Here is a 144,179-nt window from a genome sequence, read left to right on the forward strand (position 1 = left end):
CAATATCAGGTAGAAAATGAAACTTTAATGTTTATTTAATTGGATAGCATCCTAAGGAGGGAAGCTTCAAAGTGATGTGGGATTAAGGGGAATGTACAAAATGACAAGGTGGTCTCCTACTATGCTGTTGGATCTGAAATTTCCTAGGTTATGACTTTGAACTGGGCAGTTACTGGCATACTCACTAACTGTACCTTCACATTCATATTAATATAATAGGCTTGCAAGGCTTTGGGTTCCCTGGGCTATTTAGTATTTAAGAGCATGGCAAAGAGAAGAAATTCCTGGAATTGGTTTGGCTTAAACAGAGAAAGTTCAGTGTTTGTAACAGGAGAACTGAGAAGCAATAAACTATTTGACCATTGGTGCTGATGCTTACTAGTGTTGCCAACCATCTATGAGAAGGGTTGCCTTTGATGACCAGGCTGAATCAGCAGCTGTGTCCAACACAGTGGCCAGTGAGGAACCCTCCTTGTCCTTGGATGTCCAGTTTAAACTAAACCTTCAGGATAGAGAAATAAGTCTATATTATATGCCTAGTACACAAGAGCTGCTATGTTTCCTGCTGTGGTCCTGCAGAAAACTATCTAAAGGTAGTGTTAATGACTGGACTGCTTGTTCAGAGGTGCCACCTGAGCTCATGTGGTCTGTTTTAGTTTGTAAATCACTAGTTCACGCTGGCACTACCCCCAAGAAAAAGCCATCACTCTTGAAGAGCTGTATAATTTATCACCTTGATCACAGTTTTTCTTACATATTTATTTATTATGATTTGTTCACTTTGTAACTCCTCTGTTGCCCTCTCCCTCTTCTCCTTCCAGTCCCAACCACCCTTCTTCTTCTACCCCTATGTCCTTTCAGTAGTTTCTTTATATGGGCAATTTCTTAAATTCACCTGATAGTTGAGGTCCTCCTTCCCCTTCTCTCTCTACCTAGCTTTTCAGATCTTATCTAGACTGGCTGCATCATCTTCCTCTGTGGCCTGATTTTCAACACTTTGTTCTCCTTGTTTCCTCAATTTTCTCTAATTATTACACTCTTCCTGCCTCCTCTCCTGCAGGCTTCCCCGAGTGCTTTAGGGGATGTAGAATTTCATTGGGAAATCCCATTTAGAGCCTGGTATTTTAAGGTTTCTCTTTTTTATAATATCGGACTGTGGGTCTCTCTATGCAACCTGATCTGATGCAGAAGGAAACATCTCTGTCTATCCAAGAAGATGGCAATGATCAATCAGTTGAGAGCATAGAGCAGCATATTTTAATAACAACAGCCTGGGTTTCTTTTTTTCTTTTTTAATTTCTGTAAGATGCCATTGCTCAAAAGCTCAGTTCACTGCCACCCATCCATTGTGGAAGACTGGTTTGGTCATAATTACACGGACTTCTGCAACTTTATCCCCCACTATTAGGAGACCTCCTAATAAGTGAATATAGACCATATTTGCCTTCCTGCATTTTAGTTACTTGACCCAGAATGATTTTACCTGGTTCCATCTATTTGCCTCAAAATATTGTGATGTCATTTTCTTAACTGAATAATATTCTGTTTTGGCAATATTCCACATTTTCTCCAAAGGAGAATGTCAGGCCTGTTTTTTTAGTCCTTGCAAGTTGCTGGGGCTTTATTCATTGTATTGAATGACAAACATTCAGGATAACTATGTTCTTTTAACCTAGAAGTCCCTGCATCTTCTCCCAGTTCACGATGATTTGAATTGCAATGTCTCCTTGAAGCTCATCTCTTTACATGTTTAGTCCCCAGTTAGGAAATTTCTGGGAAGTATTAGGAGGTATGGCTTTGTTAGATAATGTAATTCAGAGTGGTGTTATATGACAGGAGGATGTGCTGTGAGGTTGATATGCCAATGAAAGTGACCAGACATAATGTCTCTCTGTCTCTGTCGTTTTATACATTTGTTTCTGTAGTTCTTCATCTCTCTATTTCTGAATCTGTCTCTCCAGCTCTTTATCTCTCTGTCTCTCACAGTCTCCCTCTCTCTTCCTGCTGCTGTTGGTTCAGAATGAAAAGCTCTCAGTTCTTCTGAAGGACTACAACAACTTGTCTGCCTGCTGATGTGACATCATGGATAGTCTGTAAAAATATAAGCAAGCTCTTAAACACTTTTTATTCAAAGATTTGCCTTGGTCAGGGAGTATTTTCACAGTTACTAATTCACTGACTGAGGACCTCTATGTGCATTTAATAAATTGTGATGTCATAATAGAATTGTGATGTCATAACACCATTATGATAGCATAAAAGCCTTGTGATGTCATTATAGCATTATGATGTCTTAATAACATTGTGAAATCATAATATCATTGGGATTTCATAACATTGTGATGTCATAATACTTTTGTGATTTTGTAATAGCACTGTGATTTCATATCATTGTGATGTCCAAACAGTATTGAGATATCATAATAGCATTCAGAATTAATAGTGTCATTGTTATTGCATCAGAGAATTGTGAACTCATAATACCATTGTGATATCACAATAATACCTCTGTGATGTCACAATAAAATTGTGATGTCATAATACAATTGTGATGTCATCATAACATTGTGATATCATAATAGCATTTAGTTGTTATATCATGGTGCTATCATGATTGCATTGATATGTCATAAGACCATTGTGAAGTTACAATACTTTTGTATTATCATAAGAGCATTTTGAGGTCATTGAGATAATAGCATTGAGATGTCATAATAGCATGTGTTTTCATAATTGAGTTGTGATGTCAAAATACCATTGTGAAGTCATAATACCATTGAAATGTTGCAATACCATTGTGATATCATATCATTGTGAGGATATTATAGCATTGGGATGTCTTACCTTTGTTATGTAATAATTTCATTCGATGTCATAATAGCACTGTCATGGAATAATGCTATTAGTTCTTATAATAGCATTTGAATGCCATACTATTGTGATATCATACTAGCAGTGTGATATCCTAATCACATTGGGATTTCATGACAGTTTTTACTTCATAATACCATTGTGACATCAAAAAAGCATTTATGTCTTGACACCATTGTGATGACATAATACAATTGAGATGTCAAAATAAAGTTGTGACATCATAATTCCATTTTGATGTGATTGTATCAATATCATAATACCATTGCAATGTAATAATAGCAATTTGATGTAATAATAGCATTTTAATGGCATAAAGCCAATGTGATATCATAACACCATTCTGATGTCCTATAATTCTGATTTCATAATAGGATTGAGATGTCATACCATTGTGAAGCCATAATGCCATTATGATCTCATAATGTCATAATACCATTGTTATGTCATAATTGTATTGGACTGTCATACTATTTTGATTTCCAAATAACATTTTAGTATCATAATACCATTGTGATGTCATAACACTATTGTGATGTCCTATCATTGTGATGTCAAAATAGTATTGAGCTGTCAGACTTTTGTGATGTCATAATAACATTTTGAGGTCATAATGCCATTATGACATCAAAATTCTATTGTGATTACATACAATAATCATGTCGAAATACCATTGTAATGTCATAATAGCATTTTGATGTTGTAAAACCATTGGTGTGTCACAATACCATTGGGATATCATGACACCATTGTGATGTCTTAATACCATTGTGATGTCATAATAGCACTGAGAGGTCATTACACCATTGTGATGACATAAAACCATTGAGGTGTCATAATAAAGTTGTGATGTCATATTACATTTATGATGTCATAATAGCATTGTGATGTCATGCTAACATTGTGATGTCATAAAACCATTTTGAAATCATACCATTGGATGTCATACCATTGTGCTGTCATAATAGCATTATGATGTCATAATTGCATTGTTAAATTATATTATTGATGTTCTAATATCATGACATCATAATAGCATTGAGATGTCAGAGTTCCATTGTGATGTCATACTATCATTATGATATTAAAATACCATTGTAATATCATAATAGCATTTTGAGGTCATAATGAAATTGTGATGTCAAAATTCCATTGATATGGCATACAACTATCATTGTCATAATAGAATTGAGATGTCATAATATCACTGTGCTTTCATAACAGCTTTGTTATGTCAAAATTCCAATGATGTCATATGACAATCATATCATAATAGCATTTTGGTGTCATAATAACAATGTGATGTCATAATAGCATTGGGATATCATAAAACTATTGTGATATCATCAAAGCACTGTGATGTCAAATTCCATTGTGATATCATAATACCATTTTGAAACCATTGTGATGTCAGTGTAGCATAGTGTTAGGGTTAGGGGTTAGGTTTAGCCTTAAGGATAGATATCTTGTACCTGCGTTTTGACATTTGTTGTTTTCTTTTTTTTTTCTTCCCATTTTGATATTGGATGGACAGTTTTGCTTTTTAAACATATGAAGTACAATTTTTGAGATTTTAGTATCTAACTAGGCTGGTGTGAACTTTGCCAGCTGGAAGCCTCCTGTGTCTATTTTGCATTAGGCATGACCAATATTTATCCCCCATGAAAATACCTCATATTGAAAAGATATGTCAGCCTCCATTTCTTTCTTTCCACACATGGCTGCTGAGTTTAGCTGAGCTGAGCCAGCCACAGTTTAAGGGAGTAATGCTTGTGTATCCTTTTGTTAAAACTGTAGTGGCAGCCAGTTTTGTTAAGTCTCAGGTCTGTCCACAATAGGCTGTTTAAGAGTCTTAAAGAAACAGAAATTGACCTGGGGGTTTTTAGGTTTTAATTTTGGGTTATATGGATTTATATTACTGAGAGCTTATACCCCTCTCCAAATTATGTTGAAGTCTGATTTAAAGGGTATGGATACTTAAATTAGTTGGTGGTCATTTATTATACAGTTAGATTAACTGGGTGCCATTTGTTGGTAGTTATTAATATTTGCTATTGAAATATCTTTTAGTTAAGCACTGAAATTTCATGACACAACTCTAATGACATGATATAATTGTGATGTCATGACGAAGTTGTGACATCATAATGTACTTGTGATGTCATAATATCATTGAGATGTTATAATAGCATTGTGATGTCATAATATCAATGGGATGTCATAATACCATTGAGATTTCATAATACCATAGTTAAGTCACAATAGCATTTTGAATTAATATCATTGTGATATCATAATAGAATTTTTATGTCACAAAATCAATGTAATATCTTAATAGCATATTGAGGTCATAACTCCATTCTTATGTCATAATAGTATTGTGATGTTGTCATACCATTGTTGTTATAATGTCATTTTGAAACATATACACCTTATCTTTGTTCATTTATTTTTACACCTCACTTTCTCTTCTCAATCCAGATATTACATTGTGATACTTATTCTAAGTATCTTGTCTCAACTTTGTGTAAACAGGCCTGAATAAAGCAACTAGCCACAATGTTATCAGTGGGAGGAGCCATAGGGCAGGAAATGAGTGGGAGGAGAGAGGGTGAGGGAGCAGAGATTGGAGAGTAGAGGAGATATCTTGGAACAGCATGGAGAGAATGATCCAGATCTAAGATTTCACAAAAAGTAAGTATAATGGGTAAAATCTAAATGTTAGGAAAGTATGAGAGCTTGAAGTTTTAGGAGGGAGTAACTATTGACCAGCCGTGTGTTCTAAGTTAACTAAATTAACCCAGTCTCTGTGTGGTGAATTGGTTATACAGCTGTATATGATTAAAAGCAAATATTAAAAGAAGATAAATCAATAGTAAATATCAATCACCACCTACAACATGTCATTGTGAAGCCATTATACCATTGTGTTGGCAAAACACCATTGTGATGTCATATAATTGTGAAGATAGAATAGAATTGTGATGCCACAATAGCATTGGAATGTCATAATACCATTGGGATATAATGATGACATGGTTGTGTCATCATACTATGGTGATGTTATAATACCATTGTAATGTCACCATAGCATTGTAATGTCACACTATTGTGATGGCATAATAACATTGTGGTATCATGATATCTTGGGATGTCCGAAAAGCATTGTGATAATATAATAGTATTTTGAGGTCATAATGCCACTGTGAAATCAATATTCCATTGTGATATCATGTCACAATAATGCCATAATAGAATTATGATGTCCTATGCGATATGATAACAATAATGTGATGTCATGATAGCATTGTGATGTCATAATACCATTGTGATGTCAAAATTCAATTTGTCTGTCATACCACATGACATTATTAATGACCTCCTGAAAGAAATATATGACAATATTACTGAAAGAGTCTTGAACACAGGAACTGTCATCTCTGTGTTGTATGGTACCAGCTGCCCTGATTGAGAAATGTAGGGTTGCTTTCAGGCAAGGTATGTCATACTCAGTGGTGTGAGGAACATACTCAGATTCTCAGTGTTAAGTCCCTTAAAAAAAAACTGAGTTCATAATTGCCACACCCTGACACCACCCCCACAAAGAAGCCATAAATCTTGAAGAGCTCTATACTTCATCCCTTTGGTCAGAGTTTTTCTTATGTATTTATTATTATAATTTGTTAACTTTGTATTCCCTCTGCTACCCCCTCAGTCTTCCCCTTGCAGTCCCAACAATCAACCTTTTTCTACACCTAGGCTTTTCTCTAATTACCAAGATAGGGGTTGTCCTGCTCACCTTTCTATCTGAACCTAGCTTATCAGGGCTCATCAATGCTGGCTTCATCGTCATCTTCTGTAGCCTGATTCTCAGGATATTGTTTTCCTTGTGTCCTTAATTATCTATACTTATGACACTCTTTATGCCTCCTCTCCTACAGGCCTCTCAGAGGCATGAGAGAAGGGAGAATTTCATAAGGAAATCCCATTTAGATCTGGATGTTTTAAAGTCTCTCTGTGCATAATATTTGACTGTGGATCGCTGAATGCAATCCCAATAAGATACAGAAGGAAACATCTCTGTGGATAAAAGAACATGGCACTGATCTATCAGTTGAGGGAAGATAGCAACATATCTTCATAACAGTAGCTGGGTTTGCTTGAAAATTTCTGTAGGATGCCCTGACCCCACAACTCAATTAACTGCCACCCAAATCCCCTAGTTTAAGACTGCTTTGTTCAGAATAGATGGCTTATTGGAACTTTATCTCCACTATTAGAAGACCTTCTATAAAGTGAATACATACCATATTTGTCTTTCTGCATTTTAGTTACTTCATCTAGGATGATATTTCCTGGTTCTATCCATTTGCCTGAAAATAATATGATGTCATTTTTTTAGTTGAATAATACTCCATTATGGAAATATTCCCCATTTTATCCCAAAGGAGATTGTCAGTCCTGTTCTTTAGAATTTGGAAGTTGCTGGGACTTTAATTATTATATTGAATGACAAACAAATGTTCTTTTAGCCTAGAAGTCCCTCCATTTTCTTCCACTCTCTGGCGATTTGAATTGCAATATTTCTTTGAAGCTATTTACATGTGGAATCCCCAGTGAGGAAAAGTCTGGGAAGTGTTAGGAGATATGGCCTTGTCAGATAATGTAATTCCTATTGGAGCTATATTATAGGAAAGCATACTTTTAGGTTGATATGCCAATGAAAGTGACCAGACAAAATGGAGTCTGTGTCTCTTGGTCTCTGTCACTTTGTATCTTTGTTTCTGTTGGTCTTGGTCTCACTATTTCTGAATATTTTGCTCTAGCTGTTTCTCTCTATCTCTCTTGGTCTCTCTTCCTCTGCCTGCCACTTGTGTTTCAGGAAGAAAAGCTCTCATTTCTGCTGAAAGACTACAACAAGATGAATGCTTACTGATATGACATCAGGGATAGTCTTTGTATAAATATAAGGAAGGACCCAATTAAATGCTCTTTGTTCAAAGATTTGACTTTGTAAGGCAGCATTTTCATAGTAAATAATTCACTGACTGAGGACATAGCTCTGCTTTTAGAAAATTATAATGGAATCAGTGTCCTGTATCTCTGATCCTGTGCACAAGCACATTTTTTTTTTCTTGTGAAACACAACAAGCCTTTTCTCATCCCTTTATCCAGATCCCACACCTTTACCCCTGTTTACATCTGTGAATATATCAGGTAGAAAATGAAGCTTTAATGTTTATTTAATTGGACAGCTTTCTAGATAGGGAAGCTTCACAGTTACATGGGATTAAGGGTTATGTACAGAATGACAAGTTGGTCTCCTACTGTGGTCTTGGCTCTGAAATTTTCTAGGTTTTGACTTTGGACTGACCAGTTTATGGTGTGCTCCCTAAATGTACTTTCACATTCTTTTCAATATAATTGGCTGGCAGGGTCTAGGGATCCCTGGGGAATTGATTCTGTAAAACAAGGTGAAAGACAATGAAACCAGACAATTCCTGGGATTGTTTGGCTGAAACAGTGAAAGATCAGTGTATGCAAAAGAAGAACTGAAGGGCAATTAACATTTTTGTCAGCTGGTTCTCTTCCACACTAGGATTGCTAACCTTTATGAGCTAACCCTTTATTGCTAACTCGTTCATCTGAGTGGATCGGCAGCACTGTCCTACTCAGTAGTCAATGAGGAACTCTCCTGGTCCGGGGTTTACAGTTACAACTGGGTCTTCAGGACAGTGAAATCGGTCTGTGCCATATGACTAAAGCACAAGAGCAGCTGTGTTTCCTATATGTGTCCTCTATACAAACCCTCTAAACATAGTGTTAGTTGCAGGACTGCTTATTCTGAGAAGCCACCTGAGCTCATGCAGTCTGAGGAAGCTGGGTAACACTAGTTCATGGCTAGGATTCTCTGCTAAATAATGAACTGCAGGAAAGCATGCCTTATAAAATCAAACTCTTCCCTCCTTTAGCAGAAACTTTTCTCCATGTTAAAGGTCATTGTAAAAGTTGTCAACATATTTTTTTTAATGATTATGTGGTAATTTCATATAATATACATTACACAGACCCATGCGACAAACTGAAATTATTTTTCTAAAATACATCAGTTCAAGTATTTGTCTTTGATATACTGATTAGAACATGATCAGTCTCAGTGCCAATTCCCTGAAAGAACACTGAGTTCATCCTTGTCACCACAGGCACAAGGGCCAAGAGGAAGCCATCAATCCTGAAGAGCTGTATACTTCATCACCTTGATTACAATTTTTCTTATGTATTTACTTATTATGATTTGTTCACTTTTTTCACCTCTGCTGCCTCCTCCCTCTTCTCCACTCAGTCCCACCAACCCTCCTTCTTCTACCCATAGGCCCTTTCTCTAGTTCCCTGATAGGGCGAATCCTCCTCCCCCTTCTATATGACCCTAACTTATTAGGTTTCAAACAAGGCTGGATGTATCATCATCCTCTCTGGCCTGATTCTCAAGGCATTATTCTACTTGTGTCCTCAATTCCCTCTACTTATGACACAATTCCTGCCTTCTTTACTGCAGGTCTCCCAGACCTCTGAAGGACAGGAGAATTTAATAGGGAAATCCCATTTAGATCTGAATGCTTTAAAGTCTCTCTGTGCATAATATCAGACCATGGGTTTCTGTATGCAATCCCATTTGATGCATCTCAGTGGATAAAAGAACAAGGCAGAGATCATGATGTTGTTTTCTTATCTGAATAATACTCTGTTATGGAAATATTCCATGTTTTCCCTGAAGGAGATTGTCAGTCCTGTTCTTTAGTCTTTGGAACTTGCTGCGACTTTAATTATTGTATTGAATGACAAACTTTAAGGATAACGATTTACTTTTAGCCTAAAATTCCCTCAATCTTCTTATATTTCCTAGTGATTTTAATTGTACTGTTCCCTTGAAGCCTGTCTATTTACATGTGTTGTCCTCTGTGAGGAAATTTCCTGCAAGTGCTAGGAGGTATGGCTTTGTTAGATAATATAATTCCTTTCCTTTTCCTAATTTATTTCTCAGTGCTTTTTTCTTTTGTATACAGGAAGGCTATTGATTTTTTAGAGTTAACTTTGTATCCAGCCACAGTTTTGAATGTGTTTATCAGCTGTAGGAGTTCCCTGGACAAATTTTTGGGGTCACTCAGGTATACTATGATCTGATATGCAAATAGTGATACTTTGACTTCTTCCTTTCCAATTTGTATCCCCTTGATCTCCTGGAATTGTCTTATTGCTCTAGGAAGGACTTCCAGATCTATGTTGAAGAGATATGGAGAGAAAGGACAGCCTTCCCTTGTCCCTGATTTCAGTGGGATTGCTTTATGTTTCTTTCCATTTAGTTTGATGTTGGCGATAGGCTTGCTCTATTGCCTTTACTATATTTAGATATGTGCCTTGTATCCATGATCTCTCCAACACTTTAAACAAGAATGGAGTTTGGATTTTGACAAATGTTTTTTTCAGCATCTAAGGATATTATAGAGTGTTATTTTTTCATTCATTTTTTTTAAATGTTGGAACACATTGATGGATATACATATATTGAACCACCCATGCATGCCTGGGATGAAGCCTACTTGGTCATAGTGGCTGATAATTTTGACGTGTTCTTGTATTCTTTCAAAGATAAAGTACCTTGGTATGACCCTAACCAAGAAAGTCAAAGACTTGTATCATAAAATTTCAAGTCTCTGAATAAAGAATTATAAGATATCAGAAGATGGAAAGATATCCCATGCTCATGGCTTGGCAGGATTAAAATAGTAAAAATGGCCATCTTGCAATAGGTAATCTACAGAACAATTCAATTCCCATCAAATTACCAACACAATTCTTTATAGAACTTGAAAGAAAAATTCTCAACTTCATATGGAAAAACAAGATACCCAGAATTGCTAAAACAACCCCCTACAATAAAAGATCTTATGGAAATATCTCCATCCCAGATCTCAAGCTGTTTTATAGAGCAACAGTAATAAAAACTGCATGGTACTGGCATAGAAAAAGAATGGTGGATCAATGGACCCGAATAGCAGACCAAGAAATAAAAGCACACACTTATGGACACCTAAGTTTGACAAAGAGTCTTTAAGAATAGGGAAAAGAGAAGGAAACCAGACAATTCCTGGGACTGGCTGAAACAGATAGATTGGTGAGTATAAAAGGAGAATTGAGGGCAAGAGATTTTGATAGCTTGTGTTGTTAAACACTATTTTTGCCAACCCTCTATTAGCAGGGTTGCTTTGGCTGACATGGCTGGATCAACAGCTGTGTCCTAGCAGTGGTCAGTGAGGAACCCTCTTGGTAGTGGTGTTTATAGTTGAAACTGGGCCTTCAGGAAAGAGAAATGGGTCCATGTTATAGGCATAGGACACAGGAGCAGCTGTGTCCTCCAGACAAACCATCAAAATGTAGTATTAGTGCCAGGACTGCTTGTTCAGTGGTACCACCTGAGCTCATTTGTCTGAGGTAGCTGGTTAACCACTAGTTCATGGCTAGGATTCTCTGCTACATAATGAGTTCCTGGAAACCATGCCTTGAAAAGTCAAACTCTGCCCTCTTTTAGTGGAATCTTTTCTCCATGGTAAAAGTTGTCAAGATATTATTTTTATTGATTATGTGAGAATTTCATCTAACATACATTACACTCCTTTTCCATTGCTCCCAGTTCAAATTCCTACCAATGTGTCACACTAATTTTTTTTCTTTTCTTTATTTACTTCAAATGAAGTATATTTTTTTAATATACTCATTGGAACATGATCAGAGTCTCAGTGCCACGTCCTTTAAATAAAACTGAGTTCATCCTTGCCTCAACATGGTACATCCACCCATGAAGAACCCATCAGTACCAAAGATCTCTATACTTTATCACCATGAACACAGTTTTTCTTATATATTTATTAAGATTTGGTCACTTTGTATGCATACTGCTGGCCCCTCCCTCTTCCCCTTCCAGTTCTACCAAGCCTTCTTCTTCTACCTATATACCATTTCTCTAGTTCCCTGATGGTGGAGGTTCTCCTCCACCTTCTCTCTGACCCTAATTTATCAGGTATCATCAATGCTGGCTGCATCATCTTCCTTTGCTGCCTCATTTTCAGGGCAATGTTCTCATTATGTCCTCAATTCCTTCTACTTATAACACTCTTCCTCCTTCTTCTCCTGCAGGCTTTCCAGAGCTCTGAGGGGAGAGAGAATTTCATAGGGAAACCCCATTTAGAGCTGGGTGTTTTAAGGTCTCTCTTTGCATAATATTGGACTGTGTTTCTCTGTATGCCATCCCATTTGATGGAGAGAGAAGTATCTCTGTATCAAAAAACAAAAACAAAAAAAACATGGCACTGCTCTATCAGTTGAGGGCCAAGAGGAACATGTTTTATTAACAACAGCTTGGGTTACTAGAACATTTATGTTGCATGCTTTGACCCAACAGCTCTTTTCAGTGTCACCCATTCCAACTCGTGGAAGTCTGGAAAGACTATTCCATAGGGCCTATTTGAACTTTATTCCCCAGTATAGGAGACCTCCTAATTAGTAAATACATACCATATTTCTATTTCTACATTTTAATGACATCACCCAGGATTATTTTTCCTGCTTCCATCCATTTGCCTGAATATCATAATGTCATTTTCTTAGCTGAATAATACTCCTTATAGAAATATTCCACATTTCCCCAAAGAAAATTGTCAGTCCTATTCTTTAGCCCTTGGAATTTGCTAGGATTTCAATTATTTTATTGAATGAGAAACTCTCTTATTTTAGGCTAGAAGTCTCTCCATTTTCTTCCATTTCATTTTGATATGAATTGCAATATCCCCTTGAAGCTCATCTATTTATATGTTTACTCCACAGTGAGTAAATGTCTGGGAGGTGTTAGAAGGTATGGCCTTGTAAGATAATATAATTCCTATTGGATTTATAATATAGGAGGGTGTGCCTGAGGCCAATGAAAGTGACCAGAGAGAATGGAGTCTCTGTCTCTCAGTCTCAGTCACTTTTTATCTTTGCTTCTGTTGTTTGGTCTCTCCATTTCTGAATCTCTCTCTCTAGCTCTTTCTCTCTTTCTGTCTCTCTCAGTATCTTACTCTCTGGAGACGAGTAAACAAACTTTCCTCAGTGTATGTACCAAAAGACAAAGTAGTCTCCTACTGTTGTCTTGGTTCTGAAATTTCCGAGGTTGTGACTTTGAACTGAGAAGTTATTAGAATATTTAATAAATGTACTTTCATATTCTTATTGATATAATAGGCTGGCAAAGTCTAGCATTCCATGGGTATTGAGTCATTAAGGGCAGGGAAAAGAGAATGAAACCAGATAATTCCTGGGATTTGTTCGCCTGAAAAAGAGAAAGATCATGTATGTAAAAGAGAACTGAGGGGCAATAGAGTATTTAACAGCTGCTGCTGTTCCACAATAGTGTTGGCAACCCTCTATGAGTAGGGTTGCCTTGTCTGACATGGCTGGATCGGCAGCTGTGTCCTACTCTGGGTCAGTAAGGAACCCTCCTGGTTCTAGGGTTTTCATTTCAAAATGTTCCTTCAGGGCAGATAAATGGTCCATGATAAATGTTTAGGATAGTAGAGCAGCTTTATTTTCTGCTGTGTTCCTTCATACAAGCCATCTAAACATATTGTTATTGCCAGGATTGCTAGTTCAGTGGTGACACCTGAGCTCATGGGAATGAGATAGCTAGGTAAACACTAGTTCATGGCTGAGATTCTCTGCTACATAATGAGTTTCTGGAAAGCATTCCTAATAGAGTCATTCTCTGCCCTCCTTTACTAGAATATTTTCTCCATGTTTAAAGTAATTGTAAAATTGGTCTAAATATTATTTTTACTGATTATATGGGGAACTTCATATAATATATACATTACATGCATTTTCCATTGCTCACAGGTTCAAATTACTACCCATGTGTCACACTATTTTTTTTTCTTTACAATAAATCAATTGAATTATGAGTTGTTCATCTACTTATTGGAATATGAACAGAGTCTTAGTGCCAAGTCCTTAAAAAATGGAATTCATCTTTACTGCACCCTGGCCCAAGCCACAGGAAGAAGCCATCAGTCCTTAAGAACTCTGTACTTCATCATCTTGTACACAGATTTTTCTTATGCATTTACTATTAAGATTTGTTCACTTTGTATCGCTCTGCTGCTCACTCCCTCTTCTCCTTCTAGGCCCACCCAAATCCCTTCTTCTACCCCTATTCTATTTCTCTAGTTCCCTGAAGGGGAGGTCTTCCTCCCCCTTCTATCTCAACCTAGTTTATCAGGTCTCAACAAGGGTGACTGCATTATCTTCCTTTGCTGCCTGATTCCAAGGTCATTGTTCTCCTTGTGTACTCAATTCCCTCTACTTATGACAGTCTTCTTAGCTCCTCTCCTGCAGGCATCACAGAGCTCTGAGTGGAGGGAGAATTTCATAGGAAAATCCCATTTAGAGGTGGGTGTTTTAAGGTCTCTCTCTCTGTGTATAATATCGGACTGTGGGTCTCTGTATACAATCCCATTTGATACAGAAGGAAGCATCTTTGTGGATCCAAGAACATCACACTGATGGTGCGAGCAGAGACCAACATATTTTAATAACAACAACCTGAGTTGCTTGAAAATTTCCATAGGTTACCCTGGCCCAACAACCCAATTAACTGCCACCCAATAACCCTAGTGGAAGACTGGTTTGGTCACAATACATGGCCTATTTTAACTTTATCCCCCACTATTAGGAGACCTCTAAAAAGTGAATACATATCATATTTTTCAGTCTGAATATTATTTACTTTACCCAGGATGATTTTTTCCTGGTTACATCCATTTGCCTGAAAACATCATGAAGTCATTTTCTTAGCTGAATGATACTCCTTTACCGAAATATTCCACATTTTCCCCTAAGAAGATTGTTAGTCCTGTTCTTTAGTCCTTAGAAGTTGCTGGGATTTTAATCATTGTACTGAATGTCAAACTTTCAGGATAACTATGGTCTTTTAGCCTAGAAGGACCTCTACCTTCTTCACTTCCTGGTGATTTGAATAGCAATGTCTCCTTAAAGCTCATCTATTTACATGTTGAATCCCAGTGAGGAAATATCTGGGTGGGGTTAGGAGATATGGCCTTGTAAGATAATATAATTCCATTTGGTGTTTTATTATAGGAGGGTGTTCTTTGAGGTTGATATGCCAATGAAAGTGACCAGACAGAGGGACCCTCTGTCTCTAGGTCTCTGACACTTTATGTGTTTGTTTCTGTCAATCTTGCTCCCTCTATTTCTCTATCTGTCTGTCTCTCTAGCTCTTTCCCCTTCTGTCTGCCACTTGTGACTCAGTATGAAAAGCTGTCAGTTCTGCTGGAGGACTACAACAGGATGCCTGCTTGCTGTCATAGCTTCCTGGATGTGCTCTGTAAAAATATAAGCAAGGTCCCAATGAAACTCTTCTTGTTCAAAAATTTGCCTTGGTCAGGGAACAATTTTCTAGTAAGTATTCACTGACTGAGGACATAACTGTGTATTTAACAATAATAAATGAATCTGTAATGATGTGAAAGTCACATGTCAAGGACAAATGTGTATTTAACAATAACTGTGTATTTAACAATAATAATTGAATCTGTAATGATGTGAAAGTCACATGTCCAGGACAAGTGATTTTATTAATGACCACTTGAAAGAAATATGTGACACTTTTCCTGAACTAAGAGTCTTGGACACAGGAACTGTTATTTCTGAGATGTTTTTTAAACTGCCCAATATGGAGCATGTAGTACTGCTCAGCCTTTCTCTCATGCAGGCTTTTGTCTTGGCCCTTATAATAACTGGCTTCTGAAACTTTTATTGGCTTTCATGTGTTTCATGATATCATGCTGCCTCTCAGCCATTCAGCACCTGAGAGAATCTAGAAGATTCTCTAGATGAGTAACAATAAACAAACACTAGTTACTCATCTCCAGTAACTAGTGTTACTCTCCAGATGAGTAACACTAAACAAACTTTCCTCAGTGTCCAGTATCTCTGATCCTGTGCACTCATCACTTTTTCTTGTGAAACCCAACAAGGCTTTATCTTATACCTTTATGCAGATCCCACATATTAACTCCTATTTACCTCTTTGACAATGTCAGGTAAGAAAGGAAACATTAATGTTTATTTAATTGGACAGCTTCTTAAGTAGGGAAGCTTCAAAGTGATGTGGGATTGAGGGGAATGTTTTGAAAGACAAAGTGGTCTCCTACTGTGGGCTTGGATCTGAAATTTCCTAGGCTCTGAGTTTGAACTGTGCAGTTACTGTCATACTTACTAAATGTACCTTCACAGTCTTATTGATATAATAGGCTGGCAGGGTCTATGGTTTCCAATGGTATTGAGTCTTTAAGAGCAGGGAAAATGGTAGGAAACCAGACAATTCCTGGAACTGGTTTGGCTGAAACAGAGAAATTCAGTGAGTGTAAAACAAGAACTTAGGAGCAATAAAGTATTAGAAAGCTGGTGCTGTTCCACACTAGTGTTGCCAATCCTCTATCAGCAGGGTTACCTTGCCTGACCTGGCTGGATTAGCAGTTGTATCCTACTCTTGGAGGACACAACTCCAAGACACAACTCAGTGAGGAACCCTCCTGGTCCTGAGGTTTCCAGTTCAAACTGAGCCTTCAGCACAGAGAAATGTGTCCATGTTATATGCCTAGGACACAAGAGCAACAGTGTTTCCTGCTATGGTTCTTATATAAACCCTCTAAACATGGTGAGTGTCAGGACTGCTTGTTGAGAGCTGCTACCTGAGATCATGGGATCTGAGGTAGTTGTGCAACCACTAGGACATTGGTAGAATTCTCTGCTACATAATGAATTCCTGGAACCAGGCCATATAGAATCAAACTCTTCCCTCCTTTCAAGGAATCTTTTCTCCATGTTAAAAGTCATTATAAAAGTTGTCAACATACTATTCTTACTGATTTTGTAAGAATTTCATATAATGTTGATTATACTTCTTTTCCATTGCTACCCGTGTCACATTAAAATTTATTTTTCCATTAAAATACATCAATTGAAGTATGTGTTGTTTATATACACATTGAACATGATCAGAGTCTCAGTGCCAAGTCCTTTAAAGAAAACTGAGTTCATCTTTGCCATTCCTTGGCACAACCCCCAACAAGCCATCAGTCCTAAAGAGCTCTATACATCATCACCTTGATCACAGTTTTTCTTATGTATTTATTTATTACAAAGTGTCCACTTTGTATACCCTCTGCTTCCCCCTTCCTTTTCTCCTCCCACCCTCCTTCTTCTACTCCTAAGCAATTTCTAAAATCCCCCTGATAGGTGGGGTACTCCTCCCCCTTCTAACTGACCCTAGCTTATCCAGTCTCATCAAGGCTAGCTGGATAATTTTTCTCTGCAGCCTGATTCTCAGGGCATTGTTCCCTTGTGCCCTCAATTTCTGCTACTTGTGTCACCCCTCCTGTCTCTTCTGCAGGCTTCACAGGGCACTGAGGGGAAAAATTTCATAGTGAAATCCCATATAGAACTGGCTGTTTTAAGGACTCTCTCTGCATAATATCAGACTGTGAGTCTTGTTGGTAAATGTTCTTTTGAAATGTATACACCTTACCCTTGTTTATTCAAATGTTGATTTTTGCACCCCCACTCTCTGGTTTCAATTTAGATATTGCATTGTGATACTTATTCTAAGCATCTTGTCTCAACTGTGTGTAAACAGGGCAAAATAAAAAATCTAGCCACAATGTTGTGCAAAGGGAGGAGCCAGAAGACAGGAGAGGGGCAGGAGCCACCAGGCAGGAAATGACTGGGAGGAGAAGGGACAAGAGGAGAGCTAGGAGAGAGAGCTGGAGGACAGATCTTGGAACAACAATGTGGAGAGATGGACTGGACCTAATATATCACTAAAAGAAAGAATAATGTGGTGAAATCTAAATGATAGGAAAGTATGAGGGCTCGGAGGTTTAGGATTAAGTAACTATTGACCAGCATGGTGTTCTAGGTTTATAAATAAACCCCATATCTGTGTGGTGATTTGGGTATACAACTGTTTAAAATTAACAGCGACATTAGTAAAAGATAATTATTAGTAAATATTAATCGTTACTTACAACAAATGGCACCCAAATTATCTAAATATCCACACCCCTTCAATTATATGTAATCATAATTTTTTTGGGAGGAATAAGGTCCCAGTTGTAAAACCTAAAATCTCCCAGGTCAATTACTGTCTCTTCAAGAGAGGTGCTTAAATCAGCCCAGGAGCAAAATACAGCCTCCTGTGGGCAGATCTGAGACTTCACAAAACTGGCTGCTGCTGCAGTTTAACTAAGGGGTAAACAAGCATGTCTCCTTTACATTGTGGCTAGTTCAACTGGCTTGGCTCCACAGCATGGCAGGGAAGAAAGTAACTGGAGGCATACAAACCACTAGTCAGAGTTTGGCCTAAACAGCATCTAAAATAAAATTTGCCATGGTAGGGGGTGTTTTAATCCCTTTGGCTTCATTTTGCTTGTTATATTTATGGATCTGGTTACAATATGTTTAATGATGTTCATTCTTCTCCATGCCTTCTCCAAGAAAGTTGAAGGAGAAAATGGGTAAAACAAAACAAGGATTGGAATACTGGGTTACAGACAAGAGAAAGGCTGCTCTTCCTAGGAATTAGATTAATAACAGCTAAAATTCAAAGCTCTCTGGCTGAAAATATTTGTCAACTCTGTCTGGCAAGGATCTGCCATCAGATCAACTAAAATATCCAAATGGGCTTTGTTTCTTACAGCAAAAATTGGCACAACTGACACCAAACTTAAAATTTTCTTGTCTTTTTGTTTTATTTTCCTTTAAAAGATTTGAGTTACAATGTACTGTCTTGAATATATATATGATCAAGTTGGTGAAGGCACATGCCTTTTTTTCCAACACAAAGTAAAAAAACAAAACAACAACAACAACAACAAAAAAAAAACAGGCATGTCTCTGAGTTCAGGATCAAGCTAATTTATACAATAAAAGCCAGAATGTTAACTCCTACTGTTTAGCCGCTTACAGAGATAGTCTAAGATTCAAATGGTAAACCTTAAAGTTACCATATAAATTATTTTCTCTTAATAATAGATATTATCTCCTTAGTGGTCTACAGGATGTATTCACATCATCTTTAGGTTTATGTAAAGAGAGATAATGTCACACTGCTCTGGAAACTGCCTTATCCTTTTAAACTTGAGATATTTCATGGGGAAAAATGTTGGTCATGCCTATGTAAAAAAGACACAAGCGGCTTAAAGATTGCAAAGTACATGCCAACCTAATTTATTCCTAAAAACTCAAAAAATATATTCATATGTTTAAAAAACAAAACTGTCCATTCCATATCAAAAAGGGGTCAATCCAAAGATAGCCAAAACCAAAGTAAAAACTGAAGTACAAGATGCCTAGGGATATACTTAAATGCTAACACTAAGAGAGTTTACATAAAGTTCAGTTATAAAGACATAACTGCCCATCCTGTCTAAAAAGGGGGCAAGCCAAAAAATAGACACTATTAATATAAAGCCCAGGTACAAAATGCCTAGGATATGCTTAAATGCTAAAGGTAAGAGAGAGTATAACTAAAGTTTGGCTATAAAGGCATAACTGCACATTCTATATATATATATATATATATATATATATATATATATATATATATATATATAAAAGGGATAGGACAAATAGCTACAACATATATAAAAGCATAGGGCTAAACCTCAAAATAGGTACAAGATACCTATGGTGTGTTTATATTCTAAATTAAAAAAGGAGTTTATATAAAGTTTACTTAAAACCTGCATTTTCTATTGCTCAAGGCAACCAGCTTGTCTCTCTAATGGGAGGCCTCTCTAGGAAAATAGGTAGCAGCTTGGCCTAATACAACAGGCTCGCAAGAGCCCAAAAAGATATTTTAATCTATTCAACCTTGTTTTGATTTCAACATGATGATTTTATTTTCAATAAAAATGGTAATTTATATTGCTCTGATCCCTTTACATGGGAATAACTCTAAAACTAAGACATAAAATATGTCTCCAGAACCCCAACAATACTTGACCAATAAATCCTTGACTATAATATCCTCAAAATGTATTATGCTAACCTTTTAATTTGATAGATGAAATTCGCTTACAGTTTAGTTTTATCGTGCACATCTTATACATCATAATTTTAGAACACTATAATGCTTGTGAGAAGTTATATGTTTTCAGAATAAAAGAACTGTACACCAGGAATGCTGGATTAAACCTAACAGAATCATACTTCAACATGCTGTGCTATTGTGCTATTGATACATCTGTTCCAGCATCTTGTATGTTCCAGCATTCTGCTTGTTCCTGCCTCAACTGCTTCAATTGCTGTTTTTTCATCAAAGCCTGCTCCCAAAAGAAATTGAAGAAAGCTACTAATCTTGATTGGCCCAGCACTTTAGACTGTTCCAAAGAGGACTTTATTAAGGCTGAAATTTCTCAACATTCAAAGACTGGACCACAACTATTATTGCTTGCTTAATTAACCAATTTTTCCCAATTTTATTTGGGCCCCCTACAGGATTTCTATATGTCCAAGATGTCAGCTAGAAGAAATTCATAAGAACAATGTCCAGTTTTCCTTAAAGGGAGTTGTGTATTTTTTTCGTTATTTGCTTTGGCTCTGAAATTTTATTGTCATTGGGAGATGTTTATTATTAATGAACCTTTTCAAAGAGGAACAAGGAATATACAAGGATATCTTATAGGAATAGGAAAAAAAGGTAGAATTTTGAATCTACTTAACTTTGGGTTTATTTGGTATTCTCAAATAAGGTTAATTTAAACTCTGTTATAGTATTTGTATATTGATAAAAATTAAGTATTTTTGATATATTGGTATAAGCATTAGTATATTGAAAGAAGTCAAGGTTACTTCCAATACTTTTAAACTGCTATTAAAAACTAGTTAGGATATTAGGTATGCAAGTTAAGTGGTAATAATTCAACTCATAGTCATGTCAGACACTAACATAACTTATCACAGGAGTATACATCCTAGGTTTAACAGATAGATATGATTTTCTAGACAGACCGATAATATAAAGACTGGTAGTTCAAAAACTTCAGAAACCTATGGAATATGGCATTTAAAAATATTTTTATTATTTTAAAGATTCTTTGATAATGAGACAAAACATCTTCTGACAGCACCCCACCTACATCAAAGAAGATAAAGAGCATCAAATGTTCTCCATATGGAGATGGCTACAAATGTGGCAAATAAGCCACTCAGGTAAGGAAATACCCTTCCTTCATGACAGACAAATTCTGCTAAAAATGGGCAAGCTTAATTGCAGGAGAATCGACTGCTGATCTCTGCCAAGACAAGGTAAGCAAGTCCTAAATAGTTTTTGTTTCACATATATATGTCTGTTAAAATATTCTGAACCAGAAGGCTGAAGATGATGCTCCAACATTACAAAGAATTTTGGGTGACTGTTCAGGCAGCAAACAGTTTCTGTCATTTTATTTTATTTTATTTTATTTTGGAGGCTACTAACAGGCACTCCCTATTTATTCTAATAACAAATTTTACTCTTTCTCAAGTCTCTGATGGGGTTGCAGACCAAATGATTACAGTTCCACAATTAAGCTTTAGTTGTTTAGAAGTTAAGAAACCATTTCTTATAATTAATACCAATAAGGGGAAATGTTAATTTAGATGTAGAACTTTTAACTTGTCAAAATAGATAAGATGAATAGATACTTTTTCCTAAGTTGCTAAATACACATGGACTGAACATTGAACATGTAGGTCTAACTAACAGTTTTCATAATTGTTATTGTATTGAAAGAAAATGAGCCTTTTATTGGACTTAAAAGGAGAAATGTTGGTATAATGTTCTTTTGAAATATATACACCTTAACCTTTTTTATTCAAATGCTGATTTCTCCACACCACTCTCTGGTTTCAATCCACATATTGGATTGTGATACTTATTCTAAGCATCCTGTCTCAACTGTGTGTAAACAGGCCAAAATAAAACAACTAGCCACAAAGTTGTGCAAGGGGAGGAACCAGAGAATAGGAAAGAGGGCAGGAACCATAGGGCAGGAAATGAGTGGGAAGAGAAGGAACAAGAGGAGAGCTAGGAGAGACAGCTGGAGGACAGAACTTGGATCAACAACATGGAGAGATGGACTGGACCTAATATATCACTAAAAGAAAGTATAATGTGGTGAAATCTAAATGTTAGGAAACTATGAGGTTTTGAGGTTTAGGATGGAGAAATTTTTGACCAGCATTGTGTTCTAGGTTAACTAAATAAACCTCATCTCTGAGTGGTGATTTTTATGTATACAGCTGTTTATGATTAACAGCAGCTTTACCAAAAGATAAATCATTATTTGTATTAATAGTCACATACAACAAGGTCTCTACAAGGAATCTCTTTTGAGGCAGAAGGAACCTTCTTTGTGAACATGGCTCTGATATATCACTTAAACGCAGAGAGCAACATATTTTTTTAACATTACCGTGGGTTGTTTGAAAATTTCTCTAGGATGCCCTGGCCCAACAACGAAATTAACTGCCACCAAATCTCTCTAGTGGAAAATTGTTTTTTTTTTTTTCACAATAGATGGGCTATTGGAACTTTATCCCCCACAATTAGGAGACCTCCTACTAATTGAATACATAGCATATTTGTCTTTCTGCATTTCAGTTACTTTACCCAGGATGATTTTTCCTGGTTCCATCCATTTGCTTGAAAATATCATGATGCCATTTTCTTAGTTGAATAATACTTGTTTATAGAAATTTTCCATATCTTCTCCAAAGGAAACTGTCTATCCTGTTCTTTTAAAAAAATTATTTAACTTTATTAATTACACTTTATTCATTTTTTACCCCCCGCCTGTTCTTTAGAAATTGGAAGATTCTGGGAATTTAGTCTTTGAATTGAGTGAGAAAGCATCAGGATAATAAAATTCTTTTAGCCTAGAAGTCCCTCCATCTTCTGTTTAATGGGGATTTGAATTACAATGTCCACTTGAAGCTCATTATTTACTTGTTTAGTCCCCAGTGATGAAATGTCTGGGAAGGGATAGGAAGAATGGGCTTGTTAGATAATATAATTCCTCGTGGAGTTATATTACAGAAGGGTGTGCTTTGAGGTTGATATGCCAATGAAAGTGAGCAGACAGAATTCAGTCTCTGCCTCCAGGTCTCTATCATTTTACATCTTTGTTTCTGTCGGTCTTGGTCTCTATTTCTGAATCTGTCTTTCCAGCATTTTCTCTGTTTCTCTCAGTCTCCCTCTCTCTGCTGCCTCTTGTGGTTCAGGATGAAAATCTCAGTTATGCTGAAGGTCTTCAACAGGATGACTGCTTGCTGACTTATATCCTAGATAGTCTCTGTAAGTAATATAAGCAGAGTCCAAATTTTGTTCAAAGAGTTGTCTTGGTCAGTGAGCATTTTCCCAATAAGTAATTCACTGACTTAGGACATAGCTGTGCATTTAACAACTAATAATAATATCTGTTATAATCTGGAAGTCACATGTCAATAAGACATGACTTTATTAATGATTACTTGAAAGAAATCTGTGACTGAACTAAGAGTCTTGGACACAGGAACTGTCATCTCTGGGTTGGGTGCTTTTAGCTGCCCAGATTGAGGCATGTAGGACTGCTCAGCCTTTCTCTCAAGCACGCTGTCCACTTGACCATTTTAATAACTTGCTCCTGAAACTCTTACTGGCTCTCATCTCTTTCATGACATCATTGTCCCTCTCAGCCATTCAGCAACTGAGAGGATCTTGAGGTTTCCATGGAGATGAGTAAACAAACTTTCCTCAGTGTCCAGTATCTCTGATCCTGTGCACAACTGACTTTTCTTGTGGAACCCAACAAGCCTTTATCTCATCCCTTTATACAGATCACACACATTTACTTCTGTTTACCTCTGTGACAATGTCATGTAGGAAATGAAACTTTAATGTTTATTCAATTGTACAGCTTCCTAAGTAGGGAAGCTTCAAAGTGATGTGGGATTAAGGAGAATGTACTGAATGACAAGGTGATTTCCTACTTTCGTTTTGGATCTGAAATTTGTTAGGTTCTGACTTTGAACTGAGCAGTTACCGGCATACTCAGGACATGTATCTTCACGTTCTTATTGATATAAAAGCCTGACAGTTTCTAGGGTTCCCTCGGGTATTGAATCTTTAGGAGCAGGGAAAAGGTAATAAAACCTGACAATTTCTAGAACTCGTTTGGCTTAAACAGAGATAGATCTGTGAATGTAAAAGGAAAACTAAGGGGCAATAAACTATTTCACAGTTAAAAATATTCCACACTAGTGATGCCAAATCTCTAAAAGCAGGGTTACCTTTGCTGTCCTGGAAGGATTGGTAGCTATGTCCTACTCAGTGGTCAGTGAGAAATCCTCATATTCCTGGGGTTTTCAGTTACAACTGGGCATTCAGGAGAGAGACATGTGTCCATGGCATATACCTAGGACATAAGAGCAGCTGTGTTTCCTTCTATGGTTCTCCAGACAAACCCTCTAAAGTTGTGTTAGTGCCAGGACTACTTGTTCAGACATGCCACCTGAAATCATGGGGTTTGAGGTATCTGGGTAACCACTAATTTATGGCTAGGATTCTCTGCTACATAATGAGGTCCTGGAAAGCAAGCCTTTAAAAGAGGAACTCTGCCCTCCTTAAGCAGAATCTTTTCTCCATGATTAAAGTCTATGTAAAAGTTGTGAACATATTTTTATTGCTTATGTGGACATCATATGTACACACTGTCCATTGTTCCCAGGTTCAAGTTACTACGCATATGTCACACTAAAAATTTGCTTTGCAATACTTCCATTCAACTATGTGTTACTCATATCCACATTGGGACATGAAGAGAACCTCAGTGCCAATTCCCTTAAAGAAAACTGAGTTCATTCTTCCCTCACTCTGGTACCACCCCCAAGAAGAAGCCACCAGTCCTGAAGAGCTCTATACTTCATTCTCTTAATAACAGTTTTTCTATTATATTTCTTTATTATGATTTGTTCAATTTGTATCCCTTCTACTGCCCCCTCCCCTTCTCCTTCCAGTTAAACCCACCAACCTTCTTTTACTGCTATGCCCTTTCTCTAGTTCCCTGGTAGGAAAGGACCTCCTTCCCCTTCTATCTGACCCAAGCTCATCAGGTCTCATTAAGCCTGGCTGCATCACGTTCCTCTTTGGTTTTATTCTCAAGGCATTGCTCTTCTTGTGTTCTCAAATGACTCTACTTATGACACTTTTCCTGCCTCCTCTCCTGCATGCTTCCCAGAGCTCTGTAAGAAGGGAGAATTTCATAGGACAATACCTTTCAATGCTGGGTGTGTATTAAAGCCTCTCTCTCTGCATAATATCAGCCTGTGGGTCTGTATATGCAATCTCAGCTGATGAAGAAGGAAGCATCTCTGTGGATACAAGAATATGGCACTGATTTATCAGTTGAGGGCCAAGAGCAATAGATTTCATTTACAACATCCTGGGTAACTTGAAAATTTCCATAGGATGACCTGGCCCCAAAAACCAATTAACTCTCATCCAGTCCCCCTAGTGGGAGACTGGTTTGGTCACAATAGATTGCCTATTAGAACTATATTCCCCAATATTAGGAGACTTCCTAATAAGGGAATACATACCATGCTGGAGCCCCACAACAGAGTTGAACAGTTCTTGAGTTTGGAGTGAGGATTAAAATTAATAATAAAAAAACCACACTCATACAGCACACAGGAGACATTTTAAAGAGGTTCCAGAATCAACAGTTGCAGCAGCAAGCCACAAGCAACGGCCTTAGCAGCAGCAGTTGCAAGCAACAAGCAGCCCCAAGCAGCATACCTGACTTTTTTATTGGAGAGTTTTTAAGCCAGAGTAAAAACATCTCAGAACATTGGGTTAAATTCACACAAGGAAGTGAAATAAGAGATGTGATCTTCCCAAGGTATCTTACCTGCTGTCACAAACAAAAGGAGATGGACTTGCAAATTCTTCCCTGACTTAGTGAAGGCCTGGTAAAAGCAGTCTCTCCACTGAGATTTAAATACCAAAGCCACTGCCAGAGGCATGGCTCCCCGACATGTCTCCCTTTTTTATATTTTTAAAATTGGCCATAACTTAAGAGTTATGGATCAGAAGATTGTGCCTGTCTTAGTTTGTTTCTCTTGAAAGATATATTTTTATTTTTACATGAATTTCTTCATTCATGCCCCATTTTGGGTTGATTATATCCCAGAGAAACTTTACTCATCATTGACTACCAACCTCTACTAGGGTAGACACTGTGTTATGATCTTATGCAGATCAGATCAGCTTTGACATACTAAAAGGCCTCCAGGCAGGTTTTAGTTGCCACCAATAGGAGCACATCTCCTATCACAAGCCAAGTCCAAAATAACACTCCATAAATGTGACTTAGCAGGTAACTCCTTGTGTAAATTACCAAGTCTGAGAAACATTCACAGGAACCATAGCAAAAGGCTGTCAAACAATCAGACCATTTGAAAGTTTACAAATACAGTTTGTTAGTTTACATTGAAGTCATGAAACATTAAAGTTTGAATCTTGTTAACATTTCCAAACAACAAAACAAATGGAGAATTTACATAGGCAGTTACAGGGCCTTCCAACAATGTTTTTAAGCAAGCTTGTTTTGGTATGCTGAAAATCAGAGCCAGACCAAAGTTTTACAGTTAGACCTGTTTTTTTATTTTTTCTGATTTTGTTGAGAATTGTCCTTATTATCAGAACTATCAAGTCCAGTCCAGTATATAAGAGATTTCTCTTCATGATGTCTTCTTCCAGGAATAGAATGAAACAAAAAGCAGGTCAGGAGCTTAAGTCCAATGCAGCTTTTCGGTCTCAGTCAGGGCAGAATTTGCGATTGTCTGCAGTGGGAACATCCTCCTTCTGGAGAACAACTCCTGTAAACTTTACCAGCCTTTCTGGTATCCACCTGGCTCCTTCTGCATCCTGTGAAAATACACAAACATGCCCTCTTCCCCATATTAATATGGGGTCGGGGCCCTGCCATCTTCCAGTAATCAGATCTTTCCATTTTACTTGGCCATAATTATCTTTGGTAATAGGATGCCACCATCTATCCACCCACAGACGGCCTTGTATATCCACATTCAAAAAATTTAAAATAAAGAAAGCATGATTAATATAATTCTGTGGAGTTTGTGGATATAGCTCCCCCCTTTTTATTTCTTGCAATTGGTTTTAAGAGATTCATGGGCTTGGTTCACAATTCCTTGGCCCTGGGGATTATATGGAATGCCCAATTTATGACTTATACTCATTTGTGCACAAAAACACTGAAAAGTTACACTTCTATATCCTGAGCCATTATCAGTTTTTATAATGAAAGGGATAACAATTGCAGCAAAACACTTTAAGCAATGTCTTAATAACATGTTTGGTGGCTTCTCCTGTTAAGGGAGTTGCCATGATAAATCCTGTAAAAGTGTCAATTGCTACATGAACATATTTTAGTTTCCCAAATTTTGGGACATGAGTTATGTCCATTTGTCATAAATGATTGGGAGTCAAGCATCTAGGATTGATACCATAATGAGGTACATTAAAATGTTCAGGACAAGAATGATTATCAATACATCCTAAATAATGAGCAAAAGCTATGGCCCAACAATGTGCATTTTGAAATAAACCAATCTACTTGCGGTTCGGTAAAAGAGACTCCAATTAAGGCTGGCTCTCTACCAAAATTCTTGAAAGATTCTGTGCAAGTCACTTGAACTAAACTGGCCACTGCTTCATAAGATGGTGTCAGAACTCGAGCAGAAGACACAGGCAAGTGCAACCATAATAATGGTCTTTCTTGCCACAATATAGCAGTTGGAGTATGAACAGTAGCTAAAATATATGCAACCCATTCTTTTGAATAATCAATATATTGAACATGCTGCTTTTCAATAGCTAATTCTATCTTTTAGAAAGCATCACAAGCTTCTTTGGTAAGTTCACTTTTTGACAAAGGATTAGCCTCTCCTTTTAAAATGTCAAAAAGTGGTTTTAGCTCTCCTGTAATTAATTTTAAATGGGGTCTTAGCCAATTAATATCACCTAACAACTTTTGAAAATCATTTAAAGTTTTTAGATTGTCTTTTCTTAATTGAATTTTTTTTTGAGGCATAATGGTCTGAGGATATAATCTATGTCCAAAATACAAATAGGGTGGTTTAGTCTGCACCTATTATGGTGTGACCACTAAAGCTTGATCCTTTAGAGCTTGTTGTAAGTGTGTAAAAGCACTTAATAAAATCCCTTCATTTTTATGAGCCAGTCTAATGTCATCCATATAATGAATAATATACACAGAAGAATATGCCTTTCTACTTTTAAAAACAGCATGAGCCACAAAGTTTTGGCATAAAGTCGGACTGTTTGCCATACCTTGAGGTACTACAAGCCAATGATACCTCTTCATACGTTCTTTAAAATTTACTGATGGCATGCTAAAAGCAAATCTTTTACAATCTTGAGGAAAGGGGAATACTATCCAATTGCTGTCCTATTTTCTTATAGATTCCTTCTCCAGCAAGCATGTCATAAGTTATAGGAATTTCCTGAACTCGATTATTTCAGCTGTAGCTTGACAATGCTCTGCAAATTTTGACTTCTGTAATAAATTATCTCCTCCTGATAAGCATGCTCATGCTAACTGTTTCTAGTCCCCTGGGCAGAAGGCCTCAGTAGACAAGGACTCCAAGAGAGCCTGAATGAAAGGTGTTGTAGGAGCATACTGGGAGCATGCAAATTTTAATTCTCTGTTTGTTTAAAAGGTATAGAAGCATGGACTCACACAATATTACCCCATTCATCAGGTTGCTATAGAACTGGAAAACTATAAAACTCAGTTACCTAGCTTCTTGTAAATAAGCTTGCAAAGGGGATAGAGTTATCTTTACACTGGACAAAAAAAAAAAGATCCCCCTGTCTTTTGGGCCACTACAACTGTAGCACTGCAAGGAGGAGTGTCCACACATGCAACCAATGATGGGATTGGAGTGGGAGACTTTTCTTCTTTTTTTTTTAATTTTATTTTTTCTTATCAGTTACATTTTATTAACTCTGTATCCCAGCCATGTCCTGATCACTCATTCCCTCCCAGTCCCTCCCTCGCTCCCTTATCTCCACCGTGCCCCTTTCCAAGTCCACTGATGGGGGGAACTCCTCCCCATTCATCTGATTCTGTTTTATCATGTATCTTCAGGACTGGGTACAAAGCCCTCCTCTGTGGCCTAACAGGACTGCTCCTCCCTTGGGGGTAGGGAGGCCAATGAGCCAGTCATTGAGTTAGTGTAAGAAATAGTCCTTGTTCCCTCACTTTGGGAAACCAATTGGTTACTGAGCTACCACAGGCTACATCTGAGCAGAGGTTCTAGGTTATATCCATACATGGTCCTTGGTTGAATGTCAGTCTCAGAAAAGACCCTGTGCCCAGATATATTTGGTACTTTTGGAGCTCCTATCCTTTCCCCATCAGACTAACTCCCCGTCTTATTATGTACTCTGCCAAAGGTTTGGTCATGAGTCTTTGCTTTGAAAACACTGCTAGTTAGAGTATTTCAGATGTGCTCAGTAGACTCCTGTCATATGTTCAATGCACATCCCATCTGTCTTTCTAGATGAGGATTGACCATCTTACCCCATGTCTGCTCTCTTAATTATCTTTCTTAGGTGTATAGATTTCATTATGTTTATCATATCTTAGAGGTCTATATAAGTGACTGTATACCGTGTTTGTCTTTTTCCTTCTGGGATATTTCACTCAGAATGATCTTTTCTAGATCCCACCATTTGCCTGCAAATTTCATGATTTTCTCTTTTTTAATTGCTGAGTTTCCATTGTGTAGAAATACCACAATTTCTGTGCCCATTCCTCCATTGATGGACATCTGGGTTGTTTCCAGATTCTGGCTATTACAAATAAAGCTGCTAAAAACACGATTGAGCAAATATCCCTTTTGTGTACTTGAGCAAACTTTGGCTATATACCTAGCAGTGGTATAGCTGGGTCTTGAGGAAGCACTATTCCTAATTGTCTTAGAAAGCACCAGATAGCTTTCCAGAGTGGTTGTACCAGTTTACATTCCCACCAGCAGTGGAGGAGGGTTCCCCTTTCTCCACAACCTTTCCAGCATGTGTTGTCACTTGAGTTTTTTATCTTGGCCATTCTGATGGGTGTAAGGTGATATCTCAGTGTTGTTTTGATTTGCATTTCCCTGATGGCTATTGAGAATGAGCATTTCTTTAAGTGTTTCTCTGCCATTCGATACTCCTCTGTCGAGAATTCTCTGTTTAGCTCTGTCGCCAATTTTTTAATTGGGTTACTTGGTTTGCTGCTTTTCAGCTTTAGTTCTTTGTATATACTGGACATTATTCCTCTGTCAGATAAAGGGTTAGTGAAGATTCTTTCCCAATCTGTAGGCAGTCATTTGTTTTGATGACAGTGTCCTTTGCTTTACAGAAACTTTTCAGTTTCATGAGGTCCCATTTATTGATTGTTGCTCTTAGAGCCTGTGCTGTTGGTGTTCTGTTCAGGAAGTTGTTTTCTGTGGCAATGAGTCCTAGGCTGTTCCCCACTTTTTCTTCTAACAGATATAGAATATCTCGTTTTACGCAGAGGTCTTTGGACTTTAGCTTTGTGCAGGGTGATAAATGTGGATCTGTTTTCATTTTTCTGCATGTAGACAACCAATTAGACCAGCGCCATCTGTTGAAGATGCTATCTTTTTTCCATTGAATGGTTTTGGCTTCTTTGTCAAAAATCGAGTATTCATAGGTGTGAGGGTTTATTTCTGGGTGTTCTATGTGGTTCCATTGATCCTCCTTTCTGTTTTTATGCCAATACCATGCAGTTTTTATTACTACTGCTCTGCAGTACAACTTGAGATTGGGGATGGAAATATCTCCAGATGATCTGTTGTTGTACAGGATTGTTTTGGAGATTCTGGGTTTTTTATTTCTCCACATGACGCTGAGAATCTTTTTTCTCAAGGTCTGTAAAGAATTGACTTGGTATTTTGATGGGAATTGCATTGAATCTGTAGATGGCTTTTGGCAGGATGGCCGTTTTCACATTGTTAATCCTAAAAATCCATGAGCACAGATCTTTCCATCTTGTGATATTTTCTTCAATTTCTTTCTTCAGAGACTTGAAGTTTTTCTCAAACAGGTTTTTCACTTGCTTGGTTAGTGTCACCCCAAGGTGCTTTATGTAATTAGTGGCTATTTTGAAGGGTGCTGTTTCCATAATTTCTTTCTTTCCATAATTTCTTTGATTTTTGAGTTGATTTTGTATCCTGCCACTTTGCTGAAGGTGTTTATCAGCTGGAGGAGTTCTCTGGTTGAATTTTTTGGGTCGCTCATATATACTATCATATCATCTGCGAATAGTGACTCTTTGACCTCTTCTTTTTCGATTTGTATCCCCTTGATCTCCTTTAGTTGTCTTATTGCTCTGGCTAGGACTTCAAGTACTGTGTTGAAGAGGTATGGAGAGAGTGGGCAGCCTTGTCTTGTCCCTGATTTCAGTGGGATTGGTTTAAGTTTCTCTCCATTGAGTTTGATGTTGGCTAATAGCTTGCTGTATATTGCCTTTACTATGTTTATATATGTTCCTTGTATCCCTGATCTCTCCAAGACTTTAAACATGAATGGGTGTTGGACTTTGTCAAATGCTTTTTCAGCATCTAAGGAAATGATCATGTGGTTTTTCTCCTTCAGTTTGTTTATTTGGTGGATTACATTGATATATTTCCATATGTTGAACCACCCTTGCATGCCTGGGATGAAGCCTACTTGGTAATGGTGGATGATATCTTTGATGTGTTCTTGGATTCAGTTTGCAAGTATTTTATTGAGTATTTTTGTGTCAATGTTCATAAGAGAGATAGGTCTGAAATTCTCTTTTTTTTGGGTCTTTGTGTGGCTTAGGTATCAGGGTGAATGTCACTTCATAGAATGTTTTGGTAATGTACCTTCTGTTTCTATTTTGTGAAACTGTTTGAGGAGAATTGGGGTTAGCACTTCTTTGAAGGTCTGGTAGAATTCTGCACTGAAACCATCTGGCCCAGTACTTTTTTTGGAGGGGAGACTGTGAATGACTGCTTCAGTTTCCTTAGGGAATATAGGGCTATTCAGTCTTTCTACCTGATCTTGATTTAATTTTTGTAGATGGAAACTATCTAGAAAATTGTCCATTTCATTTAAGTTTTCAAATTTTGTGGCATATAGGCTTTTGTAGTATGACCTAATGATGGTTTGAATTTCCTCAGTGTCTGTGGTTATGTCACCCTTTTCATCTCTGATTATGTTGATTTGGATAGATCCTCCCTGCTTTTTAGTTAGTTTGGCTAAGGGTTTGTCTATCTTGTTGATCTTCTCAAAGAACCAGCTTTTTGTTTCATTGATTCTTTGAATAGTTTTGTTTCTAATTGATTGATTTCAACCCTGAGTTTGACTATTTACAGCCATCTGCTCCTCTTGAGTGTATCTGCTTCTTTTTTTTCCTAGGGTTTTCATTTGGGCCATTAAGTTGTTTGTATGTGATGTTACGCATTTCTTCTTGAAGGCACTTAGTGCTATAAATTTTCCTCTGAGCACTGCTTTCAATGTGTCCCATAAATTCGAGTATGTTGTGCCTTCATTTTCATTGAATTCTAGGAAGTGTTTAATTTTTTTCTTTATTTCTTCCTTAACCCAGCTGTCATTGAGTAACAAGTTGTTCATATGTTTGTTGGATTTTTGTTATTTCTGTTGTTGTTGAGGTCCAGCTTTAGTCCATGGTGGTCAGATAGAATACAAGGGATTATGTCAATCTTTTTGTATCTGTTAAGGCCTGCTTTATGACCAACTATATGGTCTATTTTGGAGAAAGTTCCATGTGGTGCTGCAAAAAAGGTATACTCTTTTGAGTTTGGATGAAAAGATCTGTAGATGTCTATTAGGTGCATTTGATTTAGGGTATATGAAAGTGTTTTTATTTCCCTATTTGTTTTCTGTCTACTTGATCTGTCCCTTGGTGGGGGGGAATGTTGAAGTCTCCCACTAGTAAGGTATTAGGATTTAAACAGATGAAAGAAATTGTGCAAGACACAAAAAAAGAATTATAATCAATAAAGAAACACAAATAGAGAAAAACTAGGAGCTGGAGAACATAGAGAAAAGATCAGGAACTACAAAGGTAAGCATCACCAACAGAATACAAGAGATGGAAGAAAGAATCTCAGGAGCTGAAGATACACTGTGGAAATTGACACTTCTCTCAAGGAAAAAATAAAATCAGAAAAGTTCCAAACACAAAACATCCAAGAAATCAAGGACACCATGAAAAGACAAAACCTAAGAATAATAGGAGTAGAAGAAAAAAGACATCAGGCTCAAAGGTCCAGAAAATATTTTCAAAAAAATTATAGAAGAAAACTTTCCCAACTTAAAGAAGGAGATGTCCATAAACATACAAGAGGCCTACAGAACACCAAGTAGACTAGACCAGAAAAGAAATTCTTCACGTCACATCATGGTCAAAACACTGAACCTACAGAACAAAGAAAAAATTCTAAAAAGCAGCAACGGAAAAAGGCCAAGTAATATATGAAGGTAGACCTACCAGAATCACACCAGATATCTCAACAGAAACTACAAAAGCCAGAAGGGCCTGGACAGAAATCATACAGTCCTTAAGGGACCAAAGATTCCAACCTAGACTACTAAACCCAGCAAAACTTTCAATCAACATAGACGGAGAATTCAAAATATTCCATGACAAAGCCAAATTTAAACAATATCTATATAGTAACCCAGCTCTACAGAAGTTACTAGAAGGTAAATTCCAAACGAAAGAAAACAACTACATCTAAGGAAACAGAGGAAATAAATAACTACACAACAACAACAATAAAAAAAAAAACCCCAAAAGAATACAAGCAATGAAACTCAGTGACACCACCAACCCCACATCAAAAGTAAGTAACAACTGTTGGTCACTAGTACCTATCAACATCAACAGACTCAACTTCCCAGTAAAAAGATACAGACTAACAGAATGGTTGTGGAAACAGGATCCAACATTTTGTTCCATCAAGAAACACAACTATGCAACAAAGATAAACACTACCTCAGAGTAATGGGCTGGAAAAAATATTTTTCAAGCAAATGGTTCCAGAAAACAAGCTGGAGTAGCCATCCTAATATCTAATAAAATAGACTTTCAACCCAAGTTAATCAAAAAAGATAAGGAGGGCCACAATATTCTCATCAAAGGAAAAATCCACCAAGAGGACATCACAATTTTGAGTAACTATGCCCCAAATATAAGAGCACCTACATTCGTAAGTGTTTGGAGGTTCATATGCCAATAAAAGTGACAAACATAATGGAGTCTCTGTCTGTCTGTCTGTCTGTCTGTCTGTCTGTGGCAATTTATATCTTTGTTTCTGTCGATCACGGTCTCAATATTTCTGAATCTATTTCTCTAGCTCTATCTCTCTCAGTCTCTCTCTCTCGTCCTGCCACTTATGGTTCAGTATAAAAAACTCTCAGTTCTGGTGAAGCATTATAACAACATGACTGCTTGCTGAAGTGAAAACATGGATGGTCTGTGTAAAAATACAAGCACAGTCCCAAAGTGCTCTTTTTTCAAAGAGTTGCTGTGCTCAAGGAGCATTTTCCCATTAAGTAATTCACTGGTTGAGGACATAACTGTGTATTAAACAAATAATAATGGAATCTGTGGTATGTGAAACTTACATGTTAAGGACACGTGACTTTATTAATGATCCCTTAAAAGAAATACTTGACACTTTTCCTGAACTAAGAAGCTTAGACACAGAAACTGTCATGTCTGTGTTGGTTGCTTTCAGATGTCCAGATTAAGGCATCTAGGGAAGCTACACCTTTCTCTCAAGCACATTGTCCACTTTTCCCTTTTAATAGCTGGCTCCTAAAACTCTTACTGGCTTTCACCTATTTCACCTGATATCATTCTACACCTACTGCCAATCATCACATGAGAGTCCTGGCACTAAAAGTATGTTTAGAGGTTTTGTCTGGAGGACCACAGGAGGAAACACAGCTGCTCTGGTATCCTAGGCCTATAACAAGGAACCATTTCTCTGTCCTGAAGGCCCAGTTTTTACAGTAAACACCAAGACCAGAAGTATTGCTCAGTGACCACTGAGTAGGACACAGCTGCTGAACCAGTCAGGTCAACCAAGGCAACCCTGTTCATACAGGGTTGCCAACACTAGTGTGGAACAGCACCAGCTGTGAAATAGTTTATTGCCCCACAGTTCTCTTTTTATATACAGTAATCATCTCTGTTTCAGTGAAGTCCCAGAAATTGTCTAGTTTCCTTCTCATTTCCCTGCTCTTAAAGAATCAATTCCCGAAGTTACTCTTGACTCTGTCAGCCAATTATATCAATAAGAATGTGAAGGTACATTTAGTGAGGAAGCAAGTAAATGCTCAGTTCCAAGTAAAAACCTAGGAAATTTCAGATCCAAGACTATAGTAGGAGACCACCTTGTCATTTGGTACATTCCTCTTAATCCCACATCATTTTGAAACTTTAGGAAAATTGCTTAGGAAACTTTCCAGTTAAATAAACCTTAAAGTTTCATTTACTACCTGTATCTTTCACAGAGATAAACAAAAGTAAAGGTGTGGGATCTGGACAAAGGGACAAAGTAAAGGTTTGTTGGGTTTTACTAGAAAAAACATGTGTGCACAGGATCAGAGATACTGGACACTGAGGAAAGTTTGTTTACTCATCTCCATGGAATCCTCGAGATTCTCTCAGGTCCTGCTTGGCTGAGAGGGAGAGTGATGTCATGCAACAGGTGAAAGCCAGTAAGAGTTTCAGGAGCCAATTATTAAAATTGCCAAGTGGACAGCTTGAGAGATCATGCCTCAATCTTGGTAGCTGAAATAACAACCCAGTAATGTCAGTTCCTGTGTCCAAAACTCTTAGTTCAGTAAAATGTTATATTTTTTTTCAAGGGGTCATTTATAAAGCCATATATTCTTGACATGTGACATTCACATTATCACTGACAGCATTATAATTTGTTAAATGCAGATATGTTCTCAATAAGTGAATTAGTTACTGGGAAAATGCTTGCTGAAGAAGGCAACTTTTTGAAAAAGCGTTTTATTGAGTCTTTGCTTATATTTTTACAGAGAACACTGGGATATCATGTCAGCAAGCAGTCATCTTCTTGTAGCCCTTCAGCAGAACTGAGAGCTTTTCATATTGATCCACAAGCAGCAGGCCGAGAGATGGAATCAAAGAAAAAAAAAAAAAAAACTAGAGTGACAGATTCAGAAATAGAGTCTGAGAATGACAGAAACAAAGATATGAAGTCACAGATACTGAGAGACAGAGACTCCATTCTGTCTGGTCACTTTCTTTGGCAAACCAACCTCACAGCACACCCTCCTATAATGATACCAATAGGAATTATGATAACTAACAAGGTCATACTGCCTAACCTTTCCCAGGCATTTCCTCATTGGGGATTCCATATGTAACTAGATGAGCTTCAAAGGAACATTACAATTCATATCATGAGGAAGTGGAAGAAGATGGAGGTACTTCTAGACTAAAAGAAAATAACCTGATAGTTTGTCATTCCATAGTGATTAAAGTCCCAGCAAATTCCAAGGTCTAAAGAACAGGACTGACACTCTCCTTTGGAGAAAGTGTGAAATATTTCCACAACACAGTATTCTTCAGCTAAAAAAAAATGACACCATAATATTTTTTTAAGCAAATGGATGGAACCAGGAAAAGTAATCATTGGTGAAGTTACTAAAATGCAGAAAGACAAATATGGCATGTATTCACTTATTAGGAAGTCTCTTAGTAGTGGGGGATAAAGTCCCATTAAGACATGTATTGTGACTAAACCAGTCACTCACTAGGTACATTGGGTGGCAGTGAATTGAGTTCTTGGGCCAGAGCATACTACGGAAATTTTCAGGAAAAAAAAATGATGTTGTTATTAAAATATGTTGCTCCCTGCCCACAAATGTATAATCAGAGCAATGTTCTTTTAATCAAAGAGATGCTTGCTACCTTCTACATCAAATGCGATTGCATACAGAGACCCAAAGTCCGATATTATGCACAGAAAAATCTTAAAACTGTCATATCTAAATGTGAGCTCTCTATGAAATTCTGCCTCCACTCAGGAGAGGAGGAAGGAAGAGTGTCAAAAATAGAGGGAATTGAGGACACAGGAAAACATTACCCTTATAATCATGATGCAGAGGTAGATGATGCAGCCAGCCTTGATGACACCTGATAAGCTAGGGTCAGTTAGAATGGGGAGGAGGACCTCCATGATCAGGGGAATTTTAGATGGGGCATGAGGTAGATGAAGGAGGCTGGGTTGGACTGGAAGGAGAAGGAGTGTGGGAAGAAGAGGGAATACAAAATGAACAAATCATAATAAAAATATATATAAGAAAAACTTCAAGGTGATGAAGTATAGAGATCTTCAGAACTCATGGCTTCTTCATGGGAGTGGTACCATGGTGCAGAAAGGATGAACTCAGGTTTCTTTAAGAGATATGGCACTGAGACTCTGATCATGTTCCAATGAATAGATGAATAACATACTGGAATTGTTGTATTTTAAAGGAAAAAAATTAGTGTAACACATGGGTAGGAATTTGAACCTGGGAGCAATGGAAAAGGAGTGTATTGTATATTAAATGAAATTCTCACATAAGCAATAAAAATAATTTGTTGACAACTTTTACAATGACTTTTAACATGAAGAAAAGATTTGACTAAAGGAGGGCAACATGTGACTTTCCAAGAACTCATTATGTAGCAGAGAATCCTAGCCATGAACTGGTGATTACCAGCTACCTCAGACCACATGAGCCTAGGTGTCACTTCTGAATAAGCAGTCCTGGCAATAACACTACATTGAGAGAATTTGTCAGGAGGATGCAGCAAGAAACACAGCTGCTCTTGTGTTCTAGGAATATAACACAGACCCATTTCTGTGTACTTAAGGACCAGTTAGAACTAAAAACCACAGGACAAGGATGGTTCCTCACTGACCACAGAACAGTACACACTTGCTGATCCAGCCAGGTCACCCAAGGCAGCTCTGCTCATAAAGGGTTGTAAACACTAGGGTGAAACAGGACCATCTGTCAAATAGGTTATTGCCCTTCAGTTCTCCATTCACACTCACCAATCTTTCTCTGTTTAATCCAAAGGATTAATAGTAATTGTTTAGTTTCCTTCTTTTTCCCTGCTCTTAGAGACTCAATATTCCAGGGAACACTGGAACCTGCCAGCCTATTATATCAACAAGAATGTGAAGGTACATTTATTGAATGCACCAGTAACTGCTCAGTTCAAAGTCACAATCTAGGAAACTTGAGATCCAATATCACATCAGGACACCACCTTGTTATTCGTTTTATATCCCCTTAATCCTAAATCCCTTTGTAACTTCCTTACTTAGGAAAATGTCCAGTTAAACAATATTGAAGTTTCATTGTCTACCTCATATGGTCACAGTGCTAAACAGGAGTAAAGGTGTGGGGTCTGGAAAAAGGGATGAGATAAATGCTTGTAGGAGATCAAGGGGATACAAATTGGAAAGGAAGAAGTCAAAGTATCACTCTGCGGATGATATGAGAGTATACCTGAGTGACCACAAAAATTCTAACAGGGAATTCCTACTGCTGATAAACACCTTCAGCAAAGTGGGTGGATACTAAATTAACTAAAAAAAAAAAAAATAGTAGCTCTCCGGTATACAAAAGACCTGAAAAAGAAATTAGGGAAACAAAAGGAATTATATTAGCTAACAAGGCCATACCTCCTAACCTTAACCAGACATTTCCTCACTGGGGACTTCACATGTAAATAGATAGGCTTCAATTGCCCATTGCAATACAAATCATCAGGAAGTAGAAGAAGATGGAGGAAATTCTAGACTGAAAGAACATGGTTATCCTGAAAGTGTTTCATTCAGTAAAATCATTAAAGTCGCAGTAACTTCCAAAGACTAAAGAATAAGACTGAAAATTTCCTTCCATGAATACATGGGTTATTTTCATAATGGAGTATTATTCAGCTAAGAAAACAAAAACAACATATTTTCAAGCAAAAGGAAGGAAACAGGAAAAATCATCCTGGGTGCAGTCCCTAAAATGAAGAAAGGCAACTATGGTAATTATTCACTTATGAGGAGGTCTCCAAATACTGGGGGATTAAGTTCCAATAGGTCATCTATTGTGAAAAAAAAACACTCTTCCACTAGGGGGATTAGATGGTAGTTAATTGAGTTGTTGGGCCAGGGCATTCTATGAAAATGGTCAAGCAACCTAGGCTGTTATTAAAATATGTTGCAGTCTGCCCTCTTCTGATAGATCAGTGCCATGTTCTTGTATCCACAGATATCCTTCCTTCTGCATCAAATGGGAATGCATATAGACAAACACTGTCTGATATTATGTACAGAAAGACCTCAAAACCCACATCTCTAAATGGGATTTCCCTATGAAATTCTCCCTCCCCTCAGAGCCCTGGGAAACCTGCAGGACAAGAGGCAGGAAGCCTGTCACAAGTAGAGGTAATTGAGGACACAAGGAGAACAATGTCCTGAGATTCAGGCCCCAGAGGAAGAAGATGCAGCCAGCCTTGATAAGACCTGATAAGTGAGGTTCAGATATAAGGGGGAGGAGGACCTCCTCTGTCAGGTAACTAAAGAAAGGGCCTATGGGTAGAAGAAGGAGGGTTGGTGGGATGGGGTGGAAAAGAGGGAGGCGGTAGCAGAGGGGAAACAAAGTGAACAAATCATAATAAGTAAATACATAAGAAAAACTATGATCATGGGGATGAAGTACAGGGCTCCTCAGGACTGATGGCTTCTTCTTGAGGGTGGTAACAGGATTCAGCAAGGATGAACTCAGTTTTCTTTAAGGGACTTGGCAATGAGACTCTGATGTTATTCCAATGAGTATATATTCCAATACTTCAATTGATGTATTTTAAGAAAAAAAAATTTAGAGTGTCATATTGGTAGGAATTTGAACCTGGTAGAAATGGCAAAGGAATGAAATGTATATTATATGATATTACCACATAATCAATAAAACTAGTATGTTGAAAACTTTTATGACTTTAACATGGAAAAAGATTCCACTAATTGAGGGTAGAGTTTGACTTTATAAGGCATGCTTTCCAGGAACTCATTATATAAGAGAAAATCCTAGCCATGAACTAGTAGTTATCCAGACACCTCAGACCACAAGTTCTCAAGGGGCACCTCTGAATAAGCAGTCCTGGCACTACCACTATGATTAAACAGTTTGTTTGGAGGATAACAGAAGGGAACACAGCTTCTCTTGTGTCATTGGCATATTACAGGGACGCATTTCTCTGTCCTGAAGGCACATTTTTAACTGTAAATCTCAGAAGGAGGAGGGTTTATCACTGACCACTGAGTAGGACACAGTTGCCTGTCCAGCCAGGTCAGCCAAAGCTAACATGCTCATTGAGGTTTGCCAACTCTAGTTTTGAACAGTAACAACTGTCAAATAATTTTTGCCCTTCAGTTCTCCATTTTACACTCACTGATATTTCTCTGTTTTTGCCAAAACAGTCCCTGGAATTGTTAGTTTTCCTTCTCTTTTCCTGCCTCTTAAAGATTCAATATCCTAGGGAACCCAAGATCCAGGCTGCCTATTATATCAATAAGAATGTCAAGGTACATTTAGTGAGTACACGAATAACTTCAAATAAGTTCAAAGTCACAAATTAGGAAATTTCAGATCCAGGACCACAGTTGGAGACCACTCTGTTATTTGATACATTGCTCTTAATCCCACATCATTCTGAAGCTTCCATACTTCAGAAGCTGTCCAAATAAATAAACACAAAAGTTTCATTTCCTACCTGACTTTGTCACCAGGTAAACAGGAGTAAAGATGTGGCTCCTGGATGAAGGCTTATTGGGTTTCACATGGAAATGTCATTTGTGCACAGGATGGGATATACTGGACTCTGAGGAAAGTTTGTTTACTCACCTCCATGTAAACCACAAGATTCAATCAGGTGCTGATTGGCTCAGAGGCAGTCTGATGGCATGAAACTAGTGAAAGCCAGTAAGAGTTTCAGGACCCAGTAATTAAAAGCGCCAAGTGGACAGTCTGTTTGAGAGAAAGGCTGAGCAGCCCTACATGCCTTAATCTGGGCAGCTGAAAGCACATAACTCAAAGATGACAGTTCCTGAGTCCAAGACTCTTAGTTCAGGGAAAGTGTCACATATTTCTTTAAAAAGGTCATTAATAAAGTCAAGTGTCCTTGACCTGTACCTTTCACATTATCACAGAATCCATTATTGTTTGTAAAATGCACAGATATGTCCACAGTCAGTGAATTACTTACTACGAAAATTTCTCATGAACAAGGCTAATCTTTGAACAAAAAAATCTTTTAATTGGGACCTTTCTTATATTTTTACAAAGACCATCCAGGATGTCAAGTCAGCAAGCAGTCTTCTTGTTGTAGACCTTCAGCAGAACTGAAGGTTTATACAGAACCATAGATGGTATGCAGAGAAAGTAAGACAGAGAGAAAGAGTTAGAGAGACAGATACAGAAATAGAAAGACCAAGACCAACAGAAACAAAGATAGAAAGTGACAGAGACTGAGAGACATAGACTCCATTCTGTCTGGTCACTTTCATTGGCAATCAACCTCACAGCACACCCTTCTATAATATAACTCCAATAAGGAAATATATTATCTAACAAAGCCAGACCTTATAACACTTCCCTGAAAATTGCTTACTGGGGACTAAACATGTAAATATATGAGCTTCAAGGGGTCATTGAGATTCAAATTACCAGGAAGTGTTAGAAGATGGAGAAACTTAAGTCTAAGAGTACATATTTATCCTGAAAGTTTGGCATTCAATACAATGATTAAAGTCCCAGGAACTTCCATGTTCTAGAGAACAGGATGGACAATCTCCTTTATGGAAAACGTGAAATATTACCGTAAGGAAGTATTATTCAGCTAAGAAAATGACATCATGATATTTTCAGGCAAATGCGTGGAACCAGGAAAAATCATCCTGGGTTAAGTAACTAAAATATAGAAAGAGAAATATGGCATGTATTCACTTATCAGGAGGTCTCCTAATAGTGGGGGTTAAAGTTCCAATAGTCCATCTACTGTGAAAAACAGTCTTCCTAAGGAGGTATTGGGTAGCAGTTAATTGAGTTGTTGGGTCAGGGGATCCTATGGAAATTTTATTAATTTATTAAATTTTATTAAATTGTTATTAAAATATGTTGCTCTATGCTCTGAAAGAATAGATCAGTGCCATTTTCTTAGAGCCACAGAGATGGGATTGCATATAGAGACTCACAATATTATGCATGGAGAGATCTTAAAACACACATCTCTAACTGGGATTTCCCTATGAAATTCTTTCTCCCATCAGAGCTCTGGAACCCTGCAGGGGTGGAGACAGGAAGAGTGTCATAAGCAGAAGGAATTGAGGACACAAGGAGAACAATGCCCTGAGAATCAGGCCACAGAGGAAGATGATGCAGCCAGCCTTGATGAGTCCTGATAAGGTAGGATCAGATTGAAGGGGGAGGAGGAACTCCTCTATCAGGGAAGTAGAGAAAGGGCATAGAGTTATAATGAGTAGGGTGGGTGAGAATGGAATGAGAAGAGGAAGGGGTCAGCAGAGGAGATACAAAGTGAACAAATTGTAATAAATAAATACAAAAGAAAAACTATGGACTATATGGCTTATTCTTGGAGGTGGTGCTAGGGTGCCACAATGCTGAACTCAGTTTCATTTATGGGACTTGACATTGAGAATGATTGTGTTCCAAAGACTATACATGAATAACACACAATTGAATTGATTTATTTAAAAAAAACCACAATCCTATTATGAAATTACAATAGTGTATGACATCACAATAACATTATTACATCAATAGGCTATTATGACATCACAATGGGTTCATAAGTTCAATATGCTATTATGACATAGCAATGTTATTATGACATCACTATTCTATTATGACATCATATTCCATTAGGAGACGAATGTGGTATGACTTCACAATGGAATTATTACATTACAATTATGACATGCTATCATGACTTCACAACGGTATGACTTTACAATGATATTAGGAAATTTCAATGCTGTGAAGACATCACAATGCTATGAAGACATCACAATGATATGTTAACAGTATGTTATAATGACATCACAATTCTATTATTTATCACAATATCGTTATGATTTCACAATGCTATTATGACATTACAATGATATTATGATATCACAATTGTATTATGATATCACTATGTTATTAAGACATCATAATGGTATTATGACATGATTGTGGTATGACATAACAATTGAATTGAATTTTGACAACAGAATGATATTAAGAGGTCACAATTCTATTATGACTACATCACAATGCTCTTATGACATATTTTTATGACATCACAACAGAATTATGATATTACAATGGTGTTATGAGTTCACAATGCTATGATGAGGTCACAATGGTATTATGACCTCACAATGGTATTTTGACTTCACAATGGTATTATGACATCACCATGCTATTATGATAGCACAATGGTTTTACGTCATGATTGTTATATGTCATCACAATGGAATTTTGATATCAAAATGCTATTATGACTTCACAAGGCTAATTCTTTACAATGGTATTATGAAATCAAAAAATATTAGGGTAGCATGCTATGATGATATTAAAATAGTGTCATGACATCCCAATGGTATTATGACACACCATGTTATTATAACATTACAGTGTCATCATAACATCACAATAATACATTATAATACTATTATGACATCACAATGCTATGATATCACAAAGGTATTATCATATCACAATGGTATTATGACATTCCATTGATGTTATGAGTTCACAATGCTATGATGACATCACAATGCTATTACTAATTCATAATGCTATTATGCTAATTCAATGCTATTACAAGATCCCAATGGTATGAAATCACGATGCTATTAGTACATACCAAAGGTATTTCTCATCACAATACTATTGTGACATCACACTGTTATAACCTCCCAATGGTATTATGATTTCAGTATGTTATTGACATCACAATGCTATTATGCTTTGGTGTTTTGACTTTACAATGCTGTTATGAGTTTAAAGGGCTACTATATCATCACAATGTAATAATGACCTCAAAAATTCTGATGACCTTACAATGAACTTATGACATTACAATGGTATTACAACAAATTTGTGGTATGACATCTTACTGTAATTTTGACATAGAAATTCTGTTATGACTTCACAATGGAATGACTTCACAATGCTATGAAAAACATCACAATGTATTATGACATCACAATGCCTTCATGACATCAAACTTCATCAAAAAATTCCAATGTTATTATGATAACCCAATGGTATTACAACAGGATTGTGGTATGACATCACAATGGAATTTTGACATAACAATGATATTGTGACATCCAAATGCTATTATGACACATTGCAAAAGTGTTATGACATCTGAATGGTGTTATGAGTCACAATGCTATGATAATATCACAATGATATTATGACATCATAATGCTATTATGATATCTCAATGCTATTAAGACATCAAAAGATTATGACATCCCAGTACTAATATGACTACATAATGGTGTTATGACTTCACAATAATATGACATCACATTGCTATTATGAAATCACAATGATATTATGTCATCTCAATGTTATGATGATATCAAAATGGCATTATGACATCAAAACTCATTATGACATCCCAATGCTTTTATGACAGCACTATACTATTAAGACATGATTATTGTATGACTTCACAATGGAATTATGACATCACATGATATTTTACATCACATGAGTATCATGACATCCCAATGGTTTTATGATTTCACAAAGGTATTATGACATCACATTAGTATTATGACATCACAATGGCATTATCATTTCACCATGGTATTATAATATCACAATGTTGTTATGATATCACAATGCTATAATGAAACCAAAAATTTAAGGAATATGAACTAAAGAAAACTGGGACCAGGGCTGGAGAGGAGGCTCAGAAGTTAAGAGCATTGGTTAGTCTTACAGATATCCTTCTTCAATTTCCATCAACCGCAAGGTGGCTCACAACCATCTATAATGAATTCTGATTATCAGCATGCAGGCAGAACATTCTCTCTCTCTCTCTCTCTCTCTATATATATATATATATATATATATATATATATATATATATATAAAATAAATTGTTGGTACAAAGTTCTTTTGGAATGTATACAATTTACCCTTGTTCATTCAAATGCTGATTTCTGTTCCCCACTCTCAGGTTTCAATCCAGAAATTGCACTATGATGCTTGTTCTATGAATCACCTGTCTCAAGTTTGTGCAAACATGCCACCATTTGTTCTCTGTATTTTCAATAAAACAACCAGATACAATGCTGAGCAATGGAGAGGATAGGGTGGGACACCCTGGTCCATAGTGGGAGGAAGAGGAAGGAAGCAGTGGAGGGGAGGTGGAGAATCAGGAGGAGAGCTTTTCAAACCAAGTGTAGAGATGGACCATACCAAAGATATGACTAAAGCACATATAATGAGTGAAATCTGAATGTTAGGAATCTATGCATTCTTGGAGGTTTAGGATGGAATAACTATTGCCCAGCATTGTGCTCTAGGTTAGTTAAATATATCTCGGTCTCTGTGTCATGATTGGGGTATACAGCTGGTGTAGGAATAACTACTGCTTAACTAAAAGATATTTCAATAGTAAATATTAATAACTATCAACAAATGGCACATAGCTAACCTGACTGTACAATAAATGGCCACCAACTAATATAAATATCCACAGCCTTTCAATAATACTTTAACATCATTTGATGGTGAGAATGAGCTTGCAGTAATCCAACCCCTATAACCCAAATTTAAAACCTAAAAATTCTCAGGTCAATTACTATCTCTTTAACAGAGACTCTTAAACATCCCCAGGAGGAAAAGACAGCCTATTGTGGATAGACCTGAGACTTAACATAACAAACAGGCTGCTGCTACAGTCTAACAGGAGGATTCACAAGCATGCCTCCCTTATACTGTGGCTGGCTCAGTGCAGCTCAATTCAGCAGCCATGTCAGGAAAGAAAGAAATGGAGGAACACAGACTTCTAGACAGAGCTTGGCCTAAAACTGCATCTAAAATAAAAAAAAAAAAAAATCAATAGCAGAGGGTGTTTTTACCCACTTTGGATTTGTTTTGGTTGTCATAGTAATGGATCTACTTGCAATGTATTTGATGGTGGTGGCTCTCCTGGAGGACTTCTCCAAGAAAGTGAAAGGAAGAAATGGGGAAAATAACCAAGGAATGGAATATTAAGTTACAGACAATAGAAAGGGCACTCTTCCTAATAAAAATTAGATTAATAACAGCTAAAATTCAAAGCTCTCTGGCTGCAAGATACTTGTAAGCTCATTCTGGTAAGGGTCCATCAATTCACTAAAACATCAACTAAATTCCCAAAAAACAACCAACTGGGCTTTGTTTGTTACAGTGTAACTGACCTAAAACTTAAAATTTTCTTCTCTCTTTGCTTAATTTTCATTTAAAGGCTTTGAGTTACAATTACATTGACTTGAGAAAAAAAATATTTGAACAAGTTGATGAAGGCACATGCCTTTGATCCCAACACAACGTAAAAGGAAACAGATCTGTGAGTCCCTGATCAGCCTAATTTACATAATAAAAGCTAGGATGGCAGCTCCTGCTGTTTAGCTACTTGCAGAGATAGTCTAAGATTCAAAATGACAAAATTTTCCTTAAGGTTACCATGTAAGTTCTTTTTTATTAATGATAAATGTTATGTCCTTACTGTTTTAAAGATTGAATTCATATCAATTTTAGGTTTATATGAGGAGAGATCATATCATAATGCTTTATTTAAAAAGGTCAGCCAATCTCAGACAGTGGGACTTCCACAGAAGAACTGGTGCCAAAGGTCATTTTGGCTTAAGAGATATGTTCTGTTGGTCAGTGTAAGGACCTCAAATTAGGCTGGGAGACAATCATGCGTGCATGCCTGCCATGGCAAAAAAAAAAAAAAAAAACTTTTACATGCTGACTAAATTAACATATCACACTGCCCTGGAAGCTGATTTATCCTTCAACATGAGATAGTTTCACGGGGGATAAATATTGGTCATGCCTAATACAAGACAGACACAGGATGTTTATAGCTGGCAAAGTACACACCAGCCTAGTTAAGTACTAAAGACTCAAAAATTATACTTCGTATTTCAAAAGGCAAAACTGACCATCCATATTAAAAAGGGCACAAACAAAAGATAGCCAAAAAATGTCAAAACCCAGGTGCATGATGCTTAACCCTAACTATAAATCTAATCCCTAACCCTAATAATAACCTTAGCCCTAACTCTAACCCTAACCATATGCTATGCTGACATCACAATGGTATAATGGCTTCAATATGGTATTGTGACATCATAATGGAATTTTGACATTAGAATGCTATTATAACCTCAAAATGCTATTATGATATCACTATGGCATTTAGAAATCTCAATGATAGTATGACATCACAATGCTTTGAAGGCATCACAATAGTGTCATGATATCCCAATGTTATTATAACATCACAATATACTTATTATGACACCAAAATGCTATTACAACATGATTGTTGCATGATATCAATGGAATTTTGACATGACAATCTTATTATGATATAAAAATATTATTATATCATCACAATGCTCTTATAACATCACGATGATATTACGACATCACAATGGTATTTTGATATCACAATGGTACTATAATATCACAATAGTATGACATCCAAATGCTATTAAAAATCAAAATGTTATCATGAAAGGCTAATGATATTAACATATCACAATAGTATAACATCCACATACTAGTATAACATCACACTAGTATATCATACCACAATGGTATTATGACATAATATTGGTGTCATGATAGCAGAATGGCATTATGATATATCAATACTACTATAACATCAAAAAACTATTATGACATCACAATGTTATGTCTTCACAATTATATGACATCGCAATTCTATTATGACATCACAGTTGCATAATCGCTTCAGAATGTTATTAAACATCACAGTGCTATGATGACAACACAATGCTATTATGATATAACAAGGGTATATTGACTTCACAATGGTGTTATGGCATCACAATGCTATTATGACTTAAAAGTTATGATATCTAAATGATTTTATAGCATCAGAATAATATGACATCACAATGTTATTATGACATCACCATGCTATTAGGATAGCACAATCCTCTTATGCCATCACCATTGTATTTTGACATCAGAATGCTATGTTGACATGACATGGTATTTGGACTTCAAAATGGTTGTATGACATCACCATGCTATTAGGACATCACAGTGGTATTACAACATGATTGTGCTATGACATCACAATGGAATTTGGACATCAAAATTCTATTATGATTTCACAATGATATGACTTCACAATGCTATGATAACTTCACAATGATATTAAGACATATAATACTATTAGGCCTGAAAACTTATTATGACATCACAATACTATTATGACTTCACAATGCAATTATGATATCTCAATGTTATTACAGCATCACAATGGTAGGAAATCACAATGCTATTAGGACATCACAAATGTATTTTGACATCACAATGTTATTATGACATCACAATATTAAGACATTACAATGCTATTGTGACATCACAATGATATTATGACTTCACAGTGGTATTACAACATGATTTTGGTATGACATCACAATGGAATTTTGACATCAAAAAATATTTCAACTTCACAACTGTAAGATTTCACAGTGATATTAGGACATCCAATGCTATGATGACATCCTAATGCTATTAGGTTATCACAATGGTTAGATGCTGATTGGCTGAGAGGCATAATGATGTCAAGAAACATTTGAAAGCCAGGAAGAGGTTCCAGAGTGAGTTATTAAAAGTGCCAAGGGGACAGGCTTTTTGAAAGAAAGGCTGACCCACCCTACATGCCTCAATCTGGGCAGCTAAAAGCATACAACCCAGAGACAAGTTTCTGTGTCCAAGAATCTTAGTTCAAGAAATATATCACATATTTCTTTAAGAGGTCATCAATAAAGTCATGTGCCCTTGACATGTGACTTTCACATTATCACAGATTCCATTATTATTAAATGCGCACACATGTCCTCCGTCAGTTGAATTGTTTACTAGGAAAATGCCCCTTGACCAAGGCAATTCTTTGAGGAAAACATTTTTAATTGGGAACTTGCTTATATTTTTACAGAGACCATCCAGGATGTCAAATCAGCAAGTGGACAACTTGTTATCGTCCTTCAACAAAACTGAGAGCTTTTCATACTGATGCACAAGTGGCAAGCAGAGAGAGGGGGACTGAGAAAAAGAGAAAGAGCTAGAGAGAAATATAAAAAAATAGTGAGACCCCTGAACCTACTCAGACCTCAGACACCACCACTGCTAGTTCTAGAACTGACGCAGGATGTTCCAACGAGGGGTTAAGGCTTCTCATAATATTTCCTATAAGCCCACACCTGTTTGTCTATATCCCCCATTTTTATTCATTATTAGCCAGATAGAGCCAAGTAATTGTGGTAATGATACCTGCTTTTTTGCCCAATGCTGGAATGCTAGTAAATTTAGGTATGCCCTGGTTACTCGCATGCCTCACTGGGTGCCTGTGCCCATTGATGCCCCTCACGCTATGACTCTCTTCAGACAGAAAAGGGATCTTGGAACTACAGCCACCATTGTTACTACCATCTCATTGACGGCTGTTGGAGCTACCACCAGGGCATTAGCCATGAGTCATACTGGGCAGACTGCTCAGACCCTGAATAATCATTTAGCCAATGTAGCTCATGCCTTAGTTGTACATAAAGGAATTAATGCTCAACTAAAAGGAAGCTTGATGGTGTTCAATCAGAGGATTGACCTCTTGCAGGAGCAAATTGATACCCTATGGCAAATCGCTCAACCTGGCTGTCAATGAAAGTATGCTGGACTTTGTGTCACTAGCATACAACATGAGAATTTTTCCTGTGCTGCAAATCTGTCTAAACAATTGTCGAGCTATATTTTAGGTAATTGGACTGGAGAATTCGATACTACGATGGAGCAGCTGAGAGTGGCCATTGTCACAGTAAATTCTACCAGAGTGGACGCAGGACTAGCCACAGGATTATCAACATGGATTGCTGCAGCCATGAATCATCTGAAGGAATGGGCGGGCATGGGACCGTTAGCAGGCCTTCTGGTGTTGGTCTCCTTGGTTTGCCTGTGGTATATATGCAAGATTAGAGTCTCACAACAGTGTGATGCAGCCATGATCATTCAGGCCTTTATAGCCATTGAAGCAGGACATTTTCCCCAAGCATGGTTGGATACCATAAAAAGCTAAAATGATACGCTCAGGATGCGAGGCTAAGCACTGCACTCAGGGTCAGCCGCTTTGGACCCAGAGAAGAGCATGTCTGATTGCATGCGGGTTGATGCCCCAGGTCCCGCCTCTGAGAAAAAGGTATCGGACGGGTCTGATGCTCTTTGGGTGGATGACACCTAAATGAACATCTGTACAAAGTCCCAATTTATTTCTAATATCAGAGATCAGACCTCTACTCTTGCCTGATGCGTCTAAAACAAAAAAGGGGAACTGTAGAGAGCTGCGGAATGCTATGCCTTAAAGATGGAGCTGGTTTCAGCCTTCCACCTTCCGGATGGTGAGTGCTCTCTGTCACGAACAACTCCACATTTGGCTAAGGCCAAGGATCTGGCTTGCTTCCATGTATGTGGACCTATCTGCATTGCCCCCGTGGCACGCCTGGGTTGGCTACCCAGAGGCTATTTAAGCTGTGGGCTGGCTTTCCCCGGGGTCCGAGGATTGTTCAATGTTCCTGAATAAACTGCTAATACCACCCAAAGAGCATCAGACCTGTCCGATACCTTTTTCTCAGAGGCGGGACCTGGGGCATCAACCCGCATGCAATCAGACATGCTCTTCTCTGGGTCCAAAGCGGCTGACCCTGAGTGCAGTGCTTAGCCTCGCATCCTGAGCGTATCAGGATTAGCAGTTTATTCAGGAACATTGAAAAAAAAATATTTGAAAAAAAAAATAGTGAGACCAATAAAAACAGAGACAAAGATATAAAGTGAAAGAGACTAAGAGACAGAGACTCCATTCTGTCTGGTCACAATCATTGGCATATCAATCTCAAACATAAATTTCTATAATATAACTCCTATAGGTATTATATTATCTAACAAGGCCATAACTCCTAACATTTCTCAGACATTTCCTCACTTTGGACTCCCAATGTTAAAAGGTGATTCTTCAAGGGAACATTGCAATTCAAACCACCAAAAGTGGAAGAAGATAGAGGGATTTCTAGGCTAAAAGAACATAGTCATCCTGATAGTTTGTCATTCAAAACAATGATTAAAGTCACAGCAACTTCCAAGGACTAAAGAACAGAACTGACAATCTCCTTTAGGGAAAATGTGGAACATTTTCGAAAAGGAGTATTATTCATCTAAGAAAATTACATCATGATATTTTCAGGAACCAGGAAAAATCATCCTGGGTAAAGTAAATAACAGTAGAAAGACAAATATGTTATGTATTCACTTATTAGCAGGTCTCCTTATAGTGAGGATAAAGTTCCAATACACCATCTATTGTGACAACCAGTCTTCCACTAGGATGATTAAATGGCAGTTAATTTAGTTGTTGACTCAGGGCATCCTATGGAAATTTTCAAGCATCCCAGGCTGTTGTTATTAAAATATGTGGCTCTCTGCCCTCTACTGATAGATCGGTGCCATGTTCTTATATCCACAGTTATGCTTCCTTCTGCATCAAATGTGATTGTATACAGAGACACACAGTCTGATATTATGAAGACAGAAAGACCTTAAAACACCCAGCTCTAAATGGGATTTCCCTATGAAATTCTGCCTCCCCTCAGATCTCTGGGAAGCCTGCCATTGAGGAGGAAGGAAGAGTGTCATAAAAAGAGGGAATTGAGGACACACAGAGAAAAATGTCCTGAGAATCAGGCTGCAGAGGAAGATGATGCAGCCAGCCTTGATGAGACCTGACAAGCTAGGGTCTGATAAAAAGGGGAGGAGGACCTACCCTATCATGGAACTAAAGAAAGGGCATAGGGGTAGAACAAGGCGTGGCAGTGGGCCTGGAAAGCGAAGAGGGAGTGGCCAGCAGTGGTGATACAAAGTGAAAAAATTTTAATAAATAAATACATAAGAAAAACTGTGATCAAGATGATGAAGTCTTAAGTACTTCAGAATTGAATGCTTCTTCTTGGGGTGTTGCCAGGGTGCAGCAAGGATGAACTCAGGTATTTTTAAGGGATTTGGCACTGAGACTCTGATCATATTCCAGTAAGTATATGAATAACACATACTTCAGTTTAGGAAAAGGGTCACATGTTTCTTTTAAGTGGTCACATGTGCTTTACATGTGATTTTTACATTATCACAGACTCCATTATTTCTGTTAAATGCACAGATATGTCCTCTGTCATGGAAATATTTACTGGGAAAATGCTACCTGACCAAGGTAACTTAATATACATAAGGCTTTTAATTGGGACCTTTCTTATATTTTTATACAAACCATCCAAGATTTCACCTTAGGAAGCATTCATCTTGTTTTACTCTTCCAGCTGAAATGAGAGCTGAACTACAAGTGGCAGGCAGAGAAGGGGAGATGAAAAGACACACAGAGAGAAAGAGCTAGAGAAACAGATTCAGAAATGAAGACACCAAGACCAACAAAAACAAAGATACAAACTGACAGAGACCAAGAGACAGAGACTCCATCTTTTTTATAACTTTCATTGCCATAACAACTTCAAATTATGCCCTCCTATAATAGAAATCCAAAAGGAATTATATTTTTTAAATATTTTTTTAATTTTAATTTTTATCAACTATACTTTATTCAACATGTATACCCCATAACCCCTCCCCCACATTCCCACATTCCCGCCCACTTGTCCATGCATGCCCCTCCCCAAGGAAACTGATAGGGGAGGTCCTCCTCTCCTTCCTTCTGATTGTAGTCTATCAGATCTCATCAGGAGGGGCTTCATTACCTTCCTTTATGGCCTGGTAAAGCTGTTCTCCCATAAGTGTGAGGTGATCAAAGAGGAGGCCAATCAGTTCATATAAGAGGCAGTCCCTCTTCCCATGCTATGGAATCCACTTAAACACTGAATTGCCATGGACTACTTATGTGCAGGGGTTCTAGGTTATCTCTATGTGTACTTGGTTGGAGTATGAGTTTCAGGAAAGACCCCTGTGCTCAGAGTTTTTGGTTATGTGGCTCTCCTAGTGCAGCTTCTGCCCTCTCCAGATCTTACTATTTCGCATTTCATTCATCAGATACCATACACTCTGCAGAATAGCTGGCCATAATTCCTCACATCTGCTTTGATAGTCTGTGGCAGGTTCCTAAATTGTTCACTGTATTCTCCTTCTTCTGATGTCTATCATCTTTCTCATTCGGGATGGAGATTGAGCATTTTAGCCAGAGTTCTCCCTCTTGAGTAGTTTCTTTAGGTGTACAGATTTTAGAAGGGTTAGGTATTACATGTTTATATGAGTGAGTATATAGCATGTGTGTCTGTCTACTTCTGGGTTGCTCAATCAGGATGATCTTTTCCAGTTCCCAACATTGAACTACAAATTTCATGATTTCCTAGTTTTTTATTGCTGAGTAATATTCCATAGTGTAGATGTGCCACAATTTTTGTATCCATTTTTTTTTTACTAGGGGGCATCTGGATTGTTTCCAGGTTCTGGCTATTACAAATAAAGCTGCTACAAATATGGTTGAACAAATGTCCTTATTGTGTACTTGAGCGTCTTTGGGTGTATGCTTAGGAGTGATAGAGCTGGATCTTGATGAAGCACTATTCCTAGTTGTGTGATTAAGCATCAGATTGATTTCCAGAGTGGTTGTATAGATTACATTCCCCCAACAGTGGAGGAGGGTTCCCTTTTCTCCACAATCTCTCCAGCATGTTTTGTCACTTGAAATTTTTATGTTGGCCTTTGTGATGAGTGTATGGTGAAATCTCAGGATCATTTTGAATTGCATTTTCCTGGTGGCTAATGTTGTTGAACATTTCCTTAAGTTTTTCTCATTTAATATTCCTCTATTGAGAATTTCTGTTGAGCTCTGTTCCCCATTTTTTAACTGGATTGCTTGATTTGCTACTTTTCAACTTCTTTAGTTCTTTATGTATACTGGATATTAGCCATCTGTCATAGAGGGGTTTGGTGAAGAGTCTTTCCCAATCTGTAGGCATTGGTTTTGTTTTGATGACTTGTCCTTTACTTTACAAGAATTTTTAAGTTTCATGAGATCCCTTTTACTGATTTTTCCTTTTAGAGCCTGTGTTGTTGATATTCTGTTCAGGAACTTGTCCTCTAAACCAATGAGTTAAATGCTCATCCCCACTTTTTATTTTAACCAATTTAATGTGTCTGGTTTTATTTTGAGGTCTTTGATCCACTTGGACTTTAGTGTTGTACAAGATGATAAGTATGGATCTATTTGCATTTTTCTACATGTAGTCTCCAGTTGAACCATTTGTTGAAGATGCTATCTTTTTTCCATCGTATTGTTTTGGCATCTTTGTCAAAACTAAGTTGTCTATAAGTGTATGGGTTTATTTCTTGGTTTTCTCTTCAGTTCCATTAATCCACCATTCTGTTTCTATGCTAGTACCATGCAGTTTTTATTACTGTTGCTCTATAGGACAGCTTGTGATCAGGAATGGTGATACCTCCAGAAGATCTTTTATTATAGAGGATTGTTTTAGCAATTCTGGGTTTTTGTTTTTCCATATGAAGTTGAGAACTTTTTTTCAAGGTCTGTAAGAATTGTGTTGGTAATTTGATGGGACCTGCATTGAATCTATAGATTGCTTTTGGTAAGATGGCCATTTTTACTATGTTAATAGTGCCAAACCTTGAGCATGGGAGATCTTTAGATCTTCTGATATCTCTTTCTAATTCTTTCTTCAGAGACTTAAATTTTTTACATACAAGTCTTTGACTTCCTTGGTTGGAGTCATACCAAGGTAATTTATGCCTTTGAGCAAATACAGGAACACATCACAGATATCATCCACAATGACCAAGTAGGCTTTATCCCAGATATGTAGGAATGGTTCAATATATAGAAATCCATCAATATGATACAGCATATTAAAAAAAATGAAAGAAAAAAATCATGATAATTTCTTTAGATGCATTAAAAACATTAGAAAAATCCAACTTTCATTCATGTTTAAATTATTGAAGAGATCAGGAATACAAATACAAGGCACATATCTAAATATAGTATGGGTAATGTACAAAAAGCCTATAGACAACATCAAACTAAATGGAGAAAAACTTATAGCATTCCCACTGAAATCAGGGACAAGGCAAGACTGCCCACTCTCTCCATATCTCTTCAATATAGTTCTGTAAGTCCTTGCTAAAAAAATCAAACAATTTAAGGGGATCAAGGGGACACAAATCAGAAAGGAATCAGTCAACATATCACTCTTTGCAGATGGTATGATACCTGAGTGATCCCCAGGTTCTACCAGGACATTCCCACAGCTAGTAAACACATTCAACAATGTGGCTGGATACAAAACTAACTCAAAAAAATCAGTAGCCCTCCTGTATACAAAAGATAAAATGTCTGAAAGAAATTAGGGAAAGAAAAATAATTATATTATCTAACATGGCCATATCTCCTAACCCTATTCAGACATTTCCCCAGTGGGGACTCCTCATATAAATATATGGGCTTTGAGAGAACATTGCAAATCATATAACCAGAAATTAGAAGAAAATTGGAGGCTAAAAGAACATTCTTATCCTGAAAATTTGTCATTTAATACAATGATTAAAGTCCCAGCAACTTACAAAGACTAAAGAACAGGGCTGACAATCTCCTTCAGGGAAAAATATGGAAAATTTCCATAATGGAGTATTATTCAGCTAAGAAAATGACAACAAGACATTTTCAGGGAAATGGATATAACCAGGAAAAATCATCCTGTGTAAAGTAACCAAAATGCCAAAAGACAAATATGGTATGTATTCACTTATTAGGAGTTTTTCTAATACTGGCGGATAAAGTTCTAAAAAGCCATATATTGAGACCAAACCAGTCTTCCATTAGGGGTTTTTGGTGGCAATTAAATGAGTTTTGAGTTCAGGGAATCCTAATTATTTTTCAAGCCACCCAGGCTGTTCTTGTATCCACAGATATGCTTCCTTCTGCATCAAATCTGATTGCATACAGAGACCCACAGTCCAATATTAGGCAAAGAGAGACCTTACAACACACTGCACTGAATGGAATTTCCTAATGAAATTCTCCCTCCCCTCAGAGTGCTGCTAAGCCTGTAGGAGAGGAGGCAGGAGAGTATCATAAATAGAGGGAATTGTGGACACAAGTAGAACAATGCCCTGAGAATCAGGCCACTGAAGAAGATGATGTATACAGCATCATAAGCTATGGTCAAACAGAAGGGGGAGTAGTAACTCCCTTATTATGGAAGTAGAAATTCATAGGGGTAGAAGAAGGAGGCTAGGTAGGAAGAAAGGAGAATTCAGAGGAAGCAGCAGAGAGGATACAATGTGAACAAATTGTAATAATAATTTCATAAGAAAAACTGTGATCAAGGTCAGGAAGCATAGAGCTCTACAGGACTAAAGTATTCTTCTTGCAGGTATTGTCAGGAAGTGGCAAGGACGAACTCAGTTTTCTTTAAGGTACTTGGCACTGATACCCTGATCATGTTCCAATGAGTATATGCACAACACATACTTGTATTGATTTATTTTAAAGTGAAAAAAAATTAGTATGACACATGGGTAGGAATTTGAACCTGGAAGCAATGGAAAAAGAGTGTAATGTATATTATATTAATTTTCCACATAATCAATAAAAATGATATGTTGCCAATTTTTACAATGAACTTTAATCTGGAGAAAAGATTCCGCAAAAGGTGGGCAGACTTTGACTTTGTAAGGCATGCTTTCCAGGAATGTATTATGTAGCAGAGAATCCTAACCATGAATTAGTGGTTTCCCAACTACCTCAGACTACATGAGCTCAGGTGGCACCTCTGAATGATCAGTCCTGGCATTAATGCTACATTTCGTGTGTTTTCTGGAGGACACAGCTGTTCTTGTGTCTGAGGCATTTAACGTGGACCCATTTTTTGTCCTGAAGGCTTAGTTTTAAATGTATAACTTAGTACCAAGCGTGTTCTTCACTGACCACTGTTATAACGCAGCTGCTAATTTAGCCAGGTCAGCCAAAGCAACCCTTCTAATAGAGGGTTGGCAATACTACTGTTTAACAGCACCAGCTGTCAAAAAATATCTTGACCTCAATACTCGTTTTACACTCACCAATTTTTCTCAGTTTCAGCCTAACCATTCCTAGGAAATGTCAGGCTTGCTTCTCTTTTCCCTGTTCTTAAAGACTCAATACCCCAAATAACCCTAGTGTTGGTTTGCCTATTAATATCAATAAAAATGTGAAGGTACATTTAGTGAGTATGTGAGTAACTGCTCAGTTCTAAGTCAAACCTAGGAAATGTCAGAACCAAGACCACAGTAGACCACCTTGTCATTCGGTACATTTCCCTTAATCCCACAGTTTTTGAAGCTTCCCTACTGAGGATGCTGTTCAATGAATAAACGTTACAGTTTCATTTCTAACCTGACATTGTCACAGAGGTAAAGAGGAATTAAGGTGTGAGATCTGGATAAAGGGATGAGATAAAGGCTTGTTGGGTTTCACAAGAAAAAATCCGTGTTCACAGGATCAGAGATACTGGTCACAGAGGAATGTTTGTTTACTCACCTCCATGGAAACCACAAGATTCTTCCAGGTGCTGATTGGCTGAGTGGGAGAATGATGTCATGGAACAGGTAAAAGCCAATAAGTTTTAGGAGTCAGTTACTAAAAGGACCAAGAGGACAGCCTGCTGGAGTGAAAGGCTGAGCAGGTTTACATGCCTCAATCTGGGCTCAAGCACACAACACAGAGATGTCAGTTCCTGTATCCAACACTCTTAGGAAAAATGACACAAATGTCTTTCAAATGGTCTTTAATAAAGTCATGTGTCCTTGACATGTGAGTTTAACATTACCACAGATTCCATTATTAGTTGTTGAATTCACAGATATGTCCTCAGTCAGTGAATTACTGAATGGGAAAATGCTCCCTGACAAGGGCAACCCTTTGAACAAAAAGTGTTTAATTGGGACCTTTCTCATACTATTTACAAGATCATCCAGGATTTCATGTCAGCAAGCAGTCATCTTGTGGTAGTCCATCAGCAGAACTGATAGCTTTTCCTACTGAAACACAGGCAGCAAGCAGAGAGAAGGAGACTGAGAAAGGCAGAGAAAGTCCTAGAGAGACAGACTCAGAGACCTAGTACATGTGTTCCAGGAACTGATTATGTAGCAGAAAATCCTAGCCATGAACTAGTGGTTACCAACTACCTCAGACCTCATGAGCTCAGGTGGCAAGCAGTCTGGTCACTAAAACTACATTTTAAGGGTTGTCTGGAGGACACAGCTGTTCTTGCGTGCTAGGTCTATAACATGGATCCATTTCTCTGTCCTGAAGGCTCAGTTTTAACTCTAAATACCAGTACCAAGAGGATTCTTCACTGACCAATGTTAGAACACAGCTGCTGATTCAGCCAGGTCAGCCAAGGCAATCCTACTAATCAAGGGCTGGCAACATTATTGTTTAATAGTACCAGCTGTCAAAAAAAATCTTTCCCTTAGTTCTCATTTTATACTTGCCGATCTTTCTCGCTTTCAGCCTACCAGTCCCAGGAACTGTCTGGTTTGATTCTATTTTCCCTGTTCTTAAAGACTCAATATCCCAATTCCAGGAAACCCAAGGCCTCGCCTACCTATTAAATCAATAAGAATGTGAACATACATTTAGTGAAGACTCAAGTAACTGCTCATTTCAAAGTCACAGTCTAGGAAATATCAGATCCAAGACCACATTATGAGACCACCTTGTCATTCAGTATACTCCTCTTATTCCCACATTACGTTGAAACTTCCCTTCTTAGGAAACTGTTCAATTAAATAAACATGAAAATTTAATTTCCTACCTGACATTGTCACAGAAGTAAACAATAGTAAAGGTGTGAGATTTGGATAAAGGGATGGGATAAAGGCTAGTTGGGTTTCACAAGAAAAAGTCACATGTGCACAGGACCAGAGATACTGGACGCTGAGGAAATTTTGTTTACTCATCTCCACGAAACCTCAAGATTCTCTCAGGTGATGATTGGCTGAGAGGGAGAATGATGTCATGAAATAGATGTAGCCCATGGCAGGTCAGTGTCCAAGTGGATTACCTAGTAATGGGAAGAGGGACTGCCTCTGACATAATCTGATTGGCCTGCTCTTTGATCACCTCCCCCTGTGGTGGGAGCAGCCTTACCAGGCCACAGTAGAGGACAATGCAGCCACTTTTGATGAGAACTGATAATCTAAGATGAGAAAGGAGAGGAGAACCTCCCCTATTAGTGGACTTGGGGAGGGGCATGCATGCAGAAACGGAAGGGAGGGTAGGATCAGGAGGGGAGGAGAGAGGGGTTTATGGGGGATACAAAATGAATAAAGTGTAATTAATAAAAAATAAATAAAAAGTTTAAAAGAAAGCTGCTATAAACATGGTTGGGCAAATGTTTTTATTGTGTACTTGAGCCTCTTTTGGCTATATGCCTAGTAGTGGTATAGCTGGATCTTAAGGAAGCACTATACCTAGTTGTCTGAGAAGGCACCAGAATAATTTCCAGAGTGGTTTTACAAGGTTACATTCCCACCAGCAGTGGAGGAGGGCTCCTCTTTTCCACAACATTTCCAGCATATGTTGTCACTTCAGTTTTTCATCTTGGCCATTCTGATGGGTGGGAAAGTGAAATCTCAGGGTAATTTTGATTTGAATTTCCCTGATGGCTAATGACGTTGAACACTTCTTTAAGTATTTCTCTTCCATTCCTTATTTACACTGGATATTAGCCTTCTTTCCCATAGAGGCTTGGTGAAGATTCTTTCCCATTCTGTAGGCATTTATTTTGTTTTGATGACAGTGTCCTTTGCTTTCCAGAAGATTTTCAGTTTCATAAGGTCCCATTTACTGATTGTTGTTCTTGGAGCCTGTGTTGTCCATGTTCACCACTTTTTCTTCTGACATATTTAATGAATCTGCTTTTATGTTGAGGTCTTTGATCCACTTGGACTTTATATTTGTGCAGTGTGATCAGTATGGATCTATTTATATTCTTCTATATGTAGACATCCAGCTAGACCAGCATCATTTGTTGAAAATGCTATTTTTTTTTTCTGTTTTATGGTTTTGGCATCTTTGTCAAAATTCAGGTGTCCATAAGTGAATGTATTTATTTCTGGGTCTTCTATTCAGGTCCATTGATTCTCCATCCTGTTTCTATACCAGTGCCATGCAGTTTTTATTTTGTTGCTTTTTAATCTACATTGAGATCAAAGATGGAGATACCTCCAGAAGATCTTTTATTACAGAGGATTGTTTTAGCAATTCTGGGTTTCATGTATTACATATGAAGTTGAGAACTTTTATTTCAAAGTCTGTAGAGAAGTATGTTGGTATTTTGTTGGGAACTGCATTGAATCTGTGGATTGCTTTTGGTAAGGTGGCCATTTTTACTATGTTAACCCTGCCAAGCCATGAGCATGGAAAATCTTTCCATCTTCTGATATCTGCTTCTAATTCTTTCTTCAGAGACTTGAAAATTTTTATATCCAAGTCTTTGACTTGCTTGGTTTTTAGGGCCATACTGAATACATAAAAGATATCATCCACTATGAGCAATAGGCTACATCCCAGGTATGCAGGGGTGGTATAGTATATGGAAATCCATCAATGTGATCCACCATATTAAAAAAATGAAACAACAACATCAACAACATGATAATCTCTTTAGATGCTGAAAAAGAATTTGACAAAATCCAACATCCATTAGTGATCAGGGATTCAAGGCACATAACTAAATATATTAAACACAATATACAGAAAGCCTATAGCCAACATCAAATTAAACTGAGAGAAACTTAAAGCAACCCCACTGAAATCAGGAACAAGGCCACCCACTCTCTCCATATCTCTTCAACATAGTTCTGGAAGTCCTTGCTAGAGCAATAAGAAAATTGAAGGATATCAAAGGGATACAAATCAGAAAGGAAGAAGTCAAAGTATCACTATTTGCAGATGAAATGATAATATACCTGTGTGAAACCAAAAATTCTACGAGGGAACTCCTACAGCTGATAAACACTTTCAGAAAAAGGCTGGATACAATATTAACTAAAAAAAATCAGTAACACTCCTGTATACTAAAGAGAAAAGGGCTGAAAGAAATTAGGGAGGTAGGAATAGATGGAGGGAATTCTAGAGGACATTGCAATTCAATTCACAAGGAGGTAAGAGAAGATAGAGGGAATTCTAGGCTAAAAGAATATTTTTATTCTGAAAGTTTGTCTTTCAATACAATGATTAAAGTCCCAGGAAATTTCAAGGACTAAAGAAGAGGACTGACAATCTCCTTGTGGGAAAACATGGACTATATCCACAAAGGAATATTATTCAGCTAAGAAAATGAGAAGATCTTTTCAGGCAAATGGATGGAACCAGGAAAAATCATCCTGGGTGAAGCAACTAAATGCAGAAAGACAAATATGGTATGTATTTACTTATTAGGAGATTTCCTAATAGTATGGGATTAAGTTCCAAGATTTTTAACATCACATTTTCATTATCACATCAAAAGGCAATTATGATATCATAATACTTTTATGACATTTAAATATTATGATTTCACAATTGTATAATGACATCACAATGCTATTATCATTGCAAAATGGTGTTATGAATTCATAATGGTATTAAGATATAAATGGTGTATGATATCACAATGGATTTTTAATATCAAAATTATATTATGACTTCCCAGCAGTATGACTTCACAATGATATTAAGACATCACAATGTGATTTTGACATCACAATGTTATTAGGACATCACAAAGCCATAAAGACATCAAAATTCATCATGACATCCCAATGCTATTATAACATCACAATATTATTATGACTTCACACAGGTATTATGACATCAACGTGTTATTAAGACATCTCAATGCTATAACATCATGATTGTTGTACGATATCACAATGGAATTTGGACCTCAAAATGCTATAATGACTTCACAATGTAGTTAAGACATTACAATGTTATGATGACATCACAATGCTATTATGACATGATTGGGTTATGATATCACAATGGAATGATGACATTATAATTCTATTATGTCTTCACAACTGTATGACTTCACAAAAATATTAGGACAACACAATGCTATGATGACATCACAATGCTATTATGACATCACAATAGTTTTATGATATCAAAATGGTATTATGAAGTAACAATGCTATTATGACAACACAAAGCTATTATGACATCAAAAATCTTTTATGACATCACAATTGTATAACATCCAAATGCTATTATGATTTCACAATGATATATCACAATGTATTTTGACATACTATTTATATTTTGACATACTAATTATATTATTACATCACAATACTATGATGACAACACAATGCTAATATTCTATCACAATGGTTTTATGACTTCAGAACGCTACTATGACATCACAATGCTATTATGACATCACAATGCTATTATGACATAACAATGCTATTATGCTATCAAAATATTATGACATCACAATCCTTTTATGACACCACAATTCTATTTCAACATGATTGTGGTATGACAACACAATGGAATGTGTACATCAAAATGATATTATGACATCACACTGCTATTATGACATCAAAATTGTATTATGTCTTCATAATGTTATTATGACAACACAATGCTATTATGATAGCACACTGCTATTATCATATCACAATATTATCATGTCATGATTGTGGTATGACATCACCATGGAATTTTGACAGACAATGCTTTTATGATATCACCATGTTATTATGACATCACAACGCAATGATGATATCATATGGTACAATGGAATTTTGACATCACAAATGTATTATGACATCACAATGCTTTTTTATCATCACAGTGTTTTATGACCTCACAATGATATTATGACATCACAATGCTTTTATGCTATCACAAAGGTGTCATTACTTCAAAATGCTATTATGGCATTCCAGTGATATTATGACATCATAGTGGCATGATATCCAAATGGTATTATTATGCCCAATTGTATTATGACATCACAATTACGTTATGAATTCACAATGGTATTATTACATCTCAATACTATGAGAACATCACAATGCCATGATGACATCCCAATACTACTAATTCAACACAATGCTATGATTAAATCACAGTGATGTTATGTCATGAAAATGGTATTATGACATTACAATACTATGATGACATTACAATACTATGATGACATCACAATGCTCTTATGACATCACAATAGTATGAGATTACTATGCTGTGATAACATCACATTGGCATTATGACATCCCAATAGTATTATAATATCACATTGGTGATAATATCACATTGGTGTCATGAGATCCCAATGCTATTATGACATTATAGTAATATGACATTACAAAGGTTTTATGAGATTATAATATTATTATGAAATCACAATGTTATTATTACAACAATTAATATCATGACATCCTAATGGTTTTATGATTTCACAATGCTATCATGACAACACAGTGATATTATGAGCTCACATTATTATTGTGACATCCAAATAAACTTATGATTTCACCATGGTATTGTAACATCTCAAATTTATTATGACAACACAATGCTACTATGACACTGAAAATTTAATAAATATGAACTAAAGAAATTTGGGAACATGGCTGGAGATGCAGCTCAGAGGTAAAGAACATTGGTTACTCTTACAGATGTCCTTCTTCAATTCCCCAAAACCACAAGGTGGCTCACAACCATCTATAATAAGATCTTGTGCCTTCTTTCAGCATGTAGGCAGAACATATATAAATGTAAATAAATTGTTGGTATGATTTCTTTTTGGAATATTACCTTTGTTCATTCAAATGCTGATATCTGCCCCCCCACTCTTTGGTTTCCATCCAAAAATTGCACTGTGATGGCTCATTCTGTGCATCACCTGTCTTAAGTTTCTGTAAACATGCCCCCATTTCTTCTTTGTATTTTCAATAAAACAACCAGCTACAATGCTGAGCAATGGAGAGGAAAGGGTGGGACATTCTGGTCTATAGTGGGAGGAAGAGGAAAGAAGCAGGAAAGGAGAATTAGAGAATCAGGAGAGGTCTTGGAACCATGTGTAGAGATGGACCATACTTAAGATATGTACTAAAAGCACTTATAATGAGTGAAATCTAAATGGTAGGAATCTATGCGGTCTTGGAAGTTTAGGATGGAATAACTATTGCCCAGCATTGTGCTCTAGGTTAATTAAATAAATTGTGGTCTCTCTGTCATGATTTAGGTATACAACTGCTTTAGGAATACCCGCTGCTTAACTAAAATTATTTCAATAGTAAATATTAATAACTATCAACAAGGATCAAGAGCATCCAATGGAAATATTCAACGAACCCAGTCTATTGTTATTAAAATATGCTGCTCTCTGCCCTCAACTGATATATTATTGCCAAGTTCTTGGATCCACAAAGATGCTTCTTCCTTCATCAAATCAAATTGCATACAGAGAACCACAGTCTGATATTATTAAGAGAGAGACCTTATAACATCAACTATAAATGGGATTTCCCTATGAAATTCTTCCTCCCCTCAGAGCTCTGGAAAGCCTACAGGAGAGAAGGCAGGAAGAATGTCATCAGTAGAAGGAATTGAAAACACAAGGAGAACAAAGCCCTGAGAATCGGGCCACAGAGGAAGATGATGAGACCTGATAATTATGGAGGAAGACCATCACTATCAGGGCAAATTTAGAAATTGCAAAGATGAAGAAGGAGGAGACTTAGTGGGAGTGGAAGAAGATGAGTGAGAGGGCAGCAGAGGGGATACGATGTAAACAAATCATAATAAATAAAAACATAAGGAAAACTGTGATCAAGGTGATGAAGTGTAGAGTTCTTCAGGACTGATGGCTTCTTCTTGGGGGTGGTAGCAGCATGCAGGAAGGATGAACTCAGTTTTCTTTAAGGGACCTGGCACTGAGACTCTCATTATGTTTCAATGAGTATATGAACAACACATTCTTCAATTGATGTATTTATTTATTTATTTTTTGTCACTCATGGGTAGGAATTTGAACCTGGAGAAAGGGAAAAGTAGTGTAATATACATTATATGAAATATCTAATAAGAAAAATAATATGTTGACAATTTTTACATGGAAGAAAGATTCCGCTACAGGAGGGCAGATTTTGACTTTGTAAGTCATTAACTAGTGTTTACCCAGCTACCTCAGACACCAAGAGGTCAGGTGGCACCTCTGAACAAGCAGTCCTGGTACTATACCTACAGTTTATCTGGAGATAATAGAAGGAAACCCAGCTGCTTCTGTATCCTAGGCATATAACACAGACATAGTTCTCTGTCCTGATGGCCCAGTTTTAACTCTAAACTCCAGGACCAGGAAGGTCCTTCACTGACCACTAAGTAGGATATAGCTGCCAAATCAGCCTGGTCAGCCAAGGCAACCCTGCTCATAGTGGGTTGGCAAAACTAGTGTAAAACAGCACCAGATGTCAAAGAGTTTATTGCCCTACAGTTCTCATTTTACAGACACTGATCTTTCTCTGTTTCAGCTAAATCAGGCCCAGTAATTATTTGGTTTCCTTCTCTTTTCCCTACTCTTAAAGACTCAGTGTCACAGAGAATTCTCGACTATCATATCAATAAGAATGTGAAGGTACATTTAGTGATTATGGTAGTAACTGCCAAGTTCAAAGTTAAAACCTAGTAATTTCCAGATCCAAGACAACAGTAGTTCTCATTTAGTACAGCTCTTTAATCCCATATCACTTTGAAGCTTCTCTATTTAAAAGCTGTCCAATTAAATAAACATTAAAAATTATTTTACTATTTGACATTGTCACAGAGGTAAAACAGGAGTAAGGGTGCATGATGTGGATAAAGGGATGAGATAAAGGCTTGTTGGATTTCTCAAGAAGAGGTCACCTGTATACAGCATCAGAGATACTGGACACTGATGAAAGATTGTTTGCTCATCTCCATGGAAACCTCAAGATTCTCTCAGGTGCTGATTTGTTAAAAAGTAAGATGATGTCCCGAAACAGGTGAAAGCCAGTAAGAATTTTGGGATTCAGTTTAAAGGGCCAAGTGGACAGCCTGCCTGAGAGAAAGGCTGAGACACCCTATACGTCTTAGTCTGGACAGCTGAAAGCACACAACCCAGAGATAACAGTTCCTATGTCCAAGACATAGGAAAAGTGTCACATATTTCTTTTAAGTGGTCATTAATACAGTCATGCATATTTGACATGTGACTTTCACATCATCACAGATTTTATTATTATTCATTAAATGCAAAGATATGTCCTCAGTCAGTGAATTACTTACTGTAAAAGTGCTCCATGAGGAGATCAACTCTTTGAACCAAAAGCTTATAGTTGGGACCATGCTTATATGTTTAAAAAGAACAGCAAGGATGACACATCAGCAAGCACACATCTTCTTTTTAGTCCTTCAGCAAAAGATACAATGAGCTAGACAGATACAGAAAATAGAGAGACCGAGACTGAGAAAAAATAATAATAAAGTGACCAATAGACAGAGACTCCATTCTTTCTGGTCAATTTCATTGGCATATCAACCTCAAAACATAACCTCCTATATTAGAACTCCAATAGGAATTATATTATTTATCTAGGACATACCTCCTAACCCTTCCAAGAAATTTCCTCAGTTTGGACTAAACATGTAAATAGATGAGCTTCAAATAGATATTGCAATGGAAATCACGAGGAAGTGATAGAAGATGGTGGGACTTCGAGAATAAAAGAACATAGTTTGTCATTCAATACAATGATTAAAGCCACAGAAACTTCCAAGTTCTAAAGAACATGGCTGACAATCTCCATTGGGGAAAGTATGGAATATTTCCATAATTGAGTATTATTCTACTGAGAAAATGACATCATGCTATTTTCAGGCAAATGGATGAAACCAGGAAAAATCATCCTGGGTGAAGTAACTAAAATGAAGAAAGAAAATATGGACTATATTAACTTATTTGGAGGTCTCCTAATAGTGGAGAATAAAGTTCCAAGAGGCCATCTTTTGTGAACAAACTAGGTTGATTGGGTAACAGTTAATTGAGTTGTGGGGCCAGGGCATCCTAAGGACATTTTCAAGCAACCTAGGCTGATGTTATTTAAATATGTTGCTCTCTGCCTTCAACCTATAGATCAGTCCCATGTTTATGTATCCACAGTGATGCTTCCTTCTTCCTCAAATGGGATTCCATACACAAACAAGCAATCCAATATTATACAGAGAGAGACCTTAAAACACCCAGCTCTAAATGGGATTTCACTTTGAAATTCTCCTCATGTCAGTGCTCTGGAAGCCTCCAGGAGAGGAGGCAGAAAGACTGTCATAGGTAGAGGGAATTGAGGTCACAGGAGAACAGTGCCCAGAGAATCAGGCTTCAGGAGAAAAACCAACCTTAATGAGACCTGATAAGCTGAGGTCAGATAGAAAGAGGTAATTAGAGAAAGGCATAAGGGTAAAAGAAAGAGGGTGGGACTGGAAGTAAAAAAGAGAGTGGGCAGCAGAGGGGATACAAAGAGAATAAATCCGAATAAATAAATAAATAAATAAGAAAAACTGATCAAGATGATGAAGTATAGAGCTCTTCAGGACTTATGGCTTCTTCTTGGGGGTGGTACCAGGGTACGTTCAGGATGAACTCAGTTGTCTTTAAGGGACTTGGCTATGGGATAATCTGATCATGTTCCAATGAGTATATGAGCAGCACATGCTTCACTTTGAATAAAAAGCATTTAATTGGGACCTTACTTATATTTTTACAGAGACCATCCAGGATGTCAGGTCTGCATTCGTTCATCTTGTTGCAGTCCTTCAGCAGAACAGAGATCTTCTCATACTGAAACACAAGTGGCAATGGAGAGAGAGGGAGGATGACAGACAGAGAAAGAGGTAGAGAAAGTGATTCAGAAATTGAGAGACCAACACAGACAGAAACAAGAATATAAAGTGGCAGAGACTGACAGACAGAGACTCCATTTGTCGAATATTTTCAAAACAGATTTTTCTTCAGCTAAGAAAATGACAAGATATATTCAGGGAAATGGATGGAACCAGGAAAAAATCATCTTGGGTGAAGTAATTAAAATGTAGAAAGACAGATATGTATTCACTTATTTTGAGGTCTCCTAATAGGGGCAGAAAAAATTCCAATAAACCATCTATTTGACCAAACCTGTCTTCCACTAGGGTGATTGGGTGGCAGTTAATTGAGTTGGTGCCAGGACATCCTACAGAAATTTTAAAGCAACCCAGGTTGCTGTTATTAAAATATGCTCCTCTCTGCCATGTTCCTCTAACCACAGAGTTGCTTCTTTCTGCATCAAATATGATTGCATCCAGTCCTATAATATGCAGAGACCTTTAAACATCTAGCCCTAAATGAGATTTCCTCTCAGAGCTCTGAGAAGACATCAGGAGAGTGGACATGAAGACTGTCATAAAGAAGAGGAAATTGAAGGCACAAGGAGAACAAAGCTCTGAGAATCAGGACACAGAAGAAGATAATGCAGCCATCCTTGATGAGACCTGATAAGCTAGGGTCAGATAGAAGGGGGAGGAGGATGACCCCTACCAGGGAATTAGAGAAAGAGCATAGGTGCAGAAGAAGGAGGGTCGGTGTAACTTGAATAAGAAGAGGGATGGACCAGCAGAGGGGATACAAACTGAAAAAAATGAAATAAATAAATACATAAGAAAATTTGTGATCAAGGTGATGAAGTATAAAGCTCCTTAGAACTGATGGCTTCTTTTTCTTGGTGGTATCAGGGTGTGACAAGAATGAACTCAGTTTTCTTTAAGGGCCATGGCACTGAGACTCTGATCAAATTCCAATGAGTATATAACAACACATAATTCAATTGAAGTATTTTACATAAAAACAAATTTTTAGTGTGACACATGGGTAGGAATTTGAACCTTGAAGCCACGAAAAAGGAGGGTAATGTATGTTATATGAAATTCCCACATAATCAATGAAAATACTATGTTGACAATTTTTTTATAATGACTATTAATATGGAATAAAAAGATTCCACAAAAGGAGGGCAGAGTTTGACTGTGTAAGGCATGCTTTCCAGGAACTCAGTATGTATGAGAAAATCAGAGATATGAACTAGTGTTTACCGAACCACATCAGACCCCATGAGCCCAGGTGGCATCTCTGAACTAGTCCTGGTACAAACACTACATTTAGAGGGTTTTTCTGGGAGACCACAAGAGGAAACACAGCTCCTCTTGTGTCCTAGGCCTATAACACCAACCCATTTCTCTGTCCTGATGGCCCAGTTTTAACTCTAAACCCCAGGACCAGGAGGATTTCTCACTAAACATGGAGGAGGACACAGCTGCCAATCCAGGCAGGTCAGTCGAGGCATCCCTGCTCACAGAGGGTTGGAAAGAGTAGTTTGGAACAACACCATCTGTCAAAGAGTATATTGCTCCTCATTTATAATTTTACATACATTGATCTTTCTCTGTTTCAGCCAAATCAAGCCCAGGAATTGTCTGGATTCCTTCTCTTTTCCCTACTCTTAAAGACTCAATACCCTAGGGAACCCTAGACTCTGCCAGCCTATTATATCAGTAAGAATGTAAAGCTACATTTAGTGAGTACACCAGTAAAAGTGCAGTTCAAAGTCACAACCAGGGAAAATCCAGATCCAAGACCACAGAAGAAGACCACCTTGTCATTCAGTATATTCCCTTTAATCCCACATCATTTTGAATCTTCCCTACATAGGCAGCTGTCCAGTTAAATAAACAATAAAGTTATTTTTTTCCTACTTGAGATTGACACAGAAGTAAACAGGAGTAAATGTGTGGGATCTGCATAAAGTGATAATATAAAGGCTTTTTGGGTTTCACAAGAAAATGTCACATATGAACAGGGTCAGACATACTGGACACTGAGGAAAGTTTGCTTACTCATCTCCATGGAATACTCAAGAATCTCTAAGGAGTTGATTCGCTGAGATTGAGAATGATGTCATGAAACTGGTGAAACCCAGAAAGACTTTCAGGAGCTAGTTATTAAAGGGCTAAGTGGAAAGCCTGCTTGAGAGAAAGGATGAGCAGCCCTGCATGCCTCAGTCTGGGCAGCTGAAATCACACAACAAACAGGTGACAATTCCTGTGTCCAAGAAAGACACTTACTTCAGCAAAAGTGTTACATATTTCTTTTAAGTGGTCATTACTAAAGTCATGTTTCCTTAACATGTGACTTTTACATAATCACAGATTCCATTATTATTTGTTAAATGCACACATATATCCTCAGTCAGTGAATTACTTACTGGAAAATGCTCCCTGACCAAGGAAATTATTTGAACAAAAAGCTTTTAATTAGGACCTTGCTTATGTTTTTACAGAGAACATCCAAGATGTCATGTCAGCAAGCATGTTGTAATCCTTCTACAGAATTGAGAGATTTTCATGCTGAACCACAAGCAGCAGGCAGAGAGAGGGAGACAGACAAAGAGAGAGAAATAGCTAGAAGGACAGATTCAGAAATGGAGAGGCCTAGACCAACTAAAAAATGGTATAAAGTGACAGAGATCTAGTGACAGAGACTCCATTCTGTATAGTCACTTTCATTGGCATATCAAACTCAAAGCACTCCCTCCTATAATATAAATCCAATAGGAATTATATTATCTAAGAACTCCATAACTCCTAATGCTTCCTGGACTATTTCTCACTGGGGATCCAAAATGAGGAGCTTCAAGGGGACATTGCAATTCAAATCACCAGGAAATGGAAGAAGATACATCAACTTCTGGGCTAATAAAACATAGTTATCATGATAATTTTTTCATGCAATATAATGATTAAAGTCCCAGCAACTTCCAAGTTCTAAAGAACAGAACTGACAATTTCATTTATGGAAAATGTGTAAAATTTCCATAATGGAGTATTATTCAGCTAAGAAAATGTCAGCATGATATTTTCAGGCAAATGGATGGAACCAGGAAAAATCATTATTGGTGAAGTAACTAAAGTGCAGAAAGACAAATATGGTATGTATTCATTTATTAGGAGGTCTCCTCTTACATGGGGATATAGTTCCAATTGGCCATCTATTGTGCCCAAACCAGTCTTCCACTCAGGGGTATGGATGGCAGCTAATTGAGTTGCTGACTAGGGCACACAAGGAAACATTTTCACGCAACCCAGGTTGTTGTTATTAAAGTATATTGCTCTCTTCCCTCAACTGATAGATTAGTCCAGTGTTCATGGATCCACAAAGATGCTTTATTCTACACCAAATGGGATTGCATACAGAGACCCACAGTTCAAAATTAGGCAGAGACAAACCTTAAAACACCTACCTTTAAATGGGAATTCACTATGAAATTCTCCCTACCCTGAGAGCTCTGGGAAGCTTGCATGAGAGGAGGTAGGAAGAGTGTCATAATTATAGGGAATTGAGGACACAAGTAGAACAATGCCCTGAGAATCAGACCACAGAGATAGAGGATACACCCAGACTTAATGTGACCTGATAAGCTATAGTCAGATAGAATGGGAAGAAGGTCATTCCAAATCAAACAAAGGGCATAGGGTAGAAGAATGAGGGTGGGTGAGACTGGAAGGAGTATAGGAAGGGGGGAGAAAAGGTATTACAAAGGGAACAAATCCTAATAAATGCTTAAGAAAAACTGTGATCAAGGTGATGAATTATAGAGCTCTTCAGGACTGATGGCTTCTTCTTGAGGTTGGTGCCAGGGTGCAGCAAGGATGAACTCAGTTTTCTTTAAGGGACTTGGCAATGAGACTCTGGTCATGTTCCAATGAGTATATGAGTACTTCAATTGATGTACTTTAAAGAAAAACAAATTTTAATGTGACACATGGGTAGGAATTTGAACCTGGGAGCAATGGAAAAGGATTAAAGTGTACATTATATAAAAGTCCCAAATAAGGGAGCCAAGAATGCGACTAGCACTCATAGTTTCTGAGCTGTGGAAGAGCTAAAAGTCTGAGTTGGTGAGTGTAAGGACCTCTGAACCCAGGAAAACAAAGGTGAGGCTTTCTAAACAACAGGGAACATCACAGAAGGTGAGTCTTGGATCACCTGGGGACTTGTTTGGAGAAGGAGAGAAATGACCCTTTGATCTCCCAGCACTTTCCTTCCCCAGACCTCGCTCCTCCTCGACAGAGCAGACTCATGGAGATTCTCAGTGCAGATCTAACTACCTGGGGTCTGCAGCTGCTGAGGCGGAGCTCCAAGACCTTTAGCAGCAAATGCCAGTGCTACCTATCTCGGAGTCCCAGATCTGTATGAGAGCTGCACCATCCTCCCAGGGCCTAAGTCTGCTGGATGCCATACTGGCTCCACAGGATTGTGGTCACTGATGGTATGGCCTGCCCAATCCTACAGTGACAGAGAATATGCTATATACTCACCAAAACCAGGCAGAAACGCCATACAAGCTAGGCACACCAGGCACTGGGCCTCCTAAGCTTAGAGAACACAGTGGAGAGAGCCCAGGACTTCCCAAAAGGCATCTGGACTAGCAACCCAATCTCCAGTTACAGTGGGACTTCCTAACCTGGCGGCAGAGCAGCACTGAGCTGGTGGGGCATATCTGCCCTCCAGTTTAAGACTAACCAGGGCCAAACCAGAGGACAGAGAGCCTGGTTATCCTGATTCCTACTGATAAGACCACCTTGAAACACCAGCTACAGCAGGACCTCATAACCTGGCAGTGACAGCAGCGCAGAGCTAGCAGAGCACTTCAAAGAAGCAGGGCCAAACCAGAGAGCAGAGAGCCTGGATATCCCGATCTCTGCCAAGTGACCTGCCTGTAAGTGAGTGCACCCTTGAGAATCTGCAGATCCCCAGATCCTGGGTCCTTCTAAAACAGAAGCCAGGCATCGAACCCCTCCCACCCACATACCCACTTTGGGAAACAGAGGGTCACTTGGGACATTGAAGCACCTGCTCTGTGGGTCTAATTGAGGAGTTAAAGCAGTTAATTCCAGAAATTGTGCCACAACCATCACTAGCGCCTGCTACATATACAATGCAGAGCCCCTCCCACTCACTCAAGGGTTCAACATTATCTATCACTCTGTCCCCCAAGACACACTTCCATGCACACTTACACACACACACACACACACACACAAACATACACAAATACACACACACACACACACACACACACTCACTTGCCTACATTTGCCCCATTTGCATTTGCACCTGCTTACTTTTCTCCACAGGTACAGCTAATCCTCAGCACATGCTGAGGAGACAGGACCTCTCTCAGCTTCCTGAAGGACTCTCCAGATGCCAGAGAGAGACAGTACCAGGCTGAACTGCAGAACCCAAAAATAAACAGGGAAGGTTTCAGAAAAGCCAATGGCCAGGGATAGGAAAAAGAACACTTCCAACATAAATCAGGATATCATGACTTCACCAGCAACCCCCAAAATTGACAGATACTCCAATTCAACAGAAGCACAGGAAAATGACTTTAAAGCTATGCTTAGCCAACTATTTGAGGCTCATAAGGAGGAAACAAACAGCTCTCTCAGAACAATAACCATGCAAACTCAGTCAGTTAAGAGGAAATCAACAAATTGTTCAAAGACTTGGCCATTGAATTGGAGGTAAAGAAAAAAGAAATAGACAAAATTCTTAAAGAAACACAGGCAAACATAGTCAAATAAATAGAGTCACATGTAGAGATAAAATTAGTGGCATATAGAAAGGAAATGTACAAAAAAAGAGAGACCACCATAGAAAGACAGGAATCCACATTCAAACAGATGAAGGAAATGGTGCAAGGCATGAAAACAGAACTAGACTCAATAAAGAAAACACAAACTGAGAAAACCCTTGAGCTGGAGAACTTGGAGAAAGGATCAGGAACCACAAAAATAAGCATCACCAATAGAATACAAGAGATGGAAGAGAGAATCTCTGGAGCTGAAGATATACTCACAGAAATTGATACTTCTCTCAAAGAGAAAGTAAAATCAGAAAAGTCCCAAACACAAAATATCCAAGAAACAAGGACACCATGAAAAGAGGAAATCTAAGAATAATAGGAAATGATGGAAAACAAGACTCCAGGCTCCAAGGTCCAGAAAACATTTTCAAAAAAATCATAGAAGAAAATTTTCCCAACTTAAAGAAAGAGATGTCCATAAATATACATGAGGCATACAGGACACCAAATAAACTAGACAAAAAAAAAAAGAAAAATATCTCGTCACATCATAGTCAAAACACTAAATCTAAAGAACAAAGAAAAGATATTAAAAGCAGCAAGGGAAAAAGGCCAAGTAACATATGAAGGTAGACCTATCAGAATCACACTGGACTTCTCATCAGAAACTATGAAAGCTAGAAGGGCCTGGGCAAGTGTCAGACTCTAAGAGATCACAAATGCCAACCCAGACTACTACACCTTGAAAAGCATTCAATCAACATAGATGGAGAAAACAAAATATTCCATGACAAAACTAAATTTATGCAATATCTACACAGCAAACCAGCCTTACAGAAGATACTAGAAGGAAAACTCCAATCCAATCAAAACAACTTCAACCAAGAAAACATAGCATACAGATAATATCCCAAGAAAAATGAAAAACAAACAAGCAATGAAACACAGTAAGATCACCGACTCCAATACAAAAGAAACTAACATTTATTGGTCAATATTATCTATCAACATCAATGGACTCAACTTGCTAATAAAAAAACACAGACTAACAGAATGGGTGCGTAAACAGGATCCAGCATTCTGCTGCATCAAAGAAATGCACCTCTGCAACAAAGATAAACACCTCAGAGTAAAAAGGCTGGAAAAATGTCTTTCAAGCAAAGGACCCAGAAAACAAGCTGGGGTAGCTATCCTAATATCTAATAAGATAGACTTTCAAACAAAATTAATGAGGAGATTTAAATTAAAGATGAGGAGAGATACTATATTCTCATCAAAGGGAAAATCCACCAAGAGTACATCACAATTCTGAACATCTAGGCCCCAAATACAAGAGTGAATATATTGATAAAGGAAACATTATTAAAACTTAAATCACACATCGATCCCAATACCTGGATAGTGGGAGACTTCAACACTCCACTTTCACAAAGGGACATATCATCTAGACAGAAACCAAATAAGAAAATAAAGGCAATTAAAGAAGTCCTAAATCAAATGGACCTACTAGATATCTACAGAACTTTCCACCCAAATGTAAAAGAGTATACCTTCTTTTCAGCACCTTATGGAACCTTCTCCAAAATAGACCATATAGTTGGTCACAAATCAACAGATACAAGAAGAAGATTGAAATAATCCCCTGTATTCTATCTGACCACCATGGAATAAAGCTGGACATCAGCAACAATGGAATTAGAAAAAAGCCTACAAGCACATGGAGACTGAAAAACTTGCTGCTCAGTGATAGCTGTGTTAAGGAAGAAATAAAGAAATTAGAGTTCCTAGAATTCAATGAAAATGAAGGTACAACATACCCTAATTTATGGGAAACAATGAAAGCAGGGCTCAGTGGAAAATTCATAGCACTAAATGCCTTCAAGAAAAAAATTTTTGACGTCTCATACAAGCACCTTAATGGCCCAACTGAAAATCCTAGAGAAAAAAGATGCAAATGCATCCAAGAAAAGCTGACAGCTGGAAATAATCAAACTCAAGGCAGAAATCAATCAATTAGAAACAAATAAATCTACTCAAAGAATCAATGAAACCAAGAGCTGGTTCTTTGAAAAAATACAAGATAGACAAACCTTTAGCCAAACTAACCAAAAGACAGAGAGAAACTATCCAAATCAGCAAAATCAGAAATGAAAAGGGGGACATAACTACAGACACTGAGGAAATCCAAACAATCATTAGGTCATACTACAAAAGCCTACATGCCACAAAATTCAAAAATCTAAAAGAGAAGAACAATTTTCTTCATAGATTCCATTTCCAAAATTAAGTCGAGATCAGGTAGAAAGATTAAATTGTCTATTTCCCCCAAGGAAATAGAAGCAGTCATCAACAGTCTCCCTTCTAAAAAAAGTCCTGGGCCAGAAGGATTCAGTGCACAATTCTACCAGACCTTCAAAGATGTGCTAACTCCAATTCTCTCCAAACTATTCCACAAAATGGAAACAGAAAGAACATTACAAAATTCCTTCTATGAAGCCATAGTCACCTTAAAATAAACCACACAAGGATCCAACAAAAAAAGAGAACTTCAGACCTATCTTTCTAATGAACATTGATGCAAAAATACTCAATAAAATACTTGCAAACTGAATCCAAGAACACATCAAAGATATCATCCACCATGACCAGTAGGCTTCATCCCAGGTAGGCAAGGGTGGTTCAACATATGGAATTCCATCAATGTAATCTACCACATAAACAAACTGAATGAGAAAAACCACATGATCATCTCCTTAGATGCTGAAAAAGCATTTGACAAAGTCCAACACCCATTCATGTTTAAAGTCTTGGAGAGATCAGTGATACAAGGCACATATCTAAACATAGTAAAGGCAATATACAGCAAACCTATAGCCAACATCAAACTCAATGGAGAGAAACTTAAATCAATCCCACTGAAATCAGGGACAAGACAAGGCTGCCCACTCTCTCCATACCTCTTCAACATAGTACTTGAAGTTCTAGCCAGAGCAATAAGACAACTAAAGGAGATCAAGGGGATACAAATCGGAAAGGAAGAGGTCAAAGTGTTACTATTTGCAGATGATATGATAGTATACATGAGTGACCCCAAAAATTTAACTAGAGAACTCCTCCAGCTGATAAACACCTTCAGCAAAGTGGCAGGATACAAAATCAACTCAATAAAATCAGAAGCCCTTCTGTAAACCAAAGACAAAAGGGCCAAGAAATAAATTAGGGAAACAACACCCTTCACAATAGCCACAAATCACATAAAGTATTTTGGGGTGACACTAACCAAGCAAGTGAAAGACCTGTTTGAGAAAAACTTCAAGTCTCTGAAGAAAGAAATTGAAGAAGATATCACAAGATGGAAAGATCTCCAATGCTCATGGATTGGTAGGATAAACATTGTGAAAATGGCCATCCAGTCAAAAAAAAATCTACAGATTCAGTGCAGTTCCCCTCAAAATACCAACTCAATTCTTTACAGACCTTTAAAAAAATTCTCAGCTTCATATGGAGAAGCAAAAAACCCAGAATCCCCAAAATAATTCTGTACAACAACAGATCATCTGGAGGTGTCTCCATCCCTGATCTCAAGCTGTACTACAGGGCAACAGTAATAAAAACGGCATGGTATTGGAATAAAAACAGAAAGGAGGATCAATGGAACCGAGTAGAAGACCCAGAAATAAACTCACAGACCTATGAATACTTGATTTTTGACAAAGCAGCCAAATTCAGTGAATGCAAAAAAGACAGCATCTTCAACAAATTGTGCTGGTCCAACTGGATGTCTACATGCAAGAAAATGAAAATAGATCCATATTTATCACCCTGCACAAAACTAAAGTCCAAGTGGATCAAAGACCTCAACATTAAACAAGATACTCTGAACCTTTTAGAAAAAAAAGTGGGGAACAGCCTAGAACTCATGGCACAGGAGACAGCTTCCTGAACAGAACACCAATAGCACAGGATCTAAGAGAAACAATAAATAAATGGGACCTCATGAAACTGAAAAGCTTCTGTAAAGCAAAAGACACTGTCATCAAAACAAAATGGCTGCCTACAGATTGGGAAAGAATCTTTACCAACCCTTTATCTGACAGAGGGCTTATACCCAGTATATATAAAGAACTAAAGAAGCTGAAAAGCAACAAACCAAGTAATCCAATTAAAAAATGGGTAACAGAGCTAAACAGAGAATTCTACAGAAAGGAATAACAAATGGCAGAGAAACACTTAAAGAAATGCTCAGTGTCATTAGCCATTAGGGAAATGTAAATAAAAAATGACCCGAGATTTCACCTTACACCCATCAGAATGGCCAAGATGAAAAAATCAAGTGACAACACATGCTGGAGAGGTTGTGGAGAAAGGTGAACCCTCTTCCATTGCTGGTGGGAATGTAAATTGGTACAACCACTTTAGAAGTCAATCTGGTGCTTACTCAGACAATTAGGAATAATTCTTCCTCAAGACCCAGCTATACCACTGCTAGGTATATACCCAAAATTTGCTCAAGCACACAACAAGGACATTTGCTTAATAATGTTTGTAGCAGCTTTATTTGTAGCCAGAACATAGAAACAATGGCAGATGTCCATCAATGGCAGAATGGATACAGAAATTGTTGAATACTACTCATCAATCAAAAATGAGGAAATCATGAAATTTGCAGGCAAATGGTGGGATCTAGAAAATATCATTGTGAGTCAAGTATCCCAGAAGGAGAAAGACAAATATAGTATATACTTGCTTATATAGACCTACAAAATACAATAAACATAATAAAGTCTATACACCTAAAGGAGATAAACAAGAAAGCAGACACGAGGTAAGATGATTAATACTCACTTAGAAAGACAAATGAGGTGTGCATTGGACTTATGACAGGAGTCTACTGCAGAAGGCATCTGAAAGATCCTACCAAGCAGCTTTCAAAACAGATACTAAGACTCATAATGAAATCTTCAGCTGAAGCATAGTTAGTATGACAGGGAAAGGATAGGAGCCCCACAAGGAGCAAATATCTGGGCACAGAGTTTTTTTTTTTTTTTTTTTTTTTTTTTTTTTCTGAAACTGTTTCTCCAACCAAGGACCATGTATGGATATAACCTAGAACCTTTATTCGGATGAAGCTCATGGTAGCTCAATAACCAATTGGTTTCCCATAGTAAGGGGAACCGGGACTATCTCTGACAGGAACTCAATGGTAGGCTCTTTGACTCCCCACCCCCCCAAGGGAACAGCAGTTCTGCTAGGCCACAGAGGAGGTCTACGCAGCCAGCCCTGAAGATACCTGATAAAACAGAGCCAAACAAAAGGGGAGGAGGTCCTCCCCAGTCCGTGGACTTGGAAAAGGGCAGGGAGAAGCTGAGGGAGGGAGGGTTGAATTGGGAGGGAATGGGAGAGCCGGGATGCAGCTGGGATGCTGAGTTGATAAAATTTAAATAACAATAACAAACAATAAAAAAATAAAAAATAAATAAAATCTAAGAAGGCTGTTAAAAAAAAGTCCCACATAAAAAATACTATGTTGACAACTTTCACAATGATGTTTAGCATGGAGAAAAGATTCCGTTAAAGGAGGACAGAGTTTGACTCTATAAGGCCTGTTTTCCACAAACTCATAGTGGAGCACAGAATCCTAGCCATGAACTATTGGTTACCCAACTACCTCAGACCCCTCAGTTGGCATCTCTGAACCAGCAGCCCTGACACTAACACTAGGTTTAGTTTCTTTCTCTGGAAGACAAAAGCAGGAAACACTGCTCCTCTTGTGTCCTAGGTATATAACAAGGAACCATTTCTCTTTGGTGAAGGCCCAGTTTGAATTGCAAACCTCAGGAACAGGAGAGTTCCCCACTAATTGAAGATTAGGACATGGCTGTCTATCCAGGAATGTCAGCCAAGGCAACCCTGCTCATAGAGGGTTGGCAACATTACTGTGGAACAGTACCATCTTCCAAATAATTTATTGCCCCTAAGTTCTCCTTTTCCACTCACTGATTTTCATTGTTTCAGCTAGACCAGTAGGGAATTGTCTGGTTTCCTTCTCTTTTACCTGTTCTTAAAGACTCAATACCCCAGGAAACTGTAGACCCTGTCAGCCTATTATATCAATAAAAAGTTAAAGGTACATTCAGTGAATATACCAGTAACTGCTCAGTTCAAAGTCACAACCTAGGAAATTTCAGATGGAACACTACAGTGTGAGACCCAATTGTCATTCTATACATCCCCATAATCCCACATCACTTTGAAGCTTTCCTACTTAGGAAGCTGTCCAATTAAAGAAACATTAAACTTTCCTTTCTTACCTGAGATTGTCACAGAGGTAAAGAGCAGTAAATGTACAGAATCTCCATGAAGAAATGACTTAAAGGGTTGTTGGGATTCAGAAGAAAAAGTCAAGTGTGCACAGGATCAGAGAAAGTTTGTTTACTCATCTCCATGGAAACCTCAAGATCCTCTCATGTGCTGATTGGCCAAGAGAGAAATGGGAAGGCTGTGCACTCTTTCCATATCTCTTCAACATAGTTCTGGAAGTCCTTCCTAAAGCAATAAGATAATTGAAGGAGAACAAAGTATACAAATCACAAAGTAAGAAGTCAAAGTATCACTATTTGTGATATGATAGTATACCTGAGTGACCCCCAAAATTCTACCAGGTAACTCCTACAGCTGATAAACACGTTTAACAAAGTGACTTGATACAAATTTAACGGTAAAAAAAATTGTAGCCCTCTGGTATACAAAAGACAAAAGGCCTGAAAAAGAAATTAGGGAAACAAAAGTAATTATATTATCTAACAAGGCCATACCTCCTAACCCTAACCAGAGATTTCCTCACTGGGGACTCCACTTGTAAATAAATGGGCTTCGAGGGGACATTGTAATTCAAATCATCAGGAAGTAGAAGAAGATGGACATAATTTTATCCTAAAGTAAATTGTTATTCTTAAAGTTTGTCATTCAATAGAATGATTAAAGTCCCAGCAAATTCCAAAGACTAAAGAACAGGACTGACAATCTCCTTCATGGAAAATGTGAAATATATCCATAATGGAGTTTCTTCCAGCTAAGAAAATGACAACAAATCTTTTCAAGCAAATGGATGAAACCAGGAAAAAAATCATCTTGTGTGAAGTAAGTAAAATGGAGAAAGACAAATATGGTATATATTCACTTCTTAGGAGATCTCCTAATAATGGGGGGTTAAGTTCCAATAGGCCATCTATTGTGACCAAACCAATCTTCCACTAGAGGGATTGAATGGCAGTTAAGTGGGTTGTTGGGCCAGGACATCCTTTTGATATTTGCAATCAACCCAGGCTGTTGTTATTATAATATGTTGATCTCTGCCCTCAACAGATAGATCAGTGTCATGTTCTTGCTTCCAAAGTGATGCTTCTTTCTGCATCAAATGAGATTGCATACAGAGACCAACAGTCTGATATTATGCAGAGAGAGACCTTCAAACACGAAGATCTAAATGGGATTTCCCTATGAAATTCTCCCTCATCTCAGAGCTCTGGAAATCCTGCCAGTGAAGAGGCAGGAAGAGTGTCATAAGGAGAGACAATTGAGGCCACAAGGAGAACAATGGCCTGATAATCAGGCCACAGAAGATGATGATGCAGCCAGCGTGATGAGAATTGATAAGGTAGGTTCAGATTAAAGGGGCAGGAGGGCCTTCCCTTTCAGGGAACTAGAGAAAGGGCATAGGAGTAGATGAAGGAGGCTGGGTGAGACTGGAAGGAAAGGGGAGGGGGCAGCAGAGGAGATACAAATGAAAAAATAGTAATAAATAAATATATAAGAAAAACTGTGATCAAGGTGGTGAAGTATAACGCTCTGTCAAATCTTTATTCCCTTCATTTCTCTTTTTACACTCACTGATATTTCTCTATTTCAGCCAAAACAGACTCAGGAATTGTTAGGGTTCCTTCTCTTTTTCTGCTCTTAAAGACTCAATATCCCAGGGAACCCTAGACCTTGCCTAACTATTATATCATAAGAATGTGAAGGAACATTTAGTGAGTACATGGGTAACTGGTCAGTTCAAATTCACAACCTAGGAAATTTCAGATCTAAGACAATAATAGGAGACTACCTTGTCATTTGGTACATTCCCCTTATTCCTACATTACTTTTACGTTTCTCTACTTCAGAATCTGTCCAATTAAATAAACATTAAAGTTTCATTTCCTACTTGACATTCTCATAAGGTAAACAGGTGTAAAGGTGTGGCTCCTGGATAAAAGGATGAAATAAGGGCTTGTTGAGTTTCACAAGGAAAAATCATGTGTGCACATGGTCAGTGATAATGGACTCTGAGGAAAGTTTGTTTACTCACTTCCATGGAAACCTCAAAATTCTGTCAGGTGATGGTTGGCTGAGAGGCAGAATGATGTCATGAAAAAGGTGAAAGCCAATAAGAGTTTCAGGAGTCAGTTATTAAAAGGGCCAAGTGGACAGCCTGCCTGAGAGAAAGGCTGAACAGCCCTACATGCCTCAATCTGGCAGTTGAAAGCACACAAACCAGAGATGACAGTCCCTGTGTCCAAGACTCTTAGTTCATGAAAAGTGTCTCATATCTCTTTCAAGTGTTCATTAATAAATTCATATGTCCTTGACATGTGACTTTCACATTATCACAGATTCCATTATTATTTGTAGAATACACAGATATATCCTTATTCAGTGAATTACTTCTTGGAAAATGCTCCTTGTGCAAGGGAAATCTTTGAACAAAAAAGCTTTTAATTGGGACCTTGCTCATATTTTTACAGAGACCACCCATGATGTCACTTCAGCAAGTAGTCACTGAGAGATGATATGATTAAAAATCAGCAGTTATTATTAAAGTTTAAGGCCTGAACTAGGTGGGTGAGGTCCCGTAATTCTCTAGGGGGAAGAACCCGCCTTAGTGTATTCTTTCCCCACTCACTAGAGATACAATTGCTAGGAAACTGACCCATCCCTCTAGGGAGGGACATAGATCATTAATGGTTTGGGGACCTTCCTACAGCCAATTAATTCAAAATGTGTACCAGCCTGTGGGACTAGTAATTCGTGGGGTCTTCGAAGATGGCCAAGCCTGAAGAAAAACGAGCGAAAAAGAAGAAAGGCACCAAGCAGCTTTCCTTGTCAAAGTCCCCTTTATTATGGGGCAAAGCTTTTGCTTTTAAGCTTAAAGAATAAGGAAGTAAAAAATTGGAGGGAGAGGGACAGGAGGCTATCTCGTGATTCTGGTCAGCTGGGGAAATCAGGTGGTGGAGTCAGGTGGGGGAATCAGGTGGTGGAGTCAGGTGGGGGAGTCAGGTGGGGGCTGGTTTCAGGAAGCAATCTATCCAGGTGATCAAAGCTAATTGCAGCCTCTGGCGCCAGCATCCGTTGTAACTACGTGCCTGGGATTCTTGGTCTTTGGCAGGTCTTGGCAACTTTGTCAAAACTCAGGTGTCCATAAGTGTGTGGGCTTATTTCTGGGCCTTCTATTCCGGTCCTTTGATCCACTATTCCTTTTCTATGCCAGTACCATGCACTTTTTATTACTGTTGCTCAGTAATACACCTTGAGATCAGGGATGGACATACCTCTAGAAGATCTTTTATTGTAGAGGATTGTTTTAGTAATTCTGGACTTTTTATTTTTCCATATGAAGGTGAGAAGTTTTCTTTCAAGTTCTGTAAAGAATTGTGTTGGTAATTTGGTGAGAATTACTTTGAATCTGTAGATTGCTTTTGCTAATAAAATGTTAATCCTGCCAAGCCATGAGCATGGGAGTTCTTTCCTTCTTCTGATATCTTCTAATTCTTTCTTCAGAGTCTTGAAAATGTTTTTTTTTTTTCATACAAGTCTTTTACTTGCTTGACTAAGGTCATACCAAAATACTCTATGTCTTTGACTGAATACAAGAACACATCAAAGATATCATCCGCTATGACCAAGTCCACTTCTTCCCATGTATGCAGGGGTGCTTCAACATAAGGAAATCCATCAGTGTGATACACCATATTAACAAAGTGAATGAAAAAATAAAACACATTATAATCTTGTTAGATGCTGAAAAAGCATTTGACAAAATCTAACCTCCATTCATATTTAAAGTATTAGGGAGATCACGGATACAAAGCACATACTTTATCTAAATAGAGTAAAGGTAACATTTGGAAAGCCTATATCCAACATCAAACTAAACTGTGAGAAACTTAAAGCCATCCCACAGAAATCAGGGACAAGGCAAGGCTGCCCACTCTCTCCATTTCTCTTCAACATAGTTCTGGAAGTCCTTGCTAGAAAAATAAAACAATTGATGAAAATCAAGGGGATAGAAATGCAAAAGGAAGAAGACAAAGTATCACTATTTGCAGATGATATGATAGTGTACCTGAGTGACCCCAAAAAATTCTACATGGGAACTCCTACAGTTGATAAATAGCTTTGGCAAAGTGACTGGTGCTACAAAATCTAATATTTACTATTGATATATATCTTCTGGGAATGCTGGTGTTGTTCCTAAACAGCTCTATAACCACTTCTTCACACAGAGACTCAGTTTATTTAGTTAACCTAGAACACAATGTCGGGCAATAGTTACTCTATCCTAAACCTCCAAGCCCTCATAGTTTCCTAATATTTGGATTTCCCACATTATACTTGCTTTTTGTAATATCTTAGGTCTGGTTCATGCTCCATGTCCTCCAAGATCTCCCTAGAGCTCCATTATTTTATCTCACCTCTTGCCCCTTCTTCTACCACTCATTTCCTGCCCTCTAGCTCCTCCCTTTTTCCAGTCTTCTGCTCCTCCCAGCTCAATATTGTGTCTCGTTGCTTTATTTTGGACTGTTTACACAAGAGTTGAAACAGAATGATTAGAATAAGTTTCATAATGCAATATCTGGATTGAAAAGAGAGTGTAGGGGAGAAATGAGCATTTGAAGGAACAAGGGCAAGGTTTATACATTAAAAAAAAACATTATACCAACAGACTCGATTCAAAATTAACTCAAAAAAATTAGTAGCCCTCCTGTATAGAAAAGATATAAGGGCTGAAGTGGCACATCTGAGCAAGCAGTGCTGCCACTAACACTACAGTTAAAGGCCTGTTGTTATTAAAATATGTTGCTCTGTGCCCTCAACTGATATATCAGTGGCATATTCTTCTTTGCACAGAGATGCTTCCTTCTGCATCAAATATTATTTCATGGAGAGAAGCACAGTATGATATTATTCAGGTAGAGACCCTTAAGCACCCAATTCTAAATGGTATTTCACCTCTCTCATAGCTCTGGGAATCCTGCAGGAGAGAAGGCATGAAGAGTGTCATAAGTAGAGGGAATTGAGGACCCAAGAGAACAATGACCTGTGAATCAGACTGTGGAGGAAGACAGTGCAGCCAGCCTTGATGAGACCCGATAAGATAGGGTGAGTTAGAAGGGGGAGCAGAACTTCCCCTATGAGGGGAATTTTAGAAACGACATAGGGTTAGAAAATGAGGCTGGGTATACAGAAAGAAGAGGGAGGGGGCAGCAGAGGAGATACAAAATGAACAAATTATAATGAAAAACTATATAAGAAAAAATATGACCAAGGTGATGAAGTATAGAGAATTTCAGTTCTGATGGCTTTCTCTTGGTTGGAGGGGGTGATGCCAGGGTGTGTCAAGGATGAACTCAGTTTTTATTTAGGGATGTGGCACTGAGACTGATCAGGTACCAATTACTATATGAACAACACATACTAGAATTGGTGTATTTTAAAGAAAAAAAATTAGTGTGACACATAGGAAGGAATTGGAGCCTGGGAGCAATGAAAAAGGACTGTAATGTATATTATATGAAATTCACACATAATCATTAAAAATAATATGTTGACAACTTTTACAATGACTTTTTAACATGGGGAAAAGATTCTGCTAAAGGAGGGCATATTTTGACCTTGTAAGCTATGCTTTCCAGGAATTCATTATGTAGCAGAGTATCCTAGCCATGAACAAGTGTTTACCCATATACCACAAACCCCAAGAGCTCAGGTGGCACGTCTAAAGTACTAACACTAACACTAACACTGTATGCAGAGTGTTTATCTGGAGAACCACAGCAGAAAACACAGATGTTTCTTGTGTTCTAGGCATATAATACAGACCCATTTCTGTCCTGAAGGCCCAGTTTTACCTGCAATAACCAGGACCAGAAGGATTGCTCACTGACCACTGTTTACAGCATAGCTGCCAATGTAGCCAAGTCAGTCCATCCCTCTCATAGAGGGTTGCCAACACTACTGTGGAATAGCACCAGCTGTCAAAGAGTTTACTGCCCCTTAATTCTCATTTAACACTCCCCGATCTTATTCTCTTTCAGCCAACCAGTCCCAGCAATTGTCTGGATTCCTTCTCTTTTCCCTGTTGTTAAAGACTTAATACACCAGGGAAATCTAGGCCCTCCCATACTATTATATCAATAAGGAAGTGAAGAAATATTTAATGAGTTCACAAGTAACTGATCAGTTCAAAGTCACAACCTAGGAAATTCCAAATCCAAGAGCCTTCTCATTCCATACATTACCTTTAATCACATATCCCTTTGAACCTTCCCTACTTAGGAAGCTGTTAAATTACATGAACTTTAAAGTTTCATTTCCAACCTGACATTGCCACAGAGATAAACAGAAATAAAGGTGTGGGATCTGGACAAATAGATGACATAAAGTTTTGTTGGGTTTCACAAAAAAAAAAAAAAAAACACATGTACAAGATCAGAAATACTGGAAAATGTGGAAAGTTTGTTTATTCATCTTCATGGAAACCTCAAGATTCTCTCAGGTGCTAATTGGCTGAGAGGCAGAATGATGTCATGCAACAGGTGAAAGCCAGTAAGAGTTTCAAGAGCCAGATATTAAATGGGCCAAGTGGACAGCCTGCCTTAGAGAAAGGCTGAGCAGCCATACATGCTGCCGTCTGGTAAACTGACAGTCATCCTGTAGATAACTATAACTTTGTCCAAGACTCTTAGTTCAGGAAAAGTGTCTCATTTTTCTTTACAGTGGTCATTAATAAAGTCAATTATCCTGGACATGTGAGTTTCCCATTATTATGCATTCTATTATTGTTTGTTAAATGCACAAATATGTCCTCAGTCAGTGAATTACATTGGGAAAAACGATCCCTTGTGAAACCAAATTATTGAACAAAAAGTGTTTAATTGGGACATTGCTTATATTTGTACAGTTTCATCCAGAATAGCAAGTCAGCAAGCCGTCATCTGTTTGTACTCCTTCAGTAGAACTGAGATTTTTTCATAACACATGTGGAACACAGAGAGAGGGGGACAGACAGAGACAGAGAGAGACAGAGTTAGAGAGACAGATTCAGAAATAGAGAGACCGAGACCTGCAGAAACATAGATATAAATTGACAAAGACCAAGAGACAGAAACTCCAGTGTGTCTGGTCACTTTCATTGGTATATCAACCTCAAAGCACACCCTCCCATAATATAACTCCAACAGGAATTATATTATCCAACAAGGCCATACCTCATAACCCTTCACAGACATTTTCTCACTGGGGACTCCACATTAAATAGATGAGCCTCAAATGTACATTGAATTTCAAATAGCAAGGAATGGAAGAAGATGGAGGGACTTCTGGGCTAAAAGAACAGTTATCCTGATAGTTTGTTGTTCAATACAATGATTAAAGTCCCAGTAACTTTAAAGTACTAAAGAACAGGACTGACAATCTCCTTTAGGGAAAATGTGGATTATTTCCATAACAAAGTTTTATTCAGCTAAGAAAATGACATCACGATGTTTTCAGGCAAATGCATGAAACCAGTGAAAATCATCTTGGTTGAATTGACTAAAATGCAGAAAGACAAATATGGTATGTATTCAATTATTCGGAAGTGTCCTAATAGTGGTGGGTAAAGTTCCAATAGGCCATCTAATTGTGACCAAAACTGTCTTCCACTATGGGGATTCGATGGCAGTTAATTGAGTTGTTGGGCCAGAGCATCCTATGGAAATTGTCTACCAACCTAGGCTGTTGTTATTAAAATAAGTTGTTCTCTTCCCTCAACTGTTAGATCATTGCCATGTCCTGTATCCTCAGAGATGCTTCCTTCTGCATCAAATTAGATTGCATACATAGACACACATCTGATATTATACAGAGAGAGATGTAAAACACCCAGCTCTAAATAGGATTTTCCTATGAAATTCTCTCTCAAATCAGTGCTCTGGGAAGACTGAAGGAGTGGAGGCAGAAAGAGTGTACTAAGTAGAGGGAATTGAGGACACAAGCAGAACAATATCATGAGAATCAGGTCATAGAGGAAAATAATGCAACCAGACTTGATGAGACCTCATAAACTAGGGTCATATAGAAGAGGGAGGAGGATCTACTCTATCTGGGAAACAGAGAAGATAGAAGAAGGAGGGTGGGTGAGACTGGAAGGAGAAGAGGGAGGGTGCAGAGAGGGGAAACAAAGTGAAAATATCATAATATATAAATACATAAGAAAAACTCATCAAGGTGATGCAGTATAGAAATCTTCAGGACTGATGGCTATTTCTTGGGGGTGGTGCCAGGGTGTTGTGAGGATGAACTCAGTTTTCTTTAAGGGACTTGGCACTGAGATGTTGATCATGTTTTAATGATTATATAAAATACAAATACTTCCATTGACGTATTTTGAAGAAAAAAAATATTTGTGACACATGGGTAGGAATTCGAAGTTGGGGCAATGAAGAAGAAGAAGTGTAATGTATATTTAATGAAATTCCCACATAAGCAATAAAAATAATGTTTACAACTCTTTTTTATTAGTTACATTTTATTAACTCTGTATTCCAGCTGTATCCTGCTACCTCATTCCCTCCCAAACCCTTCCTCTCTCCCTCATCTCCTCCCTGTCCCTTTCCAAGTCCATTGATAGGGGAGGACCTCCTCCCCTTTCATCTGACCCTGTTTTCTCAGGTATCTTCAGGACTGGCTATAAAGTCATCCTCTGTGGCCTAGCAGGACTGCTCCTCCCTTGGGGAGTGGGGAGGTCAAATAGCCTGCTATTGTATGATAAACAGAATGAAATCTATACACCTAAAGAAGATAAAGAATAAAAAGTATGCGGGCTAAGATGTTGACAACTTTTACAATGACTTTTATCATGGAGAAAAGATTCTGCTAAAGTAGCACAGAGTTTGACTTTGTAAGGCATGCTTTCCAGGATCTCATGTAGCAGAGAATCCTTGATGTGAGCAAGTGGTTACCTGGCTACCTGAGATGCAATGAGCTCATGTGGCACCTCTTAACAAGCAGTCCTAGCACTAAAACTAGGTTTAGAGGGTTGTCTGGAGGACCACAGCAGAAAACACAGCTGCTCTTGTGTCCTAGGCATATAACATGGACCCATTTCTATCTTCTTAAGGCTCAGTTTTAACTCCTCCCAGGAGGAGGAGAGTTCTCAACTCACCACTGAATAGGATACAACTGCCAGTCTACCCATGTCAGACAAGACAATTCTTCTCAGAGAGGGTTGGCAACACTACTGTGGAACAGCATCAGATAGCAGATAGTTTATTGTCCCTCTGTTCTCCTTTTACATATGCAGATCTTTTTTTGTTTCAGCCAAACCAGTCCCAGGAATTCTCTGGTTTCCTTATTTTTTTCCCTGCTCTTAAAGACTCAATACCCCAGAGAATGCTAGACCCTGCCATCCTATTATATCAATAAGAATGTGAAGGTACATTTAGTGAAGACATGAGCAACTGCTAAGTTCAAAGTCACAAGCAAGGGTATTTCAGATCCAACACCACAATACGAGATCACCTTGTTATTAGGTACATTCCCATTAATCCCACATCATTTTGAATCTTCCCTACTTAGGATGTTGTCAAATTAAATAAACATTAAAGTTTCATTTCCTACCTGATATTGTCACAGAGAAAAAGAGGAGTAAATGTTTGGGATCTGGATAAATGGATGAGATAAAGGCTTGCTGGGTTTCATTAAAAGAAAAAGGTCAAATTTGCATAGGATCAGAGATACTAAACTCTGAGGAAAGTTTGTTTACTCATCTCCATAAAATCCTTAAGATTCTCTCAGGTGCTGATTGGCTGAGAGGGAGAATGATATCATGAAACAGGTGAAAGCCAGTAAGAGATTAAGGAGCCAGTTATTAAAAGGGCCAAGTGGACAGTGTGTTTGAGAGAAAGACTCAGGAGCCCTACATGCCTCAATCTGGGCAGCTGAAAGCACAAACCCAGAGATATCAGGAACTTGCCACAGAGGACCTCTGAAAGGCTCTTCCCTGCAAACTGTCAATGCAGATGTTGAGACTTATAGGCAACCTTTGGGCAGAGTGAACGGAATCTTATGAAAGGAGTGTGAAAAAGTAAGATCTGGAGAGGACAGGAACTCCACAAGTAGAGCAACAGAACCAAAATATCTGAGCACAGGGGTCTTTCCTGAGACTGATACTCCAACCAAGTACCATGCATGGAGATAACCTAAGACCCCTGCACAGATGTAGCCCATGGCAGTTCAGTATCCAAGTGTTTTCCATTGTAATAAGAACAGGGACAGTCTCTGACTTAAACTGATTGGCCTGCTCTTAATTAACTCCCCCTGAGGGGGAAGCAGCATTACCAGACCACAGAAGATAATGTAGCCACTCTTGATGAGACCTAACTGACTAGGAAAAGAACACCTCCCCTATTAGTGGACTCCATGAGGAGCATGCATGCATAGAGTGGAGGAAGGGAGGGATTGAGATGGGAGAAGGGTGGCAACCCCAGGAGGGATACAGAGTGAATAAAGTGTAATTGAGAAAGAAAGAAGGAAAGAAAGGAAGGAAAGAAAATGAAAGAAGGAAGGAAGGAAGGAAGGAAATGACATGATATTTTCAGGCAAATTTATAGAACCAGGAAAAATCATTATGGGTGAAGTAACTAAAATGCAGAAAGACTTTTATGGCCAGTATTCACTTATTTGAGGTCTCCTAATAGTGGGGGATAAAGTTCCAATAGGCATTCTTTTGTGACTAAACGATTCATCCACTAGGGGAATTGGGTGTCAGTGAACTGAGCTGTGGGGCCAGGGCATGCTACAGAAATTTTCAAGCAACCCAGGCTGTTGTTATTCAATTGTGTTGCTCTCTGCCCTCAACAGTTATATCATTGCCATGTTCTTGCACATACTGAGATGTTTCATTCTCCATCAAATGGGTAAGCATAAAGTTTCATAGTCCAATATTATGCAGAGAGAAACCTTAAAACATCCAGCTTTAAATGTGATTTCACTACAAAATTCTCTCTCCCCTCAGAACTCTGGGAAGCCTGCAGGAGAAGCTCAGGAAGAGTGTGATAAGCAGAGGGAATTGAGGACACAAGGTGAACAATGTCCTCACAATCAGACTGCCCAGTAAGTTGATGCAGCCAGCCTTGATGAGTCCTGATAAGTTAGGGTCAGATAGAAGGGGAGAAGGTCCTTCTGAATCAGGGAAATAGAGAAAGTACATAGGGGTTTAAATGTGGGTTAGCAGGACTTGAAGGAGAAGAGATGGTTCAGCATAGGGGATACAAAGTGAAAAAAATCATACTAAAAAATACATAAGAAAAACTGTGATCATGGTGATGAAGAACAGAGCTCTAAAGGACTGATGACTTCTACTAGTGTGTTGTGCCAGGGTGTGGTAAAAATGAACTCAGTTTTCTTTAAGGGACTTGGCATTGGGACTTTGATCATATTCCAATGAGTAGATGAACAACACATTCTTCAAATGAGGTATTTTAAAGAAAAAAAAGTATGACACATGTGTAGTAATGTGAACCTGTGGGCAATGGAAAAGGACTGTAATGTAAATTATATGAAATTCCCACATAATTAGTAAAAATAATATTTAGACAAATTTTACAATGACTTTTAACATGGAGAAAAGATTCTGCTAATGGAGGGAAGAGTATGACTTTGTAAGGCATGCTTTCCAGAAACTCATTATGTAGCAAAGATTTTCGGCCATGAACTAGTGTTTACCCAGCTACTTCAGACTCCACAAGCTCAGGTGGCACAACTAAACTAGCAGTTCTGGCCCTAACACTACATTTATAGGGTTTGTCTGGAGGACCACATCAGGAAACATAGGTGCTTTGTGTTCTAGGCATTTAACATAAACCAATTTACCTGCCCTGAACAAACATTTTTAAATGAAAACCCCAAGACCAGGAGGGTTCCTGAGTAGGACATGACTGCAGATCCAGCCAGACAGCCAAGGAAACCATGCTTCTAGAGGGTTGCCAACACTAGTGTGGAACAGCACCATCTGTTAAATAGTTTATTGCCCCTCAATTCTCCTTTAAAACTCACCAATCTTTCTCTGTTTCATCCAAGTAAGTCCTAGGAATTTTCTGGATCCCTCCATTTTTTTTCTGCTCTTAAAGACTCAATACCCCAGAGAACCCTAGACCCTGCCAGCCTTTTATATCAATAAGAATGTGAAGGTGCCATTAGTGAGGATGTGAGGAACTGCACAGTTCAAAGTCACTACCTAGGAAATTTTCAGATCCATGAACACAGTAGGAGACCACCTTGTCATTTGGTACCTTCCCCTTAATCCCACATCACTTTGAAGCTTCTCTACTTAGGAAGCTGTCCAATTAAATAAACATTAAATTTTCATTTCTAACCTGACATTTTCACAGAGGTAAACAGGAGTAAGGTGTGGAGTCTGGATAAAGGGATGAGATAAAGGCTTGTTGGGTTTCACAAGAAAAGTCATGTGTGTACAGGATCAGAGATACTAGACACTGAGGAAAGTTCGTTTACTCATCTCCACAGAAACCTCACTGTTCTATTAGGTGGAATTGGTTGAGAGGCAGAATAATGTCATAAAACCATTGAAATCCAGTAAGAGTTTCAGGAGCCAGTAAAAGGGCCAAGTGGATAATGTACTTGAGAGAAACACTGAGCCACTCTGCATGCCTCAGTCTGGGCAGCTGAAATCACACAACAGAGAGAAGACATTTACTGTATCTAAGACACTTAGTTCAAGAAAAGTGTCACATATTTCTTTAAAGTGACCCTAAAAAAGTTACTTGTCCTTCACATGTGATATTCTTTTTTTTTTTCTTGTCAGATACATTTTATTAACTCTGTATCCCAGCCATGTCCCTGTCCCTCATTCCCTCCCAGTCCCACCCTCCCTCCCTCAACTCCACCACCTTTCCAAGTCCACTGATGGGGGGAAACTCCTCCCATTCATCTGATCATGTTTTATCAGGTATCTTTAGGACTGGATGCAAAGCCCTCCACTGTGGCCTAACAGGACTGCTCCTCCCTGGGGGGGGGGGATGCCAAAGAGCCAGTCATTGAGTTCCTGTTATAAATAGTCCTTGTTCCCCTCACTTTGGGAAACCAATTGGTTACTGAGCTACCACAGGCTACATCTGAGCAGAGGTTCTAGGTTATATTCATACATGGTCCTTGGTTGAATGTAAGTTTCAGAAAAGACCCTGTGCCCACATATATTTGGTCCTTTTGGAGCTCCTATTTTTTTCTGTATCAGACTAACTTCCCTTCTTTCTTATAATTCCCTGTACTCTGCCAAAGGTTTGGTCATGAGTCTTTGCTTGGAAAACACTGCTAGTTAGCGTATTTCAGATGTGCTCAGTAGACCCTTATCATATGTTCAATGCACATCCCATCTGTCTTTCTAAACGAGGATTGATCATCTTACCCCATGTCCGCTCAATTGATTATCTTTTTTAGGTGTCTAGATTTCATTCTGTTTATCATATCTTATAGGGCTACATAAGGGAGTATATACCGTGTCTGTCTTTCTCCTTCTGAGATATTTTATTCAGAATGATCTTTTCTAGATCCCACCATTTGCCTGCAAATTTCATGATTTCCTCCTTTTTGATTGCTGAGTAGTATTCCATTGTGTAGACATACCACAATTTCTGTACCCATTCTTCCATTGATGGACATCTGGGTTGTTTCCAGGTTCTGGAAATTACAAATAAAGCTGCTATAAACATGGTTGAGCAAGTATCCCTTTTGTGTACTTGAGCAAACTTTGGGTATATACCTAGCAGTGGTATAGCTGGGTCTTGAGGAACCACTATTCCTAATTGTCTTAGAAAGCACCAGATAGCTTTCCAGGGTGGTTGTACCAGTTTAAATTCTAACCAGCAGTGGAGAAGGGTTCCCCTTTCTCCACAACCTCTCCAGCATGTGTTGTCACTTGAGTTTTTCATCTTGGCCATTCTGATGGGTGTAAGGTGATATCTCAGTGTCATTTTAATTTGCATTTCCCTGATGGCTAATGAGAATGAGCATTTCTTTAAGTGTTTTTCTTCCATTTCATATTCCTCTGTCAAGAATTCTCTGTTTAGCTCTGTTCCCCATTTTTTGATTGGATTACTTGGTTTGCTGATTTCAGCTTCTTTAGTATTTGTATATACTGGATATTAGTCCTCTGTCAGATAAAGGGTTAGTCAAGATTCTTTCCCAATCTGTAGGCAGTCATTTTGTTTTGATGACAGTGTCCTTTGCTTTACAGAAGCTTTTCAGTTTCATGAAGTCTCATTTATTGATTGTTGCTCTTAGAGCCTGTGCTGTTGGTGTTCTGTTCAGAAAGTTGTCTCCTGTGCCAATATGTTCTAGGCTGTTCCCCACTTTTTTTTCCAATTGATTTAGAGTATCTGGTTTTATGTTGAGGTCCTTGATCCACTTTGACTTTTTTTGTGCAGGGTGATAAATATGGATCTATTTTCATTTTTCTGCATGTAGAAATCTAGTTGGTCCAGCACCATTTGTTGAAGATGCTGTCTTTTTTCCATTGAATGGATTTGGCTGCTTTGTTAAAAATCAAGTATTCATGGGTATGTGGGTTTATTTCTGGTTCTTCTATGCAGTTCCATTGATCCTCCTTTCTGTTTTTATGCCAATACCATGCAGTTTTTATTACTGTTGTCCTGTAGTAAAGCTTGAGATCAGGGATGGAGATACCTCCAGATAATCTGTTGTTGTACAGAAATATTTTGGGGATTCTGGGTTTTTTGTTTCTCCATATGAAGCTGAGAATCTTTTTTTCAAGGTCTGTAAGGAATTGAGTTGGCATTTTGATGAGAATTGCATTGAAGCTGTAGATTGCTTTTGACAGGATGGCCATTTTCACAATGTTAATCCTACCAATCCATGAGCAAGGGAGATCTTTCCATCTTGTGATATCTTCTTCAATTTCTTTCTTCAGAGATTTGAAGTTTTTCTCAAACAGGTCTTTCACTTGCTTGGTTAGTGTCACCCCAAAATACTTTATGTGATTTGTGGATATTGTGAAGGGTGTTTCTTTAATGTCTTTCTCAGCCTTTTTGTCTTTGGTATACAGGAGGGCTTCTAATTATTTTGAGTTGATTTTGTATCCTGCCACTTTGCTGAACGTGTTTATCAGCTGGAGAAGTTCTCTGGTTGAATTTTTGGGGTCGCTCATGTGTACTGTCATATCATCTGCAAATAGTGACACTTTGACCTCTTCCTTTCCGATTTGTATCCCCTTGATCTCCTTTAGTTGTCTTATTGCTCTGGCTAGGACTTCAAGTACTATGTTGAAGAGATATGGGGACAATGGACAGCCTTGTCTTGTCCCTGATTTTAGATTTAAGTTTCTCTCCATTGAGTTTGATGCTAGGTATAGGCTTGTTGTATAGTGCCTTTACTATCTTTAGGTATGTGCCTTGTATCCCTGATCTCTCTAAGACTTTAAACATGAATGGGTGTTGGACTTTGTCAAATGCTTTTTTGGTTTCTAAGGAGATGATCATGTGGTTTTCTCCTTCAGTTTGTTTATTTAGTGGATTATATTGATGGATTTCCTTATGTTGGACCACCCTTGCATCCCTGGGATGAAGCCTACTTGGTCATGGTGGATGATATCTTTGATATGTTCTTGGATTCGGGTTGCAAGTATTTCATTGAGTATTTTTGTGTCAATGTTCATAAGAGAGATAGGCCTGAAGTTCTCTTTTTTTTGTTGGATCTTTGTGTGATTTAGGTATCAAGGTGACTGTGGCTTCATAGAATGAGTTTGTTAGTGTTGCTTCTGTTTCTATTTTGTGGAATAGCTTGAGGAGAATAGGAATTAGCACTTATTGGAAGGTCTTGTAGAATTCTGCGCTGAAGCTATCTGGTCCAGGGCTTTTTTTTGGAGGGGAGAATGTTAATGACTGCTTCAATTTCCTTGGAAGATATAGGGCTATTAAGTCTTTCTACCTGATCTTGACTTAGTTTTGGTAGATGGAATCTTTCAAGAAAATTATCCATTTCATTTAGATTTTCAAATTTTGTGGCATATAGGCTTTTGTAGTATGACCTAATAATTGTTTGGATTTCCTCAGTGTCTGTGGTTATGTCACCCTTTTCATTTCTGATTTTGCTGATCTGGATAGTTTCTCTCTGCTTTTTAGTTAGTTTGGCTAAGCGTTTGTCTATCTTGTTGATTTTCTCATAGAACCAGCTTTTTGTTTCCTTAATTAGTTTTTCATAGTTTTATGTGTTTCTAATTGATTGATTTCAGCCCTGAGTTTGATTATTTCCAGCTGTCTGCTCCTCTTGGGTGTATCTGCTTCTTTTTTTTTCTAGGTTTTTCAGTTGGGCCATTAAGTTGTTTGTATGTGATGTTACAAATTTCTTCTTACAGGCACTTAGTGCTATAAAGTTTCCTCTGAGCACTGCTTTCAATGTGTCCCATAAATTTGGGAATGTTGTGCCTTCATTTTCATTGAATTCTAGAAAGTCTTTAAATTTTTTCCTTATTTCTTCCTTAACCCAGCTGTCATTGAGTAACAAGTTGTTCAGTTTCCATGTGCGTGTCGGCTTTTTGTTGTTTCTGTTGTTGTTGATGCCTAGCTTTAGTCCATGGTGGTCAGATAGTATACAAGAGATTATTTCAATCCTTTTGTATCTGTTGAGGCTTGCTTTGTGACCCTCTATATGGTCTATTTTGGAGAAGTTTCCATGTGGTGCTGAAAATAAGGTGTACTGTTTTGAGTTTGGGTGAAACGATCTGTAGACGTCTATTAGGTCCATTTGATTTAGGGATTTTTTGCGCGCTTTTATTTCCCTATTTGGTGTCTGTCTAGTTGATCTGTCCCTTGGTGAGAGTGGAGTGTTGAAGTCTCCCACTATTAAGGTATTAGGATCAATGTATGATTTAAGCTTTAATAATGTTTCATTTACTAATGTCGGTGCTCTTGTATTTGGGGCATAGATTTTCAAAGTTGTGATGTCCTTTTGGTGGATTTTTCCTTTGATGAGAATATAGTGGCCTTCCTTATCCTTTTTGATTAACTTGGGTTGAAAGTCTATTTTATTAGATTTTAGGATGGCTACTCCAGCTTGTTTTCTGGAACCATTTGCTTGAAAAACAGTTTTCCAGCCCTTTACTCTGAGGTAGTGTTTATCTTTGTTGCATAGGTGTGTTTCTTGGATGCAGCAGAATGTTGGATCTTGTTTCCGTAACCATTCTGTTAGCCTGTATCTTTTTATTGATGAGTTGAGTCTATTGATATTGATAGATAATAGTGACCAATGCATGTTAGTTCCTTTTGTAATGCAGTCATTGATCTAACCCTGTTTCATTGCTTGTTTTCTTTTCATTTTTGTTTGGATATTATCTGTATGCCCTGTTTTCTTGGGTGAATTTGTTTTCGTTGGATTGGAGTTTTCCTTCTAGTATTTTCTATATGTTTGGTTTGCTGTGTAGATATTGTATAAATTTAGTTTTGTCATGGAATATTTTGTTTTCTCCATCTATGTTGATTGAAAGCTTTGCAGGGCATAGTAGTCTGGGTTGACATTTGTGATCTCTTAGAGTCTCCATGATACTTGCCCAGGCCCTTCTGGCTTTCATAGTTTCTGATGAGAAGTCCGGTGTGATTCTGATAGGTCTACCTTCATATGTTACTTGGCCTTTTTTCCTTGCTGCTTTTACTATCTTTTCTTTGTTCTGTAGATTTAGTGTTTTGACTATGATGTGACGTGATGTGTTTCTTTTCTGGTCTAGTCTATTTGGAGTTCTGTATGCCTTATGTATATTTATGGACATCTCTTTCTTTAAGTTGGGAAAATTTTCTTCTATGATTTTCTTGAAAATATTTTCTGGACCTTGGAGTTTGGAGTCTTCTTTTTCATGAATTCCTATTATTCTTAGATTTTGTCTTTTCATAGCATCCTTGATTTCTTGGATATTTTGTGATTGGAACTTTTCTGATTTTACTTTTTCTTTGAGAGAAGTATCCATTTCTGCAAGTGTGTCTTCAGTTCCAGAGATTCTTTCTTCCATCTTTTGTATTCTGTTGGTGATGCTTGCTTTTGTGGTTCCTGATCTTTTCTCCAAGTTCTCCAGCTCAAGGGTTTTCTCATTTTGTGTTTTCTTTATTGAGTCTAGTTCTGTTTTCATGCCTTGCACCATTTCTTTCATGTGTTTGAATTTGGATTCCTGTTTCTCTACGATGGCCTCTATTTCTTTGTTCTTTTTCTTTTTATATGCCAATTATTTTTCCTCCTCTTGTGTATCTATTTGTTTGGCTATGTTTGTCTGTGTTTCTTTTAGGATTTTGTCTATTTCTTCTTTCTTTACCTCCAATTGACTGTCCAATTCTTTGAAAGATTTGTTCATTTCCTCCTTATGAGCCTCAAATAATTGGGCAATCATGGCTTTAAAATCATTTTCCTATGCTTCTGGTGAATTGGAGTATCCATTGATTTCGGGGTTTGCTGGTGAAGTCATGATTTCATGATTTATGTTGGAAGTGTTCTTTCACCTACCCCTGGCCATTGGCTTATCTGAAACCTTCCCTGTTTGTTTTTGCATTCTGCAGATCAGACTGGTACTGTCTCTCTCTGGCATCTGGAGAGTTCTTCAGGAAGCTGAGAACTGTCAGTGTGTGCTGAAGACTAGCTGTACCTGTGGGAGAAAAGTACGCAGGTGCAAACAGGGCAAATGCAAATGTGTGTTTGTGTGTGTGTGTGTGTGTATAAGTGTGCGTGGACGTGTGTCTCGAGGGACAGAGTGATGGCTAATGTTGAACCCTTGAGTGTGTGGGAGGGCCTCTGCACTGTATATGTTGTAGGCGCTAGTGATGATTGCAGTGCAATTTCTGGCATTAACTGCCTTAACTCCTCAATTAGACCCACAGAGCTAGAACTTCAATGTCCCTAGTGCCCCTCTGTTTCCCAAAGTGGGTATGTGGGTGGGAGGGGGTTCTATGCCAGGCTTCTGTTTTAGAAGGACCCAGGATCTGGGGATCTGAAGATTCTGAAGGGTGCACTCACTTACAGGCAGGTCTCTTGGCAGAGATCAGGATATGTGGGCTGTCTGCTCTCTGGTTTGGCCCTGCTTCTTTGATGTGTTCCGCCAGTTCTGTGCTGCTGTCACTGCCAGGTTCTGAGGTCTTGCTGCAGCTGGAGATTTCAGGGTGGTCACATCAGCAGGGATGGGGTAACCAGGCTCTCTGTTCTCTGGTTTGGCCCTGGTTAGTCTTAAACTGGAGAGCTGTTGTGCCTCGCCAGCTGAGTGCTGTTCTGTAGCCAACTCCCGCTATCACTGGAGACGGGGTCGCTAGTCCCAGTGCTTTCAGGGAAGTCCTGGGGTCTCTTCACTGTGCTCTCCAAGCTTGGGAGGCCCAGCGCCTGGTGTTTCTAGGTTATATAATGTTTCTGCCTGGTTTTAGTGAGTATATAGTATATTTTCTGTCACTGTGGGATTGGGCAGTGTGTACTGTCAGTGATGGCAATCCTGCGGAGCTAGTATGGTGTCTAGCAGACTTGGTCCCTGGGAGGATGGTGCAGCTGCCGCGTGAATCTGGGACTTTGGGACAAGTACTGCTGGCCTTTGCCTTCCGCTAAAGTGCTTGGAGCTCTGCCTCAGCGGCTGTATACCCCAGGCAGTTAGGTCTGCTCTGAGAAAGACGAGTCTGCTGTGCTGTTGTTCCAGGGAGGAAGGAGGTCTGGGGGAGGGGAGTGCCATGAGATCAAAGGATTGTTTCTCTCCTTCCCCAAACAAGTCCCTGGTGATCCGAGACCAAAATTTTTACCTCCTGCGATGTTCCCTGTTGTTTAGAAAGCCTCTTGGTTGTTTTCCCAGGTTAGAGGTCCTTCCATTCACCAACTCAGAAGTTCAGGTATTCCACCGCTCAGAAACTGTGTGTGCTAGTCGCCATCTTGGCTCCGCCCCTCCACATGTGATTTTCCCCTTATCACAGATTCTATTAGTATTTTTAAATGCACAGATATGTTCTCAATCAGTGAATTGCCTGCTGTTAAAATGCTCCCTGACCAAGGCAACTCTTTGAACATTTTTTTTTAATTGGGACCTTGCTTATATTTTTACATAAACACTGTGGATGTCACGTCAGCAAGCAGTCATTTTGTTGTAGTCCTTCAACAGAACTGAGAGCTTTTCATAACACAAGCAACTGGCAGAGAGAGGGAGACAGAGATAGAAAGAGATAGAGAGACAGATTCATAAATATATAGACCGAGACTAACAAAAAAATATATATGTAAAATGACAGAGACCGAGAAACAGAGACTCTATTTTTTCTGGTCACTTTTATTGCTATATCCACACCAAAGCACACCCACCTATAATGAATCTCCAGTGGAATACAAGGCACATATCTAAATATAGTAAAGGCAATATACAGTAAGTCTATAGCCAGCATCAAACTAAATGGAGATTAAAGCAATCCCAGTGAAATCAGGGACAAGGCAAGGGTTCCCACTCTCTTTATATCTCTTCAAAATTGTTCTGGAATTCCTTGCTAGCACAATAACACAATTGAAGGAGATCAAGTGGAAACAAATTGGAAAGGAAGAAGAAAATTTCAGATCCAACACCACAGTAGGAGGCCACCTTGTCATTTGGAACATTCCCTTTAATCCCACATCAGTTTGAAGCTTCCCTACATAGGAAGCTGTACAATTAAATAAAGTTAGATTAAAATTTTATTTCCTACCTGACATTGTCACAGAGGTAAACAGAAGTAAAGGTGTGGGATCTGAATAAAGGGATGAGATAAAGGCTTAGTGCATTTCACAAGAATAATTCATGTGTGTACAGGATCAGAGATAATGGACACTGAGGAAAGTTAGTTTACTCATCTCCATGGAAACCTCAAGATTCTCTCAGGTGCTAATTGGCTGAGAGGGAAAATAATGTCATGAAATAGGTGAAAGCTGGTAAGACTTTTAGGAGCCAGTTATTAAAAGGGCCAAGTGAACAGCCTGCTCTACAGAAAGGCCTGAGCAGCTCTACATGCCTCAATCTTGGCATCTGAAATGAGACAATCCAGAGATGACATTTCCTGTGTCCAAAACGATTTTTTTGTCATTTTTAGTATAATAATTATTATTAATATTTAATTACACTTGATTTACTTTGTCTTGCCCCTCTAGTTCCCTCCCACCTCCCCTCCCAATACTTCCCTTTCTCCCTCTTCTTCACAAATACTCCTCCCCAAGAACAGTGGTATGGGAGTGTTTTTCTTGCTTCTGATACTATTCTGTTAGGTCTCATCATTAATGGCTGCATTGTCTTCCTCTGTGGCCTGGTAAGGCTGCTCCCTCCTCAGGAGGAGGTGATCAAAGAACTGGCAAATCAGTTCATGTCAGAAGCATGCTGAACAAATATCATGCAGGCCCTAAGAGAACAGAGATGTCAGCCCAGGCTATTTTACCCAGGAAAACTCTCTATCCTCATAGACAGAGAAAACAATACATTCAATGACAAAAACTAATTTCAACAATACCTACACACAAAACCAGCATGACAGAAGACAGAAGAAAAAAATACAACCCAAGAAAACTAGCTATGTTCAAGAAAACACAGGAAATAATTAACCTCACTGCAGTAAAACAAAAAGCAACCAACCACACAAACTTACTACCACAGCCAACATGAAAATCAAAGTATCTAACAGCTAATCATCATTAATCTCTCTCAGCATCAATGGACTCAACTCTCCAATAAAAAGACACAGATTAAAAGAATCGATGTGTAAAGAGGACACAGCAATCTGTTGTATACAAGAAACACACCTAAGTAATAAAGATAGACATTACCTAAGGGTAAACAGCTGGAAGACGGCTTTTCAAGCAAATGGACCCAAGAAGAAAGCAGGAGTACCATTCTAATATCTGTTAAAATAGACTTTTAACCAAATTTATTAAAAAGAGATAGGCAAGTACACTTCATGAAGGGAAATTTCCTCCAGGAAGACATCACAACCCTGAACATCTATGGCCCAAATATAAGGGCACACATATATGTAAAAGAAACATATATAAAACTTAAACCACACATAGGTCCCCACACATTAATAGTGAGAGACTTCAACACCCCACTCTCAACAAAGGATAGGTAAAAAAAAAAAAAAAAAAACAGAAATTAAAGAAAGAAACAATGACTCTAACAGAGGTCATGAATCCAAATGGACCTATCAGATGTATATAGAACCTTTCACCCAAACAGAAAAGAATTTACCTTCTCAGTACTTCATGGAAACTTCTCCAAAATATACCATATAGTTGGTCACAAAACAAGTCTCAAGAGATAGAAAAAGATTGAAATAATTCCATATATCCTATCTGACCATCATGGACTAAAGCTGGATCTCAACCAAAACAGAAATAACTAAAAGCCTGCACACACGTGGAAACTGAACAACTTGCTCCTCAATAACAGCTGGGTCAGGGAAGAAATAAGAAAGAAATCGAAGTATTCCTAGAATTCAAAGAAAATGAAGACACAACATATCCAAACTTATGGGAAACAATGAAAGGAGTGCTAAGAGGAAAGTTTAAGACTCTTAGTTAAGGAAAAGTGCCACACATTTCTTTCAAGTGGTCATTAAGTCACCTGACTTTCACATTATCATAGATTCTATTAGTATTTGTTAAATGTAAAGGTATGTCCCAAGTCAGTGAATTACTTACTGTGAAAACACTTCTTAACCAAAGCAAAACTCTGAATAAAAAAAAAAAATGGTGTTTAATTAGGACCTTGCTTATATTTTTACAGAGACCATCCAGGATGACATGTCAGTAAGCAGTCATCTTTTTGTAGTCCTTCAGCAGAAGTCACAGCTTTTCATACTGAATGAGAAGCAGCAGGCAGATAAAGGGAGACAGAGAGAGAGAGAGAGAGAGAGAGCAAGAGAGGTAGACAGATTCAGAAATAGACCAAGACCGACAGAAACAGAGATATAAAGAGAGACAGAGGCAGAGACTAGATTCATCATGTCACTTTCACTATCTTATCAACCTTAAAGCACATCCTCTTACAATATAATTCCAATAGGAATTATAATGTAATCTAAGAAGGCAAAACCTTCTAAACTTTCCCAGACATTTCCTTACTGGGGACTCCATATATAAATAGATGAGCTTCAAGAGGACAGTGCAATTCAAATCACCAAGAAGTGGAAGAAGATGGAGAGACTTCTATGCTAAAAGAACATAGTTATCCTGATAGTTTTTCCTTCAATACAATGATTAAAGTCCCAGCAACTTCCAAGGACTAAAGAACAAGACTGACAATCTCCTTTGGGGAAAATGTGGAGTATCTCTATAACTGAGTATTATTCAGCTAAGAAAATGATATCATGATATTTTAAGGGAAATGGATGGAACCAGGAAAAATTTATCCTGGGTGAAGTAACTAAAATGAAGAAAGAAAATTATGGTATGTATTCATTTGTAGCTTGTCTCCTAAGAGTGGGGTATAAAGTACCAATAGGCCATCCATTGTGATCAAACCTGTCTCCAATATGGGATTGGGTGGCAGTTATTTAACTGGTTGGTCCAGGGCTCAAAGGGAAATTTTCAAGCAATCCAGACTCTTCTTATTAAAATATCTTGCTCTCTACACTCATCCTCCACTTCATTAATAACACTTTATTCACTTTGTATTCCCCCTGTGGTTTTCTACCTCCTTCCATCCCAATCCCTTCCTTTCTCCACCCTCTGCATGCATGCCCCTCCCCAAGTCCACAGATAGGGAGGACTTCTTTTCCTTTTGTCTGATTCTAGTCAATTGAGGACACATGGAGAACAATGCCCTGATAATCAGGCCACAGAAGAAGAAGATTCAGCCAGCCGTGGTGAGCTAGGATCAGATAGAAGGGGGGAGGCACTCCCCTATCAGGGAATTATAGAGAGCACATAGGGGTAGAAGAAGGAGGTTGAGTGGGACTGGAATGAGAAAAGAGAGGGGGCTGCAAAGGGGATACAAAGTAAACAAATCCTAATAAATAAATATATAAGAAAAACTGTGATCAATGTGATGAAGTATAGAGATCTTCAGCACTTATGGCTGCTCTTGGGAGTGATATCAGGGTGTGGAAATGAAGAACTTAGGTTTCTTGAAGGGACTTGGCACTGAGATTCTGATCATGTTCCAATGAATATATGAACAGCACATACTAGAACTGATGTATTTTAAAGGAAAAAAATAGTGTGACTCATGGTTAGGAATTTAAACCTTGGAGCCTTGGAAAAGCATTGCAATGCATTGTATATGAAATTCCCACATAATCAGTAAAAATCATATGTTGAAAATGGCATATGTTTTACAATGACTTTTAACATGAAGGAAAGTTTCTGCTAAAGAATGGCAGAGTTTGACTGTGCAAGGCATGCTTTCCAGAAACTCATTATGTAGCAGAGTGTCCTAGCCATGAACGAGTGGTTACACAGCTACTTAAAATCCCATGAGCTCCAACCTGGCTGTCAATGAAAGTATGCTGGACTTTGTGTCACTAGCATACAACATGAGAATTTTTCCTGTGCTGCAAATCTGTCTAAACAATTGTCGAGCTGTATTTTAGGTAATTGGACTGGAGAATTCGATACTATGATGGAGCAGCTGAGAGTGGCCATTGTCACAGTAAATTCTACCGGAGTGGACGCAGGACTAGCCACAGGATTATCAACATGGATTGCTGCAGCCATGAATCATCTGAAAGAATGGGCGGGCATGGGAGTGTTAGCAGGCCTTCTGATGTTGGTCTCCTTGGTTTTCCTGTGGTATATATGCAAGATTAGAGTCTCACAACAGTGTGATGCAGCCATGATCATTCAGGCCTTTACAGCCATTGAAGCAGGACATTCTCCCCAAGCATGGTTGGATACCATAAAAAGCTAAAATGATACGCTCAGGATGCGAGGCTAAGCACTGCACTCAGGGTCAGCCGCTTTGGACCCAGAGAAGAGCATGTCTGATTGCATGCGGGTTGATGCCCCAGGTCCCGCCTCTGAGAAAAAGGTATCGGACGGGTCTGATGCTCTTTGGGTGGATGACACCTAAATGAACATCTGTACAAAGTCCCAATTTATTTCTAATATCAGAGATCAGACCTCTACTCTTGCCTGATGCGTCTAAAACAAAAAGGGGGAACTGTAGAGAGCTGCGGAATGCTATGCCTTAAAGATGGAGCTGGTTTCAGCCTTCCACCTTCCCGATGGTGAGTGCTCTCTGTCACGAACAACTCCACATTTGGCTAAGGCCGAGGATCTGGCTTGCTTCCATGTATGTGGACCTATCTGCATTGCCCCCGTGGCACGCCTGAGTTGGCTACCCAGAGGCTATTTAAGCTGTGGGCTGGCTTTCCCCGGGGTCCGAGGATTGTTCAATGTTCCTGAATAAACTGCATTGAAAAAAAAAAAAAATCCCATGAGCTCAGGTGGCATTTCTGAACAAGCAGTCCTGGCAATAACACTACGTTTTTATCGTTTGTCTGGTGTACAACATCAAGAAACATGCCTGCACTCCTGTCGTAGGCATATAACACAGACCCATTTCTCTGTCCTAAATGACCAGTTTAAATTGTTAACCCCAGGACCAGGAACATCCTTCACTCACCACTGAGTATAACACAGCTGCCAATCCAGCCAGGTCAGCCAACCAACCCTTCCCTAGAGGGTTGCCGACACTAGTGTGGAACAGCACTAGCTGTCAAAAGAGTTTATTGCCCCTCATTTGTACTTTGACATACACAGATCTTTCTGTTTCACCCAAACCAGTGCCAGGAATTATCTGGTTTCCTTCTCTTTTCCCTGTTTTTGAAGATGCATTACCCCAGGGATCCTGCAAGCCTATTATGTCAATAAGAATGTGAAGGTACATTTAGTGAGTATGCTAGTAAATGCTCAGTTCAAAGTTACAACCTAGAAATTTCAAATCCAAGACCACATCATAAGGGCACCTTGTCATTTAGTAAATTCACCTTAATCCCACATCACTTTGGAGCTTTCCTACTTGGGAAGCTGTCCAGTTTTAAAAAAAAAAAAACATTAAAATTTCATTTGCTATCTGAAATTGTCATAGAGGTAAATAGGAGTAAATTTAGTAAATAGGATCTGGATAAAGAGATGAGTTAAAGGCATGCTGCTTTTCACAAAAAAATAAAAATAAAAATAAAAAAGTCAAGTGTGCGCAGGATTAGAAATAATGGACACCGAGGAAAGTTTGTTTACTAATCTCCATGGAAACCTCAAGATTCTTTCAGGCACTGAGAGGCAGAATGATGTCATGAAAAAAAAGTTAGACAGTAAGCGTTTCAGGAGCCAGTTTTTGAAAGGTCCACGTGGACAACCTGCTTGAGAGAAAGGCTGAGTAGCCCTACATGACTCAATCTGGACACCTGAAAACACACAACCCAGAGATGTCAGTTATTGTGTCCAAGACTCTTAGTTCAGGAAGGCTGTCACATATTTCTTTCAAGTGGTCATTAATAAAGTCACATGTCCTTGACATGTGAGTTTCACATTATCACAGATTCCATTATAATTTGATAAAAGAACAGCTATATCTACAGTCTGTGAATTACTAAGTGGGAAACTCTTTCTGACAAATCTTTGATTAAAAAGTGTTTAATTGGAACATTGCTTATATTCTTACATAGACCATCTAGGTACACAACTGCAGTAATCTCGTTGTAGTACTTCAGGAGAACTGAGAGCTTTTCAATCTGTACCACAAGATGCAGGCAGAGAGATGTAGACAGAGAGAGAGAGACAGAGATAGAAAGATTTAGAGAGACAGATTCAGATAGAGAAACCGAGACTGACAGAAACAAATATATAAAGTGTCAGAGATTGAGAGACAGAGACTCTATTCTGTCTGATCACTTTCATTGGCATATAAACCTCAAAGCACAACCTCCTATAATATAACTCCGAAAGGAACTATATTATCTAACATGGGCTTACCTCCTAACCTTTCACAGATATTTCCTCACTGGAGAATAAATGAATAAATAGATATACTTCAAGGGAACATTTCAATTCAAATCACCAGTAAGTGGAAAAAGATGGAGGTAATTCTAGGCTAAAAGAATATAGTTATCCTGATAGAACGATGAATACAGCCCCGGCAACTTCCAAGGACTAAAGAACAGGACCGACAATCTCCATTGGGGAAAATGTGGAATATTTCCATAAGGGAGTATTATTCAGCTAAGAAAATGACATCATGACATTTTCAGGCAAATGGTTAGAACCACAAAAAATCATCCAGGGTGAAGTTAACTAAAATGCAGACAGACAAATATGGTACGTATTCACTTATTAAAAGGATTCGTAATAGTGAGGGATAAAGTTCCAATACGCTGTCTACTGTAATCAAACTAGTCTTCAACTAAATGAATTGGGTGGAGGTTAATTGGGTTGTTGGGCCATAGCATATCATGGAAATTTTCAAGGAATCAAGGCTATTGTTATTAAAATATGCTCACTGCCCTCAACAGATGGATCAGTGTCATGTTCTTAGATCCACTGAGATGCTTCCTTCTGTATAAAATGTGATTGCAAACAGAGACACACAGTCCAATATTATGTAGAGAGAGACCTTAAAATACTCAGCTCTAAATGGGATTTTCCTATGAAATTCTCCCTCCCTCAGAGCTCTGGGAAGCCTTCAGGAGAGGAGACAGTAGGAGTAATGTATGTAGAGGCAATTGAGGACACAAGGAGAACAATGCCCTGAGAATCAGGCCACAGAAGAAGATGATGCAGCCAGCCTGATGATACCTGATAAGCTAGGTTCAGATAGAAGGGTGAGGAGGGCCTCCCCTATCAGTGACCTAGAGAAAGGACATAGGATTAAATGAAGGAGGCTTGGGAAAGGGGGGACTGGAAGGAGAAGGGGAGTGGGCAGAGAAGGGTAGAATGGTATACAAAATGAAAAAATAGTAATAAATTAATATATAAGAAAAACTGTGATCAAATTGGTGAAGTATAGACCTCTTCAGGACTGATGGCTTCTTCTAGGTGGTGATACCAGGGTTGGGTAAGGATGAACTCAGTTTTCATTAGGGGACATGACACTGAGATTCTGATCATGAACCAATGCATATATGAACAACACATAGTAGAATTGACGTATTTTAAAGGAATAAAAAATTTAGTGTGACATATGGGTAGGAATTTGAACCTTGGACCAATGGAATACAAGTGTAATGAATATTGTATGAAATTCCCACATAGTAAATAAAAATAATATATTGAAAACTTTTACAATGACTTTTAACATGGAGAAAAGATTCCGCTAATTGAGGGCAGAGTTTGACTTTCTAAGGCATTCTTTCGAGGAACTCATTATGTGTCAGAGAATCCTAGCCATGAACTAGTCCTTATCCAGCTATCTCAGACAACATGAGCTCAAGTGGCACTTCTGTACGAGTATTCCTGGCACTAACAATAGGTTTATAGGGTTTGTCTGGAAGACCACAGCAAGAAACCAACTGTTCTTGTGTTCTAGGCATATAACACAGACCCATTTCTCTGTCCTGAAGGACCAATTTGAACTGTAAACCCAAATACTAGGATGGTTCCTCACTGACCACTGAGTAGGACACAGCTCCTGATCCAGCCATGTCACCCAAGGCAGCCCTACTTATAAAGGGTTGCCAACACTAGTGTGGAACAGGACCAGCTGTAAAGGAGTGTATTGCCAATCAGTTCATGTCAGAAGCAGTACCTGTTCCCATTACTATGGAACCCACTTGGACACTGAACTGCCATACATGAACCCATTGGCCTGCTCTTTGATCACCTTCCCCTAAGGGGGGAGCAGCCTTAACAGGCCACAGAGGAAGACAATGCAGCCACTCCTAATGAGACCTAACAGACTAGGATCAAAAGGAAGAAAAAGAAATCCTCCCTTTCCAGTGGACTTGGGGAAGGGCATATGTGGAGAAGGGCGAGGAAAGGAAAGATTGGAAGGGAGGAAGGGAGGGAACTAGAGGTGGGATACAAAGTAAATAAAGTGTGATTAAAAATTAAATTAAATTAAACAAAAAAGGTTTATTGCCTTTCAGCTCTGTTTTTACACTCATTGATCTTTCTCTGTTTCATCCAAAGAGTCCCAGGAATTGTCTGGTATCATTCTCTTTCCCTGCTCTTAAAGACTCAGTATCCCAGGAGACCCTAAACCCTGCCAGCCTATTACATAAATAAGCATGTGAAGCTACATTTCGTGAGTACATGAGTAACTGCTCAGTTAAGTCACAACCTAGGAAATTTCAGATCCAGGACCACATGATTGAGACCACCTTGTCATTTGGTAAATTCCCCTTAATCCCATATCACTTTGAAGCTGCCCTACTGAGGGAACTGTCCAGCTAAATAATATTAAGTTTTCATTTCCTACCTCGTATTGTAACATATGTAAACAGGAGTAAAGGTGTTGGATATGGATAAAGGAATGAGATAAAGGCTTGTTGGGCTTCCCAAGAAAAAAGTCACTTGTGCACAGGATTAGAGATTCTGGACACTTAGGAAAATTTGTTTACTCATTGTTTCTCCTTTAATTTTGTCCTTTCTACCTTTCCTTCCCCTTCTCCATGCATACCCCTCCACAAGTCCACTGATAGGGAAGGTCTTCCTCTCCCTTCTTTTAATCCTAGGGTATCAGATCTCATCAGGTGTGGCTACATTGTCTTTCCCTGTGGTCTGCTAATGTTCCCCCATCAGTGTGAGGTGATCAAAGAGCAGATCAATCAGTTCATGTCAGCAGCAGTCCCTGTTCCCATTACTAAGGAAGCTCCTTGGAAATTGAAATTCCATGGGCTACATCTGTGTAGGGGTTCTAAGTTATTTCCATGCATGTTACTTGGTTGGAGTATGAGTCTCAGGAAAGACCTCTGTGCTCAGATTTTTTTGGTTCTGTTTCTCTCCTCGTGGAGCTCCTGCTTCACCATACCTTACTATTTCCCACTTGTTTCATTAGATTCCATACATTCTACCCAACAGTTGGACATAAGTCTCAGCATCAGCTTTGATAAACTTCAGGGCAGAGCTTCTCAGAGGCCCTCTGTGGCAGGCTCCTAACTTGTTTGCTGTTTTCTCCTTCTTTTGATGTCCATCCTCTTTCTCTTTTGTGATGGGGATTGAGAGTTTTAGCCAGAGTACTCCCTCTTGATTTGTTTCTTTAGGTGTACAGATTTTAGTAGGTTTATATTATATTATATGTCTAAATGAGTGAACTTTTCACATCTACATGAGTGAGTCTATACCATCTGTGTCTTTCTGCTTCTGGGATATCTCATTCAGTATGATCTTTTCCAGTTCTCAGTATTTACCTGCAAATTTCATGATTTCCTTGTTTTATTTATTGCTGATCAATATTCCATGGTGGAGATGTACCACAATTTCTATATCCATTTATCATTTGGGGGTGTCTGGGTTATTTTGAGGTTCTAGCTGTTACAAATAAAGCTGCTACCAAAATGGTTGTGCAAATGTCCTTATTGTGTACTGTAGCATATATTGCATATAGGACTAGGAGTGGTATACATGGATCTTGAAGAAGTGCTCTTCCTAATTTTCTGAGAAAGCACCAGATTGATTTCCAGAGTTGTACAAGTTTACAGTCCTGCCAGGAATGGAGGAGGTTTCCCCTTTCTCCACAACCTCCCCAGCATGTGTTGTCACTTGAGTTTTCCATCTTGGCCATTCTGATGGGTGTAAGGTGAAATATCAGGGTCGTTTTGATTTGCATTTCCCTGATGGCTAATGATGTGGAGATTTTCCGTAAGTGTTACTTTGCATTTCAATATTCCTTTATCAAGTAATCACTGTTTAACTCTGTTCCCTATTTTTTTAATGTATTCCTTGATTTGTTGCTGTTCAACTATTTCTTAACACCCCTCTGTACATAGAGGGTTGGTAAAGATTATTTCCCATTCTGTAGGCATTCATTTTGTCTTGATGACAGTGTCCTTTACTTTACAGATGCTTTTCAGTTTCATGAGGTCCAATGTACTGATTTTTACTCTTAGAGCCTCTGCTGTTGGTGTTCTGTTCAGGAGGTTGTCTCTTGTGCCAATGAGTTCAAGTCTCTTCCAAATTTTTTTTTCTAACAGATTTAATGTGTCTGGTTTTATGTTGAGATCTTTGATCCACTTGGACTTTATTTTTGTGCAGGCTGTTAAGTATGTATTTGTTTGCATTTTTCTACATGTAGTCATCCAGTTAGACAAGCATTATTTGTTGAAGATGCCATATATATATTTTTTTCCATTTTATGGTTTTGGCATCTTTGTCAAAACTCAGTTGGCTATAAATGTGTGGGTGGTTTTATTTCTTGGTCTTCTATTAGGTTCCATTGATCTACCATTATGTTTCTATGCCTGTTCCATGCAGTTCTTATTACTGTTGATCTACAGCACAGCTAGAGATTAGGGATAGAGATACCTCCAGAAGATCTTTTATGGTAGAGGATTGTTTTAGCAATTCTAGGTTTCTTGGTTTTCCAAATGAAGTTGAGAATTTTTCTTTCAAGGTCTATAAAGAATTGTGTTGGTAATTTGATGGGAATTGCATTGAATCTGTAGATTGCTTTTTGTAAGATGGCCATTTTTACTGTTAATCCTGGGAAGCCATGAGAATTGGAAATCTTTCAATCTTCTGATATCTTCTAATTCTTTCTTCAGAAACTTGAATTTTTTTTCATACAAGTCTTTGACTTACTTGGTTAGGGCCATACCAAGGTACTTTATGTCTTTGACTGAATACAAGAACACGTCAAAGATATCACCTACTATAAAAAAGTAGGCTTCATCAGAGGTATGCAGGGGTGGTTCAATATGAGGAAATCCATCATATGTAATCATATATAATCATACATACATACATAATACATACATCATACATAATCATATGTAATCCACCATATTAAAAAAAGAAAGAAAAATACCGCATGATTATCTCCTTAGATGTTGAAAAAGCATTCGACAAAATCCATCCTCCACTCATTTTTATAGTATTGGAGAGATCAAGGATACAGGAGATATGCCTAAAAATAGTAAACACAATATACAGCAAGCCTATATATAACCAACATCAAACTGAACAGAGAGGAACTTAAAACCAATTCCACAAATTAGGGACAAGGTAAGGGTACACTCTCTCTCCATATCTCTTCAACATAGTTTTAGAATTCCTTGCTAGAACAATAGGACAATTGAAGTCGATCAAGGCGATGCAAACCAGAAAGGAAAAAGTAAAAGTTTCACTTTTTCATGATGATATGATAGTATACCAGAGTGACCCAAAAATCCTACCAGGGAACTTCTACAGCTAGTAAACACTTTCAGCATAGTGGCTGGATAAAAAATTAAAAAAAAAATCAGCAGCCCTCCTGTATAAAAGAGATAAAAGGGCTGAGAAAAATTTAGGGAAACAAAAGAAATTATATTATCTAACAAGGCCATAACTCCTAACACTAACCAGACATTTCCTTACTGGGTACTCCACATGTAAATAGATTGTCTTTGAAGGGACATTGCAATTCAAATCAGCAGGAGGTAGAAGAAGGCAGGATTCTAGGCTAAAAGAACATTGTTAGCCTGAAAGTCTGTCATTCAATACAATGATTAAAGTCCCAGCAAATTCCAAAGACTAAAGAACAGGATTGACAATCTCCTTCTGGGAAATGTGGAATATTTCTATAACCAGGTATTATTCAAATAAAATGATAACAAGACATTTTCAGGCAGATGGATGGAACCAGAAAAAAATCATCTTGGCTGAAGTAACTAAAATGTAGAAAAATAAATATGTATGTGTTCACTTATTAGGAGGTCTCCTAATAGTGGGGTAAAAGTTCCAAAAGGCCATCTATTGTGACCATATCAGTCCTCCACTAAAGGGATTGTGTGGCAGCTAATGGAGTTTTTGGCCCAAGGCATCCTATGAAAAATTTCAAGCAACCCAGGCTGTTTTTATTAAAGTATGTTGCACTTTGTCCTCAACTAATTAATCTGTGCCATGTTCTTGCATCCACAAAGTTGCATCCTTCTGTACCAAATGGGATTCCATAAAAAGACTCACAGTCCAATTTTATGAATAGACATTAAACACCCAGCACTAATTGGGATTTCCCTATCAAAATCTCCTTCTCCTCACAGTTCTGAGAAGCCTGCAGGAGAGTTGGCAGCAATTGTGTCATTGATGACAGCAATTGATGACACAAGGAGAACAATGCCCTGAGAATCAGGCCCCAGAGGAAGATGATGCATCCAGCTTTGATGATAAGCTAGGGTCAGATACAAAGTGCAGGAGAACCTCTCCTATCAGGGAACTAGAAAAAGTTCATAGAGATAGAAGGAGGCTGGGTGGGAGTGGAAGGAGAAGAAGGTGGGGGCAGCAGAGGGGATGCAAGGTGAACACTTCATAATAAATCAATACTTTGAAAAACTGTGATCAAGGTGATGAAGTGTAGCCCTCTTCAAGAAAGATGGCTTCTTTTTAATGGTGGTTTCAGGGTGCAGCAAGGATGAACCTAGTTTTCTTTAAGGGACTTGACACTGAGACCGTGATCATGTTATAATGAGTATATGAACAAAACATAATTCAATTGATGTATTTTAAAGAAAAATTTTTAGTGTGGCACATGGGTAGAAATTTGAAACTGGGAGAAATGGGAAAGGTGTGTAATGTATTTTATATGATTTTCACACATAAACAATAAGAATATGTTGACAAATTTTACAGTGATGTTACCATGGGAAAAAATGCTAAAAAAGGGCAGAGATTGTTTTTATAAGGCATGCTTTCCAGGAACTCATTATGTAGGAAAGAATCCTAGCCATGAACTAGTGGTTACTCTGCTACCTCAGACCCTATGAACTCAGGTAACAGCACTGAACTAGCAATCCTGGCCTTAACACTGTGTTTAGAGGGTTTATTTGGAGGACCACACCAGGAAACACAGCTGCTCTTTTTTCCTAGGTTTCTAACATGGACCCATTTCACTGTCCTGAAGGCCCAATGTTAAATGTAAATACCAGGACCACAAGGGTTCCTCACTGACCACCGAGTAGGACATAGCTGCAATCCAGTTGGGTCAGCCATGCAACCGTGCTCATAAATGTTTGGCAACACTAGTGTGGAATAGAACCAGCTGTCAAATAGTTTATTTCCCCTCATTTCTCCTTTTACACTCACAGATTATCTCTTTATTTGCCAAACCAGTCTCAGGAATTGTCTGTTTTCTGAAGGAGTCTGGTAATTGGAATTCTGTCTTCTGGCCTTTGCAGATGCCTGTCTTATGTAAGTTCTAAGTCTCAGAGACTTTCCTTGGTGGTCTCTGCAAGTGGGGTGTTCTGAGTCTGAGAAGTAGATAGAAAGTTCCCTGCAACCTTCAGAACCAGACTGCAAACTTTATGTAACCTTGAGTGAATTCCTGGATATCTTGCCAGTTAGCAGAGATGTGTTGCTACTGTAAAAAAAATTTTGCTTGTACCCTTTGTTTTATAAGTGTTGTTTGCACATTCAGTAAACTGAGACTTGATCAGGAATCTGTCTTGTCTCCATTCTTCCTGTCTCTGTCCCCCCATTTACACTCTCTTTTTTTAGGTGGACCCTTTTCTTTTGGTATAATGTTCTTTTGAGATGTATACACCTTACACTTGTCATTCAAATGCTGATTTCTTCCTTCCCATCATACTTGGTTTAAATCCTGATTTTGCATTATGATAAACAGGCCAAAAAGAAAATAACAAGCCACAATGTGTGCAAAGGGAGGAGTCAGAGGACAGGAAAGAGCAGAGGAGCCAGAAATGAGTGGGAGAAAAGGGTGAGAGAAAGAGCTTGGAAAGAGGACTCTAGGACAGATATTGGAACAATGTGGAGATGTACATAATTTTTTCAAAAAAAGCAAGTATAATGGGTAAAATTTAAATGTTAGGAAACAATGAGGACTTGGAGGTTTAGGAAGGAGTAACTATTGCCCAGAATTGTGTTCTAGGTTCACTAAATAAACCCAGTCTCTGTGTGGTGATTTGTTTATACAGCTGTTTAGGATTAACAGCAGCTTTACCAGAAGATAAATCTGTAGTAAATATTAATAGTCACTTAAAACAAATGGTGCCCAACTAATCTAAGAATCCACACCCCTTAAAACATACTTATCATAATTTGGTGGGAGGAATAAGCTCCCAGTGAAAAAACCCAAACTTAACACCTAAAAACTCCCAGATGAATTACTGTCTCTTTAAGAAGGATTCTTAAACCCACCCAGGAGCAAAAGACAGCCCCCTGTGTGCAGGCCTGAGACTTAACAAAACTGGCTGCTGCTAAAGTTTATCTGAGGGGTAAACAAGCGGTGCTCCTTTATACTGTGGCTGGCTCAACTGGCTCAGCTCCACAGCAATGGTGGAAAAAGAAGAAACTGGAGGTACAGAGACCTCTAGACAGAACTTGGCCTAATCTGCATGTAAAATAAAAAGTTACCATAGCAGAGGGAATTTTAATCCCTTTGTGCTTCATTTTGGCTGTCACAGTAGTGGATCTGATTGCAATATGTTTAATGGTGTTGGTTCTTCTCCATACCTTTTCCAAGAAAGTTGAAGAAGAAAACAGGGGAAAAAAAAAAAAAAAAAAAAAAAAAAAAACAAGGTTTGGAATCCTAAGTTATGGTCAAGAAAAAGGGCACTCTTCCTAATCATTTGATTAATAACGGATAAATTTCAAAGCTCTCTGGCTGTAAGATATTTGTCAGCTCTTTTTGGTAAGGGTCCACCAATTCACTAAAACATCAATAAAAGTAACCAATTGGACTTTGTTTGTTATACGGTAAATTGGCACAACTGACCCAAAACTTAAATGTTTCTTGTCTCTTTGTTTGATTTTTAAAAGGCTTTGAGTTACAATGAAAATGATTTGGGAAAAAAATACAGAAGAAATTGGTGAAGGCAATGCCTTTATTGCAAAACAAATTAAAAAGAAACAGGCAGATCTCTGAGTTCAGGGTCAATAAAAGCCAGGATGACAAGACAACTCCTGTTATTTAGCCAATTGAAGAGATATTCTAAGATTCAAAATGACAAAATTTTCCTAAGGATACCATGAAAATTCTTTTTTCTTAATAATTGATATTATGTCCTTACTGATCTAAAAGTCAGATTCACATCATTTTTAGGTTTATGTAAAGATAGATAATGTCTCACTGATCTGAAACCTGCCTTATTCTTTTAAATGTGTGTCAAGCCTATGTAAAAAAGACATAAGAGGCCTAAAGATGTCAAAGTACATGCCAACCTCATTTAGTCTTAAAAACTCAAAAAATATATCCATATGTTTAAAAAACAAAACTGTCCATCCCATATCAAAAAGAGGGCAAGCCAAAGAGTAGCCAAAACCAATGTAAAAATCAGGTACAAGATGCCTAGGATATACTTAATGTTAAAGGTAAGAGAATTTATATGCTAATGCTAAGACAGTTTATATAAATTTGGCTATAAAGGCCTAACTTTCCAGTCTGTATAAAAAAGGGGTAAGCCAAAAAATAGCCACTATCAATTTAAATACCAGGTACAAGATGCCTAGGGTATGACTAAATGCTAATGGTAAGAGGGAGTTAAAATTAAGTTTGGCTATGAAGAAATAACTGCCTCTTGTATATAAACAAGGGGATAGGACAAATAACTACAGAATATATAAAATATAGGACTAAACCTCAAAACAGGTATAAAATACCTACAGTATGCTTATATTCTAAATTTAAAGAGTTTATATAAAGTTTACTTAAAACATGCATTTTCTATTGCTCAAGGCAACCAGCTTGTCTCTCTAATGGGAGACTACTCTAGAGAAATAGGTAGCAACTTTTCCTAACACAACAGGTATGTAAGAGCCCAAAATAATATTTTGATCTATCCAACTTTGTTTTGATTTTAAGATGATAATGATTGTATGTTCAATAAAAATGATAACTCATATTGCTAATCCCTTTCAAGGGAACAACTCAAAAACTGACTGAGACATAAAAATGTGTCTCCAGACAAAACTTCAACAATACTTGGGCAGTAAATGTTTGGCTATAATATCCTCAAAATGTATTTATGATTTTTTAGATATTTTGAATACATGAAGATAGGTAGTCTTCAAAAAACATCAGAGACCTACAGAATAAGGCATTTAAAAGTGTCTTTATGATTTTAAAGATCCTTTGATGATGAGACAAGTCATTTCCTGGAAGCACACCACCTACCTGAAAGAAGATAATGAGGACTGAAGATGGCAACAGATATGGCAAACAAGCCTCTTGGATAAAGAAATTACTCTTGCTTCACAACAGACAACTTCTGACTAAAATGGGCAAACTTAAATACAGGACAAGGCAACTGCCGAACTCTGCAAAGACAGGGTAAACAAGTCCTAAATAGTTCCTGCTTCACATATATGCCTGTCAAATATGCACAGCCTGAAGGCTGAAGATGATAGTCCAATGTTATAAAGACTTATGGGTGACTGTTCAGGCAGCAAACCATCTCTGTCAATTTTTATTTTTTGGAATCTGCTAACATGCACTTCCTATTTACTCTAATAGCTAATTTTATTTCCTTCTCAAGTCTCTGATATGTTGAAGACCAAATAATTATAGTGCCACAATTAACCCTGAGTTGTTTAGAATTTAAGAAATCCTTCCATTATACGTAATACCAATAAGGATAAAAGTTAATCTAGGTGTAGAACTTTTAACTTGTCAAGATAGATAGGATAATCAGATAACTTTCTCCTAAGTTTCTAAATACACATGGACTGGACATTGCACATATAGATTTTACCTAACAGTTTTCATAATTTCATAATTATTACTGTTCTCTGAGAGAAAGTCCAATTAGAAAGGGAACAAGTTCAGTTGTTAACAATGGAATTAGAGAAATTAAAATTACAAAATAATAATGATAAAAATTATAATAGTAAAATTGGATTGATTGCACTGGTAAATTTTAAAGTCTGTTTTGACTTTTAAAATTATAAATGTACTTTATCATTTCACTCCTAAGAAGGATGCTGTATTTAATATTACAAAAACAGGTTTTAAAAAACTATTTAAATGTTTAAAAGCAGGTACCATGGTTGTTTTTTGTTTTTGTCTCTGTTTTATTGTTTTTGTCTGCTGGTTTCTGTTTTGGTTTCTGGTTTTGGTTTGCTAGTGAGGTCTGGGAAACTTGGAGAGTTTAGAGTCTGGTGGAGTGAATCTTGAGGATGCTCTACTTCCCAGGAAAGAGGCCCTTACAAGTTCTATTCATTTTGGGACCAGGAGAAATGGTTGCTGGGACCCTATCCTGTGTGATAGGAGGGCTGCTGGAGCCTGCTCTTCATCTGGAAGCTGTGGAAAGGACCATGGCAGCTCTGCTTTTCTGGAACCTATGTGTGTGGAAGGGGCCCATGAGGGTCCACTGCTTCTGGATTCTGTGGGACTTGTGTCCAGTAGGGGCTGGTCAAGTCCTGGTATTTGAGTATTCTGGTTACTCCAAGGTAGCAGTGTCAGATTTCTATGTTCCTTATGTATCTCTCTGTGTGTATGTTTATCTGTAGACTTGAATACTTTTAGACATGACACAATTTGAATCAACACCTCTGAATTTGGTCCTGGACTGTTGGAGTTAAATTCTATAAATCATTTCAAAAGTTATCAGGTATATTATAATAGTAACCCTTGGACAGTCTAACAAAGAACTTAAAACAATTTCTCAACCCTTTGGGGGAAATTAAAAACCTGGGTATTTATTTTATTAAATTTACAAAGTAAAACCAAGCCAAGCTGTGAAGCCAATTAAACCAAAACTGCAGTTATTAAAAGGTATTCATGTAAAAAGAAAAAAACCTGTAAAATATGTTGTTCTTCATTTAAAAGTTGCTGGAGATTCTCAGTGCAAAATGTTTACTTATGCTCTTTTACAGGAAAAAAAAAATGGACTACAGTTCCATGTTAGCCCAGGGTTATTCATGGTTATTTTCAGATCATTGTTAACTATTATATAAAATATATATGCCTGGTTGCCAGTACCTAAATAAATGATTTAATGCTGTTTCTTTCTGGCATATAGATATGGTGTGGCCAGAATATTCCATTATTTGGTGGGTGCTTCAGGCTAAATTTAGTTCTCTGTTTAATGTTAAATAGAACTTTAGTCCTTTAATTTTTTGCTGTTAAGTTTTATCACAATATAATAGGATTAATAAGATTGCTAGCCCCTTTGTAAATTATGTTTAATTAAACATTTTGCTTGGATTTTAATTTAAAAAGAACAGATTTAAAGTTATGCTAAAGATTATAGATGAGTACAAGACTGAGTTTTACCTAATCTCCTTTTTTAAATTTTAATTTAAATTTATTTTAAATTACACTTTATTTACTTTGTATTTCCCCTCTAGTTCCCTCCCTCCTCCCCTCTGAACACCTCCCTTTCACCCCTTCTCCATATAAGCACCTCCCCAAGTCCACTGGTAGGGGAGGGGTTCTTTTTCTTCCTTCTGATCTTAGTCTGTTAGGTCTCATCAGGAGTGGCTGCATTGTCTTTCTCTGTGGCCTGGTACACAGCACAGATGCGGCCATGGCAGTCCAGTGTCCAAGTAGGTTCCATAGTAATGGGAACAGGGACTGCTTCTGACATGAACTGTTTGGCCTAGTCTCCTTTTTTTAGTTTTTTTATTTTTATTATTAGTTGCATTTTATTAACTTTGTATCCCAGCTGTATACCCCTCCCTCATTTTCTCTCAATCCCACCCTCCCTCCCTCATCTCCTCTTTGTCCCTTTCCAAGTCCCCTGTTTGGGGAGGACCTCCTCCCCTTTCATTTGACACTGTTTTATCAGGAATCTTCAGGATTGGCTGCAAAGTCCTCCTCTGTGGCCTAGCAGGACTCCTCATCCCTTGTCGTGTGGGGAAGTCAGAGAGCCTGTCATTGAGTTCCTATCAGAAATATTCCCTGTTCTGCTTACTATGGAAAACCAATTGGTTACTGAGATACCATGGGCTATATCTGAGCAGAGGATCCAGGATATCTACATACATGGTCCTTGGTGGAGTATCAGTCTCAGAAAAGACCACTGTGCCCAGAGATATTTGAACCTTGTGGAGCTTCTATCCTTTCCATGTCCTACTAACTCCCCCTTCTTTCACTTGATTCCCTGTACTGTGCCAAAAGTTTGGTTATGAGTCTTAGTATCTGTTTTGATACACTGTTACGTAGAGTCTTTCAGAGGCCCTCTGCACTAGGCACCTGTCCTGTTACTTGTTTTCTTTTACTTCCAACACACATTCCATTTGTCTTTCCAAGTGACCATTGATCATCTTACACCAGGTCCTCTTTTCTTGTTTATCTTGTTTAGGTGTATAGATTTCATCATGTTTATCATATCTTATAGATCTATATAAGTGATTATATATCATGTGTGCCTTTCTTCTTCTGGGATACCTCACTCAGAATGATCTTTTCTAGATCCTACCATTTGCCTGCAAATTTCATGATTTCATTTTTGATTGTTGAGTAGTATTTCATTGTGTAAAAAATACCACAATTTCTATAATCATTCCTCTGTTGATGTACATCTGGGTTGTTTCCAAAATGTGGCTATTACAAATAAAGCTGCTACAAACATGGCTGAGCAAATGTCCTTGTTGTGCACTTGAGCAAATTTTGGGTATATGTCTAGGAGTGGTATATCTGGGTCTTAAGGAAGCATTATTCCTAATTGTCTGAGAAAGTGCCAGATTGCTTTCCAAAGTGGTTGTACCAGTTTACATTCCAACCAGCAATGGAGGAGGGTTCCCTTTTCTCCACAACCTCTCTAGCAGGTGCTGTCATTTGAGTTTTTTATTTTAGCCATTTTCATGGGTGTAAGATAAAGTCTCAGGGTCGTTTTGATATGCATCTTCTTGATTACTAAGGATGTTGAGCATCATTTTTAAGTGTTTCTGTGCCATCCTATATTCCTATACAGAGAATTCTTTGTTTGCTCTGTGCCCCATTTTTTTTTAATTATATTACCTGACTTACTACTTTTTAATTTCTTTAGTTCTTTATATTCTGGATATCAGCCCTCTGTCAGATAAAGTGTTGGTGAAGATTCTTTCCCAGTATGTAGGCTGTTGTTTTGTTCTGATGAAAGTGTCTTTTGTTTTACAAAAGATTTTGAATTTCATCAGATCCCATTTATTGATTTTTGCTTAGAACCTGTGCTGTTATTGTTCTGTTAAGGAAGTTGTCTCTTGTACGAGTTCTAGTCTATTCCCCACTTTTTCTTCTGACTTATTTAATATGTCTGGTTTTATGTTGAGGTCTTTGATCCACTTGGACTTTTGTTTTGTGCAGGGTGATATGTATGGATCTACTTGCATTTTTCTACATGTAGATATCTAATTAGACCCAGCACCATTTTTGAAGATGATATATATTTTTTTCCATTGTATGGTTTTGGCATCTTTGTCAATATTAATGTGTCCATAAATGTGTGGGTTTATTTCTGGGTCTTCTATTCAGTTCCATTGAACCACGATTCTGTTTCTATGCCCGTAACATGGAGTTTTTATTTCTGTTACTGTATAATACATGATGAGATCAGGGATGGACATACCTCCAGAAGATCTTTTGTTGTAGAGGTTTTTTTTTTTTTTTTTTTTTTTTTTTTTAGCAATTCTGGATTTCTTATTTTTTCTTTATGAAGTTGAGAATTGTCTTTCAAAGTCTGTAAATAATTGTGCTGGTAATTTGATGGGAATAGCATTGAATCTATAGATTGCTTTTGGTAAGATGGCCATTTTTACCATGTTAATTCTGCCAAGCCATCAGCATGGATGATCTTTCCATCTTCTGATATCTTCTTCTAAATCTTTCTTCAGAGACTTGGAAATTTTTTTTTCATCCATGTCTTTGACTTGCTTGGTTAGGATCACACAAAGGTACTTTATGTCTCTGAGCGAATACAAAAACACATCAAAGATATCATCCATTATGATCAAGTAGGCTTTATCCCAGGTATGCAGGAGTGGTTCAACATATGGAAATCCATCAATGTGATCCACCATATTAAAAAAAATGAAAGAAAATAAAACACACGATAATCTCCTTAGATGCCCAAAAAGCATGTGACAAAATCTAACATCCATTTCATGTTTAAGGTATTGCAGAAGTCAGGGATTTAAGGTACATATGTAAATATAGTAAAGGCAATATGCAGTAAGCCTATAGCCAAATCACTATTTGCAGATGTTATGATTGTATACCTGAGTGACCCCAAAAATTCTACCAGCGAATTCCTATAGCTGTTAAACACCTTCAGCAAAGTGGCTGGATACAAAATTAACTCAAAAAAATTCAGTAGTCCTCCTGTATATAAAAGATAAATGGGCTGAGAATGAAATTAGGGAAACAAAAGGAATGGTATTATCAAACTAGGCCATACCTTCTAAACCTCCCAGACATTTCCTCACTGGGGAATTCCCATGTAAATAGATGGGCTTCACGGGACATTGCAATTCAAATCACCAGGAAGTAGAAGATGATGAAGGGATATCTAGGCTCAAAGAACATTGTTATCATGAAAGTTTGTTTACTTTATAACCACAAAGCAAGGCTCCAGAAGCAGATGCTTTAAGTTGTTTTCTATCATTACAGGTTGATCGGTGACCTTGTTTTGAATATTAACTACAAATTCTAAGTAATTAAATTTCAAAGAAAGTTTGGATATCCATATCTTCTCAGATTGAAGATTACTTGATTCATTTTATCCAGATGTGTTCTGTGAAAAGTGGAAATGTGTCTTGCTATCATGAAGGTTTATATTTAGGATTACTGTATCTGTTAAATATGGCAGAAAGCCTCATGGTGAAACTATCCTAGTTTCTGCCTAATGCATCTTTCCAAGCACTTTGCGTAGACTGCTGGGATATTCTATATAGACATCTGGTCCACTTGCTTCAAAGCCTTGGTCTTCCTCTTTTCCTAATGAAGTATAACTTGACTGGAAGATAGAATCTGACCTCATCCTGGGGACAACTAACATAGTTATGCTGACATCTTTTGATTCTGTGACTACTAAGGAAAAATAGGAAAATAAATTGGATCCCCAAAAAACAATATAAAGTGCATACTAAAAAGATCACTTGCTGCACACCAGTTCACTCAAATTCCAAGAAAGACTGAAGTAGAATTGACTCATTTTCATTCCATTGTATCATCATGTTTTATTTTACCTACTTACTCAGATCAATTAGTAGTGTTGATGGGAGCTGCATGACTAGATTTATCCTTTCATGTTCCCATAGACGAATGGTTCTCCTTCTGTGAGTTTTTTACTTCTTTTGTTTTAGGTGGGGGCATTTAAGCCTTTTATAGCATTCACCTATCACATGTCCTGCAAATCAGATATTCACATTATGATTCATAACATTAGCAAAACTACAATTTTAATGTAACACACATGATGTTTTATTTTGGATCATGGTCACCGTAATGTGAGGAAATCTTTGGAAGGGTCACAGCATTAGGAGTGTTGAGAACCACTACTCAAGACTGTAAGTACAATAGGACTGAGAAAGAAGTTAGGGAAACAAAAGAAATTACATTTTCTAACAATGCCTTAACTTCTAACACTTCCCAGACAATTCCTCACTGGGGACTCCACATGTAAATAGATGGGTTTCAAGGGGACATTGCAATTCATCCACCTGTAACTAGAAGAAGATGGAGGTATTACTAGGCTAAAAGAACATAGTTATCCTGAAGTTTGTCATTCAATACAATGATTTAAGTTCCAAAAACTTCCAACGACTAAAGAACAGCTCTCACATTCTTCTTTGGGAAAAATGTGGGCTATTTCCATAATGTAGTATTACTCAGCTAAGAAAATGACATCATGATATTTTCAGGCAAATGGATGGAACCAGGAAAAATATTTCTGGGGGAAGTAACTAAAATGCAGACAAAAAATATGGTATATACTCACTTATTAGGACCACCATCTGTTAAATAGTTTATTTCCCCTCAGTTCTCCTTTCATATAAACCAATCTTGCTCTGTTTCAGCCAAACCAGTCCCAGAGATTGTCTATTTTCCTTCACTTTTCCCTGATCTTAAAGCCTCAATAGCCGGGGAACCTTAGACCCTGCCATCCTCTTATATCAATAATAATATGAAGGTACATTTAGTGAGGATGTGAGTAAACTGCTCAATTCAAAGTCATAGCATAGGAAATTTCATATCAAAGAGCACAGTAGGAGACCACATTGTCATTGGAACATTTCCCTTAATCCCACATTACTTTGAAGCTCCCTAGATAGGAAGCTGTTCAATTAAAATTTTAATTTTCATTTCCTACTGGACATCATCACAGATGTAAACAGGAATAAAGGTGTGGGATCTGTATAAAAGGATGAGATAAAGGCTTGCTGGTTTTCACAAGAAAAAGTCACATGTGCACAGGATCAGAGATAAAGGCCATTGAGGAATGTTTGTTTTCTTGTCTCCATCGAAACCTCAAAATTTTCTCAGGTTCTCATTGGCTGAGAGGGAGAATGAAACAGGTGAAAGCCATTAAGAGTTTCAGGAGCCAGTTATTAAAAGGGCAAAGTGAAGAGTCTGCTGGAGTGAAAGGTTAGTCAGCCTTACAGGCCTCAATTTGGACAGGTTAATCACACAATCCAGAGATGTCAGTTACTGTGTCCAAGACTCTTGCTAGACAGACATATTCAGAAATAGAGAGATTGAGATAGACAGAAACAAAAGTATGATGTGACAAATACCAAGGGACCGAGATTCCATGCTGTCTGGTCACTTTCATTGGCATTTCAACCTCAAAGCACACCATCTGATAATATAACTGCAATAGGAATTACATTACCTAACAAGGCCATATCATCTAACTTTTCCAGACATTTCCTCACTGTGGACTAATCTTGTGAGTAGATGAGCTTTAAGGAGACACTGCAATTCTTATCAAAGGAAGTGGAGTAAGATCGAAGGCCTTCTAGGCTAAAAACAAAACAAAACAAAACAAAACAAAACAAAACATCGTTATCCAAATAGTTTGTCATTCAATACAATAATTAAATCCCAGTAACATTGAAGATCTACAGAACAGGACTGACAATCTCCTTTGGTAAAAATATAGAATATTTCCAAAAAGGAGTATTATTCAGCTAAGAAAATGACATCAAGATACTTTTAGGCCAATGGATGGAACCAGAAAAAAATCATCCTTTGTGAAGTCACTAAAATGCAGAAAACCAAATATGGTATATATTCACTTATTAGGAGCTCTCCTGATAGTGGGTATAAAGTTCCAATAGGTGATCTATTGTGACCAAGCCAGTCTTCCATTATTGGAATTGAGTGGTAGTTAATTGAGTTGTTGGACCAGGATATCCTATGGAAATTTTCAAGCAACCCAGTCTCTTGTTATTAAAATTTGTTCTCTGCCTTCAACTGATGGATTAGTGTCATGTTTTTGGATCCACAGAGATCCTTCCTTCTGCATTAAATGGGCATGGATAGAGAGACCTGCATTCTGATATTATACAGAGAGAGATTTTAAAATTCCCAATTCTAAATGGGATTTTCCTATGAAATTATTCCCTCAGAGCTCTGAAAAATCTGCAGGACAGTAGGCACAAAGAGTGTCATAAGTAGAGTAAATTAGGGAAAAAGGAGAACAATGCCCTGAGATTTTCTGTTTCATGAGGTTCCATTTGCTGATTGTTGCTCTTAGAAGCTGTGCTGTTGGTGTTCTGTTCAGGAAGTTGTCTCTTGTGCCAGTGACTTCAAGGCTCTTCCCCAATTTTTCTTCTAACTGATATAATGGGGCTTTTTTTATATTGATGTCTTTGATCCACTTGGATTTTAGTTTTGTACAGGGTGATAAATATGGATCTATTTGCAGTTTTCTACATTTAGACATCCAGTTAGACCAGAAACAATTGTTGAAGACACTATCTTTTTTTCCACTGTATGGTATTGGCATCTTTGTCAAAACTTAGGTATCCATAAGTGTGTGGATTTATTTCTGGGTCTTCTATTTTGGTTCCATTGATCCACCAGTCTGTTTCTATGAAAGTACCATGCAGTTTTTATTACTGTTGCTCTATAGTACAGCTTGAGATCAGGGATGGAGATATCTCCAGAGGATCTTTTAATGTTGAGCGTTGTTTTAGCAATTCTGGATTTATTTTTTTCCATATGAAGTTGAGAATTTTTCTTTCAATTCTTCTGTAAAGAATTGCATTGGTAATTTGATGGGAATTGCATTGAATCTGTAGATTGCTTTTGGTAAGATGTCCATTTTTACAATGTTAATCCAGCCAAGCCATGAGGATGGGAAATTTTTTTATCTTCTGATAGCTTCTTCTAATACTTTGTTCAGAGTCTTGAAATTATTTATTTGGTTAGGGTTACACAACGGTATTTTATGTCTTTTGTGAAAGGTGTTGTTTCCCTAATTTCTTTCTCAGCCTTTTTGTACTTTGTAGACAGAAGGGCTACTGATTTTTTTTTTTAGTTAATTTTGTAAACAGCCACTTTGCTGAAGGTGTTTATCAGCTGTAGGAGTTCCCTGGTAGAATTATTGGGGTCACTCAGATATACTATCATAACACCTGCAAATAGTGATACTTTGACTTCTTCCTGATTTGTTTCCCCTTGATCTCCTCAATTGTCTTACTGCTCTAGCAAGGCCTTCCAGAACTATGTTGAAGAGTTTTGGAGAGAGTGGACAGCTTTGTCTTGTCCCTGATTTTAGTGGGATTGCTTTAAGTTTCTCTTCATTTAGATTGATGTTGGCTGTAGGCATGTTGCATATGGCCTTTACTATGTTTAGATATGTGCCTTGTATCCTTGATTTCTCCAATACTTTAAACATGAATAGAAGTTTGATTTTATGAAATGCTTTTTCAGCATCTAAGGAAATTATCATGTTTTTTTTAATTTCAGTTTATTAATATGGTAGATCTCATTGATGGATTTGAGCATTGAACCACTCTGCATATCTGGGATTAAGCATACTTGATCATAGTGCATGATAGCTTTGATGTGTTCTTGTAATCAGTTTGCAAGTATTTTGTTGACTATTTTTGCATCAATGTTCATAAGGGAGATTCTGACCTGAAATACTCCTGATTTGTTGGGTCTTTGTGAGATTTAGATATCAAGGTAACTGTGGCTTCATGGAATGATTTTGGTAGTGTTCCTTCTGTTTCTATTTTGTGGAATACTTTGAATAGAATTGGAGTTAGTATTTCTTTGAAGTTCTGGTAGAATTCTGTGATGAAAAGGTCATGGGCTTTCTTTTTTTTTTTTTTTTTTTTTGGATGAGACTTTTGATAACTGTGTCTATTTCTTTGGGGTGTTGAGGAATATTTAATTGATTTTCTTGGTCTTGATTCAGCTTTGGTAAGTACAATTGATCCAGAAAATTATCCATGTCATTTAGATTTTTAAATTTTGTGGCATGTAGATTTTTCAAGTAAGTCCTAATGTTTATTTGGATTTCCTCAGTGTCTGTAGTAATGCCCCCCTTTTTATTTCTGATTTTGTAGATTTGGATGGTATCTCTCTGCCTTTTAGTTAGCTTGGCTAAGGGTTTGTCTATCTTGTTGATTTTCTCAAAGAACCATCTCTTGGTTTCATTGACTCTTTGAATTGATGTATTTGTTTCTAATTGATTTATTTCAGCCCTGATTTTGATTATTTCCAGCCACCTACTACTTTTTGGTGTGTCTGTTTCTTTTCTTTCTTTTTTTTTTTTTTTTGTTTTGTTTTGTTGGAGGGAGGTTTAGGTGAGCCATTAACTTGCTTAAATGAGTTGTCTCGAATTTCTTCTTGAAATAAATCACCAGAAAGTCAAAGAAGAATGAGGGACTTGTAGTAATTAAAATAACAGCAACTTCCAAATTCTAAAGAACAGGCCTGACAATCTCCTTTGTGGAAAATGTGGAATATTTCCATAACGGAGTATTATTCTGCTAAGAAAAATGATAGCATGATATTTTCAGCTAAATGGAAGGAACCAGGAATAATCATTATGGATAAAGTAATTAAAATACAGAAAGACAAACATGGTATGTAATCACTTATTAGGACGTCTCCTTATAGTGGGGGATAAAGTTCCATTAAGTCATCTATTGTGACAATCCAATGTTCCACTAGGGGATTGGGTGACAGTTAATTGAGTTATTGTGCCAGGACTTCCTATCAAAATTTTTGAACAAGCCATGCTGTTGTCATTTAAATATGGGCTTTGTGCCCTCAACTGATAGATCAGTGTCATGTTCTTGTTTACACAGAGATGCTTCCCTCTGCATCAAATGTGATTGCATGCAGAGACCCACCGTATGATATTATGCAAAGAGAAACCCTTAAACACATAGTTCTAAATGGGATTTCACCTCCCATCATTCCTCTTGGAATCCTACAGGAGAGGAGGCATGAAATGTTTCTTAGGTAGAGGGAATTGAGGACCCAATGAGAACAATGAGAATCAGATTGTGGAGGAAGACAATGCAACCAGTCTTGTGAGACCTGATAAGTTATGGTCAATTAGAAGGGGGAGCAGGATCTCACCTATCAGCGGAATTTTAGAGATGACATAGGGGTAGAAGATTGAGCATAGGTGTACTGGAAGGAGAAGAGGGAGGGGGCAGCAGAGGAGATACAAAGTGAACATATCATAATAAAAAATATATATAAGAAAAACTATGATCAAAGTGAAGTATAGAGCACTTCAGGTCTAATGGCTTTCACTTGTGGAGGGAGAAGAATTTGTGCCAGTGTGCATCAAGGATGAACTCTGTTTTCTTTTAGGGACTTGGCACTGAGACTCTGATCATGTTCCAATGAGTATATAAACAACACATACTTGAATAGTGTATTTTAAAGAAAAAGCAATTATTAATGTGACACATGGGAAGAAATTTGAACCTGTGAACAATGGAAAAGGAGTGCAATGTGTATTATTTGAAATTCCCACATAATCAATAAAAATAATATGTTGACAACTTGTACAATGACTTTTAACATGGCAAAAATATTCTGCTAAAGGAGGGCAGATTTTGACTTTGGAAGTTATGCTTTCCAGGAATTCATTATGTTTCAGAGTATCCTAGACATGAACTAGTGGTTACTCAGACCAAAAGAGCTCAGGTTGCACCTCTAAAGTATTAGTCCTGGAACTAACACTACATGCAGAGGGTGTGTCTGGAGGACCACAGCAGAAAACACAGCTGCTCTTGTGTCCTAGGCATAAAACACAAACCCATTTCTCTGTCCTGAAGGCCCAGTTTTACCTGCAATCACCAGGACCAGAAGGATTGTCCACTAACTACTGTGTACAACACAGCTGCCAATCCAGTCAGGTTAGCCAAGGCAACCCTTCTCATAGAGAGTTGCCAACACTACTGTGGAATAGCACCAGCTGCCAAAGACTTTACTGCCCCTCAATTCTCATTTAACACACACCAATCAAAATCTTTCAGCGAACCATACCAAGGAATTGTCTGGTTACCTTCTCTTTTCCGTGCTCTTAAAGACACAATACACTGGGGAACCCTAGACCATGCCAGCCTATTATATCCATAAGAATGTGAATGTATATTTAGTGAGTTCACAAGTAACTGCTCAGTTTAAAGTCACAACCTAGGAAATTCCAGATCATAGCCCATAGTAGGAGACCACCTTGGCATGCAGTATATTCTCCTTAAGCCCACATCACTTTGAAGCTTCCCAACATAGGAAGCTCTCCAATTAAATGAACATTAAAGTTTCATTTCCTACCTGATCTTGTCACAGAGATAAACAGGAGTAAATGTGTAAGATCTGGATAAAGAGATGAGATAAAGGCTTGTTGGGTTTCACAAGAAAAAGACATATGTACAGTATCAGAGGTAGTGGAAAATGAGGAAAGTTTGTTTACTCATATCCATGGAAATCTCAATATTCTCTCAGGTGCTAATTGGCTGAGAGGGAGAATGATGTCATGCAACAGGTGAAAGCCAGTAAGAGTTTCAAGAGCCAGATGTAAAAATGGCCAAGTAAACAGCCTGCCTTAGAAAAAGGCTGAGCCGCCCAACATGCCTCAGTCTAGTAAATGGACAGTCATCTGGTAGATGAATGTAACTTTGTCCAAGACGCTTACATCAGGAAAAGTGTCTCATATTTCTTTAAATTGGTCTTCATTAAAGGCAGGACTCATTGACATGAGTTTCCCAGTATCACAGATTCCATTATTATTTGTTAAATGCACAGATATATCCTCAGTCAGTTTATTACTTACTGGGAAAATGAACCCTTAAAAAAGGCAAATTATTGAACAAAAAGTTTTTAATTGGGACCTTGCTTATATTTTTACAGTGGTCATCCAAAATTTCATGTCAGCAAGCAGTCATATGGTTGTACTCCTTCAGCAGAACTGAGAGCTTTTCATACTACAAGTGGCAGGCAGAGAGAGGGAGACAGACAGAGACAGAGAGAGAAAAAGTTAGAGAGACAGATTCAGAAATAGAGAGACTGAGACGAGCATAAACAAAGATATAATGTGACAGAGACACAGAGACAGAGACTCCAATGTGTCTGGTCACTTTCATTGGCATATCAACCTCAAAGCACACCCTCCTATAATATAACTCTAACAGGAATTATAACAAGACCATAGCTCTTAACCTTTCCCAGACATTTTCTCACTGGGGACTGCACACTTAAACAGATGAGCCTCAAGTCTACACTGCATTTCAAATCACCAGGAAGTGGAAGAAGATGGAGGGACTTCTGGGCTGAATAACACAGTTATCCTGATAGTTTGTTACTCAATACAATGATTGAATACAAGTTCCAGTAATTTCCAAGTACTAAAGAACAAGATGGACAGTCTCCTTTGGAAAAAAATGTGGAATATTTCCATTAGGAATACTTTTCTGCTAAAAAAAAAATGACATCATGATATTTTCAGCCAAGTGGATGGAAGCAGTAAAAATCATCCTGGTTGAATTAACTAAAATGCAGAAAGATAAATATGGTATGTACTCACTTACTAAGAAGTCTCCTAATAGTGGTGTATAAAGTTCCAATATGCCATCTAATTGTGACCAAAATTATCTTCCACTATAGAGATTTGATTGCAGATTGTTTGGCCAGGACATCCTATAAAAATTGTCAAGCAACACAGGTTGTTGTTATTAAAATGTTATTATCAGCCCTTACCTGTTAGATCATTGCAATGAACTTGTATCCTCAGAGATACTTCTTTCTGCATCAAATGGGATTGCATACAGAGACACACATCTTATATTATGCAGGGAGAAACCTTAAAACACCCAGATCTAAATGAGATTTCCCTGTGAAATTCTCTCTCAAATCAATGCTCTGGCAAGAATGAAGGAGTGGAGGCAGAAAGAGTGTCCTAAGTAGAGGGAATTGAGGACGCAAGCAGAACAATGCCATGAGAATCACACCAGAAGAAAATAATGTAGGCAGACTTGATGAGAATTATTAAAATAGGGTCAGATAGAAGGGGGAGTAGGACCTAGCATATCTGGGAAATAGAGAAAGGGTATAGGGATAGAAGAAGGAGGGTGGTTGGAAGTGGAAGGAGAAGAGGGAAGGGGTAGCAAAGGGAAAACACAGTGAACAAATCATAATAAATAATTACATAAGAAAAACTGTGATCAAGGTGATGATGTCTAAAGCTCTTCAGGACTGATGGCTACTTCTTGAGGATGGTGCCAGTTTGCTTCAAAAATGAACTCAGTTTTTTTTTTAAAGGACTTGGCACTGAGACTCTGATGAATGAAAAACCAATACTTCAATTGATGTATTTTAAATAAAAAAGTTTATGTGTGACACATGGGTAGGAATTTGAACCTGGGAGCAATGGAAAAAGAGTGTAGTGTATATTATATGAAATTGCCATATAATCAATAAAAATATTATGATGACAACTTTTACAATGACAATATAAAAGAAAAAATGAAGTTTGGAAACAGGACATAAAACAGGAAATTAAAAAACTTACAGAATGCAATAAACAATAGGAAGACAGAGGAGAGGTTTGAGAAAAGATACTGGAACAACACAAAGACAAATAGAACAATATAAAGGAAAAAGTTAAAACTTGGAAGAGAGGCATAAAACAAGAGATACAAAAACTTATTGAACAAAACAAACAACAGGGAGATAGGTATGAAATATGGATGCAGACCTTAAGAGAAGAGTTTAGAATACTAATTAAAGAAAATACTCAGGTAGAGGCAAAAGACAAAAAATAAAGCCACCCAAAGGTGGTTTAGAAAACAAACATTGCCTTATCCAGTCAGTATACAGCAGAGACTAGCAGATGATGATCATCCACTGAATTATGATGAAGCTAAATGGTGCCCTGTAAAAGTGCTAGATCTGAGGAAATTTAAGGAAAGTTTCACTAATTTTGGAATGCATTCACCGTTTGTAAAAGAAATGCTGACTTCCTGGTCAATCAAAAGCAGAGTAATCCCCAAGGACTGGAAGGATATGGCAAAGGCAATATTAGAATCTGGGCCATATTTGCAATGGCTTTCATGATGGAGAGAAGAAGCTAGAGAGAGAGCACACAAAAACAGATCCAGATGTGTTGGTGTTTCTAAGGAACAGCTGCTTGGTGATGGACAGTATGCTGACACAAAGATACAAGCTGTATATAATAAAGAAATCTTAGCATTATGTCACATAGCAGCCTTAACTGCTTGGGACCAGGTTTAGGAATGAGGAAAAAAGCTTGAGCCATTCTCCCATGTCATACAAGGTCCAAGTGAAACATTTACTAACTTTTTGCAAAGATTGACTTCAGCTGTGGATAGAAGCATATCAGATCCACTAGCTAAAAAATCACTAATAGAATCTTTAGCTTTTAAAAATGCTAGTACTGAATGCAGAGAGGCAATAAGGCCATTAAGAGCAAGATCTGCTCCAATAAGTGAATGGATTAGAAATACAATTAACATTAAACCTCATTCACCCAGTTTGACCTTGATAGGAGAAGCTACCCCAAAAGACCTTGGAAAATGTGATTGTTATAGGTGAGATTACTACAAAAGAAATTACCAGGAAAACCAAAATAATTCAAGAAGGGAGCCTATGCTTCCTAAAATATGTGTAAGATGTGGTAAGAGTTGACACTGAATTAGTGAATATAGAGCAGTCACAGATAAATGGGGTAATCCTTTATCAAAATTGCCCAAGGGGGCCTCCCCGAGGCGCCAAAACAGGACAGGGATACTCCTCCACAAGAAAATTAAAAACCACTGCTCTGGGAATAAACATTAAAAATTTACTTGGACAGCAAGACTAAAGTAGATTCTATAGATAAATCAAAAAAACAAGAAGAAAATAAAAAAACAAATATTTTGACAAACCTCTATAAATGATCAAAGGCCAAAGTTAAAGATGATTTTAAATACTATTGAAATTGAAGGCATGGTATACTACTGGGGCTGATGTCACAATTATTACTCCTAAATCCACTTCAAGAGGTGGATACTCAATTCCAAGGAGTTGGAATTTTATCTAAAGTGAAACAAAGTGTTAGATGGCTTAAATGTACAGGACCAGAATGTCAAATAGGAAAACTAAGGCCATATGTGGCTGAGATAGCCAAAAACTTATGGGGAAGAGATCTGTTACAACAATGGAAGACCCAGGTTAATATCCCCCCAAGTTCTGACACAAGCCAAAAAACAGGTAATACTCCTGATAAACAAGCTAAAATTATTAAAAAATGTCAACAAAAATTGTTCAGACTGTCTATAAACAAGATACAGAAGAGGCCATCTTTTCAACTTCATGTTAGGAAGCCACCGCTAGTAAAATTCCCACAGCCTTACCACTAAAGTGGTTGACAAACCAACCTATTTGGATTGAAGAATTGTCTATGAGTAAAGAAAAATTACTTATACTAGAACAGCTACTCCAGGAACAGCAGGAGGCTCATGATATAGAGGAGTCCAACAGTCTTTGGAGTTCTCTGGTATTTGTCATCAAAAAGAAATCTCAGAAATGGAGGATGTTAACAGTTTTAACAACAATTAACAAAATTATTCAGCCAATGGGATATTTACAATCCAGAATCCCATTGTCTTCCTTGTTACCTAAAGAATTGCCTATTATAGTGATTGATTTAAAGGATTTCTTTTTCACAATTCCTTTACATGAACATGATATGTAAAGGTTTGCTTTATCAGTACCCTCTTTGAATAGAAGCCGTCCATTAAAGAGATATCACTGGAGGGTCTTACCACATGGGATGTTAAACAGTCCTACTTTGTACCAATATTTTGTACAACAGCCATTGGAGATAATTCATAAGCAGTTTTCTCAATCCATAATTTACTACTATATGGATGGTATCTTATTAGCTGGTTCAGATACAAACACATTAGAAAATATTTTTGATGAAATACATAGAACTTTGCCTTGTTGGGGATTACAGATTGCTCCTGAAAAAATACAAAGAGGAGATTCTATTAATTATCTAGGATACAAAGTAGGTCTACAGAATATTTGACCACAAAAAGTACAAATTAGAAAAAAAAATAGATAAGAGCTCTTAATGATTTCAATAATTGCTGGAAGATATTAACTGGCTATGGCCTACCCTTGATTTAGCTACTCAAGAACTAAGTAACATTTCAAATCTTACAGGGTAATAAGGACTTAAATAGTCCAAGAACGTTATCAATTGAAGCTGAAAAGTAATTGGCTTTGGTAGAAAGGAATTTGCAAGATGCTTGTATAAACAATATTGATCTAAAGAAGGCCTGTACTTTGGTTATTTTGTCTTCAGCTCATTCTGCTACAGGAATTCTTATGCAGAAGAGAACTGCATTTTAAAATGGATATTTTTGGCACACAAACAAAATAAAACACTAAAAACCTATATAGAAAATTTTTCTGAATTGATCCTAAAAGGAAAAATGAGACTTTGTCAACTTGCTAGAATAGATCCAGCTGAAATTGTGGTGCCCTTTACCAATGCTGAGATTGTGTCATTATGGGTATACAATGAATACTGGCAAAGAGCTTGTTGTGAATTTTTGAGAGAAATCAACAAAAGATACCCAAAAAGCAAGCAATTTCAGTTTATAAAAAGAACCAATTGGATTCTCCCTCATATAGAAAAAGCAACTCCAAATTCTGGAGCTCCCACATTTTGTATGGATCCAATAAATCAAAAAGGGCAGGTTAGTAAGTCAGAAATCTGAGTAAAGGGGTGGAGAGTCCTTTCAAATTTTCAGTTCAAATTAGAATTATATGCAATTCTCTTGGTGTTATCAAATTTCAGAAATCTCTTAATATAATCACTAAATCTCAATATGAAGAAAGAGTTGTTCTGCATTTAGAAACTGATGATCTAATTCAGGATAATTCAGACTTAATTTTACTGTTCCTTCCATTACAACAAGTAATCAGAAATAGAAATAATCCATTGTACATAACACATATCAGATCTCATATAGGTTTACCAGGTCCTCTAGCACAAGGCAATGAGAAAATTGATCAACTATTGATAGGAATCATGTTAGAGGCCTCAGAATTTCATAAAAAACACCATGTTAACAGCAAAGGTTTAAAAAGAGAGTTTTCTATCTCTTGACAACAAGCCAAAGAAATTGTGTGAAAATGCCCCAGTTGTTCTTTATATAGCCAGATTCCACTACCTGCAGGAAGTAACCCTTAAGTTAACCAAAGAAATAAAATTTGGCAAAAGGACATGCTTTATTTTACAGAGTTTGCTAAACTACAATATGAGCACCATACTGTAGACACATAGTCAGGGTTTCAATGGACAGCAGCCTAATTCTCTGAAAAGGCTGATTCAGTTATTATGCATTTATTAGAAGTGATGGCAATTATGGGTATACCTAAACAAATTAAGACTGATAATGCTACAGCATATGTCTCTAATAAAATGGAAAGATTTTTTTTTTTACATATTATAAGATAAAACATGTAACAGGTATAGCTCACAATCCTACTGGTCAAGCAGTCATTGAAAGATCCAATCGTACTTTAAGGGACATGCTTAACAAACAGAGAGGGGTATTAAAAGACATCAGAGATAGATTAAATAATGCTTTATTGACCTTACATTTCTTAAATGTTAATGAACGACAATGAAAAGCTGTGGAGAGACACTAGGTTATAGGAAAAAAAATTGCCCATTTATTTCAACCTATGTATTCCCAAGATACCCTAACTTTACAATAGAGAGTGGGGAATGTGTTACACTCGGTAGGAAGTTTTGCTTATGTTCATGCAGGAGAAGAGAAAGTATGTGTTCTTTCAAAACTGGTAAAAATCAGACATGGCAGAAGAAGACCACCAGAAGACATTAGCTACTCAAAAGAGGAGAGAAATCAACATCAAACAGATCAGGTAACATAAATTGATAATCCCTTTACCTGGAAATAACTCTGACACTGACTCAAACATAAAACAATGACTCCAGCCTGAACTCTATCAATACTTGGCCAATAAATCTTTGGCTATAATATCCTCAAAATGTGTTATGCTGATCTTTTAATTGCATAGATAAAATTGGCTTACAGTTTAGTTTCTTCCTGCACATCTCATACATTTATAATCTTAGAACTGTATAATGCTTGTGAGAAGTTATATGTTTGCAGAACAAAAGAACTAGACAAAAGAGATGCTGGATCCAACCTGACAGAATCATTCTTCAGAATGCTGAGACACTGACACATCAGTTCCAGCATATTGCATTTTCCAGCATTCTGTTTGTTTCTGCCTCAACCGCTTCAATTGCTGTTTTCTCTTCAAAGCCTGCTCCTAAAGAACTTTGAAGAAGGCTACAGATCTTAAATGGTCCAGCATTTAATGCTGTTCCAAAGAGGAATTTTATTAGGCCTGATATTTCTCAACACCCAAAGACTGGACTACAAATGTTATTGCTTGCTCAATTACCCATTTTTATTTGGGCTCCCTACATAATTTCTACATGTCCAAAATATCAGCTAGAAGAAATCCAAGAAAATGATGTTCAATTTTCCTTAAAAGTAGTTGGGTATGTTTTTGGTTGTTTGTTATGGCTATGAACTTTTATTGTCATTGGTAGATGTTTATTATTAATGGTCTTATTCAAGGCGAAACAATGAATAAAGAGCGATATCTTATAGGAAAAGAAAAAAAAGGCAGATTATTGAATCTATCCAACTTAGGATTTAATTTGTTATTACCAAATGAGGTTAAGTTTAACTCTGATATAGGATTTTGCATATTGATACAAAAATAAGTCTATTTTTAATACATTGGTATAAGCTTTAGTATATTGATAGAAAATCAAGGTTAATTTCAATACTTTTAAACAGCTATTAAAAACAGGTTAAGGTATTAGGTAATGCAATTTATTTGCTAGTTATTGAACACATAGTCATGTCAGACACTAGTCTAATTCATCACAGAAGTATGCACCCTAGGTTTAACAGATAGGTATGATTTTGTTTACAGATAGATTACATAAATATGGTAGTCTTCGAAAACTTCAGAGACCTAGAGAATATGTTTTCATTATTTTAAATGATTTTATTATTTTAAAGATTCTTTGACAATGAGACAAGTCATTTCCTGGCAGCACTCTGCTTACCTGAAAGAAGACAATGAGCATGGAAGAACATCCATATGGAGATTGCTTCAAATGTGGCAATCAAGCCACTCAGGTAAAGAAAATACCCTCACTTCACAAGAGACAACTTCTGACAAAAATGGTAAAACTTAAATTCAGGACAAGTAGACTGCTGAACTCTGCCAAGACAGGGTAAGCAAGTCCTAAATAGTTCCTGCTTCACATATATGTCTGTCAAATATTCGGAGCCAGAAGGCTGAAGTTGATTCTCCAACATTACAGAGAGTTATGGGTGACTGTTCAGGCACCACACTGTCTCTGTCAACTTTTTTATCTTTGGAAACTGCTAACATGCACTTCCTATTTACTCTAATAACTATTTTTTTTCCTTCTCAAGTCTCTTATGGGGTTGAAGATGAAATAGTTACAGTGCCACTATTAACCTTGAGTTGTTTAGAAGTTAAGAAATCTATTCATATAGGTAAAACCAATAAAGATAAAAGCTGATATGGGTATAGAACTTTTAACTTGTCAAGATAGAAGGGATAATAAGATACTTTCTCCTAAGTTGCTAATTACACATGAACAGGACATGGCACATGTAGATTATACCTAATATTTTTTATAATTATTATTGTATTGAAAGAAAAGGAGCCTTTTATTGGATGGGGGGACATGTTGGTATATTTTTTTTAAATATATACACCTTACACTTGTTCATTCAAATGCTGATCCCCCCACCCCCCGACTTTCTGGTTTCAATTCAGATCCTGCATTGTGATCCTCATTTTAAGCATTCTGCCTCAATTTGGTGTAAGCTTCCAAATAAAGCAACAAGACACAATGTTGAGCTGAGAGGAGCCAAAGGACAGGAAAGAGGAGAGGAGCTAGAGGGCAGGAAATGAATGTGAGGAGCTAGAGGGCAGGAAATGAGTAGGAGGAGAAGGGGCAAGAGGAGAGCTGAGAGACAGAGCTGAATGAGAGATCTTGGTGGACTTGGAGCATGAACCAGACTTAAGATTTTCCAAAAAGTAAGTAAAATGTGGGAAATCTAAATGTTAGGAATCTTTGAGGGCTTGGAGTTTTAGGATAGAGTAAGTATTGCCTAGCATTGCATTCTAGGTTAACTAAATAAACCCAGTCTCTGTGTGGTGATTTTGGTATACAGCTGTTTAGGACTTACAGCACCATTAACAGAAGGTAAATCATTAGTAAACATTAATCTCTGATCACAACAAAAAATATTTGCTCAACCATGATGGTAGCAGCTTCATTTATAATAGCCAGAACCTGGAAACAACCAAGATGCCCCTCACCTGAAGAATGGATACAGAAATTGCGATACATTTACACAATGTAATACTAGTCAGCAATAAAAACAAGGATATCATGAAATTTGCAGGTAAATGGTGGGAACTGGAAAGGATCACCCTGAGTGAGCTATTACAGAAGCAGAGACACATAAGCTATATACTCCCTGATATATAATAATAAATATATATAATATAATAATAAATAAATATAATAAACCTACTAAAATCTCTAGAACAAAAGAAACTAATCAAGAGGGAGGACGATGGCTAAAAATGCTCAATCCTCATCCTAAAAGACAATGAGGATGGACATCAGAAGAACGAGAAAACAGGGAACAAGTTAGGAGCCTCTCACAGAGGGCTTCTGGAAGGTTTTGCCCTGCAGACTATCAAAGCAGATGGTGAGACTTGTGGCCAAATGTTGGGCAGAGTGCATGGAATCTAATGAAAGAAGTGGAAATAGTAAGACCTGGAGAGGATAGGAGCTCCACAAGAAGAGCAACAGAACCAAAAACATTGAGCACAAGGTTCATTCCTGAGTCCCATACTCCAATCAAGTACATACATGGACATAAACTAGAACTCTTGCACACATGTTGCCCATGGCAGTTCAGTACCCAAGTAGGTTCCATAGTACTGCAACAGTGACTGCCTTTGACCTGAAGTTATTAGCCAGATCTTTGATCACCTCCCCCTCATGGGGAAGGAGTATTACCAGGCCTCACAAGATGACAATGCTGCCCCTTCTGTTGAGATCTAATAGACTAAGTTCAGAAGGAAGGAGAAGAAGATCTCCCCTATCAGTGGACTGGAGGAGCGGCATGTGTGGAGATGGGGGATGGAAAGTGTGATTGGGCGTGGAGCTATAAGATGTTTATGGGAGTAAACAAAGTGAATGAAGTGTATTTAATAAAAATTAAAAAAATATGTGACCCTTTTTCTGAATTTAGAATCTTTGACACAAGAACTGTTATCTCTTGGTGTGTGATTTCAACTGCCCAGATTGAGGCCTGTAGGGCTGCTCAGCCTTTCTTTCAAGCAGGCTGTCAACTTTGATCTTTTAAGAATTGGCTCCTGAAACTCTTACTGCCTTTCAACTGTTTCATGACATGATTCTCCCTCTCAGCCAATCAGCACCTGAGAGAATCTTGAGGATTCTATGGAGATGAGTAAAAAAACTTTCCTCAGTGTCCAGTATCTTTAATCCTATGCATATTTGATTATGAAATCAAATATGAAACCCAATAAGCCTTTATCTCAATGCTTTATCCAGATCCCACAACTTTACTCCTGTTTGCCTCTGTGACAATGTTAGGAAATGAAACTTTAATGTTTATTTAGTTGGACACATTCCTAAGGAGGAAAGTTTCAAAGTGATGTGGGATTAAGGGGAATGTACCAAATGACAAGGCAGTCTACTACTATAGTATCGGATCTAAAATGTCCTAGGTAGTGACTTTGAAATGCATGGTTACTTGTGCGCTCACTAAATATACGTTCACATTCTTATTGATATAATAGGGTGGTGGGGTCTAGGTTTCTCTGCGGTATTGAGTCTTTAAGAGCAGGAAAAAAGAAGGAAACTATACAACTCCTGGGAATGGTTTGTCTGAAACAGAGAAAGATCTGCATATGTAAAAGGAGAACTGAGAGGCAATAAACTATTTAACAGCTGATGCTGTTGCACACTAGTGTTGCCAAACCTCTATGACAGGATAGGCTTGTGTGACCTGGCTGGATTGGCAGTTGTGTCCTATTTAGTGGTGAGTCAGGAACTCTCCTGGTCCTGGTGTTTACACTTAAAATTGAGCCTTAAGGACAGGGAAATGGGTCCCTGTTATATGCCTAGAACACAAGAGCAGCTGTGTTTTCTGCTGTGATAAACCAGAGAATCCCTCTAAACATAGTGTTAGGACCAGGACAATTGGTTCAGAGGTGCCACCTGAGCTCACGGGGTCTGAGGTAGCTGGGTAACAACTAGTTCATGACTAGGATTCTCTGCTACATAATGATATCCTGGAAAGCATGCCTTACAATGTCAAACCCTGGCCTCCTTTAGTAGAGTATTTTCTCCATGTTAAAAATCATTGTCAATATTTAACTTTTATTTATTATGTTTGAGTATCATGTAATATACATTAAATTCATTTTCCATTGATCCTAGGTTCAAATTGCTACCCATGTGTCACTATTTTTTTCATTAAAATAGATAAATTGAAACATGTGTTTTCATCTACTCATTGGAACATGACCAGAGTCTCAGTGCCAAGTCCCATAAAGAAAACACAGTTCATCCTTGCCCCACCCTGGCACCACCCCCAAGAAGAAGTCTTCAGGCATCAAGAGCTCTAGAATCTGATCATCACCTTGATCACAGATTTTCTTATGTATTTACTTATTATGATTTTTTTCACCTTGTATCCCCTCTGCTGTCCCCACCCCTTCTCCTTTGAGTCCCAACCACCCTCCTACTTCTATCCCTATGCTCTTTCTCTAGTTCCCTGATAGTGGAGGTCCTCCTTGTCTTTCTATCTGAACCTAACTTATCAGGTTTTATCAAGTCTGTCTGCATCAGCTTCCTCTGTGGTCTTATTCTCAGGTCATTGTTCTCCTTGTGTCCATAATTCCCTCTACTTATGACACTCTTCCTGTCTCCTCTCTTGTGGGCTTCTCAGAGGTCTGAAGGGAGGGAGAATTTCATAAGAACATCTCATTTAGGACTGGGTGTTTTAAACTCTCTTTCTGCATAATAGCAGACTGTGGGTTTCTGTATGCCATTTCATTTGATGCAGAAGGAAGCCTCTCTGTGGATCCAAGAACATAGCTCTGATCTATCAGTCAAGGGCAGAAAACAACATAATTAAATAAAAACAGCCTGTGTTCCTTGGAAATTTTTGATGAATGCCCTGGCCCAACAACTCAATTAACTGCCACCCAATAGCCCTACTTGAAGACTGGTTTGGTCACAACAGATGTCCTATTGAACTGTATCCCCCACTATTATTAGAATGCCTAATAAGTAAATACATATCATATTTTTATTTCTGCATTTTAGTTACTTCACCCAGGATGATCTTTCCTGGTTATATCTATTTGCCTAAAGATATCATGATGTCATTTTCTTAGCTAAATAATAATCTGTAATAATCAGCTGCTTTTGTATCCTTGGTATATAACTCCGACCCTTTTCTCTGTCCTTAAGGCTCAGTTTTAATTGTAAACTCAAGGACCAGGAGAGTTCCTGACTCACAACTGAATAGGATACAAGTGCAAATCCAGCCAGTACATACGAGGCTTTCCTGCTTATATAGGGTTGGCCAACACTAGTGTGGAACACCATCAGCTATCAAATTTTATTACTCCTCAGTTCTCCTTTTACATATGCCAATCTTTCTTTCTTTCAGAAAAATCAGTCCCAAGAGTTGTCTGGTTTCCTTCTTTTTTTCCCCTGCTCTTAAAGTCTCAATACCCAAGAGAACCCTCCATCCTGCCAGCCTATGATTACAACAAGAATGTGAAGGTACATTTAGTGAGTCCACAAATAACTGCTCAGTTCAAAGTCACAACATAGGGAATTTCAGGTCCAAGACTACAGTAGGAGACTACCTTGTCATTAGGTACATTCCCATTAATACCACATCACTTTAAAGCTTCCATGCTTAGGATGCTGTTCAATTAATAAACATTGAAATTTCATTTCCTACCTGACAATGTCACAGAAGCAAACAGGAGTAAAGGTGTGGTATCTGGATTAAGGAATGAGATAAAAGATTGTTGGGTTTCACAAGGAAAATAAAATATGCATAGAATCAGAGATACTGGACTCTGAGGAAAGTTTGTTTACTTATCTGCATAGAATCCTCAAGATTCTCTCAGGTGCTGATTGGCTTAGAGGAAGAATGACCTCATGCAACAGGTGAAAGCCAGTAAGAGATTAAGGAGCCAGTTTTTAAAAGGGCCAAGTGGACAGTATGCCTCAATGAAGGGGTGATCAGCCCTACATGGCTCAATCTGGGCAGCTGAAAACACATAACACAGAGATGTTTGTTCCTGTGTCTAAGACTCTTAGCTTAGGAAACATGTTACATATTTCTTTCAAGTGGTCATTAATGAAGTCAAGTTTCCATGACATATGACTTTCACTTCATCATAGAATCCATTTTTATGTGTCAAATGCAGAGATGTTCTCAATCAGTGAATTACTTACTGTTAAACTTCTCCCTGATCAAGGCAACTCAATGATGTCATCAAGTAGTCATGTTGTTGCATTCCTTCAGCAGAACTGAATGCTTTTCATACTGATTCATAAGTGACAGGAAGAGAGGAGACAGACAGAGAAAGAGAAAGAGCTAGAGAGACAGATTCAGAAAGAGAGATTGAGATCAACAGAAAAAAAGGTAGACTGTGAAAGAGACTGAGAGACAAAGAATACATTTGGTCTGGTCACTTTCATTTCCATATCAACCTCACAGCATACTCTCCTGTAATATAATTCGTATTGGAATTACATATCTAACAAGATCATACATCCTAGGCCTTCCCAAACATTTCCTCACTGAGGACTTAACATATAAATAGATGAACTTCAGCCAAGATGGCGGCACCTGGAGAGCACTGTGTCTGAGAAGCTGGACAGCACTCTCCATGCAGAGACCAGGAGACTGAACTCTGGGCCCTAAAACTACAGCAATCATG

Source organism: Meriones unguiculatus (assembly GCF_030254825.1).
Source record: "Meriones unguiculatus strain TT.TT164.6M chromosome Y unlocalized genomic scaffold, Bangor_MerUng_6.1 ChrY_unordered_Scaffold_25, whole genome shotgun sequence".
NCBI lineage: Eukaryota > Metazoa > Chordata > Mammalia > Rodentia > Muridae > Meriones > Meriones unguiculatus.